We start from the raw sequence: 123,819 nt of genomic DNA, 5'->3' as shown, positions 1-123,819 counted from the left end.
TACATTTCGCCGCCCTCTGGATCGGTCGAGAGTCCCTCCTTCCCCTTGCCCCCCCCCCCCCCCCCCCCCCCCCCCCCCCCCCCCCCTTTGGCTTCAGCTGTGTTTTGCTTTTATTTTCAGGGAAAGGGGCTTTACCCCCCTCCCTCTTTTGTGGTTTCCCCACCTTCCTTCCGTCTCCCCCCTCCCCCCCCCTCCCTCCCCGTGATTAGCACTGTTGCTTCACAGTACCAGGGTCCCAGGTTCGATCCCCGGCTTGGGTCACTGTCTGTGCGGAGTCTGCATGTTCTCCCCCTGTCTGCGTGGGTTTCCTCCGGGTGCTCCGGTTTCCTCCCTCAAGTCCCGAAAGACGTGCTGTTCGGTGAATTGGACATTCTGAATTCTCCCACTGTGTACCCGAACAGGCGCCGGAATGTGGCAACTAGGGGCTTTTCACAGTAACTTCATTGCAGCGTTAATGTAAGCCTACTTGTGACAATAAAGTTTATTATTATTATTACCTGTTTACGTCTATTTGTGCGATGAGTTAATCCGCTGTATTGTGAATGCTCCGCGCATTAAGGCACAAAGCCTTTAAGCTTGTTATATTAACATGACTTCTCCCATTCCCAGTATTTTTCACTGAGGGCCTGTTTGATCCTGGCATTTGAGATTTCTCTGCCTCCCACATTTCTTCTTCCCCTTTCTGTCTTTTGTTCCTGTCTGTATTTCTCTCTCCTCTGTCACCTTGAATAGTTTCCCATCCCACTGCCTCTTCAGTTTAAACACTCCCCAATGATTCCAGCAACTCTTTCCCCTCGGACATCAGTCCCAGTCCTGCCCAGGTACAACCTGTTCAGTTTGTACTCGTCCCACCTCCCTCAGAACCGGTCCCAATACTTCAGGAATCTGAAACCCTCCCCTCTCTCACACCGTGGGCGCAATCCAATGACCACGCTGAGCCTGGAAAGCAGCTCGTCTGGCCACGGCCGGTAGACCCACCCCCGGGATCTACCCGACTCGCAACGTCTCACGAGATCTAACGTTGCGATGTTAATCCCGTCCATTGTGGGCGGGATCACTTTTTAGCAAATCTGCATATTAGAGTGAGATAGCTAGTCTCACTTTAATGTGCAGATACCTGAGGTATCCACCTATCCCCCTCACCTCAGGGACTTCGGGCGAGCGCTGTGCAGCACTGGTCCTCGCAAACAGGGACCAGACGGAACGGCACTCGGGGGGGGGGTCTCCCAGGGGATCAGAGGCTTATCCTTTGGGCAGGATGGTGCCCTGGCACTGCCAGGTAGCCCAGGTGGTGCTGGCACGGGAACTGCCAGAGTGATGGGTTGTGCATGGGGGGTTGGGAGTGGCGTGGGGGCCTCGGAGATCGGGAAGCCATTTTAAATGAGGCGTTCCAGCGAGTGGAGGTCCCTGGTGTAGAAAACGGGGCTAGGCGTGGCCTTGGCTGCGTGTCCGCTGCTGAGGCCCCTTATTTAACGCGATGTAGAGCAATGTTTCTCTCGGCACTGCGAGCACTGGGAAACACACGGACAAACACGCTTGCTATGGGACTTTGTTCCCTTTCAGTTGAATCGCGCCCCATCCCTTCAGCCACGTATTCATCAGCTACATCCTGCTATTTATACTCTGACTGGCACGTGGCAATGTTAGTAATCCTGAGATCACTTTGAGGTCCGATTTCTTACCAAATTTCCAAACTCCCTATATTCTGCTTTTAGGACCTCAGCCCTTTTTTTAACCGTGTGCACCACAACCACTGGCTGTTCATCCTCCTCCTCCAGAATGTCCTCTACCCGTTCCGACACATCGTTTGTACCGATGTGTACCACAACCACTGGCTGTTCATCCTCCTCCTCCAGAATGTCCTCTACCCGTTCCGACACATCCTTGACCTCAGCATCAGGGAGACAGCATACCAATCTGGAGTCTCATTTGTGGCCACAGAAACCCCTATTTAATCGCCTTACAATTGCATTCCCTCTAACGTTGCATTCCCACACTGTTGTGTTGTGCTGCTTCGGATAACACAGGCTGCTACTTGACGCAGTCTTAACTAAAGGATGCTCCAGACTCTGAAATGAGTTCAACGTGTTTATTGAACTATTAACACAGTTCTCAAATGAGTTCGACTCTGCTAATCTAACTGTAGTAACTCAGTCTAACTGTGCCAGCTTGCTCTAAGCCACGTGCTGGGGTGTGATGCTGCTGATCAACCCTGTCTAACTCTCTAGATGTCTGTCTGTGGAAAGAGGCAGGGTGTGAGTGCCTCATCCCTTTTATAGTGTTTATGTCATGCCCCCTTGTGGTGATGCCACCTCTGAGTGTCCTGACTGCCCATTGGTTGTGTCCTATTCTGAGTGTTCATTGGTTGCCGGTGCAACAAATTTGTTGTTGCTGCTTTTCCCTGAGAGGCCATTCCTCCCAGTAGTATCCAGAGTGATATATCTGTTTTGGAGGACAATGGGCACAGAAGATTCCTGCACTTCCAGCTTTGTCCTCTTGCTCTGCCTGGTGGTCACCCATTCCTTTCCTGCCTGTGGAGTCTTACTCTGCAGTGTGACCGCCTCTCTATATGTGCTGTCCACGATTCCCTCCACCTCGCAGACGCTCCACAGTATTTCCAGCCGCCACTCCTGCTCTGAAAACTGGGCCCCCAGGAGCTACAGCTGGAGACACAATGATCCAAGCCAGGAATCGAACCTGGGACCCTGGCGCTGTGAAGCAACCGTGCTAACCATTGTGCTACATGAAAATGCCCGTGGTATGCCTTTACGTCCAGCAAAGCTGAGAGAGATGTTCCCTCTCGAGCTTCCGATAACCTATTGCTATGAATTCAGCGAAGAACACAATCCCAAAAACCTTACAGGTGCTAAGCAACAACTTTTCACTTTTTCAAACTTGTTTACTTTTCCCGCGTAAACCCCCTCGAAACAAAACACAGGCACAGTTTGAACTGAAGTTCCCACACCTACAAACACCTTTGTCGAACATGAATCGAACGAGAGTGTTAATCTTCTCACACTGAATGATTCAATGAAACACCGTGGGCGGGATTCTCCGCAATCGGCGCGATGTCCGCCGACCGGTGCCAAAAACGGCGCGAATCAGTCCGGCATCGCGCCGCCCCAAAGGTGCGGAAGTCTCTGCATCTTGAGCGGCCGAGCCCTCACCTTGAGGGGCTAGGCCCGCCCCGGACTGATTTCCCGCCCCGCCAGCTGGCGGGAAAGGCCTTTGGTGCCCCACCAGGTGGCGCGAAACTGACTTTGCCGGGCGGCGCACGCGCGGGAGCGTCAGCGGCCGCTCACGGCATCCCCGAGCATGCGTAGTGGAGGGGGTCTCTTCCGCCTCTGCCATGGTGGAGACCATGGCGAAGGCGGAAGGAAAAGAGTGCCCCCACGGCACAGGCCCGCCCGCGGATCGGTGGGCCCCGATCGCGGGCCAGGCCACCGTGGGGGCACCCCCCGAGGCCAGATCGCCCAGCACCCCCCCCCAGGACCCCGGAGCCCCGCCCGCGCCGCCGTGTCCCGCTGTCCCAAAGGTGGTTCAATCCACGCCGGCTGGCGTGGGTTGACAGCGGCGGGACTTCGGCCCATCGCGGGCCGGAGAATCACTGGGGGGCCCGCCAACCGGCACGGCGCAATTCCCGCCCCGCTGAATATCCGGTGCTGGAGAATTCGGCAATCGGCAGGGGCGGGATTCACACCAGCCCCCGGTGATTCTCCGACCCGGCGGGGGGTCGGAGAATCCCGCCTCGTATTTCTGATATTTAACAAAATAAGATGTAAATCCCTTAAAACTAACTCAGTTTTCCCCTTTCATACAAAACCACACACTGGAGTCATAGAATCATAGAATTTACAGTGCAGAAGGAGGCCATTCGGCCCATTGAGACTGCACCTGCTCTTGGAAAGAGCACCCTACCCAAGGTCAACACTTCCACCCTATCCCCGTAACCCAGTAACCCCACCCAGCACTAAGGACAATTTTGGACACTAAGGGCAATTTATCATGGCCAATCCACCTAACCTGCACATCTTTGGACTGTGGGAGGAAACCGGAGCACCCGGAGGAAACCCACGCAGACACGGGGAGAACGTGTAGACTCCGCACAGACAGTGACCCAGCGGGGAATCGAACCTGGGATCCATAGCTGTGAAGCAATTGTGCGAACCACTGTGATACCGTGCTGCCCGAAGTATTCCCTTGTACACAGAAACACACACTGGAATATTCCCTTTTACACAGAAACACACACTGGAATATTCCCTTGTACACAGAAACACACACTGGAATATTCCCTTGTGCACAGAAACACAGACTGGAATATTCCCTTGTACACAGAAACACACACTGGAATATTTCCTTGTACACACAAACACACACACTGGAATATACTCTTGTGCACAGAAACACAGACTGGAATGTTCCGTTGTACGCAGAAACACACATTGGAATATTCTCTTGTACACAGAAACACAGACTGGAATATTCCCTTGTCCACAGAAACACACACTGGAATATTCCCTTGTACACAGAAACACACACTGGAGTATCCCCTTGTACACAGAAACACACACTGGAATATTCCCTTGTACACAGAAACACACACTGGCATATTTCCTTGTACACAGATACACACACTGGAATATTCCCTTGTACACAGAAACACAGACTGGAATATTCCTTGGTACACAGAAACACACACTGGAATATTTCCTTGTACACAGAAACACACACTGGAATATTCCCTTGTGCACAGAAACACACACACTGGAGTATTCCCTTGTGCACAGAAACACACACACTGGAATATTTCCTTGTACACAGAAACACACACACTTGAATATTCCCTTGTACACAGAAACACACACTGAAGTATTCCCTTGTACGCAGAAACACACACACTGGAATATTCCCTTGTCCACAGAAACACACACTGGAATATTCCCTTGTACACAGAAACTCACACTGGAATATTCCCTTCTACACAGAAACACACACTGGAATATTCCCTTGTACACAGAAACACACACACTGGAATATTCCCTTGTCCACAGAAACACACACTGGAATATTCCCTTGTACACAGAAACTCACACTGGAATATTCCCTTCTACACAGAAACACACACTGGAATATTCCCTTGTACACAGAAACACACACACTGGAATATTCCCTTGTGCACAGAAACACACACACTGGAATATTCCCTTGTACACAGAAACACTCACTGGAATATTCCCTTGTACTCAGAAACACACGCTGGAATATTCCCTTGTACACAGAAACACACACTGGAATATTCCCATGTACACAGAAACACACACTGGAATATTCCCTTGTACACAGAACAACACACACTGGAATATTCCCTTGTACACAGAAACACTCACTGGAATATTCCCTTGTACTCAGAAACACACACTGGAATATTCCCTTGTACACAGAAACACACACACTGGAATATTCCCTTGTACACAGAAACACACACACTGGAATATTCCCTTGTACACAGAAACACTCACTGGAATATTCCCTTGTACTCAGAAACACACACTGGAATATTCCCTTGTACACAGAAACACACACTGGAATATTCCCATGTACACAGAAACACACACTGGAATATTCTCTTGTACACAGAAACACACACACTGGAATATTCCCTTGTACACAGAAACACTCACTGGAATATTCCCTTGTACGCAGAAACACACACTGGAATATTCCCTTGTCCACAGAAACACTCACTGGAATATTCCCTTGTACACAGAAACACACACTGGAATATTCCCTTGTACACAGAAACACACACACTGGAATATTCCCTTGTACACAGAAACACTCACTGGAATATTCCCTTGTACACAGAAACACACACTGGAGTATTCCCTTGTACACAGAAACACACACTGGAATATTCCCTTGTACACAGAAACACACACACTGGAATATTCCCTTGTACACAGAAACACACACACTGGAATATTCACTTGTACACAGAAACACTCACTGGAATATTTCCTTGTACACAGAAACACACACTGGAATATTTCCTTGTACACAGAAACACACACTGGAATATTCCCTTGTGCACAGAAACACAGACTGGAATATTCCTTGTACACAGAAACACACACTGGAATATTTCCTTGTACACAGAAACACACACTAGAATATTCCCTTGTACACAGAAACACACACACTGGAGTATTCCCTTGTACACAGAAACACACACACTGGAAAATTTCCTTGTACACAGAAGCACACTGGAATATTCCCTTGTACACAGAAACACACACTGGAATATTCCCTTGTACACAGAAACACACACTGAAATATTCCCTTGTACACAGAAACACACACTGGAATATTCCCTTGATCACTGAAAGACACACACTGGAATATTCTCTGGTACACAGAAACACAGACTGGAATGTTCCCTTGTACACAGAAACACACACTGGAATATTCCCTTGTACACAGAAACACACACTGGAGTATTCCCTTGTACACAGAAACACACACTCTGGAATATTCCCTTGTACACAGAAACACACACTGAAGTATTCCCTTGTACAGAGAAACACACACACTGGAATATTCCCTTGTCCACAGAAACACACACTGGAATATTCCCTTGTACACAGTAACACACACTGGAATATTCCCTTGTACACAGAAACACACGCTGGAATATTCCCTTGTACACAGAAACACACACTGGAATATTCCCTTGTACAGAGAAACACACACACTGGAATATTCCCTTGTACACAGAAACACACGCACTGGAATATTCCCTTGTACACAGAAACACTCACAGGAATATTCCCTTGTACTCAGAAACACACACTGGAATATTCCCTTGTACACAGAAACACACACTGGAATATTCCCATGTACACAGAAACACACACTGGAATATTCCCTTGTACACAGAAACACACACTGGAATATTCCCTTGTACGCAGAAACACACACTGGAATATTCCCTTGTACACAGAAACACACACTGGAGTATTCCCTTGTACACAGAAACACACACTGGAATGTTCCCTCGTACACAGAAGCACACACACTGGAATATTCCCTTGTACACAGAAACACACACACTGGAATATTCCCTTGTACACAGAAACACTCACTGGAATATTCCCTTGTACACAGAAACACACACTGGAATATTTCCTTGTACACAGAAACACACACTGGAATATTCCCTTGTGCACAGAAACACAGACTGGAATATTCTCTTGTACACAGAAACACAGACTGGAATATTCCCTTGTACACGGAAACACACACTGCCATATTCCCTTGTACACAGAAACACACACTGGAGTATTCCCTTGTACACAGAAACACACACTGGAATATTCCCTTGTACACAGAAACACACATACTGGAATATTTCCTTGTACACAGAAACACACACTGGAACATTTCCTTGTACACAGAAACACACACTGGAATATTCCCTTGTACACAGAAACACACACTGAAATATTCCCTTGTACACAGAAACACACACTGGAATATTCCCTTTTACACAGAAACACACACTGGAATATTCCCTTGTACACACAAACACACACACTGGAATATACTCTTGTGCACAGCAACACAGACTGGAATGTTCCGTTGTACGCAGAAACACACATTGGAATATTCTCTTGTACACAGAAACACAGACTGGAATATTCCCTTGTACACAGAAACACACACTGGAATATTCCCTTGTACACAGAAACACACACTGGAGTATCCCCTTGCACACTGAAACACACACTGGAATATTCCCTTGTACACAGAGACACACACTGGCATATTTCCTTGTACACAGAAACACACACTGGAATATTCCCTTGTACACAGAAACACAGACTGGAATATTCCTTGGTACACAGAAACACACACTGGAATATTTCCTTGTACACAGAAACACACACTGGAATATTCCCTTGTACACAGAAACACACACACTGGAATATTCCCTTGTACACAGAAACACACACACTGGAATATTCCCTTGTACACAGAAACACTCACTGGAATATTCCCTTGTACTCAGAAACACACACTCTAATATTCCCTTGTACACAGAAACACACACTGGAATATTCCCATGTACACAGACACACACACTGGAATATTCCCTTGTACACAGAAACACACACACTGGAATATTCCCTTGTACACAGAAACGCACACACTGGAATATTCCCTTGTACACAGAAACACTCACTGGAATATTCCCTTGTACTCAGAAACACACACTGGAATATTCCCTTGTACACAGAAACACACACTGGAATATTCCCATGTACACAGAAACACACACTGGAATATTCCCTTGTACACAGAAACACACACTGGAATATTCCCTTGCACACAGAAACACACACTGGAATATTCCCTTGTACACAGAAACACACACTGGAATATTCCCTTGTACACAGAAACACACACTGGAGTATTCCCTTGTACACAGAAACACTCACTGGAATATTCCCTTGTACACAGAAACACACACACTGGAATATTCCCTTGTACACAGAAACTCTCACTGGAATATTCCCTTGTACGCAGAAACACACACTGGAATATTCCCTTGTCCACAGAAACACTCACTGGAATATTCCCTTGTACACAGAAACACACACTGGAATATTCCCTTGTACACAGAAACACACACACTGGAATATTCCCTTGTACACAGAAACACTCACTGGAATATTCCCTTGTACACAGAAACACACACTGGAGTATTCCCTTGTACACAGAAACACACACTGGAATATTCCCTTGTACACAGAAACACACACACTGGAATATTCCCTTGTACACAGAAACACACACACTGGAATATTCACTTGTACACAGAAACACTCACTGGAATATTTCCTTGTACACAGAAACACACACTGGAATATTTCCTTGTACACAGAAACACACACTGGAATATTCCCTTGTGCACAGAAACACAGACTGGAATATTCCCTTGTACACAGAAACACACACTGGAATATTTCCTTGTACACAGAAACACACACTAGAATATTCCCTTGTACACAGAAACACACACACTGGAGTATTCCCTTGTACACAGAAACACACACACTGGAAAATTTCCTTGTACACAGAAACACACTGGAATATTTCCTTGTACACAGAAACACACACTGGAATATTCCCTTGTACACAGAAACACACACTGAAATATTCCCTTGTACACAGAAACACACTCTGGAATATTCCCTTGATCACTGAAAGACACACACTGGAATATTCTCTTGTACACAGAAACACAGACTGGAATGTTCCCTTGTACACAGAAACACACATTGGAATATTCTCTGGTACACAGAAACACAGACTGGAATATTCCCTTGTACACAGAAACACACACTGGAATATTCCCTTGTACACAGAAACACACACTGGAGTATTCCCTTGTACACAGAAACACACACACTGGAATATTTCCTTGTACACAGAAACACACACACTGGAATATTCCCTTGTACACAGAAACACACACTGAAGTATTCCCTTGTACAGAGAAACACACACACTGGAATTTTCCCTTGTCCACAGAAACACACACTGGAATATTCCCTTGTACACAGAAACACACACTGGAATATTCCCTTGTACACAGAAACACACACTGGAATATTCCCTTGTACACAGAAACACACACTGGAATATTCCCTTGTTCAGAGAAACACACACACTGGAATATTCCCTTGTACACAGAAACACACGCACTGGAATATTCCCTTGTACACAGAAACACTCACAGGAATATTCCCTTGTACTCAGAAACACACACTGGAATATTCCGTTGTACACAGAAACACACACTGGAATATTCCCATGTACACAGAAACACACACTGGAATATTCCCTTGTACACAGAAACACACACTGGAATATTCCCTTGTACGCAGAAGCACACACTGGAATATTCCCTTGTACACAGAAACACACACTGGAGTATTCCCTTGTACACAGAAACACACACTGGAATATTCCCTCGTACAGAGAAGCACACACACTGGAATATTCCCTTGTACACAGAAACACACACACTAGAATATTCCCTTGTACACAGAAACACTCACTGGAATATTCCCTTGTACACAGAAACACACACTGGAATATTTCCTTGTACACAGAAACACACACTGGAATATTCCCTTGTGCACAGAAACACAGACTGGAATATTCCCTTGTACACAGAAACACACACTGGAATATTCTCTTGTACACAGAAACACACACTGCAATATTCCCTTGTACACAGAAACACACACTGGAATATTCCCTTGTACACAGAAACACACACACTGGAATATTCTCTTGTACACAGAAACACAGGCTGGAATATTCCCTTGTACACAGAAACACACACTGGAATATTCCCTTGTACACAGAAACACACACTGGAATATTCCCTTGTACACAGAAGCACACAATAGAATATTCCCTTGTACACAGAAACACACACTGGAATATTCCTTTGTACACAGAAACACACACACTGGAATATTCCCTTGTACACAGAAACACACACACTGGAATATTCCCTTGTACACAGCAACACTCACTGGAATATTCCCTTGTACTCAGAAACACACACTGGAATATTCCCTTGTACACCGAAACACACACTGGAATATTCCCTTGTACACAGAAACACACACTGGAATATTCCCTTGTACACAGAAACACACATTGGAATATTCCCTTGTACACAGAAACACACACTGGAATATTCCCTTGTACACAGAAACACACACTGGTATATTCCCTTGTACACATAAACACACACTGACATATTCCCTTGTACACAGAAACACAAACTGGAATATTCCCTTGTACACAGAAACACACACTGGAATATTTCCTTTTACACAGAAACACACACACTGGAATATTCTCTTGTACACGGAAACACAGACTGGAATGTTCCCTTGTACACAGAAACACACACTGGAATATTCTCTTCTACACAGAAACACACACTGGAATATTACCTTGTCCACAGAAACACACACTGGTATATTCCCTTGTACACAGAAACACACACACTGGAATATTGCCTTGTACACAGAAACACACACTGGAGTGTTCCCTTGTACACAGAAACACACACTGGAATATTCCCTTGTACACAGAAACACACACTGAAATATTCCCTTGTACACAGAAACACACACTGGAATATTCCCTTGTACACAGAAACACACACTGGAATATTCCCTTGTACACAGAACAACACACACTGGAATATTCCCTTGTACACAGAAACACACACACTGGAATATTCTCTTGTACACAGAAACACAGACTGGAATGTTCCCTTGTACACAGAAACACACACTGGAATATTCTCTTGTACACAGAAACACAGACTGGAATATTCCCTTGTACACGGAAACACACACTGGAATATTCCCTTGTACACAGAAACACACACTGGAGTCTTCCCTTGTACACAGAAACACACACTGGAGTATTCCCTTGTACACAGAAACACTTACTGGAATATTCCCTTGTACACAGAAACACTCACTGGAATATTCCCTTGTACACAGAAACACACACTGGAATATTCCCTTGTCCACAGAAACACTCACTGGAATATTCCCTTGTACACAGAAACACACACTGGAATACTCCCTTGTACACAGAAACACACACACTGGAATATTCCCTTGTACACAGAAACACACACTGGAATATTCCCTTGTACACAGAAACACACACTGGAATATTTCCTTGTACACAGAAACACACACTGGAATATTCCCTTGTGCACAGAAACACAGACTGGAATATTCCCTTGTACACAGAAACACACACTGGAATATTTCCTTGTACACAGAAACACACACTAGAATATTCCCTTGTACACAGAAACACACACTGGAATATTCCCTTGTACACAGAAACACTCACACTGTAGTATTCCCTTGTACACAGAAACACACACACTGGAATATTTCCTTGTACACTGGAATATTCCCTTAAACACAGAAACACACACAGGAATATTCCCTTGTACACAGAAACACACACACTGGAATATTCCCTTGTACACAGAAACACACACTGGAATATTCCCTTGTCCACTGAAACGCACACTGGAATATTCCCTTGTACACAGAAACACACACTGGAATATTCCCTTGTACACAGAACAACACACACTGGAATATTCCCTTGTACACAGAAACACACACACTGGAATATTCTCTTGTACACAGAAACACAGACTGGAATGTTCCCTTGTACACAGAAACACACACTGGAATATTCTCTTGTACACAGAAACACAGACTGGAATATTCCCTTGTACACGGAAACACACACTGGAATATTCCCTTGTACACAGAAACACACACTGGAGTCTTCCCTTGTACACAGAAACACACACTGGAGTATTCCCTTGTACACAGAAACACACACTGGAATATTCCCTTGTACACAGAAACACTCACTGGAATATTCCCTTGTACACAGAAACACACACTGGAATATTCCCTTGTCCACAGAAACACTCACTGGAATATTCCCTTGTACACAGAAACACACACTGGAATATTCCCTTGTACACAGAAACACACACACTGGAATATTCCCTTGTACACAGAAACACACACAGGAATATTCCCTTGTACACAGAAACACACACACTGGAATATTCCCTTGTACACAGAAACACACACTGGAATATTCCCTTGTACACAGAAACACACACAGGAATATTCCCTTGTACACAGAAACACACACTGGAATATTCCCTTGTCCACAGAAACACTCACTGGAATATTCCCTTGTACACAGAAACACACACTGGAATATTCCCTTGTACACAGAAACACACACACTGGAATATTCCCTTGTACACAGAAACACACACTGGAATATTCCCTTGTACACAGAAACACACACTGGAATATTCCCTTGTCCACAGAAACACTCACTGGAATATTCCCTTGTACACAGAAACACACACTGGAATATTCCCTTGTACACAGAAACACACACACTGGAATATTCCCTTGTACACAGAAACACACACTGGAATATTCCCTTGTCCACTGAAACGCTCACTGGAATATTCCCTTGTACACAGAAACACACACTGGAATATTCCCTTGTCCACTGAAACGCTCACTGGAATATTCCCTTGTACACAGAAACACACACTGGAATATTCCCTTGTCCACTGAAACGCATGCTGGATTATTCCCCTGTCACAGACCCAGAGACTGTAATAATTACCGGCCCTTTTAATTCCCCTGGACGTTGTTTTAAATGTAAGATATCCGTCAGAGAAGATGCTGGAGGAGAAATCCCAGCAAGACTATGTTTAAAGGTAACTCACCAATATTCCATCTTCAATTATTGATTTCCTGCACTCTCATTCTGTTGACAGAAGTGTTGCAACCTCCGATAATCCTTCAAGATCCCAACCCTGCCACCTTGTTTGTAAACCTGAATTGCATTGTGAAAAACGGGAAAGCTTCCTCAATCCTGTGGCTGACTAAGGGAGAAGCACTGGGAAACCAATCAATGTACCATCTGTCACAGGACAACCGAACATTGCGAATTGACACTGAGAGCCACGAAGCCTGTCAGCAGTACACGTGTGTGATCCGGAACAACGTCAGTGAGAACAGAAATTCCCGTTTACTCATCTTAGAAGGTAGGTTTCCTCATCGTCCAAATCTCGTGCGCAGTCGGACTTCCTGACTGGCTGGCCGGCCAAGGATTTCAATCGGAGATTAACAGAGGTTTCAATTTGTAATACAAATTTGTTTGAAGCAGCGTGATCGGCAGAATATCTGAATTAGAGATCACGGGCGGGGCCCCCCAATCCGGTGACACTGGAATGGCGAAGTACGATTGGGCGGAGAATTGTGCGTCAGTCAGAGGAAAATCAATGCCAACGCTAGCCGCCCAATGGAATGCCACGCTCTGGCGCCTCCACGGTGGCTTAATGCATTCTACGCCGCACAGTACAGTGAACGCCTTTGGCATTGTACACTGACGGCCCCGTGCCGGTATTCTCCAGAGCTCCCGACGCTCCGCCTTCGCGCAGGAGCAATTACCCGTGGCGAGGTTCACTTATGGTATTTAAAAGCAGGAACACCGGTGCCGTGGCTGCCGAGGGAGGGAGAGGAGGTCGGACATGTTGCCAATAGCGCAGTCGGCGGCCGCCGGTCCAGCTCCCTGGCAGGGCTGGTTGAGGGTGGTGGCGTCTGCCAGGCCCGGAGGGAGTAACGGGAGTTGACCAAGGGATGGGCATGGGCCTTGCGATAGGGGGACGTCCCCCTCCCCACCCCCCCGGGAGCCGGGACCGGGGCATCCAGGCATGGCCCGCCATCGCCCTGGCCTGGATGGCAGCCATCTTGCTGCGCACCCCACTTACCGCCTACCATGGCCTGTTGTTAAGCAGAACGATACCGGCCATATGGGTGCCCCCCCTAACCACCACCACCCCCCGCCACCCACCCATAACCAGGTGCCATCCTGTAGATGAGGCATCATGCGGCCCGCCCAAGGGGGACTCCCACAGCAGCTGCTACAGGAGGGCACCGGGCGGGGGCTGCAGAGCGTACTGCTGACATGGGTAGTGCATCCACCGGTACCCCTGCCGGCAGGGAAAGTACCGGGGCAAAGGGGGGCTTGGTGCCGGGCACTGATCTGGCCTGGTGTGTGGTGCAGTGGGCAGAGTGCGGTGGTGGGCGTGGGGATGGGAGGGGAGAGAGAGGAGGGGACATACGGGGGGCAGGGCCTGCAGTGCAGGCCGGGGCCACCATGTAGCCTGTTGGACCTGGTTGGACATGGGGGTACGTACCAGGCTAACATGTTTGCCTTCCCCCCCCCCTGCAGACAATGTATTTGGGAATACAACCTGGAATGGTTGGCACCTGCTTTGCTACCACAGCCCCTGGGGGAGGCTGAGGCTGCACGAGCTGGAGCTGCCCCAGAGGATCAGAGTCAGCAGTGAGGACGGACAGCCAGCCACCCAACAGGCCGAGGGGGAGGTGGCGCCGCATTAGGCCTTGTATGTACCAGCAGCGCCCGTCATTTGAGGACCCGACGGACTGAGTGCGTCATCGAAGACTCCGGCTGAGCGGGGGGGGGGGTGCGGCGTATGGCATATCTGCTGGATCGTTGGGCACCTGGAATCGCGGGGGTATGGGGGAGAACACCCGCTCCCGGTGGCCGTCAAGGTGACATTGCCCTGAACCTCTTCGCCACCCAGCGGGGACCTGCCTGGGTCTCGAAGACCTCAGTGCAAAGATGCATCTGCGTCGTAACGGAGGCCCTTTCTGCCCATTCTGCACAATATATCAGCTTCAATGTGGACTGGGTCCCCAGGCTGCCCGACAGCGGGATTCACTGCCATCGTCGGGTTGGCCCAGGGTCAGAGGGTAATTGATGGGACGCATCTCTCGTGGGTGGCAGGGGTCATCCACTGAAGTCATGGCTGGTGACGCCTCTCCAGAGACCACAGCCCAACACGGAAACCAAGATGTGGTTCCGTCTGGAACGCTCCTGGAGGGGCCTCTCCGGGAGGTGCTCTCCAGTGTAGCGCTAGGAGACTCTCCCACGTTGGGCCTGCTGCGTCCTCCACAACATCCTGCGGCCGAGGGCGATGTGCTGGAGGAGGGGGATGGCTGCCAGTCTCCATCCGATCAGGATGATGTGGAGGAGGACCTGGATGGACAGGATATGGGGCCCGGGCCGTCACAGGAGGTTGCACAAGGTGTGCGCCCGGGGCCGACACGCACGGGACGCTCTAATCGCCTCCAGGTTCACCGACTAAGGAACCTGGCCAATGGTGGCACGAACACCCCATCCCACGCCACCCATATCCACCCTCCGCCGACCGCAAACCATCCCCCCCACCCGCCCACCCCCCTCTTCCACCTTTGGAAACCTCAATTGGTCCAGGAAACGGCCCATCCCTCCCTCCTCCCGTGGGGGCTCGGATCGGTACAATTCCTCGTAGAAGTCCCTGAAGACCCCATTGATGCCAACCCCACTCCGCACCACGCTCCCTCCCCTGTCCTTAACTCCCCCGATCTCCCTAGCTGCGTCCCGCTTCCGAAGCTGATGCGCCAGCATCCGGCTTGCCTTTTCCCCATACTCGTAGACCACCCCCTGGGCCTTCCTTCACGGCACCTCCGGCTTCCCGGTGGTCACCAGGTCGAATTCGGCCTGGAGGCTGCGCCTCTTCCTCAACAATCCTTCCTCAGGCACCTCCGCATACCTCCTGTCTACCCTCACCATCTCCCCCACCAGCCTTTCTCTCTCCCTCCACTCCTTGTGGGCCCTAATGGAGATCAGCTGTCCCGAGCAAAGGTTTCTTTACATGCACAAATGACTGCAGACGAGGTGAGGTTGTGCAACCGTATCACCTCCGGGTAATTTGAAAAGTAGTCCACGATCAGGACATAGTCTCTACCCAGCGCGTGGAACAAGTCGATGCCCACCTTGGTCCATGGTGACGTGACCAACTCATGAAGCTGCAGGGTCTCACGAGGTTGGGCCGGCTGGAAGCGCTGACAAGTGGGGCAGTTGAGCACTGTGTTGGTGATGTCCTCATTAATGCCGGGCCAGTACACTGCCTCTCGGGCCCGTTGGCGGCACTTTTCCACACCAAGGTGGCCCTCGTGTAGTTGTTCCAGGACAAGCTGGCGCATGCTATGCGGGATGACAATGCGGTCCAGTTTTAGAAGAACCCCGTCTACTACCGCCAGATCATCTCTATAGAATTGAGGGCATTGGCCCTTGAGCCACCCGTCCGTTAGGTGGCGCATGAGACGCTGTAGCAAGGGGTCAGCCGCCGTCTCGCGCCAAATTTGGACGAGGCGTTCATCCGAGGCAGGTAGATTGGAGGCCGCGAATGCCACATGGGCGTCAACCTGGCAGACAAATCCCGCTGGGTCACATGGAGTGTTGACTGCCCTGGAGAGAGCGTCAGCAATGATGAGGTCCTTGCCTGGGGTGTATACCAGCTGGAAGTCATATCGCCGGAGCTTGAGAAGAATACGCTGGAGGCGAGGCGTCATGTCGCTCAAGTCTTTCCGTATTATATTGACCAGCGGGCGATGGTTGGGCTCGACGGTGAATTGAGGAAGTCCGTACACATAATCGTGAAACGTAACCACACCGGTCAGAAGGCCCAGGCACTCCTTTTCTATCTGCTCGTAGCGCTGCTCGTGGGGGCATCGCATGTGACGCATATGCAACGGGGGCCCATGATGAGGCCTCATCACGTTGAAGGAGCACTGCCCCAATGCCGGATTGACTGGCATCGGTCGACATTTGGGTTTCCTTTGCTGGATCAAAGAAAGCTAAGACCGGGGCCGTGGTCAGTTGTGTTTTGAGTTCTCTCCATTCGCGCTCGTGGGCAGGGAGCCATTGGAAGTCTGTCGTCTTCCTGACCAGGTTCCTGAGAGCCGTGGTATGAGAGGCGAGGTTAGGTATGAATTTCCCTAAAATATTGACTATGCCCAGAAATCGGAGGACCGCCTTCTTGTCCTCTGGTGTTTTCATAGCTGTGATAGCAGCCACCTTGTCCGCATCCGGCTGCACACCCAATTGGAAGATGTGGTCCCCGAGGAACTTGAGTTCCGTCTGGCCAAAAGAGCATTTGGCCCTGTTGAGGCGGAGGCCATGCTCATGTATACGTCTGAATACGCGCTGGAGGCGACTAACATGCTCCTGCGGGGTGGTGGACCAAATGATTATGTCATCGACATAGACGCGAACACCTTCAATGCCTTCCATCATTTGTTCCATAATCCTATGGAACACTTCTGATGCAGAGATGATCCCGAACGGCATCCTGTTGTAACAATATCGGCCAAAGGGAGTATTGAATGTACACAGTTTCCTGCTGGATTTGTCGAGCTGGATTTGCCAGAATCCTTTTGCGGCGTCGAGTTTGGTGAAGAGCTTGGTGCGAGCCATCTCACATGTGAGCTCTTTGTGCTTGGGAATTGGATAGTGCTCACTCATATTGCGATTGAGATCCTTGGGATCAATGCAAATTCTCAATTCGCCGGAAGGCTTTTTTGCACATACCATGGAACTGACCCAGTCGGTCGGTTCCGTGACTTTGGAAATCACTCCTTGGTTCTGGAGGTCCTGCAGGTGCTGCTTGAGGCGGTCCTTAAGGGGTGCTGGGACCCTGCGAGGTGCGTGCACCACAGGCGTGGCATTCGGTTTTAATCAAGTCTTGTAGGTGTACGGGAGCGTGCCCATGCCCTCGAAGATGTCGTGGTACTGGTTGACGATGGCGTCGAGCTGCGCCCTGAAGTCGGTGTCCTGAAAGGCAGACGTGTCATCAGGCGAGAGAGAGTGAACTCTCTGAACTAGGTTCAACAGCTTGCATGCCTGCTCGCCAAGCAGGGAGGCTTTCGAGGAGCCCACGACTTCAAAGGGAAGGATGGCTTTGTGTGACCTGTGCGGAGGCACCAGTGTCCAGGCGGAATCGTATTTGGGACCAGTTGACCGTCAGGATGGCACACCACTCATCGTCAGGATCGATGCTATATACCGATAGAGGCTGGATTCTTTGCTTCGGGGACACCCTGTTTTTTGAGACGATACCGACTTGAAAATGTGCCTTCGGGTCCTCGGTGTCAATATCGGGTAGCAGGTCCGCATCGGACTCGGTGACCGTGGGTTGAATGGCCCGGACATTCCTGCGAGGCTGGCTGGAGCGACGAGAGTTGTCAGGCTGAGCTGATCTGCAAAAGCAGCAAAGTGGCCAAGGCATCGTCGGGATTTGGCAGGGCATTGCCGCTTTAAGTGGGCGGAGCCACAGTTGCCGCACGTTGTAGCGTCAGCACGTTCACTGCACCACCGCGCATGCGCAGTGCGGTCGTACGTGGTGCGCGCCTGCGCAGTACGTTCGTTGACATCGCCGTCCCCTCGTTCGGTGCGCACAAGCGCGGAGTCCGCGAAAAGCGCCCAAAATGGCCGCCCTCATCCAGGCTGAGGCCCTGGAGTTGCTCGATTGCTTGGACCCGTTCTGCCTCGTGGGGACCTTGCCGCACCGTTTCAGCCGCTTGGATGTGGGAATACCGACTAGTGGCGTGTTTGTGGAGCACAGAGGTCTCGATGGCGGTCGCTAGGGTGTGCTGCTGTACCTTGAGGAGCTGCTGGCGTAGGGGGTCCGACTGAACACCGAAAACGATCTGGTCGCGGATCATGGAGTCGGAGGTGGGCCCGTAGCTACAGGACTGCGCAAGAATGCGGAGGTGGGTGAGAAAGGACTGGAAAGGTTCATCCTTACCCTGCAAACGCTGTTGGAAAACATAGCACTCTAAACTTTCATTCACCTCTATGTTGCAGTGAGTGTCAAACTTGAGGAGGACCGTCTTGAATTTTGATTTATCTTCACCATCAGCAAAGGTGAGAGAATTGAAAATGTGGATGGCATGTTCCCCGGCCATGGATCGGAAGAGAGCGATCTTCCTGGTTTCTGAGGCAGCTTCCCGGTCTGTGGCTTCCAGGTAGAGCTGGAAGCGTCGTTTGAATATCTTCCAGTTGGCCCCTAGGATACCGGTTCCCTATGTGGACAACATCGCTGCGGCGTGAGCACGCTCACTGCGTGCGAGGCCCATCGTCCCGATGTGGACAACATCGCTGCGGCGTGGGCACGCTCACTGCGTGCTAGGCCCATCGTCCCGATGTGGACAACATCGCTGAGGCGTGGACACGCTCACTGCGCGCTAGGCCCATCGTCCCGATGTGGACATCGCTGAGGCGTGGGCACGCTCACTGCGCGCTAGGCCCATCGTCCCGATGTGGTCATCGCTGAGGCGTGGGCAGACTCACTGCGTGCTAGGCCCATCGTCCCTATGTGGACAACATCGCAGCGGCGTGGGCACGCTCACTGCGCGCTAGGCCCATCGTCCCTATGTGGACAACATCGCTGCGGCGTGGGCACGCTCACTGCACGCTAGGCCCATCGTCCCGATGTGGACAACATCGCTGAGGCGTGGACACGCTCACTGCGTGCTAGGCCCATCGTCCCGATGTGGACATCGCTGAGGCGTGAGCACGCACACTGCGTGCTAGGCCCATCGTCCCGATGTGGACAACATCGCTGAGGCGTGGGCACGCTCACTGCGCGCTAGGCCCATCGTCCCGATGTGGACATCGCTGAGGCGTGAGCACGCTCACTGCGTGCTAGGCCCATCGTCCCGATGTGGACAACATCGCTGAGGCGTGGGCACGCTCACTGCGTGCTAGGCCCATCGTCCCGATGTGGACAACATCGCTGCGGCGTGGGCACGCTCACTGCGTGCTAGGCCCATCGTCCCGATGTGGACAACATCGCTGAGGCGTGGGCAGGCTCACTGCGCGCTAGGCCCATCGTCCCGATGTGGACAACATCGCTGCGGCGTGGGCACGCTCACTGCGCGCTAGGCCCATCGTCCCGATGTGGACAACATCGCTGAGGCGTGGGCACGCTCACTGCGCGCTAGGCCCATCGTCCCGATGTGGACAACATCGCTGCGGCGTGGACACGCTCACAGCGCGCTAGGCCCATCGTCCCTATGTGGACAACATCGCTGAGGCGTGGACACGCTCACTGCGCGCTAGGCCCATCGTCCCTATGTGGAAAACATCGCTGAGGCGTGGGCACGCTCACTGCGTGCTAGGCCCATCGTCCCGATGTGGACAACATCGCTGAGGCGTGAGCACGCTCACTGCACGCTAGGCCCATCGTCCCGATGTGGACAACATCGCTGAGGCGTGGGCACGCTCACTGCGTGCTAGGCCCATCGTCCCGATGTGGACATCGCTGAGGCGTGAGCACGCTCACTGCGTGCTAGGCCCATCGTCCCGATGTGGACAACATCGCTGAGGCGTGGGCACGCTCACTGCGCGCTAGGCCCATCGTCCCGATGTGGACATCGCTGAGGCGTGAGCACGCTCACTGCGTGCTAGGCACATCGTTCCGATGTGGACAACATCGCTGAGGCGTGGGCACGCTCACTGCGTGCTAGGCCCATCGTCCCGATGTGGACAACATCGCTGCGGCGTGGACACGCTCACTGCGTGCTAGGCCCATCGTCCCTATGTGGACAACATCGCTGCGGCGTGGGCACGCTCACTGCGTGCTAGGCCCATCGTCCCGATGTGGACAACATCGCTGCGGCGTGGACACGCTCACTGCGCGCTAGGCCCATCGTCCCGATGTGGACAACATCGCTGCGGCGTGGACACGCTCACTGCGTGCTAGGCCCATCGTCCCGATGTGGACATCGCTGAGGCGTGGGCACGCTCACTGTGTGCTAGGCCCATCGTCCCGATGTGGACAACATCGCTGAGGCGTGGACACGCTCACTGCGCGCTAGGCCCATCGTCCCGATGTGGACAACATCGCTGAGGCGTGAGAACGCTCACTGCGTGCTAGGCCTATCGTCCCGATGTGGACTTCGCTGAGGCGTGGGCACGCTCACTGCGTGCTAGGCCCATCGTCCCGATGTGGACATCGCTGAGGCGTGGGCATGCTCACTGCGCGCTAGGCCCATCGTCCCTATGTGGACATCGCTGAGGCGTGGGCACGCTCACTGCGTGCTAGGCCCATCGTCCCGATGTGGACAACATCGCTGAGGCGTGGACACGCTCACTGCGTGCTAGGCCCATCGTCCCGATGTGGACAACATCGCTGAGGCGTGGGCACGCTCACTGCGCGCTAGGCCCATCGTCCCGATGTGGACAACATCGCTGAGGCGTGGGCACGCTCACTGCGTGCTAGGCCGCGCCCCAGCCGCCTCTGACCACCTCAATCAAACGAGGATTCTCTGATTTAACTCAGCCCCTCATTGCTGAAATCCAGCCGGAATCTTGCAGGGACGTAGTACAAGACACATACCCCAAAAATAAGTCATTATGGGATGTGCCTTAGGATAAAATAAAGGATTAATAAGCAAGTAGAATCAGAGCTAACAAAGATGCAGCTGCTCCCGCGGTCATATCACGTGACACCCCCCCTCTCCCCCCCCTCCCCGGGGGGTGGGGGGGGGGGGGGCGGGGGGGGTGAGAAAGGTTATGTGGGGGTCGGCATCAATGTGGGGTTGTGGTTACACTCAGATCAGCCAAGATCTGATTGAATGGGGAAGCAAGCTTGAGGGGCTGAATGGCCTCTCAATTGCTCCTATTTCCTATGTCTGTAACAAAATAAATGAATGAGAGGCGACAAGGGAGAGGTTGGAGTGGGGAATAAAGTCTGCTGCCTTCACGTTACACTGGGCTGCGAAGTAGATTTCCGTGATTTGTATACGGATAGTTTGATCTCAGTTTCCTGTTTCAGGAATGATGTTGCTCCATGAGTTTACTCTTGTGTCATCGACCATCGCTATAGTTAGCTCAACAACATCCTACGCTGCAGCAATTTTCATTCTCTTTTTCGCCCTGGCGACCTACAGAGGTAAAGGAAAAGATACTCCCTGTGTCATCCCGTTATATCACGAGGTGGTGCACTTTGCAGTATTGAGCAGAACCTTGAGCTGACCCAGACTCTGTGAAATGATCCTCCATTTCTTTGTGTTTCCAGTTCACAAGAGACACGTGCAGCTGACTGCTGCTTTTGTCTTCTCGCAATTGATCGCCTTTATCTCCGTGCTGGTTGCATCCCTGTTGTGTCTACTTGATCCAGGTGAGTGTGCAAGTTGTTTGTGTTTAAATTCATGTATCAGTGACGTTTGTACACCATTCACCGGACAAAACATGGAAAGACTGGAAGAGAGCACAGACCCGGCAACCCACCTTCCTGTTGTCCTCCAGTAACTGTGAGAGGACTGTCAATGTAAATTGTCCCTTAGTGTCCAGGGATGTGCAGGTTAGGTGGATTGGCCGTGATAAATTGTCCCTTAGTGTCCCGGTGTGTACAGGTTAGGTGGATAGGCCGCGATAAATTGTCCCTTAGTGTCCAGGGATGTACAGGTTAGGTGGATAGGCCGTGATAAATTGTCCCTTAGTGTCCAGGGATGTACAGGTTAGGTGGATTGGCCGTGTTAAATTGTCCCTTAGTGTCCAGGGATGTACAGGTTAGGTGGATTGGCCGTGATAAATTGTCCCTTAGTGTCCCGGTGTGTACAGGTTAGGTGGATAGGCCGTGATAAATTGTACCTTAGTGTCCAGGGATGTACAGGTTAGGTGGATTGGCTGTGATAAATTGCCCCTTAGTGTCCAGGGATGTACAGGTTAGGTGGATTGGCCATGATAAATTGTCCCTTAGTGTCCAGGGGTGTACAGGTTAGGTGGATTGGCCGTGATAAATTGCCCCTTAGTGTCCAGAGATGTACAGGTTAGGTGGATTGGCCGTGATAAATTGTCCCTTAGTGTCCAGGGATGTGCAGGTTCGGTGGATTGGCCGTGTTAAATTGTCCCTTAGTGTCCAGGGATGTGCAGGTTAGGTGGATTGGCCGTGTTAAATTGTCCCTTAGTGTCCCGGTGTGTACAGGTTAGGTGGATAGGCCGTGATAAATTGTCCCTTAGTGTCCAGGGATGTACAGGTTAGGTGGATTGGCCGTGATAAATTACCCCTTAGTGTCCAGGGATGTACAGGTTAGGTGGATTGGCCGTGATAAATTGTCCCTTAGTGTCCAGGGATGTACAGGTTAGGTGGATTGACCGTGTTAAATTGTCCCTTAGTGTCCAGGGATGTACAGGTTAGGTGGATAGGCCGTGATAAATTGTCCCTTAGTGTCCAGGGATGTGCAGGTTAGGTGGATTGGCCGTGATAAATTACCCCTTAGTGTCCAGGGATGTGCAGGTTAGGTGGATTGGCCGTGATAAATTGTCCTTTAGTGTCCAGGGATGTACAGGTTAGGTGGATTGGCCGTGATAAACTGTCCCTTAGTGTCCAGGGATGTACAGGTTAGGTGGATTGGCCGTGATAAATTGTCCCTTAGTGTCTAGAGATGTACAGGTTAGGTGGATTGGCCGTGATAAATTGTCCCTTAGTGTCCAGGGGTGTACAGGTTAGGTGGATTGGCCGTGATAAATTGTCCCTTAGTGTCCAGGGATGTACAGGTTAGGTGGATTGGCCGTGATAAATTGTCCCTTAGTGTCCAGGGATGTACAGGTTAGGTGGATTGGCCGTGTTAAATTGTCCCTTAGTGTCCAGGGATGTACAGGTTAGGTGGATTGGCCGTGATAAATTGTCCCTTAGTGTCCAGGGATGTGCAGGTTAGGTGGACTGGCCGTGTTAAATTGTCCCTTAGTGTCCAGGGATGTGCAGGTTAGGTGGATTGGCCGTGTTAAATTGTCCCTTAGTGTCCAGGGATGTGCAGGTTAGGTGGATTGGCCGTGTTAAATTGTCCCTTAGTGTCCAGGGATGTACAGGTTAGGTGGATTGGCCGTGATAAATTGTCCCTTAGTGTCCAGGGATGTACAGGTTAGGTGGACTGGCCGTGTTAAATTGTCCCTTAGTGTCCAGGGATGTACAGGTTAGGTGGATTGGCCGTGATAAATTGTCCCTTAGTGTCCAGGGATGTGCAGGTTAGGTGGACTGGCCGTGATAAATTACCCCTTAGTGTCCAAGGATGTACAGGTTAGGTGGATTGACCGTGATAAATTGTCCCTTAGTGTCCAGGGATGTACAGGTTAGGTGGACTGGCCATGTTAAATTGTCCCTTAGTGTCCAGGGATGTACAGGTTAGGTGGATTGGCCGTGATAAATTGTCCCTTAGTGTCCAGGGATGTGCAGGTTAGGTGGACTGGCCGTGATAAATTACCCCTTAGTGTCCAAGGATGTACAGGTTAGGTGGATTGACCGTGATAAATTACCCCTTAGTGTCCAAGGATGTACAGGTTAGGTGGATTGACCGTGATAAATTGTCCCTTAGTGTCCAGGGATGTACAGGTTAGGTGGACTGGCCATGTTAAATTGTCCCTTAGTGTCCAGGGATGTACAGGTTAGGTGGATTGGCCGTGATAAATTGTCCCTTAGTGTCCAGGGATGTGCAGGTTAGGTGGACTGGCCGTGATAAATTACCCCTTAGTGTCCAAGGATGTACAGGTTAGGTGGATTGACCGTGATAAATTACCCCTTAGTGTCCAAGGATGTACAGGTTAGGTGGATTGACCATGATAAATTGTCCCTTAGTGTCCAGGGATGTGCAGGTTAGGTGGATTTGTCGTGTTAAATTGTCCCTTAGTGACCAGGGATGTGCAGGTTAGGTGGATTGGCCGTGATAAATTGTCCCTTAGTGTCCAGGGATGTACAGGTTAGGTGGATTGGCCGTGATAAATTGTCCCTTAGTGTCCAGGGATGTACAGGTTAGGTGGATTGGCCGTGATAAATTGTCCCTTAGTGTCCAGGGATGTACAGGTTAGGTGGATTGGCCGTGATAAATTGTCCCTTAGTGTCCAGGGATGTGCAGGTTAGGTGGATTGGCCGTGATAAATTGTCCCTTAGTGTCCAAAAGTGTGTAAGACAGGTGGGGTTACGAGGCTCAGGCGGGGTAGGTACGGTGCTCTTTCAGAGGGTCAGTGCAGACCCGATGGGCCGAATGGCCTCCTTCTGCACTGTAAGAATTCTATGGTTTCTATTCTACGGTCTTATTTATTACATTGTTCGGTCTTAATGGCAATTACATTTCCCTCAGTGTACCAGCATAACCAAAAGCTTCCTTCAGCAGAAGCCACGTTCTCCGCATCACACTCTGGTTTAGGAGCAAAGGAACAGGAGTAGGTATCGGCCTTCCGGCCCCATGAGCTTACTCTGAGGAGGTGGTGGCATAGTGGCATTGTCACTGGACTAGTAATCCAGAGGCCCAGCTCTGGGGACCCTGGTTCGCATCCCACCATTGCAGATGGTGGAATTTGAATTTGTTTCAAAGAATGATGACCATGAACCAATTATTGTTAAAACTCATCTGGTTCACTAATGTTCTTTAGGGAAGGAGATCTGCTGTTTTCACTTGGTCTGGCCTACATTTAATAATAATCATCTTTATTATTGTCACAAGGAGGCTTACATTAACACTGCAATGAGGTTACTGTGAAAATCCCCTCGTCGCCACATTCCGGCGCCTGTTCGGGTCACAGAGGGAGAATTCAGAATGTCCAATTCACCCAACAGCACGTCTTTCGGGACTTGTGGGAGGAAACCAGAGCTCCCGGAGGAAACCCACGCAGACACGGGGAGAACGTGCAGACTCCGCACAGACAGTGACCCAAGCCGGGAATCGAACCTGGAACCCTGGCGCTGTGAAGCATCAGTGCTAACCGCTGTGCTACCGTGCCACCCGCCCATCTCGAGACCCACAGCAACCCGGTTGACTCTTAACTGCCCTCACCAAGGGCAATTAAGGATGGGCAATAAATGATGCCCACGTCCTGTAACTGAATTTTAAAAACTAGATCATAGCTGGTTTTCTGCTATCAAGCTGTCTTCCCCACACTATCCCCATATCCCTCGGTATCATGGAATCCCTACAGTGCAGAAGGAGGTCACTCTCACCGCGTACTCTCTCTCGTCGGTCCGTTCAACACTGGCCCACCTTTTACACATAAGTTACCCCGCCCCTAGCGGGGGAGCTCGTATCGCCCGAGGAGCAAGGGGAAAACAATCATCTCCACACCATTTGTCCCGTGCCGGTTAATAGTTATCGAACTCCGCATGGATCCAAATAAGATACCCACCCACCTTTTGTACTTAGCGGTCACAGCACACAGTGCATTTATCAACTAATTGCACATTAATTACTGCGAGAAATATCGTGTAGACCTCAAGAGAAAAAGCAGACAGTGGGAAATGTGCTATGTTTGCAGCTGAATATAAATGTCTGTGTAATGACGCTAACAGAGCAGGTCACCTCTCACCTCGCCAACATGCACTAAAGCCAATGGGCAACTATTACTATTGTAGTGTCAATACCGTTGTTATGTAGTCAGGTGGTTAGAACTGATGCTTCACAGTGCCAGGATCCCAGGTTCGATTCCCGGCTTGGGTCACTGTCTGTGCGGAGTCTGCACGTTCTCCCCGTGTCTGCGTGGGTTTCCTCCGGGCGCTCCGGTTTCCTCCCACACGTCCTGAAAGACGTGATGTTAGGTGAATTGGACATTCTGAATTCTCCCTCTGTGTACCTGAACAGGCGCCGGAATGTGGCGACTCGGGGCTTTTCACAGTAACTTCATTGCAGCGTTAATGTAAGCCTACTTGTGACACTAATAAAGATTATTATCATTAAATGTTGCCAGAAATCGCAAACATGCAATCTGTGGGCGGTGTGAGTTGAGATATAAACGTTGGTCAGGAGTATCAGACAGTATCACCGGATGGTCAACGTCCCTCCACTTTAACAGCAGCTCATCCCAAATGAGTGCGGTTCCAGGCAGTGTCGCCCTGAGGCGTCTCCCTAGATTAGGTGCTCAAGTCCCAGGTTGGGCCTTGAACCCACAAACCTCTGACTCTGAGACAGGTCGAGGCTTCGGGTCAATGATGAGGCCCTGACAAGCAGTCGTTCATTTTCTGTTCCACAGCGTTCCCAATACCGTTTTCATTTCACCCACTCCTCATTCCGCCCTCTTCCAGTTTACCCAATCGTTTACAAAGTTATCGAAGGAATTGGATTTACCTTCATCGCAGCAATGATCGTCTACATGCTCTTCCTTTACCTGCAACCTGAATCTCAACTCAAAAGATCATTTTTGATTAAGAAAGGTACGTTGGAACAGTCAGATTTTGTTGGCAATTTTACTTTCACAAAATTCTGTCTCCTCCCCAACTCGTAAGTCAGTCTGGAGCTTCCCAACGCTGAGATACCAGCCAGGAGGACGGATCCTCCAGGAGGCCAGAATTTGACCAGTTTGCAATCGGCTGAAATTACGGATGCGAGTAGGGACCGGTTTGAAAAGGTGCGATCGTATTTGCGTTCTGCTGATAGCGCCGGCAAGGAATCCGGCTAAAATATCCACGACAGGAGGCTGGGGGACAATGGACAAGTTGGAGATTGCTTTCTCACGGCATTCACCAGGATGCTGCCTCGGCCGGAGCGTTCCAGCTGTGAAGAGAGGCGGGTTAGGCCGGGGCTGTTTTCCTCGGAGCAGAGAAGGCTGAGGCGGGACCTGATCGAGGTGGAGAGAATTCTGAGAGACACAGATAGGGTGGATAGGGAGGAACCTTTCCCTTTAGCAAAGGGGTCAATAACCAGGGAGCAGAGGTTTACGGTCAGGGCCGGGAGATTTGGAGGGGTTTTGGGGGAAAGCCTTTTCACCCAGGGGGTGTTGTGAATCTGGGACTCGTTAGTCCCGGGCTGGGAGTTCCCGTTCTCGGACTGGGAGTTCCCGTTAGTCCCGGGCTGGGAGTTTCTGTTAGTCCCGGACTGGGAGTTTCTGTTAGTCCCAGGCTGGGAGTTCCTGTTAGTCCCAGGCTGGGAGTTCCTGTTAGTCCCGGGCTGGGAGTTCCTGTTAGTCCTGGGCTCGGAGTTCCCGTTAGTCCTGGGCTGGGAGTTCCCGTTAGTCCCGAACTGGGAGTTCCCGTTCTCGGACTGGGAGTTCCCGTTAGTCCCGGGCTGGGAGTTCCTGTTAGTCCCGGGCTGGGAGTTGCTGTTAGTCCCGAACTGGGAGTTCCTGTTAGTCCCGGGCTGGGAGTTCCTGTTAGTCCCGGGCTGGGAGTTCCTGTTAGTCCCGGGCTGGGAGTTCCCGTTAGTCCCGGGCTGGGAGTTCCTGTTAGTCCCGGGCTGGGAGTTGCTGTTAGTCCCGAACTGGGAGTTCCCGTTAGTCCCGGGCTGGGAGTTCCTGTTAGTCCCGGGCTGGGAGTTCCTGTTAGTCCCGGGCTCTGAATCTGGGACTCGCTGCCTGAGAGGGGGTGGAGGCCGGAACCCTCTCAACATTTAAGAAGCATTTAGATGAGAAATTGAAACGTAGCGTACAAGGCTACGGATCAAGTTCTGGAAAATGGGATTCAAATAGATCGCTGGTGTAGACACGATGCTCCGAACGGTCTCTTTCTGTCCTGGAAAGCTACAGGACTCGATGATGGGGAGGCAGTGGAAATAACAGGAACTCCCTGCCCGTTACCATGGGAACTCCCAGCCCTGGACGAACAGGAACACCCAGCCCGGGACTAACAGGAACTCCCAGCCCGGGATTAACAGCAACTCCCAGCCAGGGACTAACAGCAACTCCCAGCCCGGGACTAACAGCAACTCCCAGCCCGGGACTAACAGCAACTCCCAGCCCGGGACTAACAGCAACTCCCAGCCCGGGACTAACGGGAACTCCCAGTCCGGGAATAACGGGAACTCCCAGCCCGGGACTAACGGGAACTCCCAGTCCGGGACTAACAGCAACTCCCAGCCCGGGACTAACGGGAACTCCCAGCCCGGGACTAACAGCAACTCCCAGCCCGGGACTAACGGGAACTCCCAGTCCGGGAATAACGGGAACTCCCAGCCCGGGACTAACAGGAACTCCCAGTCAAGGAGTAATGGGAACTCCCAGTTCGGGACTAACAGCAACTCCCAGCCCGGGACTAACGGGAACTCCCAGTCCGGGAATAACGGGAACTCCCAGCCCGGGACTAACAGGAACTCCCAGTCAAGGAGTAATGGGAACTCCCAGTCCGGGACTAACAGCAACTCCCAGCCCGGGACTAACGGGAACTCCCAGCCCGGGACTAACAGCAACTCCCAGCCCGGGACTAACGGGAACTCCCAGTCCGGGAATAACGGGAACTCCCAGCCCGGGACTAACAGGAACTCCCAGTCAAGGAGTAATGGGAACTCCCAGTTCGGGACTAACCGGAACTGCCAGCCCGGGACTAACGGGAACTCTGAGCCCGGGACTAACGGGAACTCCCAGCCCGGGACTAACGGGAACTCCCAGTTCGGGACTCACAGGAACTGCCAGCCCGGGACTAACGGGAACTCCGAGCCCGGGACTAACGGGAACTCCCAGTCCGGAAACGGGAACTCCCAGCCCGGGACTAACGGGAACTCCCAGTTCGGGACTAACCGGAACTGCCAGCCCGGGACTAACAGGAACTCCGAGCCCGGGTCTAACAGGATCTCCCAGCCCGGGACTAACAGAAACTCCCAGCCCGGGACTAACGGGAACTCCCAGTCCGGGAACGGGAACTCCCAGCCCGGGACTAACAGGAACTCCGAGCCCGGGTCTAACAGGATCTCCCAGCCCGGGACTAACAGAAACTCCCAGCCCGGGACTAACGGGAACTCCCAGTCCGGGAACGGGAACTCCCAGTCCGGGACTAACAGGAACACCCAGCCCGGCACTAACGGGAACTCCCAGTCCGGGAACGGGAACTCCCAGTCCGGGACTAACAGGAACTCCCAGCCCGGGACTAACGGGAAGTCCCAGTCCGTGAACGGGAACTCCCAGTCCGGGACTAACAGAATCTCCCAGCCCGGCACTAACGGCAACTCCCAGTCCGGGAACGGGAACTCCCAGTTCGGGACTAACAGGAACTCCCAGTCCGGGAACGGGAACTCCCAGCCCGGGACTAACAGGAACTCCCAGTTCGGGACTAACCAGAACTCCCAGTCCGGGACTAACAGGAACTCCCAGTTCGGGACTAACAGGAACTCCCAGCCCGGGACTAACGGGAACTCCCAAAATGGGAACGGGAACTCCCAGCCCGGGACTAACAGGAACTCCCAGTCCGTGACTAACCGGAACTCCCAGTCCGGGACTAACAGGAACTCCCAGTCCAGGACTAACAGGAACTCCCAGCCTGGGACTAATGGGAACTCCCAGTCCGGGAACGGGAACTCCCAGTCCGGGACTAACGGAAACTCCCAGCCCGGGAACGGGAACTCCCAGCCCGGGACTAACGGGAACTCCCAGCCCGGGACTAACGGGAACTCCCAGTCTGGGAACTCCCAGTCCGGGACTAACAGGAACTCCCAGTCCGGGACGAACAGAAACTCCCAACCAGGACTAACGGGAACTGCCAGCCCGGGACTAACAGGAACTCCCAGCCCGGGACTAACGGAAGCTCCCAGTCCGGAACTAACGGGAACCCCCAGCCCGGGACTAACGGGAACTCCCAGCCCGGGACTAACAGGAACTCCCATCCCGGGACTAACGGGATCTCCCAACCCGGGACTAACGGGAACTCCCAGCCCGGGACTAACAGGAACTCCCAGCCCGGCACAAACGGGATCTCCCAGCCCGGGACTAACAGGAACTCCCAGCCCGGGACTATCGGAAACTCCCAGCACGGGACTAACAGGAACTCCCAGCCCGTGACAAACAGGAACTCCCAACCCGGGACTAACGGGAACTCCCAGCCCGGGACTAACAGGAACTCCCAGACCGTGACTAACCGGAACTCCCAGTCCGGGACTAACGAGAACTCCCAGCCCGGGACTAACAGGAACTCCCAACCCGGGACTAACGGGAACTCCCAGCCCGGGACTAACAGGAACTCCCAGCCCGGGACTAACGGGAGTTCCCAGCCCGGGACTAACGGGATCTCCCAGTCCGGGACTAACGGGAACTCCCAGTCCAGGACTAATGGGAACTCCCAGTTCGGGACTAACCGGAACTGCCAGCCCGGGACTAACGGGAACTCCCAGCCCGGGACTAACAGGAACTCCCAGTCCAGGACTAATGGGAACTCCCAGTTCGGGACTAACCGGAACTGCCAGCCCGGGACTAACGGGAACTCCAAGCCCGGGACTAACAGGAACTCCCAGCCCGGGACTAACGGGAACTCCCAGTTCGGGACTAACCGGAACTGCCAGCCCGGGACTAACAGGAACTCCGAGCCCGGGTCTAACAGGATCTCCCAGCCCGGGACTAACAGGAACTCCCAGCCCGGGACTAACGGGAACTCCCAGTCCGGGAACGGGAACTCCCAGTCCGGGACAAACAGGAACACCCAGCCGGGCACTAACGGGAACTCCCAGTCCGGAAACGGGAACTCCCAGTCCGGGACTAACAGGAATCCCAGCCCGGGACTAACGGGAAGTCCCAGTCCGGGAACGGGAACTCCCGGTCCGGGACTAACAGAAACTCCCAGCCCGGCACTAACGGGAACTCCCAGTCCGGGAACGGGAACTCCCAGTCCGGGACTAACAGGAACTCCCAGCCCGGGACTAACAGGAACTCCCAGTCCGGGAACGGGAACTCCCAGCCCGGGACTAACGGGAACTCCCAGCCCGGGACTAACAGGAACTCCCAGCCCGGGACTAACGGGAACTCCCAGCCCGGGACTAACAGGAACTCCCAGCCCGGGACTAACGGGAACTCCCAACCCGGGACTAACGGGAACTCCCAGCCCGGGACTAACAGGAACTCCCAGCCCGGCACAAACGGGATCTCCCAGCCCGGGACTAACAGGAACTCCCAGCCCGAGACTATCGGAAACTCCCAGCCCGGGACTAACAGGAACTCCCAGCCCGGGACAAACAGGAACTCCCAACCCGGGACTAACGGGAACTCCCAGCCCGGGACTAACAGGAACTCCCAGACCGTGACTAACCGGAACTCCCAGTCAGGGACTAACGAGAACTCCCAGCCCGGGACTAACAGGAACTCCCAACCCGGGACTAACGGGAACTCCCAGCCCGGGACTAACAGGAACTCCCAGCCCGGGACTAACATCAACTCCCAGCCCGGGACTAACAGCAACACCTAGCCCAGGACGAACGGGAGCTCCCAGCCCGGGACTAACGGGATCTCCCAGTCCGGGACTAACGGGAACTCCCAGTCCAGGACTAATGGGAACTCCCAGTTCGGGACTAACCGGAACTGCCAGCCCGGGACTAACGGGAACTCCCAGCCCGGGACTAACAGGAACTCCCAGTCCAGGACGAATGGGAACTCCCAGTTCGGGACTAACCGGAACTGCCAGCCCGGGACTAATGGGAACTCCAAGCCCGGGACTAACAGGAACTCCCAGCCCGGGACTAACGGGAACTCCCAGTTCGGGACTAACCGGAACTGCCAGCCCGGGACTAACAGGAACTCCGAGCCCGGGTCTAACAGGATCTCCCAGCCCGGTACTAACAGAAACTCCCAGCCCGGGACTAACGGGAACTCCCAGTCCGGGAACGGGAACTCCCAGTCCGGGTCAAACAGGAACACCCAGCCCGGCACTAACGGGAACTCCCAGTCCGGGAACGGGAACTCCCAGTCCGGGACTAACAGGAACTCCCAGCCCGGGACTAACGGGAAGTCCCAGTCCGGGAACGGGAACTCCCAGTCCGGGACTAACAGAAACTCCCAGCCCGGCACTAACGGGAACTCCCAGTCCGGGAACGGGAACTCCCAGTCCCGGACTAACAGGAACTCCCAGCCCGGGACTAACAGGAACTCCCAGTCCGGGAACGGGAACTCCCAGCCCGGGACTAACAGGAACTCCCAGTTCAGGACTAACCGGAACTCCCAGTCCGGGACTAACAGGACCTCCCAGTCCGGGACTAACAGGAACTCCCAGCCCGGGACTAACGGGAACTCCCAAAATGGGAACGGGAACTCCCAGCCCGGGACTAACAGGAACTCCCAGTCCGTGACTAACCGGAACTCCCAGTCCGGGACTAACAGGAACTCCCAGTCCAGGACTAACAGGAACTCCCAGCCTGGGACTAATGGGAACTCCCAGTCCGGGAACGGGAACTCCCAGTCCGGGACTAACGGAAACTCCCAGCCCGGGAACGGGAACTCCCAGCCCGGGACTAACGGGAACTCCCAGCCCGGGACTAACGGGAACTCCCAGTCTGGGAACTCCCAGTCCGGGACTAACGGGAACTCCCAGTCTGGGAACACCCAGTCCGGGACTAACAGGAACTCCCAGTCCGGGACGAACAGAAACTCCAAACCAGGACTAACGGGAACTGCCAGCCCGGGACTAACAGGAACTCCCAGCCCGGGACTAACGGAAGCTCCCAGTCCGGGACTAACGGGAACTCCCAGCCCGGGACTAACGGGAACTCCCAGCCCGGGACGAACAGGAACTCCCAGCCCGGGACTAACGGGAACTCCCAGCCCGGGACTAACAGGAACTCCCAGCCCGGGACTAACGGGAACTCCCAACCCGGGACTAACGGGAACTCCCAGCCCGGGACTAACAGGAACTCCCAGCCCGGCACAAACGGGATCTCCCAGCCCGGGACTAACAGGAACTCCCAGCCCGGGACTATCGGAAACTCCCAGCCCGGGACTAACAGGAACTCGCAGCCCGGGACAAACAGGAACTCCCAACCCGGGACTAACGGGAACTCCCAGCCCGGGACTAACAGGAACTCCCAGCCCGGGACTAACAGGAACTCCCAGCCCGGGACTAACAGGAACTCCCAACCCGGGACTAACGGGATCTCCCAGCCCGGGACTAACAGGAACTCCCAGCCCGGGGCTAACGAGAACTCCCAGCCCGGGACTAACAGGAACTCCCAGCCCGGGACTATCGGAAACTCCCAGTCCGGCACAAACTGGGACTCCCAGCCCGGGACTAACGGGATCTCCCAGCCCGGGACAAACGGGAACTCCCAGCCCGGGACTAATAGGAACTCCCAGCCCGGGACTAACAGGAACTCCCAGCCCGGGACTAACCAGGAACTCCCAGCCCGGGACAAACGGGAACTCCCAGCCCGGGATAAACAGCAACTCCCAGCCCGGGACTAACAGGAACTCCCAACCCGGGACTAACCAGGAACTCCCAGCCCGGGACAAACGGGAACTCCCAGCCCGGGACTAACGGGAACTCCCAGCCCGGGACTAACAGGAACTCCCAGCCCGGGACTAACCAGGAACTCCCAGCCCGGGACTAACGGGAACTCCCAGCCCGGGACTAACGGGAACTCCCAGTCCGGGACTAACAGGAACTCCCAGTCCGGGACTAACGGAAACTCCCAGCCCGGGACTAACAGGAACTCCCAGCCCGGGATTAACGGAAAATCCCAGCCCGGCACTAACGGGAACTCCCAGTCCGGGAACGGGAACTCCCAGCCCGGGACAAACGGGAACTCCCAGCCCGGGACTAACGGGAACTCCCAGCCCGGGACTAACAAAAACTCCCAGCCCGGGACTAACAGGAACTCCCAGCCCGGGACTATCGGAAACTCCCAGCCCGGGACTAACAGGAACTCCCAGCCCGGGACTAACAGGAACTCCCAGCCCGGGACTATCGGAAACTCCCAGCCCGGGACTAACAGGAACTCCCAGCCCGGGACTATCGGAAACTCCCAGCCCGGGACTAACAGGAACTCCCAGCCCGGGACTAACGGGAACTCCCAGTCCGGGACTAACAGGAACTCCCAGCCCGGGACTAACGGGAACTCCCAGCCCGGGACTAACAGGAACTCCCAGTTCGGGACTAACAGAAACTCCCAGCCCGGGACTAACAGGAACTTCCAGCCCGGGACTAACGGGAACTCCCAGTCCGGGACTAACGGAAACTCCCAGCCCGGCACTAACGGGAACTCCCAGTCCGGGAACGGGAACTCCCAGCCCGGGACAAACGGGAACTCCCAGCCCGGGACTAACAGGAACTCCCAGCCCGGGACTAACGGGAACTCCCAGTCCGGGACTAACGGAAACTCCCAGCCCGGCACTAACGGGAACTCCCAGTCCGGGAACGGGAACTCCCAGCCCGGGACAAACGGGAACTCCCAGCCCGGGACTAACAGGAACTCCCAGCCCGGGACTAACAGGAACTGCCAGCCCGGGACTAACGGGAACTCCCAGCCCGGGACTAACAGGAACTCCCAGCCCGGGACTAACAGGAACTCCCAGCCCGGGACTAACAGGAACTTCCAGCCCGGCACTAACGGGAACTCCCAGTCCGGGACTAACGGGAACACCCTGTCCGGGACTAACAGAAACTCCCAGCCCGGGACTAATGGGAACTCCCAGTCCGGGACTAACAGGAACTTCCAGCCCGGCACTAACGGGAACTCCCAGCCCGGGACTAACGGGAACTCCCAGTCCGGGACTAACAGGAACTCCCAGTCCGGGAACGGGAACTCCCAGCCAAGGACTAACAGGAACTCCCAGACCGCGACTAACAGGAACTCCCAGACCGGGACTAACAGGAACTCCCAGTCCGGGACTAACAGGAACTCCCAGCCCGGGACTAACGGGAACTCCCAATCCGGGAACAGGAACTCCCAGCCCGGGACTAACAGGATCTCCCAGTCCGGGTCTAACCGGAACTCCCCGTCCAGGACTAACGGGAACTCCCAGCCCGGGACTAACAGGAACTCCCAGCCCGGGACTATCGGAAACTCCCAGCCTGGGACTAACAGGAACTCCCAGCCCGGGACTAACAGGAACTCCCAGCCCGGGACTAACAGGAACTCCCAGCCCGGGGCTATCGGGAACTCCCAGACCGTGGCTAACGGGAACTCCCAGCCCGGGACTAACGGGAACTCCCAGTCCGGGACTAACGGGAACTCCAAATCCGGGACTAACGGGAACTCCCAGCCCGGGACTAACTGGAACTCCCAGCCCGGGACTAACGGGAACTCCCAACCCGGGACTAGCGGGACCTCCCAGCCCGGGACTAACAGGAACTCCCAGTCCGCGACTAACAGGAACTCCCAGTTCGGGACTAACAGGGACTCCCAGCCCCGGACTAGCAGGAACTCCCAGCCCAGGACTACCAGGAACTCCCAGTCCGGGACTAACGGGAACTCCCAGCCCGGGACTAACAGGAACTCCCAGTCCAGGACTAACGGGAACTCCCAGCCCGGGACTAACAGGAACTCCCAGCCCGGGACTATCGGAAACTCCCAGCCTGGGACTAACAGGAGCTCCCAACCCGGGACTAACAGGAGCTCCCAGCCCGGTACTAACAGGAACTCCCAGCCCGGGGCTATCGGGAACTCCCAGACCGTGACTAACGGGAACTCCCAGCCCGGGACTAACGGGAACTCCCAGTCCGGGACTAACGGGAGCTCCAAATCCGGGACTAACGGGAACTCCCAGCCCGGGACTAACTGGAACTCCCAGCCCGGGACTAACGGGAACTCCCAGTCCGGGACTAACAGGACTCCCAGCCAGGGACTAACAGGAACTCCCAGTTCGGGACTAACAGGGACTCCCAGCCCCGGACTAACAGGAACTCCCAGCCCAGGACTACCAGGAACTCCCAGTCCGGGACTAACGGGAACCCCCAGCCCGGGACTAACAGGAACTCCCAGCCCGGGGCTAACAGGAACTCCCAGCCCGGGGCTAACGGGAACTCCCAGACCGTGACTAACGGGAACTCCCAGCCCGGGGCTAACAGGAACTCCCAGCCCGGGGCTAACGGGAACTCCCAGCCCGGGACTAACGGGAACTCCCAGTTCGGGACTCACAGGAACTGCCAGCCCGGGACTAACGGGAACTCCGAGCCCGGGACTAACGGGAACTCCCAGTCCGGAAACGGGAACTCCCAGCCCGGGAGTAACGGGAACTCCCAGTTCGGGACTAACCGGAACTGCCAGCCCGGGACTAACAGGAACTCCGAGCCCGGGTCTAACAGGATCTCCCAGCCCGGGACTAACAGAAACTCCCAGCCCGGGACTAACGGGAACTCCCAGTCCGGGAACGGGAACTCCCAGCCCGTGACAAACAGGAACTCCCAACCCGGGACTAACGGGAACTCCCAGCCCGGGACTAACAGGAACTCCCAGACCGTGACTAACCGGAACTCCCAGTCCGGGACTAACGAGAACTCCCAGCCCGGGACTAACAGGAACTCCCAACCCGGGACTAACGGGAACTCCCAGCCCGGGACTAACAGGAACTCCCAGCCCGGGACTAACGGGAGCTCCCAGCCCGGGACTAACGGGATCTCCCAGTCCGGGACTAACGGGAACTCCCAGTCCAGGACTAATGGGAACTCCCAGTTCGGGACTAACCGGAACTGCCAGCCCGGGACTAACGGGAACTCCCAGCCCGGGACTAACAGGAACTCCCAGTCCAGGACTAATGGGAACTCCCAGTTCGGGACTAACCGGAACTGCCAGCCCGGGACTAACGGGAACTCCAAGCCCGGGACTAACAGGAACTCCCAGCCCGGGACTAACGGGAACTCCCAGTTCGGGACTAACCGGAACTGCCAGCCCGGGACTAACAGGAACTCCGAGCCCGGGTCTAACAGGATCTCCCAGCCCGGGACTAACAGGAACTCCCAGCCCGGGACTAACGGGAACTCCCAGTCCGGGAACGGGAACTCCCAGTCCGGGACAAACAGGAACACCCAGCCGGGCACTAACGGGAACTCCCAGTCCGGAAACGGGAACTCCCAGTCCGGGACTAACAGGAATCCCAGCCCGGGACTAACGGGAAGTCCCAGTCCGGGAACGGGAACTCCCGGTCCGGGACTAACAGAAACTCCCAGCCCGGCACTAACGGGAACTCCCAGTCCGGGAACGGGAACTCCCAGTCCGGGACTAACAGGAACTCCCAGCCCGGGACTAACAGGAACTCCCAGTCCGGGAACGGGAACTCCCAGCCCGGGACTAACGGGAACTCCCAGCCCGGGACTAACAGGAACTCCCAGCCCGGGACTAACGGGAACTCCCAGCCCGGGACTAACAGGAACTCCCAGCCCGGGACTAACGGGAACTCCCAACCCGGGACTAACGGGAACTCCCAGCCCGGGACTAACAGGAACTCCCAGCCCGGCACAAACGGGATCTCCCAGCCCGGGACTAACAGGAACTCCCAGCCCGAGACTATCGGAAACTCCCAGCCCGGGACTAACAGGAACTCCCAGCCCGGGACAAACAGGAACTCCCCACCCGGGACTAACGGGAACTCCCAGCCCGGGACTAACAGGAACTCCCAGACCGTGACTAACCGGAACTCCCAGTCAGGGACTAACGAGAACTCCCAGCCCGGGACTAACAGGAACTCCCAACCCGGGACTAACGGGAACTCCCAGCCCGGGACTAACAGGAACTCCCAGCCCGGGACTAACATCAACTCCCAGCCCGGGACTAACAGCAACACCTAGCCCAGGACGAACGGGAGCTCCCAGCCCGGGACTAACGGGATCTCCCAGTCCGGGACTAACGGGAACTCCCAGTCCAGGACTAATGGGAACTCCCAGTTCGGGACTAACCGGAACTGCCAGCCCGGGACTAACGGGAACTCCCAGCCCGGGACTAACAGGAACTCCCAGTCCAGGACGAATGGGAACTCCCAGTTCGGGACTAACCGGAACTGCCAGCCCGGGACTAATGGGAACTCCAAGCCCGGGACTAACAGGAACTCCCAGCCCGGGACTAACGGGAACTCCCAGTTCGGGACTAACCGGAACTGCCAGCCCGGGACTAACAGGAACTCCGAGCCCGGGTCTAACAGGATCTCCCAGCCCGGTACTAACAGAAACTCCCAGCCCGGGACTAACGGGAACTCCCAGTCCGGGAACGGGAACTCCCAGTCCGGGTCAAACAGGAACACCCAGCCCGGCACTAACGGGAACTCCCAGTCCGGGAACGGGAACTCCCAGTCCGGGACTAACAGGAACTCCCAGCCCGGGACTAACGGGAAGTCCCAGTCCGGGAACGGGAACTCCCAGTCCGGGACTAACAGAAACTCCCAGCCCGGCACTAACGGGAACTCCCAGTCCGGGAACGGGAACTCCCAGTCCCGGACTAACAGGAACTCCCAGCCCGGGACTAACAGGAACTCCCAGTCCGGGAACGGGAACTCCCAGCCCGGGACTAACAGGAACTCCCAGTTCAGGACTAACCGGAACTCCCAGTCCGGGACTAACAGGACCTCCCAGTCCGGGACTAACAGGAACTCCCAGCCCGGGACTAACGGGAACTCCCAAAATGGGAACGGGAACTCCCAGCCCGGGACTAACAGGAACTCCCAGTCCGTGACTAACCGGAACTCCCAGTCCGGGACTAACAGGAACTCCCAGTCCAGGACTAACAGGAACTCCCAGCCTGGGACTAATGGGAACTCCCAGTCCGGGAACGGGAACTCCCAGTCCGGGACTAACGGAAACTCCCAGCCCGGGAACGGGAACTCCCAGCCCGGGACTAACGGGAACTCCCAGCCCGGGACTAACGGGAACTCCCAGTCTGGGAACTCCCAGTCCGGGACTAACGGGAACTCCCAGTCTGGGAACACCCAGTCCGGGACTAACAGGAACTCCCAGTCCGGGACGAACAGAAACTCCAAACCAGGACTAACGGGAACTGCCAGCCCGGGACTAACAGGAACTCCCAGCCCGGGACTAACGGAAGCTCCCAGTCCGGGACTAACGGGAACTCCCAGCCCGGGACTAACGGGAACTCCCAGCCCGGGACGAACAGGAACTCCCAGCCCGGGACTAACGGGAACTCCCAGCCCGGGACTAACAGGAACTCCCAGCCCGGGACTAACGGGAACTCCCAACCCGGGACTAACGGGAACTCCCAGCCCGGGACTAACAGGAACTCCCAGCCCGGCACAAACGGGATCTCCCAGCCCGGGACTAACAGGAACTCCCAGCCCGGGACTATCGGAAACTCCCAGCCCGGGACTAACAGGAACTCGCAGCCCGGGACAAACAGGAACTCCCAACCCGGGACTAACGGGAACTCCCAGCCCGGGACTAACAGGAACTCCCAGCCCGGGACTAACAGGAACTCCCAGCCCGGGACTAACAGGAACTCCCAACCCGGGACTAACGGGATCTCCCAGCCCGGGACTAACAGGAACTCCCAGCCCGGGGCTAACGAGAACTCCCAGCCCGGGACTAACAGGAACTCCCAGCCCGGGACTATCGGAAACTCCCAGTCCGGCACAAACTGGGACTCCCAGCCCGGGACTAACGGGATCTCCCAGCCCGGGACAAACGGGAACTCCCAGCCCGGGACTAATAGGAACTCCCAGCCCGGGACTAACAGGAACTCCCAGCCCGGGACTAACCAGGAACTCCCAGCCCGGGACAAACGGGAACTCCCAGCCCGGGATAAACAGCAACTCCCAGCCCGGGACTAACAGGAACTCCCAACCCGGGACTAACCAGGAACTCCCAGCCCGGGACAAACGGGAACTCCCAGCCCGGGACTAACGGGAACTCCCAGCCCGGGACTAACAGGAACTCCCAGCCCGGGACTAACCAGGAACTCCCAGCCCGGGACTAACGGGAACTCCCAGCCCGGGACTAACGGGAACTCCCAGTCCGGGACTAACAGGAACTCCCAGTCCGGGACTAACGGAAACTCCCAGCCCGGGACTAACAGGAACTCCCAGCCCGGGATTAACGGAAAATCCCAGCCCGGCACTAACGGGAACTCCCAGTCCGGGAACGGGAACTCCCAGCCCGGGACAAACGGGAACTCCCAGCCCGGGACTAACGGGAACTCCCAGCCCGGGACTAACAAAAACTCCCAGCCCGGGACTAACAGGAACTCCCAGCCCGGGACTATCGGAAACTCCCAGCCCGGGACTAACAGGAACTCCCAGCCCGGGACTAACAGGAACTCCCAGCCCGGGACTATCGGAAACTCCCAGCCCGGGACTAACAGGAACTCCCAGCCCGGGACTATCGGAAACTCCCAGCCCGGGACTAACAGGAACTCCCAGCCCGGGACTAACGGGAACTCCCAGTCCGGGACTAACAGGAACTCCCAGCCCGGGACTAACGGGAACTCCCAGCCCGGGACTAACAGGAACTCCCAGTTCGGGACTAACAGAAACTCCCAGCCCGGGACTAACAGGAACTTCCAGCCCGGGACTAACGGGAACTCCCAGTCCGGGACTAACGGAAACTCCCAGCCCGGCACTAACGGGAACTCCCAGTCCGGGAACGGGAACTCCCAGCCCGGGACAAACGGGAACTCCCAGCCCGGGACTAACAGGAACTCCCAGCCCGGGACTAACGGGAACTCCCAGTCCGGGACTAACGGAAACTCCCAGCCCGGCACTAACGGGAACTCCCAGTCCGGGAACGGGAACTCCCAGCCCGGGACAAACGGGAACTCCCAGCCCGGGACTAACAGGAACTCCCAGCCCGGGACTAACAGGAACTGCCAGCCCGGGACTAACGGGAACTCCCAGCCCGGGACTAACAGGAACTCCCAGCCCGGGACTAACAGGAACTCCCAGCCCGGGACTAACAGGAACTTCCAGCCCGGCACTAACGGGAACTCCCAGTCCGGGACTAACGGGAACACCCTGTCCGGGACTAACAGAAACTCCCAGCCCGGGACTAATGGGAACTCCCAGTCCGGGACTAACAGGAACTTCCAGCCCGGCACTAACGGGAACTCCCAGTCCGGGACTAACGGGAACTCCCAGTCCGGGACTAACAGGAACTCCCAGTCCGGGAACGGGAACTCCCAGCCAAGGACTAACAGGAACTCCCAGACCGCGACTAACAGGAACTCCCAGACCGGGACTAACAGGAACTCCCAGTCCGGGACTAACAGGAACTCCCAGCCCGGGACTAACGGGAACTCCCAATCCGGGAACAGGAACTCCCAGCCCGGGACTAACAGGATCTCCCAGTCCGGGTCTAACCGGAACTCCCCGTCCAGGACTAACGGGAACTCCCAGCCCGGGACTAACAGGAACTCCCAGCCCGGGACTATCGGAAACTCCCAGCCTGGGACTAACAGGAACTCCCAGCCCGGGACTAACAGGAACTCCCAGCCCGGGACTAACAGGAACTCCCAGCCCGGGGCTATCGGGAACTCCCAGACCGTGGCTAACGGGAACTCCCAGCCCGGGACTAACGGGAACTCCCAGTCCGGGACTAACGGGAACTCCAAATCCGGGACTAACGGGAACTCCCAGCCCGGGACTAACTGGAACTCCCAGCCCGGGACTAACGGGAACTCCCAACCCGGGACTAGCGGGACCTCCCAGCCCGGGACTAACAGGAACTCCCAGTCCGCGACTAACAGGAACTCCCAGTTCGGGACTAACAGGGACTCCCAGCCCCGGACTAACAGGAACTCCCAGCCCAGGACTACCAGGAACTCCCAGTCCGGGACTAACGGGAACTCCCAGCCCGGGACTAACAGGAACTCCCAGTCCAGGACTAACGGGAACTCCCAGCCCGGGACTAACAGGAACTCCCAGCCCGGGACTATCGGAAACTCCCAGCCTGGGACTAACAGGAGCTCCCAACCCGGGACTAACAGGAGCTCCCAGCCCGGTACTAACAGGAACTCCCAGCCCGGGGCTATCGGGAACTCCCAGACCGTGACTAACGGGAACTCCCAGCCCGGGACTAACGGGAACTCCCAGTCCGGGACTAACGGGAGCTCCAAATCCGGGACTAACGGGAACTCCCAGCCCGGGACTAACTGGAACTCCCAGCCCGGGACTAACGGGAACTCCCAGTCCGGGACTAACAGGACTCCCAGCCAGGGACTAACAGGAACTCCCAGTTCGGGACTAACAGGGACTCCCAGCCCCGGACTAACAGGAACTCCCAGCCCAGGACTACCAGGAACTCCCAGTCCGGGACTAACGGGAACCCCCAGCCCGGGACTAACAGGAACTCCCAGCCCGGGGCTAACAGGAACTCCCAGCCCGGGGCTAACGGGAACTCCCAGACCGTGACTAACGGGAACTCCCAGCCCGGGGCTAACGGGAACTCCCAGACCGTGACTAACGGGAACTCCCAGCCCGGGACTAACAGGAACTCCCAGCCCGGGGCTAACGGGAACTCCCAGCCCGGGACTAACGGGAACTCCCAGCCCGGGACTAACGGGAACTCCCAGCCCGGGACTAACGGGAACTCCCAGTCCGGGACTAACGGGAACTCCAAATCCGGGACTAACGGGAACTCCCAGCCCGGGACTGACGGGAACTCCCAGCCCGGGACTAACGGGAACTCCCAACCCGGGACTAACGGGACCTCGCAGTCCGGGACTAACAGGAACTCCCAGTTCGGGACTAACAGGAACTCCCAGCCCGAGACTAACAGGAACTCCCAGCCCCGGACTAACAGGAACTCCCAGTTCGGGACTAACAGGGACTCCCAGCCCCGGACTAACAGGAACTCCCAGCCCCGGACTAACAGGAACTCCCAGTTCGGGACTAACAGGAACTCCCAGCCCCGGACTACCAGGAACTCCCAGTCCGGGTCTAAATGGAACTCCCAGTCCGGGACTAACAGGAACTCCCAGCCTGGGGCTAACGGGAACTCCCAGACCGTGACTAACGGGAACTCCCAGCCCGGGACTAACGGGAACTCCCAGTCCGGGACTAACGGGAACTCCCAGCCCGGGACTAACGGGAACTCCCAACCCGGGACTAACGGGACCTCCCAGCCCGGGACTAACAGGAACTCCCAGCCCAGGACTAACGGGAACTCCCAGTCCGCGACTAACAGGAACTCCCAGTTCGGGACTAACAGGAACTCCCAGCCCCGGACTAACAGGAACTCCCAGCCCAGGACTACCAGGAACTCCCAGTCCGGGACTAACGGGAACTCCCAGCCCGGGACTAACAGGAACTCCCAGTCCGGGACTAACGGGAACTCCCAGTCCGGGACTAACAGGAACTCCCAGTCCGGGACTAACGGGACCTCCCAGCCCGGGACTAACAGGAACTCCCAGTCCGGGACTAACGGGAACTCCCAGTCCGCGACTAACAGGAACTCCCAGTTCAGGACTAACAGGAACTCCCAGCCCAGGACTACCAGGAACTCCCAGTCCGGGACTAACGGGAACTCCCAGTCCGGGTCTAACAGGAACACCCAGCCCGCGAACGGGAACTCCCAGTCCGGGAACGGGAACTCCCAGTCCGGGACTAACAGGAACTCCCAGTCCAGGACTACCAGGAACTCCCAGCCCGGGACTAACAGGAACTCCCAGCCCGGGACTAACAGGAACTCCCAGTCCGGGACTAACAGGAACTCCCAGTCCGTGACTAACGGGAACTCCCAGCCCGGGACTAACGGGAACTCCCAGCCCGGGACTAACGGGAACTCCATATCCGGGACTAACGGGAACTCCCAGTCCGGGACTAACGGGAACTCCAAATCCGGGGCTAACGGGAACTCCCAGCCCGGGACTAACGGGACCTCCCAGCCCGGGACTAACAGGAACTCCCAGTCCGCGACTAACAGGAACTCCCAGTTCGGGACTAACAGGAACTCCCAGCCCCGGACTAACAGGAACTCCCAGCCCAGGACTACCAGGAACTCCCAGTCCGGGACTAACGGGAACTCCCAGTCCGGGACTAACAGGAACACCCAGCCCGCGAACGGGAACTCCCAGTCCGGGAACGGGAACTCCCAGTCCGGGACTAACAGGAACTCCCAGTCCAGGACTACCAGGAACTCCCAGCCCGGGACTAACAGGAACTCCCAGCCCGGGACTAACGGGAACTCTCAGTCCGGGACTAACAGGAACTGCCAGCCCGGGACTAACGGGAACTCGCAGCCCGGGACTAATGAGAACTCCCAGCCCGGGACTAACGGGAACTTCCAGCCCGGGACTAACAGGAACTCCCAGCCCGGGACTAACGGGAACTCCCAGCCCGGGACTAACGGGAACTCCCAGCCCGGGACTAAGGGGAACTCCCAGCCCGGGACTAACAGGAACTCCCAGCCCGGGACTAACGGGAACTCTCAGTCCGGGACTAACAGGAACTGCCAGCCCGGGACTAACGGGAACTCGCAGCCCGGGACTAATGAGAACTCCCAGCCCGGGACTAACGGGAACTTCCAGCCCGGGACTAACAGGAACTCCCAGCCCGGGACTAACGGGAACTCCCAGCCCGGGACTAACGGGAACTCCCAGCCCGGGACTAACGGGAACTCTCAGCCTGGGACTAACGGGAACTCCCAAACCGGGACTAACGGGAACTCCCAGTACGGGTCTAACGGAAACTCCCAGCCCGTTACCATGGGAATCCGTACTTCACGAGCTCCACACGGAGGTCAATGAGTGATTGCTCACGCCCTTCGGGGGGTTATCGCAGCCCAAACGTGGTCAAACCCTATCAACACTTTTCCTTGCTGCCCATGTCCGGCGCTGGGATATCAGGACTGGGAGCCATTGTACAGCCGCCGATTCCAGTCCCAATCTTTGTTCACTTGGGCTGTGCTGAGGACAGTGTGAGGTGTGTCCGCCCCCTACAGTGGGGAGCTGTATGAGGAGGGCGTGCACTGGATCCCGCAGATCCTGCCCGCGAGAATCCGCATATTGATTGCTCTGGCCTTGCCCTTTTCTACCACCCTTTTCAGGTGTTCACGATCCGTGTGGCTGAGTTCCAGAGCAACACCCAAGATTTTCAAGGTGCGGTTTGTTCCTGACTTGGATTAATGCAAATGGAGTCGTGGAATTCACCGTTAGCCAGGGAGTTGCAGAGGTGGAAAGCCGGCTTGGGTTTTTGGTGGGCGCAGGGGGGCCTGCCATTGGTTGGAATGTTGCGTGACCATCCTTTAACCATGTTTCAGTCATGGCCACTAAATCATAGTCATGATTAAAGTCATGATTCAGTCGCCATGACTGAAACATGGTTAAAGGATGGTCACGACTGGGAGCTAAATATCCGAGGGTATCAAACTATTCGGAAGGACAGAGTGGATGGTAAGGGAGGTGGTGTAGCTCTGTTATTTAAGGATGACATCCGGACAACAGTAAGGGATGACATTGGTGCGATGGAGGATAAGGTTGAATCCATTTGGGTGGAAATCAGGAATAGTAAGGCGAAAAAGTCACTGATAGGAGTAATCTATAGGCCACCAAATAGTAACATTATGGTGGGGCAGGCAATAAACAAAGAGATAACTGATGCATGTAGAAATGGTACAGCAGTTATCATGGGGGATTTTAATCTACATGTTGATTGGTTTAACCAGGTCGGTCAAGGCAGCCTTGAGGAGGAGTTTATAGAATGTATCCGCGATAGTTTCCTAGAACAGTATGTAATGGAACCTACGAGGGAACAAGCGGTCCTAGATCTGGTCCTGTGTAATGAGACAGGATTGAATCATGATCTCATAGTTAGGGATCCTCTTGGAAGGAGCAATCACAATATGGTGGCATTTAAAATACAGATGGAGGGTGAGAAGGTAAAATCAAACACTAGTGTTTTGTGCTTAAACAAAGGAGAATACAATGGGAAGAGAGAAGAACTAGCTAAGACTGGGAGCAAAGACTTTATGGTGAAACAGTTGAGGAACAGTGGAGAACCTTCCAAGTGATTTTTCACAGTGCCCAGCAAAGGTTTATACCAACAAAAAGGAAGGACGGTAGAATGAGGGAAAATCGACCGTGGATATCTAAGGAAATAAGGGAGAGTATCAAATTGAAGGAAAAAACATACAAAGTAGCAAAGATCAGTGCGAGACTAGAGGACTGGGAAAACTTTAGGGGGCAACAGAAAGCTACTAAAAAAGCTATAAAGAGTAACATAGATTATGAGAGTAAACTTGCTCAGAATATAAAAACAGATAGTAAAAGTTTCTACAAACATATAAAACAAAAAAGAGTGGCTCAGGTAAATATTGGTCCTTTAGAGGATGAGAAGGGAGATTTAATAATGGGAGATGAGGAAATGGCTGAGGAACTGAACAGGTTTTTTGGGTCGGTCTTCACAGTGGAAGACACAAATAACATGCCAGTGACTGATGGAAATGAGGCTATGACAGGTGAGGACCTTGAGATGATTGTTATCACTAAGGAGGTAGTGATGGGCAAGCTAATGGGGCTAAAGGTATACAAGTCTCCTGGCCCTGATGGAATGCATCCCAGAGTACCAAAAGAGATGGCTAGGGAAATTGCAAATGCACTAGTGATAATTTACCAAAATTCACTAGACTCTGGGGTGGTCCCGGCGGATTGGAAATTAGCAAACGTGACACCACTGTTTAAAAAATGAGGTAGGCAGAAAGCGGGTAATTATAGGCCAATGAGCTTAACTTCGGTAGTAGGGAAGATGCTGGAATCTATCATCAAGGAAGAAATAGCGAGGCATCTGGATGGAAATTGTCTCATTGGGCAGACGCAGCATGGGTTCATAAAGGGCAGGTTGTGCCTAACTAATTTAGTGGAATATTTTGAGGACATTACCAGTGCGGTAGATAACGGGGAGCCAATGGAAGTGGTATATCTGGATTTCCAGAAAGCCTTTGACAAGGTGCCACACAAAAGGTTGCTGCATAAGATAAAGATGCATGGCATTAAGGGGAAAGTAGTAGCATGGATAGAGGATTGGTTAATTAATAGAAAGCAAAGAGTGGGGATTAATGGGTGTTTCACTGGTTGGCAATCAGTAGCTAGTGGTGTCCCTCAGGGATCACTGTTGGGCCCACAACTGTTCACAATTTACATAGATGATTTGGAGTTGGGGACCAAGGGCAATGTGTCCAAGTTTGCAGACGACACTAAGATGAGTGGTAAAGCAAAAAGTGCAGAGGATACTGGAAGCCTGCAGAGGGATTTGGATTGGCTAAGTGAATGGGCTATGGTCTGGCAGATGGAATACAATGCTGACAAATGTGAGGTTATCCATTTTGGTAGGAATAACAGCAAAAGGGATTATTATTTAAATGGTAAAATATTGAAACATGCTGCTGTGCAGAGAGACCTGGGTGTGCTAGTGCATGAGTCGCAAAAAGTTGGTTTACAGGTGCAACAGGTGATTAAGAAGGCAAATGGAATTTTGTCCTTCATTGTTAGACGGATGGAGTTTAAGACTAAGGAGGTTATGCTGCAATTGTATACGGTGTTAGTGAGGCCACACCTGGAGTATTGTGTTCAGTTTTGGTCTCCTTACTTGAGAAAGGACGTACTGGCACTGGAGGGTGTGCAGAGGAGATTCACTAGGTTAATCGCAGAGCTGAAGGGGTTGGATTACGAGGAGAGGTTGAGTAGACTGGGACTGTACTCGTTGGAATTTAGAAGGATGAGGGGGGATCTTAGAGAAACATATAAAATTATGAAGGGAATAGATAGGATAGATGCGGGCAGGTTGTTTCCACTGGCGGGTGAAAGCAGAACTAGGGGGCATAGCCTCAAAATAAGGGGAAGTAGATTTAGGACGGAGTTTAGGAAGAACTTCTTCACCCAAAGGGTTGTGAATCTATGGAATTCCTTGCCCAGTGAAGCAGTTGAGGCTCCTTCATTAAATGTTTTTAAGATAAAGATAGTTTTTTGAAGAATAAAGGGATTAAGGGTTATGGTGTTCGGGCCGGAAAGTGGAGCTGAGTCCACAAAAGATCAGCCATGATCTCATTGAATGGTGGAGCAGGCTTGAGGGGCCATATGGCCTACTCCTGCTCCTAGTTCTTATGTTCTTATGTTCCCCTCCTGGCATGGTGAGAGAGTGTCAACGCCACAGGAATTTGGGATTCTTCCGATACCAAGTCAAAAGAAGCCAGGACCATACAGACTGGATGCAGGGATGTTGTATCCTCAGCTGGTGGGGGTGGGGGGTGAGGGAGGGGGTGTCTAGAATAAGGGGGATCACACTCTCAGGATACGGGACTGAGCTGAGGAGAAACGGCCCCACCCAGAGTGCGATGAACGTGTGAAACCTTCGACCCACAAAGCTGCCGAGTCCGAGTCACTGAATATGTTTAAAGAGCCAATTTCTAAACTCTAAAGGTGGTCAAGGGGTAAGGGAAGAGCGCGAGGAGGTGGGGAGGGGGTGGCGTTGGAATGGAGGATCAGCCATGATCATGTTCTCTTGCGGAGCATGCCCACAGGGGCCAATGGTCCCTCCTGCTCCTAGTTTCTGAGTAAACTGTGGTAGACAAAGGTCAGCTCGTGTATCTGTTCTCTTCCCATGTCCTATCATTTGTCTTCAAATTTGGTTCGTCCACAGTCCATCGGAATTTTTTCCTGGTGTATGGATTTCTGGCTGTGGTCATTTCCGTCATCCCGATTTGTAATGCACAATATAGCAGTAAGTATTGCTGAGATAGTAAAGTGTAAGGCGATTGAGGTTTTTTTCCTAATATCCTGGGGGTTCCCATTGATCAGAAACTGAACTGGACCCAGCCACATTAATACTGTGGCCACCAGAGCAGGTCAGAGGCTGGGAATCCTGCGGAGAGTAACTCACCTCCTGACCCCCCCCACAGCCTGTCCACCATCTACAAGGCACAAGTCAGGAGTGTGATGGGAAACTCTCCACTTGCCTGGATGAGATCAGCTCCAACACTCAAGCAGCTCGACACCATCCCGGACAAAGCAGCCCCGCTTGATTGGCGTCCCTTCCACAAACATTCCCTCCCTCCCCCCCCGATGGACGGTGTCAGCCGTGTGCACCATCGACAAGATTTACTGCGGGAACTCACCGAGGTTCCTCAGGCAGCACCTTCCAGACCCACGGCCACCACCATCTAGAAGGACAAGAGCAGCAGATACCTGGGATCACCCCCACCTGGAGGTTCCCCTCCAAGTCACTCCCCAACCCGACTGGGAAATATATTGGCCGTTCCTTCAGTGTCGCCAAATCCTGGAGCTCCCTCCCTAACAGCACGGTGGGTGTACCTAGACCTCGGGGACTGCAGCGGCTTCAAGACAGCAGCTCATCACCACCTTGTCAAGGGGCAATTAGGGATGGGGAATAAATGCTGGTCTACCCAGCGACACCACATCCTGTAAAATTATTTTGTTGTGGTTGATGGGTGGCAGCTGCTGAGCCCCCTCAATGGGGGAAGCTCACATCCCACGAGCCCCACAAGGAGAGCAATTGGGTCATCCCCGTGCGACTTGTGAGGGTTATTACAGGAGCAGAGGGCAGAAATTGGCCTATCCCATAAAAATCAGCAAGACTTTCCATGTGATTTCTCTCCTCCGACTCCAAGTAGCTTGTGCGTATTCCCTTATTCTCTCTCTGAGTACTCTCTAACCCCCTCACTCTGAGATTCTGCCCTCTGGTCCTAGACTCTCCCACAAGGGGAAACATCCCCTCGGCATCTCTCCTGTCAAGCCCCCTGAGAATCTGATATGTCTCAATAAGGTCGCCTCTCAGTCTCCTCAATGTGTACAGGCCCAAACTACTCAAACTCTCCACATAAGAAGACCATAGAATCGCAGAGTTTACAGTGCCGAAGGAGGCCATTGGGCCCATCGAGTTTACACCGGCCCCTGAAAGAGCACCCAACCCAAGCCCACACTTGCATCATATCCCCACAAGCCAGCAACCCCACCCAACGTTTGTACCCTACAGGGCAAATTAGCCTGACCAATCCACCTAACCTGCACGTCTTTGGACTGTGGGGGGAAACCGGAGCACCCGGAGGAAACCCACGCACACACGGGGGAGAAGGTGCAGACTCCGCACAGACAGTGAGCCAAGCCGGGAATCGAACCCGGGTCCCTGGCAACAGTGTTAACCACTGTACTACCAGTGCCACCCACCATGGCCTCTCGACGGTTGTCATTAATGTTGACCATGGGTGTTTAGCTCTTCAACACCCCCAATCACGCCTATTTTGGTGGTTCGGAAATAACGTTGAGCGCACGGGGGTGTTACATCTGCATTTTTAGTTTGAACCATACAAAGGATATTGTGTTTTGACAGTGAGTGTTTTATCTGGTCATTCCTGTTATCGTCAGAGTCCCACACTGCACACCTGTGTGTAACGTATGTACCGACCAACTGGCACACTATAAACATAACCATGGAACAATTTATTGCTTATCTTCCCCAATATATTCCTTTGTGTCAGTAATAACTATGCAAGCTTCATCACAAAAAGTACTATGAATTCTTCACTAATTTCACAGACAATATTCTTTCCCCGCAGTCCACCTGTGCCAGCTCCCTTCCAGTCACATTTCCGGAACTATCGCCTTGTCAGTGGTGATATATGTCTTTATTATAGGCATGGGATTCATCACGTTTGTAAAATACAGTAAGTGTTGATTCTGCTGCTGAATAATGCGAAGTTGTGTTGAATATTCTGCTCCATTATTTGCCTTCTCCCTCCTTTGCCCAATGTTAAACTTTTATCAGCCAATCGCTGTCCATGAAATATCCATTACTAAGCCACTTACGCCTGTTAAACGTCCAGGGCTGCAGCACCTGCCACATTCGTGAAGCCTCATCCCGCTAATCGTCATTTGTTCTGCCCATTGGGCCTACCTCCCCTGTTTCGTCTGTGAGGCCCTAGCCTGGAAACCCGTTCTCGCAATCCTATCCAGCAGCTTCATTGAAATTCTCAAAACAATATCTATTCTTCCACCTCACGCCCATTCCTCCCAGCAGCTCCACCACAGCTACTGTCCCAATACCGGAGATATAAAACACTTCATTCTACTGGGGGCGGCAGGGTGTTTAGCACTGCTGCCTCACAGGACCCGGGTTCGATTCCAGCCTTGGGTTTGATTGATTGATTTATTGTCACATGTACCGAAGTACAGGAGCAGGGATGTGTTGCTGCAATTGTACAGGGCCTTGGTGAGGCCACACCTGGAGTATTGTGGGCAGTTTTGGTCTCCTTCTCTGAGGAAGGATGTTCTTGCTCTCGAGGGAGAGCAGCGAAGGTTTACCAGACTGATTCCAGGGATGGCGGGACTGTCATATGAGGAGAGATTGACTAGGTTAAGATTGTTCTTGCTGGAGTTCAGAAGAATGAGGAGGGATCTCACAGAGACTATAAAATTGTAACAGGACTGGACAGGGTAGATGCAGGGAAGACGTTACCAATGATGGGTGTGTCCAGAACCAGGGGTCGCAGCCCGAGGATTCAGGGTGGACCATTTCGGACAGAGATGAGGAGAAATTTCCTCACCTAGAGAGTGGTCGGCCTGTGGAAATCTTTACCACAGAAAGCATTTGAGGCCAAAACACTGTGGGCAGCATTCCCCGGTCCGCCAGCCGCGTTTTCCTGGGCAGCATTCCCGGTCCGCCAGCTGCGTTTTCCTGGGCGGCATTCTCCGATCCGCCAGCCGCGTTTTCCTGGGAGGCATTCCCGGTCCGACAGCCGCGTTTTCCTGGGAGGCATTCCCGGTCCGCCAGCCGCGTTTTCCTGGGCGGCATTCCCGGTCCGCCAGCCGCGTTTTCCTGGGCGGCATTCCCGGTCCGCCAGCCGCGTTTTCCTGGGCGGCATTCTCCGGTCAGCCAGCCGCGTTTTCCTGGGCGGCATTCCCCGGTCCACCAGCCGCGTTTTCCTGGGCGGCATTCCCCGGTCCACCAGCCGCGTTTTCCTGGGCGGCATTCCCGGTCCGCCAGCCGCGTTTTCCTGGGTGGCATTCCTGGTCCGCCAGCCGCGTTTTCCTGGGCGGCATTCCAGTTCCGCCAGCCGCGTTTTCCTGGGCGGCATTCCCGATCAGCCAGCCGGGTTTTCCTGGGTGGCATTCCCAGTCCGCCAGCCGCGTTTTCCTGGGCGGCATTCTCCAGTCCGCCAGCCGCGTTTTCCTGGGCGGCATTCCCCGGTCCACCAGCCGCGTTTTCCTGGGCGGCATTCCCGGTCCGCCAGCCGCATTTCCTGGGTGGCATTCCCGGTCCGCCAGCCGCGTTTTCCTGGGCGGCATTCTCCAGTCTGCCAGCCGCGTTTTCCTGGGCGGCATTCCCGGTCCGCCAGCCGCGTTTTCCTGGGCGGCATTCCCGATCAGCCAGCCGGGTTTTCCTGGACGGCATGCCCGGTCTGCCAGCCGCGTTTTCCTGGGTGGCATTCCCGGTCCGCCAGCCGCGTTTTCCTGGGCGGCATTCCCGGTCCGACAGCCGCATTTTCCTGGGCGGCATTCTCAGTCCGCCAGCCGCGTATTCCTGGGCGGCATTCCCGGTCCGCCAGCCGCGTTTTCCTGGGCGGCATTCTCCGATCCGCTAGCCGCGTTTTTCTGGGCGGCATTCCCGGTCCGCCAGCCGCGTTTTCCTGGGCGGCATTCCCGGTCCGCCATCCACGTTTTCCTGGGCGGCATTCCCGGTCCGCCAGCCGCGTTTTCCTGGGCAGCATTCCCGGTCCGCCAGCCGCGTTTTCCTGGGCGGCATTCCCGGTCCGCCAGCCGCGTTTTCCTGGGCGGCATTCTCCGATCCGCCAGCCACGTTTTCCTGGGCGGCATTCCCGGTCTGCCAGCCGCGTTTTCCTGGGCGGCATTCTCCGATCCGCTAGCCGCGTTTTTCTGGGCGGCATTCCCGGTCCGCCAGCCGCGTTTTCCTGGGCGGCATTCCCGGTCCGCCATCCACGTTTTCCTGGGCGGCATTCCCGGTCCGCCAGCCGCGTTTTCCTGGGCAGCATTCCCGGTCCGCCAGCCGCGTTTTCCTGGGCGGCATTCCCGGTCCGCCAGCCGCGTTTTCCTGGGCGGCATTCTCCGATCCGCCAGCCACGTTTTCCTGGGCGGCATTCCCGGTCCGCCAGCCGCGTTTTCCTGGGCGGCATTCCCGGTCCGCCAGCCGCGTTTTCCTGGGCGGCATTCCCGGTCCGCCAGCCGCGTTTTCCTGGGCGGCATTCCCGGTCCGCCAGCCGCGTTTTCCTGGGCGGCATTCTCCGGTCCACCAGCCGTGATTTCCTGGGCGCATTCCTGGTCCGACAGCCGCGTTTTCCTGTGCGGCATTCCCGGTCCGCCAGCCGCGTTTTCCTGGGCGGCATTCTCCGATCCGCCAGCCGCGTTTTCCTGTGCGGCCTTCCCGATCCGCCAGCCGAGTTTTCCTGGGTGGCATTCCCGGTCCGCCAGCCGCGTTTTCCTGGGCGGCCTTCCCGATCCGCCAGCCGCTTTTTCCTGGGCGGCATTCCCGGTCCGCCAGCCGCGTTTTCCTGGGCGGCATTCCCGGTCCGCCAGCCGCGTTTTCCTGGGCGGCATTCTCCGGTCCGCCAGCCGCGTTTCACAGGTGGCATTCCCGGTCCGCCAGCCGCGTTTTCCTGGGCGGCCTTCCCGATCCGCCAGCCGCGTTTTCCTGGGCGGCATTCCCGATCCGCCAGCCGCGTTTTACTGGGCGGCCTTCCCGATCCGCCAGCCGCGTTTTCCTGGGCGGCATTCCCGATCCGCCAGCCGCGTTTTACTGGGCGGCATTCCCGGTCCGCCAGCCGCGTTTTTCTGGGCGGCATTCTCCGATCCGCCAGCCGCGTTTTCCTGTGCGGCCTTCCCGATCCGCCAGCCGCGTTTTCCTGGGCGGCATTCCCGGTCCGCCAGCCGCGTTTTCCTGGGCGGCCTTCCTGATCTGCCAGCCGTGTTTTCCTGGGCGGCATTCTCCGGTCCGCCAGCCGTGATTTCCTGGGCGCATTCCTGATCTGCCAGCCGCGTTTTCCTGGGCGGCATTCCCGGTCCGCCAGCCGCGTTTTCCTGGGCGGCATTCTCCGATCCGCCAGCCGCGTTTTCCTGGGCGGCATTCCCGATCCGCCAGCCGCATTTGCCTGGGCGGCATTCTCCGGTCCGCCAGCCGTGTTCTCCTGGGTGGCATTCTCTGGTCCGCCAGCCGCGTTTTCCTGGGCGGCATTCCCGGTCCGCCAGCCGCGTTTTCCTGGGCGGCATTCTCCGATCCGCCAGCCGCGTTTTCCTGGGCGGCATTCCCGATCCGCCAGCCGCGTTTTCCTGGGCGGCATTCTCCTGTCCACCAGCCGCGTTTTCCTCGGCGGCATTCCCGGTCCGCCAGCCGCGTTTTCCTTGGCGGCATTCTCCGTTCTGCCAGCCGCGTTTTCCTGGGGCAGCATTCCCGGTCCGACAGCCGCGTTTTCCTGGGCGGCATTCCCGATCAGCCAGCCGCGTTTTCCTGGGCGGCATTCTCCGGTCTGCCAGCCGCATTTTCCTGGGCAGCATTCTCCGGTCCGCCAGCCGCGTTTTCCTGGGCGGCATTCCCGGTCCGCCAGCCACGTTTTCCTGGGCGGCATTCCCGGTCCGCCAGCCGCGTTTTCCTGGGCGGCATTCTCCGGTCCGCTAGCTGTGTTTTCCTGGGCGGCATTCCCGGTCTGCCAGCCGCGTTTTCCTGGGCGGCATTCTCCGGTCCGCCAGCTGTGTTTTCCTGGGCGGCATTCCCGATCTGCCAGCCGCGTTTTCCTGTGCGACATTCCCGGTCCGCCAGCCGCGTTTTCCTGGGCTGCATTCCCGGTCCGCCAGCCGCGTTTTCCTGTGCGACATTCCCGGTCCGCCAGCCGCGTTTTACTGGGCGGCATTCCCGATCCGCCAGCCGCGTTTTCCTGGGCAGCATTCTCCGATCCGCCAGCCGCGTTTCCCTCGGCGGGATTCCCGGTCCGCCAGCCGCGTTTTCCTTGGCGGCATTCTCCGTTCGCCAGCCGCGTTTTCCTGGGGCGGCATTCCCGGTCCGACAGCCGCGTTTTCCTGGGCGGCATTCTCCGGTCCGCCAGCCGCGTTTTCCTGGGCGGCATTCCCGGTCCGCCAGCCACGTTTTCCTGGGCGGCAATCCCGGTCCGCCAGCCGCGTTTTCCTGGGCGGCATTCTCCGGTCCGCCAGCCGCGTTTTCCTGGGCGGCATTCCCGGTCCGCCAGCCACGTTTTCCTGGGCGGCATTCCCGGTCCGCCAGCCGCGTTTTCCTGGGGCGGCATTCCAGGTCCGCCAGCCGCGTTTTCCTGGGCGGCATTCCCGGTCCGCCAGCCGCGTTTTCCTGGGCGGCATTCTCCGGTCCGCCAGCTGTGTTTTCCTGGGGCGGCATTCCCGGTCCGCCAGCCGCGTTTTCCTGGGCGGCATTCCCGGTCCGCCAGCCGTGTTTTCCTGGGCGGCATTCTCCGGTCCGCCAGCTGTGCTTTCCTGGGCGGCATTCCCGGTCCGCCAGCCGCGTTTTCCTGGGCGGCATTCTCCGGTCCGCCAGCTGTGTTTTCCTGGGCGGCATTCCCGATCCGCCAGCCGCGTTTTCCTGGGCAGCATTCTCCGGTCCGCCAGCCGCATTTTCCTGGGCAGCATTCTCCGGTCCGCCAGCCGCGTTTTCCTGGGCGGCATTCCCGGTCCGCCAGCCACGTTTTCCTGGGCGGCATTCCCGGTCCGCCAGCCGCGTTTTCCTGGGGCGGCATTCCCGGTCCGCCAGCCGCGTTTTACTGGGCGGCATTCCCGATCTGCCAGCCGCGTTTTCCTGGGCGGCATTCCCGTTCCGCCAGCCGCGTTTTCCTGGGCTGCATTCCCGGTCCGCCAGCCGCGTTTTCCTGGGCGGCATTCTCCGGTCCGCCAGCTGTGTTTTCCTGGGCGGCATTCCCGATCCGCCAGCCGCGTTTACATGGGCAGCAATCTCCGGTCCGCCATCCGCGTTTTCCTGGGCGGCATTCCCGGTCCGCCAGCCACGTTTTCCTGGGCGGCAATACCGGTCCGCCAGCTGTGTTTTCCTGGGCGGCATTCTCCGGTCCGCCAGCCGCGTTTCCCTGGGCGGCATTCCCGGTCCGCCAGCCGCGTTTTCCTCGGCGGCCTTCCCGATCCGCCAGCCGCGTTTTCCTTGGCGGCATTCTCCGTTCGCCAGCCGCGTTTTCCTGGGGCGGCATTCCCGGTCCGACAGCCGCGTTTTCCTGGGCGGCATTCTCCGGTCCGCCAGCCGCGTTTTCCTGGGCGGCATTCCCGGTCCGCCAGCCACGTTTTCCTGGGCGGCAATCCCGGTCCGCCAGCCGCGTTTTCCTGGGCGGCATTCTCCGGTCCGCCAGCCGCGTTTTCCTGGGCGGCATTCCCGGTCCGCCAGCCACGTTTTCCTGGGCGGCATTCCCGGTCCGCCAGCCGCGTTTTCCTGGGGCGGCATTCCAGGTCCGCCAGCCGCGTTTTCCTGGGCGGCATTCCCGGTCCGCCAGCCGCGTTTTCCTGGGCGGCATTCTCCGGTCCGCCAGCTGTGTTTTCCTGGGGCGGCATTCCCGGTCCGCCAGCCGCGTTTTCCTGGGCGGCATTCCCGGTCCGCCAGCCGCGTTTTCCTGGGCGGCATTCTCCGGTCCGCCAGCTGTGCTTTCCTGGGCGGCATTCCCGGTCCGCCAGCCGCGTTTTCCTGGGCGGCATTCTCCGGTCCGCCAGCTGTGTTTTCCTGGGCGGCATTCCCGATCCGCCAGCCGCGTTTTCCTGGGCAGCATTCTCCGGTCCGCCAGCCGCATTTTCCTGGGCAGCATTCTCCGGTCCGCCAGCCGCGTTTTCCTGGGCGGCATTCCCGGTCCGCCAGCCACGTTTTCCTGGGCGGCATTCCCGGTCCGCCAGCCGCGTTTTCCTGGGGCGGCATTCCCGGTCCGCCAGCCGCGTTTTACTGGGCGGCATTCCCGATCTGCCAGCCGCGTTTTCCTGGGCGGCATTCCCGTTCCGCCAGCCGCGTTTTCCTGGGCTGCATTCCCGGTCCGCCAGCCGCGTTTTCCTGGGCGGCATTCTCCGGTCCGCCAGCTGTGTTTTCCTGGGCGGCATTCCCGATCCGCCAGCCGCGTTTACATGGGCAGCAATCTCCGGTCCGCCATCCGCGTTTTCCTGGACGGCCTTCCCGATCCGCCAGCCGCGTTTTCCTGGGCGGCATTCCCGATCTGCCAGCCGCGTTTTCCTGGGCAGCATTCTCCGGTCTGCCAGCCGCGTTTTCCTGGGCGGCATTCCCGGTCCGCCAGCCACGTTTTCCTGGGCGGCAATACCGGTCCGCGAGCTGTGTTTTCCTGGGCGGCATTCTCCGGTCCGCCAGCCGCGTTTCCCTGGGCGGCATTCCCGGTCCGCCAGCCGCGTTTTCCTCGGCGGCCTTCCCGATCCGCCAGCCGCGTTTTCCTGGGCGGCATTCTCCGGTCCGCCAGCCGCGTTTTCCTGGGCGGCATTCCCGGTCCGCCAGCCGCGTTTTCCTGGGCGGCATTCTCCGGTCCGACAGCCGCGTTTTCCTGGGCGGCATTCCCGGTCCGCCAGCCGCGTTTTCCTGGGCGGCATTCTCCGGTCCGCCAGCTGTGTTTTCCTGGGCGGCATTCCCGGTCCGACAGCCGCGTTTTCCTGGGCGGCATTCCCGGTCCGCCAGCCGCGTTTTCCTGGGCGGCATTCTCCAGTCCGCCAGCCGCGTTTTCCTGGGGCGGCATTCCCGGTCCGCCAGCCGCGTTTTCCTGGGCGGCATTCCCGGTCTGCCAGCCGCGTTTTCCTGGGGCGGCATTCCCGGTCCGCCAGCCGCGTTTTCCTGGGCGGCATTCCCGGTCTGCCAGCCGCGTTTTCCTGGGCGGCATTCCCGATCAGCCAGCCGCGTTTTCCTGGGCGGCATTCTCCGGTCCGCCAGCCGCGTTTTCCTGGGCGGCATTCCCGGTCCGCCAGCCGCGTTTTCCTGGGGCGGCATTCCCGGTCCGCCAGTCGCGTTTTCCTGGGCGGCATTCCCGGTCCACCAGCCGCATTTTCCTGGACGGCCTTCCCGATCCTCCAGCCGTGTTTTCCTGGGCAGCATTCTCCGGTCCGCCCGCCGCGTTTCCCTGGGCGGCATTCCCGGTCCGCCAGCCGCGTTTTCCTCGGCGGCCTTCCCGATCCGCCAGTCGCGTTTTCCTGGGCGGCATTCTCCGGTCCGCCAGCCGCGTTTTCCTGGGCGGCATTCCCGGTCCGCCAGCCGCGTTTTCCAGGGTGGCATTCTCCGGTCCGCCAGCCGCGTTTTCCTTGGCGGCATTCCCGGTCCGCCAGCCGCGTTTTCCTGGGCCTCATTCTCCGGTCCGCCAGCTGTGTTTTCCTGGGCGGCATTCCCTGTCCGACAGCCGCGTTTTCCTGGGCGGCATTCCCGGTCCGCCAGCCGCGTTTTCCTGGGCGGCATTCTCCGGTCCGCCAGCCGCGTTTTCCTGGGGCGGCATTCCTGGTCCGCCAGCCGCGTTTTCCTGGGCGGCATTCCCGATCTGCCAGCCGCGTTTTCCTGGGCGGCATTCCCGATCAGCCAGCCGCGTTTTCCTGTGCGGCATTCTCCGGTCCGCCAGCCGCGTTTTCCTGGGCGGCATTCCCGGTCCGCCAGCCGCGTTTTCCTGGGGCGGCATTCCCGGTCCGCCAGTCGCGTTTTCCTGGGCGGCATTCCCGGTCCGCCAGCCGCATTTTCCTGGGCGGCATTCTCCGGTCCGCCAGCCGCGTTTCCCTAGGCGGCATTCCCGGTCCGCCAGCCGCCTTTTCCTGGGCGGCCTTCCCGATCCGCAAGCCGCGATTTCCTGGACGGCATGCCCGGTCCGCCAGCCGCGTTCTCCTGGGCGGCATTCCCGATCCGCCAGCTGTGTTTTCCTGGGCGGCATTCCCGGTCCGCCAGCCGCGTTTTCCTCGGCGGCATTCCCGGTCTGCCAGCCGCGTTTTCCTCGGCGGCATTCCCGATCCGCCAGCTGCGTTTTCCTGGGCGGCATTCCCGGCCCGCCAGCCGCGTTTTCCTAGGCGGCATTCCCGGTCTGCCAGCCGCGTTTTCCTGGGGCGGCATTCCCGGTCCGCCAGCCGCGTTTTCCTGGGCGGCATTCCCGGTCTGCCAGCCGCGTTTTCCTGGGCGGCATTCCCGATCAGCCAGCCGCGTATTCCTGGGCGGCATTCTCCGGTGCGCCAGCCGCGTTTTCCTGGGCGGCATTCCCGGTCCGCCAGCCGCGTTTTCCTTGGGCGGCATTCCCGGTCCGCCTGTCGCGTTTTCCTGGGCGGCATTCCCGGTCCACCAGCCGCATTTTCCTGGACGGCCTTCCCGATTCGCCAGCCGTGTTTTCCTGGGCAGCATTCTCCGGTCTGCCAGCCGCGTTTTCCTCGGCGGCATTCCCGGTCTGCCAGCCGCGTTTTCCTCGGCGGCATTCCCGATCCGCCAGCTGCGTTTTCCTGGCCGGCCTTCCCGATCCGCCAGTGCGTTTTCCTGGGCGGCATTCTCCGGTCCGCCAGCCGCGTTTTCCTGGGCGGCATTCCCGGTCCGCCAGCCGCGTTTTCCTGGGCCTCATTCTCCGGTCCGCCAGCTGTGTTTTCCTGGGCGGCATTCCCTGTCCGACAGCCGCGTTTTCCTGGGCGGCATTCCCGGTCCGCCAGCCGCGTTTTCCTGGGCGGCATTCTCCGGTCCGCCAGCCGCGTTTTCCTGGGGCGGCATTCCTGGTCCGCCAGCCGCGTTTTCCTGGGCGGCATTCCCGATCTGCCAGCCGCGTTTTCCTGGGCGGCATTCCCGATCAGCCAGCCGCGTTTTCCTGTGCGGCATTCTCCGGTCCGCCAGCCGCGTTTTCCTGGGCGGCATTCCCGGTCCGCCAGCCGCGTTTTCCTGGGGCGGCATTCCCGGTCCGCCAGTCGCGTTTTCCTGGGCGGCATTCCCGGTCCGCCAGCCGCATTTTCCTGGGCGGCATTCTCCGGTCCGCCAGCCGCGTTTCCCTGGGCGGCATTCCCGGTCCGCCAGCCGCCTTTTCCTGGGCGGCCTTCCCGATCCGCAAGCCGCGATTTCCTGGACGGCATGCCCGGTCCGCCAGCCGCGTTCTCCTGGGCGGCATTCCCGATCCGCCAGCTGTGTTTTCCTGGGCGGCATTCCCGGTCCGCCAGCCGCGTTTTCCTCGGCGGCATTCCCGGTCTGCCAGCCGCGTTTTCCTCGGCGGCATTCCCGATCCGCCAGCTGCGTTTTCCTGGGCGGCATTCCCGGTCCGCCAGCCGCGTTTTCCTGGGCGGCATTCCCGGTCTGCCAGCCGCGTTTTCCTGGGGCGGCATTCCCGGTCCGCCAGCCGCGTTTTCCTGGGCGGCATTCCCGGTCTGCCAGCCGCGTTTTCCTGGGCGGCATTCCCGATCAGCCAGCCGCGTATTCCTGGGCGGCATTCTCCGGTGCGCCAGCCGCGTTTTCCTGGGCGGCATTCCCGGTCCGCCAGCCGCGTTTTCCTTGGGCGGCATTCCCGGTCCGCCAGTCGCGTTTTCCTGGGCGGCATTCCCGGTCCACCAGCCGCATTTTCCTGGACGGCCTTCCCGATTCGCCAGCTGTGTTTTCCTGGGCAGCATTCTCCGGTCCGCCAGCCGCGTTTTCCTGGGCGGCATTCCCGGTCCGCCAGCCGCGTTTTCCAGGGTGGCATTCTCCGGTCCAACAGCCGCGTTTTCCTCGGCGGCATTCCCGGTCCGCCAGCCGCGTTTTCCTGGGCCTCATTCTCCGGTCCGCCAGCCGCGTTTTCCTGGGGCGGCATTCCCGGTCCGCCAGTCGCGTTTTCCTGGGCGACATTCCCGGTCCGCCAGCCGCATTTTCCTGGGCGGCATTCTCCAGTCCGCCAGCCGCGTTTCCCTGAGCGGCATTCCCGGTCCGCCAGCCGCCTTTTCCTGGGCGGCCTTCCCGATCCGCAAGCCGCGTTTTCCTGGACGGCATGCCCGGTCCGCCAGCCGCGTTCTCCTGGGCGGCATTCCCGATCCGCCAGCTGTGTTTTCCTGGGCAGCATTCTCCGGTCTGCCAGCCGCGTTTTCCTGGGCGGCATTCCCGGTCCGCCAGCTGTGTTTTCCTGGGCGGCATTCTCCGGTCCGCCAGCCGCGTTTCCCTGGGCGGCATTCCCGGTCCGCCAGCCGCGTTTTCCTCGGCGGCCTTCCCGATCCGCCAGCCGCGTTTTCCTGGGCGGCATTCTCCGGTCCGCCAGCCGCGTTTTCCTGGGCGGCATTCCCGGTCCGCCAGCCGCATTTTCCTGGGCGGTATTCCCGGTCTGCCAGCCGCGTTTTCCTGGGGCGGCATTCCCGGTCCGCCAGCTGCGTTTTCCTGGGCGGCATTCCCGATCCGCCAGCCGCGTTTACATGGGCAGCAATCTCCGGTCCGCCATCCGCGTTTTCCTGGACGGCCTTCCCGATCCGCCAGCCGCGTTTTCCTGGGCGGCATTCCCGATCTGCCAGCCGCGTTTTCCTGGGCAGCATTCTCCGGTCTGCCAGCCGCGTTTTCCTGGGCGGCATTCCCGGTCCGCCAGCCACGTTTTCCTGGGCGGCAATACCGGTCCGCGAGCTGTGTTTTCCTGGGCGGCATTCTCCGGTCCGCCAGCCGCGTTTCCCTGGGCGGCATTCCCGGTCCGCCAGCCGCGTTTTCCTCGGCGGCCTTCCCGATCCGCCAGCCGCGTTTTCCTGGGCGGCATTCTCCGGTCCGCCAGCCGCGTTTTCCTGGGCGGCATTCCCGGTCCGCCAGCCGCGTTTTCCTGGGCGGCATTCTCCGGTCCGACAGCCGCGTTTTCCTGGGCGGCATTCCCGGTCCGCCAGCCGCGTTTTCCTGGGCGGCATTCTCCGGTCCGCCAGCTGTGTTTTCCTGGGCGGCATTCCCGGTCCGACAGCCGCGTTTTCCTGGGCGGCATTCCCGGTCCGCCAGCCGCGTTTTCCTGGGCGGCATTCTCCAGTCCGCCAGCCGCGTTTTCCTGGGGCGGCATTCCCGGTCCGCCAGCCGCGTTTTCCTGGGCGGCATTCCCGGTCTGCCAGCCGCGTTTTCCTGGGGCGGCATTCCCGGTCCGCCAGCCGCGTTTTCCTGGGCGGCATTCCCGGTCTGCCAGCCGCGTTTTCCTGGGCGGCATTCCCGATCAGCCAGCCGCGTTTTCCTGGGCGGCATTCTCCGGTCCGCCAGCCGCGTTTTCCTGGGCGGCATTCCCGGTCCGCCAGCCGCGTTTTCCTGGGGCGGCATTCCCGGTCCGCCAGTCGCGTTTTCCTGGGCGGCATTCCCGGTCCACCAGCCGCATTTTCCTGGACGGCCTTCCCGATCCTCCAGCCGTGTTTTCCTGGGCAGCATTCTCCGGTCCGCCCGCCGCGTTTCCCTGGGCGGCATTCCCGGTCCGCCAGCCGCGTTTTCCTCGGCGGCCTTCCCGATCCGCCAGTCGCGTTTTCCTGGGCGGCATTCTCCGGTCCGCCAGCCGCGTTTTCCTGGGCGGCATTCCCGGTCCGCCAGCCGCGTTTTCCAGGGTGGCATTCTCCGGTCCGCCAGCCGCGTTTTCCTTGGCGGCATTCCCGGTCCGCCAGCCGCGTTTTCCTGGGCCTCATTCTCCGGTCCGCCAGCTGTGTTTTCCTGGGCGGCATTCCCTGTCCGACAGCCGCGTTTTCCTGGGCGGCATTCCCGGTCCGCCAGCCGCGTTTTCCTGGGCGGCATTCTCCGGTCCGCCAGCCGCGTTTTCCTGGGGCGGCATTCCTGGTCCGCCAGCCGCGTTTTCCTGGGCGGCATTCCCGATCTGCCAGCCGCGTTTTCCTGGGCGGCATTCCCGATCAGCCAGCCGCGTTTTCCTGTGCGGCATTCTCCGGTCCGCCAGCCGCGTTTTCCTGGGCGGCATTCCCGGTCCGCCAGCCGCGTTTTCCTGGGGCGGCATTCCCGGTCCGCCAGTCGCGTTTTCCTGGGCGGCATTCCCGGTCCGCCAGCCGCATTTTCCTGGGCGGCATTCTCCGGTCCGCCAGCCGCGTTTCCCTAGGCGGCATTCCCGGTCCGCCAGCCGCCTTTTCCTGGGCGGCCTTCCCGATCCGCAAGCCGCGATTTCCTGGACGGCATGCCCGGTCCGCCAGCCGCGTTCTCCTGGGCGGCATTCCCGATCCGCCAGCTGTGTTTTCCTGGGCGGCATTCCCGGTCCGCCAGCCGCGTTTTCCTCGGCGGCATTCCCGGTCTGCCAGCCGCGTTTTCCTCGGCGGCATTCCCGATCCGCCAGCTGCGTTTTCCTGGGCGGCATTCCCGGCCCGCCAGCCGCGTTTTCCTAGGCGGCATTCCCGGTCTGCCAGCCGCGTTTTCCTGGGGCGGCATTCCCGGTCCGCCAGCCGCGTTTTCCTGGGCGGCATTCCCGGTCTGCCAGCCGCGTTTTCCTGGGCGGCATTCCCGATCAGCCAGCCGCGTATTCCTGGGCGGCATTCTCCGGTGCGCCAGCCGCGTTTTCCTGGGCGGCATTCCCGGTCCGCCAGCCGCGTTTTCCTTGGGCGGCATTCCCGGTCCGCCTGTCGCGTTTTCCTGGGCGGCATTCCCGGTCCACCAGCCGCATTTTCCTGGACGGCCTTCCCGATTCGCCAGCCGTGTTTTCCTGGGCAGCATTCTCCGGTCTGCCAGCCGCGTTTTCCTCGGCGGCATTCCCGGTCTGCCAGCCGCGTTTTCCTCGGCGGCATTCCCGATCCGCCAGCTGCGTTTTCCTGGGCGGCCTTCCCGATCCGCCAGTGCGTTTTCCTGGGCGGCATTCTCCGGTCCGCCAGCCGCGTTTTCCTGGGCGGCATTCCCGGTCCGCCAGCCGCGTTTTCCTGGGCCTCATTCTCCGGTCCGCCAGCTGTGTTTTCCTGGGCGGCATTCCCTGTCCGACAGCCGCGTTTTCCTGGGCGGCATTCCCGGTCCGCCAGCCGCGTTTTCCTGGGCGGCATTCTCCGGTCCGCCAGCCGCGTTTTCCTGGGGCGGCATTCCTGGTCCGCCAGCCGCGTTTTCCTGGGCGGCATTCCCGATCTGCCAGCCGCGTTTTCCTGGGCGGCATTCCCGATCAGCCAGCCGCGTTTTCCTGTGCGGCATTCTCCGGTCCGCCAGCCGCGTTTTCCTGGGCGGCATTCCCGGTCCGCCAGCCGCGTTTTCCTGGGGCGGCATTCCCGGTCCGCCAGTCGCGTTTTCCTGGGCGGCATTCCCGGTCCGCCAGCCGCATTTTCCTGGGCGGCATTCTCCGGTCCGCCAGCCGCGTTTCCCTGGGCGGCATTCCCGGTCCGCCAGCCGCCTTTTCCTGGGCGGCCTTCCCGATCCGCAAGCCGCGATTTCCTGGACGGCATGCCCGGTCCGCCAGCCGCGTTCTCCTGGGCGGCATTCCCGATCCGCCAGCTGTGTTTTCCTGGGCGGCATTCCCGGTCCGCCAGCCGCGTTTTCCTCGGCGGCATTCCCGGTCTGCCAGCCGCGTTTTCCTCGGCGGCATTCCCGATCCGCCAGCTGCGTTTTCCTGGGCGGCATTCCCGGTCCGCCAGCCGCGTTTTCCTGGGCGGCATTCCCGGTCTGCCAGCCGCGTTTTCCTGGGGCGGCATTCCCGGTCCGCCAGCCGCGTTTTCCTGGGCGGCATTCCCGGTCTGCCAGCCGCGTTTTCCTGGGCGGCATTCCCGATCAGCCAGCCGCGTATTCCTGGGCGGCATTCTCCGGTGCGCCAGCCGCGTTTTCCTGGGCGGCATTCCCGGTCCGCCAGCCGCGTTTTCCTTGGGCGGCATTCCCGGTCCGCCAGTCGCGTTTTCCTGGGCGGCATTCCCGGTCCACCAGCCGCATTTTCCTGGACGGCCTTCCCGATTCGCCAGCTGTGTTTTCCTGGGCAGCATTCTCCGGTCCGCCAGCCGCGTTTTCCTGGGCGGCATTCCCGGTCCGCCAGCCGCGTTTTCCAGGGTGGCATTCTCCGGTCCAACAGCCGCGTTTTCCTCGGCGGCATTCCCGGTCCGCCAGCCGCGTTTTCCTGGGCCTCATTCTCCGGTCCGCCAGCCGCGTTTTCCTGGGGCGGCATTCCCGGTCCGCCAGTCGCGTTTTCCTGGGCGACATTCCCGGTCCGCCAGCCGCATTTTCCTGGGCGGCATTCTCCAGTCCGCCAGCCGCGTTTCCCTGAGCGGCATTCCCGGTCCGCCAGCCGCCTTTTCCTGGGCGGCCTTCCCGATCCGCAAGCCGCGTTTTCCTGGACGGCATGCCCGGTCCGCCAGCCGCGTTCTCCTGGGCGGCATTCCCGATCCGCCAGCTGTGTTTTCCTGGGCAGCATTCTCCGGTCTGCCAGCCGCGTTTTCCTGGGCGGCATTCCCGGTCCGCCAGCTGTGTTTTCCTGGGCGGCATTCTCCGGTCCGCCAGCCGCGTTTCCCTGGGCGGCATTCCCGGTCCGCCAGCCGCGTTTTCCTCGGCGGCCTTCCCGATCCGCCAGCCGCGTTTTCCTGGGCGGCATTCTCCGGTCCGCCAGCCGCGTTTTCCTGGGCGGCATTCCCGGTCCGCCAGCCGCATTTTCCTGGGCGGTATTCCCGGTCTGCCAGCCGCGTTTTCCTGGGGCGGCATTCCCGGTCCGCCAGCTGCGTTTTCCTGGGCGGCATTCCCGGTCCGCCAGCCGCGTTTTCCTGGGCAGCATTCTCCAGTCTGCCAGCCGCGTTTTCCTGGGCGGCATTCCCGGTCCGCCAGCTGTATTTTCCTGGGCGGCATTCTCCGGTCCGCCAGCCGCGTTTCCCTGGGCGGCATTCCCGGTCCGCCAGCCGCGTTTTCCTCGGCGGCATTCCCGATCAGCCAGCCGCGTTTTCCTGGGCGGCATTCCCGGTCCGCCAGCCGCGTTTTCCTGGGGCGGCATTCCCGGTCCGCCAGTCGCGTTTTACTGGGCGGCATTCCCGGTCCACCAGCCGCATTTTCCTGGACGGCCTTCCCGATCCGCCAGCCGTGTTTTCCTGGGCAGCATTCTCCGGTCTGCCAGCCCCGTTTTCCTGGGCTGCATTCCCGGTCCGCCAGCTGTGTTTTCCTGGGCGGCATTCTCCGGTCCGCCAGCCGCGTTTCCCTGGGCGGCATTCCCGGTCCGCCAGCCGCGTTTTCCTTGGCGGCCTTCCCAATCCGCCAGTCGCGTTTTCCTGGGAGGCATTCTCCGGTCCGCCAGCCGCGTTTTCCTGGGCGGCATTCCCGGTCCGCCAGCCGCGTTTTCCAGGGTGGCATTCTCCGGTCCGACAGCCGCGTTTTCCTGGGCGGCATTCCCGGTCCGCCAGCCGCGTTTTCCTGGGCGGCCTTCCCGATCCGCAAGCCGCGTTTTCCTGGACGGCATGCCCGGTCCGCCAGCCGCGTTCTCCTGGGCGGCATTCCCGATCCGCCAGCTGTGTTTTCCTGGGCGGCATTCCCGGTCCGCCAGCCGCGTTTTCCTGGGCGGCATTCCCGGTCCGCCAGCCGCGTTTTCCTGGGCGGCATTCCCGGTCTGCCAGCGGCGTTTTCCTCGGCGGCATTCCCGATCCGCCAGCTGCGTTTTCCTGGGCGGCATTCCCGGTCCGCCAGCCGCGTTTTCCTGGGCAGCATTCTCCGGTCTGCCAGCCGCGTTTTCCTTTGCGGCATTCCCGGTCCGCCAGCTGTGTTTTCCTGGGGCTCATTCTCCGGTCCGCCAGCTGTGTTTTCCTGGGCGGCATTCCCTGTCCGACAGCCGCGTTTTCCTGGGCGGCATTCCCGGTCCGCCAGCCGCGTTTTCCTGGGCGGCATTCTCCGGTCCGCCAGCCGCGTTTTCCTGGGGCGGCATTCCTGGTCCGCCAGCCGCGTTTTCCTGGGCGGCATTCCCGGTCTGCCAGCCGCGTTTTCCTGGGCGGCATTCTCGGGTCCGCCAGCCGCGTTTTCCTGGGCGGCATTCCCGGTCCGCCAGCCGCTTTTTCCTGGGGCGGCATTCCCGGTCCGTCAGTCGCGTTTTCCTGGGCGGCATTCCCGGTCCGCCAGCCGCGTTTTCCAGGGTGGCATTCTCCGGTCCGACAGCCGCGTTTTCCTCGGCGGCATTCCCGGTCCGCCAGCCGCGTTTTCCTGGGCCTCATTCTCCGGTCCGCCAGCTGTGTTTTCCTGGGCGGCATTCCCTGTCCGACAGCCGCGTTTTCCTGGGCGGCATTCCCGGTCCGCCAGCCGCGTTTTCCTGGGCGGCATTCTCCGGTCCGCCAGCCGCGTTTTCCTGGGGCGGCATTCCTGGTCCGCCAGCCGCGTTTTCCCGGGCGGCATTCCCGGTCTGCCAGCCGCGTTTTCCTGGGCGGCATTCCCGGTCCGCCAGCCGCGTTTTCCTGGGGCGGCATTCCCGGTCCGTCAGTCGCGTTTTCCTGTGCGGCATTCCCGGTCCGCCAGCCGCATTTTCCTGGACGGCCTTCCCGATCCGCCAGCCGTGTTTTCCTGGGCAGCATTCTCCGGTCTGCCAGCCGCGTTTTCCTGGGCGGCATTCCCGGTCCGCCAGCCGCGTTTTCCTGGGCGGCATTCTCCAGTCCGCCAGCCGCGTTTCCCTGAGCGGCATTCCCGGTCCGCCAGCCGCCTTTTCCTGGGCGGCCTTCCCGATCCGCAAGCCGCGTTTTCCTGGACGGCATGCCCGGTCCGCCAGCCGCGTTTTCCTCGGCGGCCTTCCCGATCCGCCAGCCGCGTTTTCCTGGGCGGCATTCTCCGGTCCGCCAGCCGCGTTTTCCTGGGCGGCATTCCCGGTCCGCCAGCCGCATTTTCCTGGGCGGTATTCCCGGTCTGCCAGCCGCGTTTTCCTGGGGCGGCATTCCCGGTCCGCCAGCCGCGTTTTCCTGGGCGGCATTCCCGGTCTGCCAGCCGCGTTTTCCTGGGCGGCATTCCCGATCAGCCAGCCGCGTTTTCCTGGGCGGCATTCTCCGGTCCGACAGCCGCGTTTTCCTCGGCGGCATTCCCGGTCCGCCAGCCGCGTTTTCCTGGGCCTCATTCTCCGGTCCGCCAGCTGTGTTTTCCTGGGCGGCATTCCCTGTCCGACAGCCGCGTTTTCCTGGGCGGCATTCCCGGTCCGCCAGCCGCGTTTTCCTGGGCGGCATTCTCCGGTCCGCCAGCCGCGTTTTCCTGGGGCGGCATTCCTGGTCCGCCAGCCGCGTTTTCCTGGGCGGCATTCCCGGTCCGCCAGCCGCATTTTCCTGGACGGCCTTCCCGATCCGCCAGCCGTGTTTTCCTGGGCAGCATTCTCCGGTCTGCCAGCCGCGTTTTCCTGGGCGGCATTCCCGGTCCGCCAGCCGCGTTTTCCTGGGCGGCATTCTCCAGTCCGCCAGCCGCGTTTCCCTGAGCGGCATTCCCGGTCCGCCAGCCGCCTTTTCCTGGGTGGCCTTCCCGATCCGCAAGCCGCGTTTTCCTGGACGGCATGCCCGGTCCGCCAGCCGCGTTCTCCTGGGCGGCATTCCCGATCCTCCAGCTGTGTTTTCCTGGGCAGCATTCTCCGGTCTGCCAGCCGCGTTTTCCTGGGCGGCATTCCCGGTCCGCCAGCTGTGTTTTCCTGGGCGGCATTCTCCGGTCCGCCAGCCGCGTTTCCCTGGGCGGCATTCCCGGTCCGCCAGCCGCGTTTTCCTCGGCGGCCTTCCCGATCCGCCAGCCGCGTTTTCCTGGGCGGCATTCTCCGGTCCGCCAGCCGCGTTTTCCTGGGCGGCATTCCCGGTCCGCCAGCCGCATTTTCCTGGGCGGTATTCCCGGTCTGCCAGCCGCGTTTTCCTGGGGCGGCATTCCCGGTCCGCCAGCCGCGTTTTCCTGGGCGGCATTCCCGGTCTGCCAGCCGCGTTTTCCTGGGCGGCATTCCCGATCAGCCAGCCGCGTTTTCCTGGGCGGCATTCTCCGGTCCGCCAGCCGCGTTTTCCAGGGTGGCATTCTCCGGTCCGACAGCCGCGTTTTCCTCGGCGGCATTTCCGGTCCGCCAGCCGCGTTTTCCTGGGCCTCATTCTCCGGTCCGCCAGCTGTGTTTTCCTGGGCGGCATTCCCTGTCCGACAGCCGCGTTTTCCTGGGCGGCATTCCCGGTCCGCCAGCCGCGTTTTCCTGGGCGGCATTCTCCGGTCCGCCAGCCGCGTTTTCCTGGGGCGGCATTCCTGGTCCGCCAGCCGCGTTTTCCTGGGCGGCATTCCCGGTCTGCCAGCCGCGTTTTCCTGGGCGGCATTCCCGAGCAGCCAGCCGCGTTTTCCTGTGCGGCATTCTCCGGTCCGCCAGCCGCGTTTTCCTGGGCGGCATTCCCGGTCCGCCAGCCGCGTTTTCCTGGGGCGGCATTCCCGGTCCGCCAGTCGCGTTTTCCTGGGCAGCATTCCCGGTCCGCCAGCCGCATTTTCCTGGGCGGCATTCTCCGGTCCGCCAGCCGCGTTTCCCTGGGCGGCATTCCCGGTCCGCCAGCCGCCTTTTCCTGGGCGGCCTTCCCGATTCGCAAGCCGCGTTTTCCTGGACGGCATGCCCGGTCCGCCAGCCGCGTTCTCCTGGGCGGCATTCCCGATCCGCCAGCTGTGTTTTCCTGTGCGGCATTCCCGCTCCGCCAGCCGCGTTTTCCTCGGCGGCATTCCCGGTCTGCCAGCCGCGTTTTCCTCGGCGGCATTCCCGATCCGCCAGCTGCGTTTTCCTGGGCGGCATTCCCGGTCCGCCAGCCGCGTTTTCCTGGGCAGCATTCTCCGGTCTGCCAGCCGCGTTTTCCTGGGCGGCATTCCCGGTCCGCCAGCTGTATTTTCCTGGGCGGCATTCTCCGGTCCGCCAGCCGCGTTTCCCTGGGCGGCATTCCCGGTCCGCCAGCCGCGTTTTCCTCGGCGGCATTCCCGATCAGCCAGCCGCGTTTTCCTGGGCGGCATTCCCGGTCCGCCAGCCGCGTTTTCCTGGGGCGGCATTCCCGGTCCGCCAGTCGCGTTTTACTGGGCGGCATTCCCGGTCCACCAGCCGCATTTTCCTGGACGGCCTTCCCGATCCGCCAGCCGTGTTTTCCTGGGCAGCATTCTCCGGTCTGCCAGCCCCGTTTTCCTGGGCTGCATTCCCGGTCCGCCAGCTGTGTTTTCCTGGGCGGCATTCTCCGGTCCGCCAGCCGCGTTTCCCTGGGCGGCATTCCCGGTCCGCCAGCCGCGTTTTCCTCGGCGGCCTTCCCGATCCGCCAGTCGCGTTTTCCTGGGAGGCATTCTCCGGTCCGCCAGCCGCGTTTTCCTGGGCGGCATTCCCGGTCCGCCAGCCGCGTTTTCCAGGGTGGCATTCTCCGGTCCGACAGCCGCGTTTTCCTGGGCGGCATTCCCGGTCCGCCAGCCGCGTTTTCCTGGGCGGCCTTCCCGATCCGCAAGCCGCGTTTTCCTGGACGGCATGCCCGGTCCGCCAGCCGCGTTCTCCTGGGCGGCATTCCCGATCCGCCAGCTGTGTTTTCCTGGGCGGCATTCCCGGTCCGCCAGCCGCGTTTTCCTGGGCGGCATTCCCGGTCCGCCAGCCGCGTTTTCCTGGGCGGCATTCCCGGTCTGCCAGCGGCGTTTTCCTCGGCGGCATTCCCGATCCGCCAGCTGCGTTTTCCTGGGCGGCATTCCCGGTCCGCCAGCCGCGTTTTCCTGGGCAGCATTCTCCGGTCTGCCAGCCGCGTTTTCCTTTGCGGCATTCCCGGTCCGCCAGCTGTGTTTTCCTGGGGCTCATTCTCCGGTCCGCCAGCTGTGTTTTCCTGGGCGGCATTCCCTGTCCGACAGCCGCGTTTTCCTGGGCGGCATTCCCGGTCCGCCAGCCGCGTTTTCCTGGGCGGCATTCTCCGGTCCGCCAGCCGCGTTTTCCTGGGGCGGCATTCCTGGTCCGCCAGCCGCGTTTTCCTGGGCGGCATTCCCGGTCTGCCAGCCGCGTTTTCCTGGGCGGCATTCTCGGGTCCGCCAGCCGCGTTTTCCTGGGCGGCATTCCCGGTCCGCCAGCCGCTTTTTCCTGGGGCGGCATTCCCGGTCCGTCAGTCGCGTTTTCCTGGGCGGCATTCCCGGTCCGCCAGCCGCGTTTTCCAGGGTGGCATTCTCCGGTCCGACAGCCGCGTTTTCCTCGGCGGCATTCCCGGTCCGCCAGCCGCGTTTTCCTGGGCCTCATTCTCCGGTCCGCCAGCTGTGTTTTCCTGGGCGGCATTCCCTGTCCGACAGCCGCGTTTTCCTGGGCGGCATTCCCGGTCCGCCAGCCGCGTTTTCCTGGGCGGCATTCTCCGGTCCGCCAGCCGCGTTTTCCTGGGCAGCATTCTCCGGTCTGCCAGCCGCGTTTTCCTGGGCGGCATTCCCGGTCCGCCAGCTGTATTTTCCTGGGCGGCATTCTCCGGTCCGCCAGCCGCGTTTCCCTGGGCGGCATTCCCGGTCCGCCAGCCGCGTTTTCCTCGGCGGCATTCCCGATCAGCCAGCCGCGTTTTCCTGGGCGGCATTCCCGGTCCGCCAGCCGCGTTTTCCTGGGGCGGCATTCCCGGTCCGCCAGTCGCGTTTTACTGGGCGGCATTCCCGGTCCACCAGCCGCATTTTCCTGGACGGCCTTCCCGATCCGCCAGCCGTGTTTTCCTGGGCAGCATTCTCCGGTCTGCCAGCCCCGTTTTCCTGGGCTGCATTCCCGGTCCGCCAGCTGTGTTTTCCTGGGCGGCATTCTCCGGTCCGCCAGCCGCGTTTCCCTGGGCGGCATTCCCGGTCCGCCAGCCGCGTTTTCCTCGGCGGCCTTCCCGATCCGCCAGTCGCGTTTTCCTGGGAGGCATTCTCCGGTCCGCCAGCCGCGTTTTCCTGGGCGGCATTCCCGGTCCGCCAGCCGCGTTTTCCAGGGTGGCATTCTCCGGTCCGACAGCCGCGTTTTCCTGGGCGGCATTCCCGGTCCGCCAGCCGCGTTTTCCTGGGCGGCCTTCCCGATCCGCAAGCCGCGTTTTCCTGGACGGCATGCCCGGTCCGCCAGCCGCGTTCTCCTGGGCGGCATTCCCGATCCGCCAGCTGTGTTTTCCTGGGCGGCATTCCCGGTCCGCCAGCCGCGTTTTCCTGGGCGGCATTCCCGGTCCGCCAGCCGCGTTTTCCTGGGCGGCATTCCCGGTCTGCCAGCGGCGTTTTCCTCGGCGGCATTCCCGATCCGCCAGCTGCGTTTTCCTGGGCGGCATTCCCGGTCCGCCAGCCGCGTTTTCCTGGGCAGCATTCTCCGGTCTGCCAGCCGCGTTTTCCTTTGCGGCATTCCCGGTCCGCCAGCTGTGTTTTCCTGGGGCTCATTCTCCGGTCCGCCAGCTGTGTTTTCCTGGGCGGCATTCCCTGTCCGACAGCCGCGTTTTCCTGGGCGGCATTCCCGGTCCGCCAGCCGCGTTTTCCTGGGCGGCATTCTCCGGTCCGCCAGCCGCGTTTTCCTGGGGCGGCATTCCTGGTCCGCCAGCCGCGTTTTCCTGGGCGGCATTCCCGGTCTGCCAGCCGCGTTTTCCTGGGCGGCATTCTCGGGTCCGCCAGCCGCGTTTTCCTGGGCGGCATTCCCGGTCCGCCAGCCGCTTTTTCCTGGGGCGGCATTCCCGGTCCGTCAGTCGCGTTTTCCTGGGCGGCATTCCCGGTCCGCCAGCCGCGTTTTCCAGGGTGGCATTCTCCGGTCCGACAGCCGCGTTTTCCTCGGCGGCATTCCCGGTCCGCCAGCCGCGTTTTCCTGGGCCTCATTCTCCGGTCCGCCAGCTGTGTTTTCCTGGGCGGCATTCCCTGTCCGACAGCCGCGTTTTCCTGGGCGGCATTCCCGGTCCGCCAGCCGCGTTTTCCTGGGCGGCATTCTCCGGTCCGCCAGCCGCGTTTTCCTGGGGCGGCATTCCTGGTCCGCCAGCCGCGTTTTCCCGGGCGGCATTCCCGGTCTGCCAGCCGCGTTTTCCTGGGCGGCATTCTCCGGTCCGCCAGCCGCGTTTTCCTGGGCGGCATTCCCGGTCCGCCAGCCGCGTTTTCCTGGGGCGGCATTCCCGGTCCGTCAGTCGCGTTTTCCTGGGCGGCATTCCCGGTCCGCCAGCTGCATTTTCCTGGACGGCCTTCCCGATCCGCCAGCCGTGTTTTCCTGGGCAGCATTCTCCGGTCTGCCAGCCGCGTTTTCCTGGGCGGCATTCCCGGTCCGCCAGCTGTGTTTTCCTGGGCGGCATTCTCCGGTCCGCCAGCCGTGTTTCCCTGGGCGGCATTCCCGGTCCGCCAGCCGCGTTTTCCTCGGCGGCCTTCCCGATCCGCCAGCCGCATTTTCCTGGGCGGCATTCTCCGGTCCGCCAGCCGCGTTTTCCTGGGCGGCATTCCCGGTCCGCCAGCGGCGTTTTCCAGGGTGGCATTCTCCGGTCCGACAGCCGCGTTTTCCTGGGCGGCATTCCCGGTCCGTCAGCCGCGTTTTCCTGGGCGGCATTCTCCGGTCCGCCAGCTTTGTTTTCCTGGGCGGCATTCCCTGTCCGACAGCCACGTTTTCCTGGGCGGCATTCCCGGTCCGCCAGCCGCGTTTTCCTGAGCGGCATTCTCCGGTCCACCAGCCGCGTTTTCCTGGGGCGGCATTCCCGGTCCGCCAGCCGCGTTTTCCTGGGCGGCATTCCCGGTCTGCCAGCCGCGTTTTCCTGGGCGGCATTCCCGATCAGCCAGCCGCGTTTTCCTGGGCGGCATTCCCGGTCCGCCAGCCGCGTTTTCCTGGGGCGGCATTCCCGGTCCGCCAGTCGCGTTTTCCTGGGCGGCATTCCCGGTCCGGCAGCCGCATTTTCCTGGGCGGCATTCTCCGGTCCGCCAGCCGCGTTTCCCTGGGCGGCATTCCCGGTCCGCCAGCCGCCTTTTCCTGGGCGGCCTTCCCGATCCACAAGCCGCGTTTTCCTGGACGGCATGCCCGGTCCGCCAGCCGCGTTCTCCTGGGCGGCATTCCCGATCCGCCAGCTGTGTTTTCCTGGGCGGCATTCCCGGTCCGCCAGCCGCGTTTTCCTCGGCGGCATTCCCGGTCTGCCAGCCGCGTTTTCCTCGGCGGCATTCCCGATCCGCCAGCTGCGTTTTCCTGGGCGGCATTCCCGGTCCGCCAGCCGCGTTTTCCTGAGCGGCATTCTCCGGTCCACCAGCCGCGTTTTCCTGGGGCGGCATTCCCGGTCCGCCAGCCGCGTTTTCCTGGGCGGCATTCCCGGTCCGCCTGCCGCGTTTTCCTGGGCAGCATTCTCCGGTCTGCCAGCCGCGTTTTCCAGGGTGGCATTCTCCGGTCCGACAGCCGCGTTTTCCTGGGCGGCATTCCCGGTCCGCCAGCCGCGTTTTCCTGGGCGGCCTTCCCGATCCGCAAGCCGCGTTTTCCTGGACGGCATGCCCGGTCCGCCAGCCGCGTTCTCCTGGGCGGCATTCCCGATCCGCCAGCTATGTTTTCCTGGGCGGCATTCCCGGTCCGCCAGCCGCGTTTTCCTGGGCGGCATTCCCGGTCTGCCAGCGGCGTTTTCCTCGGCGGCATTCCCGATCCGCCAGCTGCGTTTTCCTGGGCGGCATTCCCGGTCCGCCTGCCGCGTTTTCCTGGGCAGCATTCTCCGGTCTGCCAGCCGCGTTTTCCTTTGCGGCATTCCCGGTCCGCCAGCTGTGTTTTCCTGGGCCTCATTCTCCGGTCCGCCAGCTGTGTTTTCCTGGGCGGCATTCCCTGTCCGACAGCCGCGTTTTCCTGGGCGGCATTCCCGGTCCGCCAGCCGCGTTTTCCTGGGCGGCATTCTCCGGTCCGCCAGCCGCGTTTTCCTGGGGCGGCATTCCTGGTCCGCCAGCCGCGTTTTCCTGGGCGGCATTCCCGGTCTGCCAGCCGCGTTTTCCTGGGCGGCATTCTCCGGTCCGCCAGCCGCGTTTTCCTGGGCGGCATTCCCGGTCCGCCAGCCGCTTTTTCCTGGGGCGGCATTCCCGGTCCGTCAGTCGCGTTTTCCTGGGCGGCATTCCCGGTCCGCCAGCCGCGTTTTCCAGGGTGGCATTCTCCGGTCCGACAGCCGCGTTTTCCTCGGCGGCATTCCCGGTCCGCCAGCCGCGTTTTCCTGGGCCTCATTCTCCGGTCCGCCAGCTGTGTTTTCCTGGGCGGCATTCCCTGTCCGACAGCCGCGTTTTCCTGGGCGGCATTCCCGGTCCGCCAGCCGCGTTTTCCTGGGCGGCATTCTCCGGTCCGCAAGCCGCGTTTTCCTGGGGCGGCATTCCTGGTCCGCCAGCCGCGTTTTCCCGGGCGGCATTCCCGGTCTGCCAGCCGCGTTTTCCTGGGCGGCATTCTCCGGTCCGCCAGCCGCGTTTTCCTGGGCGGCATTCCCGGTCCGCCAGCCGCGTTTTCCTGGGGCGGCATTCCCGGTCCGTCAGTCGCGTTTTCCTGGGCGGCATTCCCGGTCCGCCAGCCGCATTTTCCTGGACGGCCTTCCCGATCCGCCAGCCGTGTTTTCCTGGGCAGCATTCTCCGGTCTGCCAGCCGCGTTTTCCTGGGCGGCATTCCCGGTCCGCCAGCTGTGTTTTCCTGGGCGGCATTCTCCGGTCCGCCAGCCATGTTTCCCTGGGCGGCATTCCCGGTCCGCCAGCGGCGTTTTCCAGGGTGGCATTCTCCGGTCCGACAGCCGCGTTTTCCTGGGCGGCATTCCCGGTCCGTCAGCCGCGTTTTCCTGGGCGGCATTCTCCGGTCCGCCAGCTGTGTTTTCCTGGGCGGCATTCCCTGTCCGCCAGCCACGTTTTCCTGGGCGGCATTCCCGGTCCGCCAGCCGCGTTTTCCTGAGCGGCATTCTCCGGTCCACCAGCCGCGTTTTCCTGGGGCGGCATTCCCGGTCCGCCAGCCGCGTTTTCCTGGGCGGCATTCCCGGTCTGCCAGCCGCGTTTTCCTGGGCGGCATTCCCGATCAGCCAGCCGCGTTTTCCTGGGCGGTATTCCCTGTCCGACAGCCGCGTTTTCCTGGGGCGGCATTCCCGGTCCGCCAGTCGCGTTTTCCTGGGCGGCATTCCCGGTCCGGCAGCCGCATTTTCCTGGGCGGCATTCTCCGGTCCGCCAGCCGCGTTTCCCTGGGCGGCATTCCCGGTCCGCCAGCCGCCTTTTCCTGGGCGGCCTTCCCGATCCACAAGCCGCGTTTTCCTGGACGGCATGCCCGGTCCGCCAGCCGCGTTCTCCTGGGCGGCATTCCCGATCCGCCAGCTGTGTTTTCCTGGGCGGCATTCCCGGTCCGCCAGCCGCGTTTTCCTCGGCGGCATTCCCGGTCTGCCAGCCGCGTTTTCCTCGGCGGCATTCCCGATCCGCCAGCTGCGTTTTCCTGGGCGGCATTCCCGGTCCGCCAGCCGCGTTTTCCTGGGCGGCATTCTCCGGTCTGCCAGCCGCGTTTTCCTTTGCGGCATTCCCGGTCCGCCAGCTGTGTTTTCCTGGGGCTCATTCTCCGGTCCGCCAGCTGTGTTTTCCTGGGCGGCATTCCCTGTCCGACAGCCGCGTTTTCCTGGGCGGCATTCCCGGTCCGCCAGCCGCGTTTTCCTGGGCGGCATTCTCCGGTCCGCCAGCCGCGTTTTCCTGGGGCGGCATTCCTGGTCCGCCAGCCGCGTTTTCCTGGGCGGCATTCCCGGTCTGCCAGCCGCGTTTTCCTGGGCGGCATTCTCGGGTCCGCCAGCCGCGTTTTCCTGGGCGGCATTCCCGGTCCGCCAGCCGCTTTTTCCTGGGGCGGCATTCCCGGTCCGTCAGTCGCGTTTTCCTGGGCGGCATTCCCGGTCCGCCAGCCGCGTTTTCCAGGGTGGCATTCTCCGGTCCGACAGCCGCGTTTTCCTCGGCGGCATTCCCGGTCCGCCAGCCGCGTTTTCCTGGGCCTCATTCTCCGGTCCGCCAGCTGTGTTTTCCTGGGCGGCATTCCCTGTCCGACAGCCGCGTTTTCCTGGGCGGCATTCCCGGTCCGCCAGCCGCGTTTTCCTTGGCGGCATTCTCCGGTCCGCCAGCCGCGTTTTCCTGGGGCGGCATTCCTGGTCCGCCAGCCGCGTTTTCCCGGGCGGCATTCCCGGTCTGCCAGCCGCGTTTTCCTGGGCGGCATTCTCCGGTCCGCCAGCCGCGTTTTCCTGGGCGGCATTCCCGGTCCGCCAGCCGCGTTTTCCTGGGGCGGCATTCCCGGTCCGTCAGTCGCGTTTTCCTGGGCGGCATTCCCGGTCCGCCAGCCGCATTTTCCTGGACGGCCTTCCCGATCCGCCAGCCGTGTTTTCCTGGGCAGCATTCTCCGGTCTGCCAGCCGCGTTTTCCTGGGCGGCATTCCCGGTCCGCCAGCTGTGTTTTCCTGGGCGGCATTCTCCGGTCCGCCAGCCGTGTTTCCCTGGGCGGCATTCCCGGTCCGCCAGCCGCGTTTTCCTCGGCGGCCTTCCCGATCCGCCAGCCGCATTTTCCTGGGCGGCATTCTCCGGTCCGCCAGCCGCGTTTTCCTGGGCGGCATTCCCGGTCCGCCAGCGGCGTTTTCCAGGGTGGCATTCTCCGGTCCGACAGCCGCGTTTTCCTGGGCGGCATTCCCGGTCCGTCAGCCGCGTTTTCCTGGGCGGCATTCTCCGGTCCGCCAGCTTTGTTTTCCTGGGCGGCATTCCCTGTCCGACAGCCACGTTTTCCTGGGCGGCATTCCCGGTCCGCCAGCGGCGTTTTCCAGGGTGGCATTCTCCGGTCCGACAGCCGCGTTTTCCTGGGCGGCATTCTCCGGTCCGCCAGCCGCGTTTCCCTGGGCGGCATTCCCGGTCCGCCAGCCGCCTTTTCCTGGGCGGCCTTCCCGATCCACAAGCCGCGTTTTCCTGGACGGCATGCCCGGTCCGCCAGCCGCGTTCTCCTGGGCGGCATTCCCGATCCGCCAGCTGTGCTTTCCTGGGCGGCATTCCCGGTCCGCCAGCCGCGTTTTCCTCGGCGGCATTCCCGGTCTGCCAGCCGCGTTTTCCTCGGCGGCATTCCCGATCCGCCAGCTGCGTTTTCCTGGGCGGCATTCCCGGTCCGCCAGCCGCGTTTTCCTGAGCGGCATTCTCCGGTCCACCAGCCGCGTTTTCCTGGGGCGGCATTCCCGGTCCGCCAGCCGCGTTTTCCTGGGCGGCATTCCCGGTCTGCCAGCCGCGTTTTCCTGGGCGGCATTCCCGATCAGCCAGCCGCGTTTTCCTGGGCGGCATTCCCGGTCCGCCAGCCGCGTTTTCCTGGGGCGGCATTCCCGGTCCGCCAGCCGCGTTTTCCTCGGCGGCCTTCCCGATCCGCCAGTCTCGTTTTCCTGGGCGGCATTCTCCGGTCCGCCAGCCGCGTTTTCCTGGGCGGCATTCCCGGTCCGCCAGCCGCGTTTTCCAGGGTGGCATTCTCCGGTCCGACAGCCGCGTTTTCCTGGGCGGCATTCCCGGTCCGCCAGCCGCGTTTTCCTGGGCGGCCTTCCCGATCCGCAAGCCGCGTTTTCCTGGACGGCATGCCCGGTCCGCCAGCCGCGTTCTCCTGGGCGGCATTCCCGATCCGCCAGCTGTGTTTTCCTGGGCGGCATTCCCGGTCCGCCAGCCGCGTTTTCCTGGGCGGCATTCCCGGTCTGCCAGCGGCGTTTTCCTCGGCGGCATTCCCGATCCGCCAGCTGCGTTTTCCTGGGCGGCATTCCCGGTCCGCCTGCCGCGTTTTCCTGGGCAGCATTCTCCGGTCTGCCAGCCGCGTTTTCCTTTGCGGCATTCCCGGTCCGCCAGCTGTGTTTTCCTGGGCCTCATTCTCCGGTCCGCCAGCCGCGTTTTCCTGGGGCGGCATTCCTGGTCCGCCAGCCGCGTTTTCCTGGGCGGCATTCCCGGTCTGCCAGCCGCGTTTTCCTGGGCGGCATTCTCCGGTACGCCAGCCGCGTTTTCCTGGGCGGCATTCCCGGTCCGCCAGCCGCTTTTTCCTGGGGCGGCATTCCCGGTCCGTCAGTCGCGTTTTCCTGGGCGGCATTCCCGGTCCGCCAGCCGCGTTTTCCAGGGTGGCATTCTCCGGTCCGACAGCCGCGTTTTCCTCGGCGGCATTCCCGGTCCGCCAGCCGCGTTTTCCTGGGCCTCATTCTCCGGTCCGCCAGCTGTGTTTTCCTGGGCGGCATTCCCTGTCCGACAGCCGCGTTTTCCTGGGCGGCATTCCCGGTCCGCCAGCCGCGTTTTCCTGGGCGGCATTCTCCGGTCCGCCAGCCGCGTTTTCCTGGGGCGGCATTCCTGGTCCGCCAGCCGCGTTTTCCCGGGCGGCATTCCCGGTCTGCCAGCCGCGTTTTCCTGGGCGGCATTCTCCGGTCCGCCAGCCGCGTTTTCCTGGGCGGCATTCCCGGTCCGCCAGCCGCGTTTTCCTGGGGCGGCATTCCCGGTCCGTCAGTCGCGTTTTCCTGGGCGGCATTCCCGGTCCGCCAGCCGCATTTTCCTGGACGGCCTTCCCGATCCGCCAGCCGTGTTTTCCTGGGCAGCATTCTCCGGTCTGCCAGCCGCGTTTTCCTGGGCGGCATTCCCGGTCCGCCAGCTGTGTTTTCCTGGGCGGCATTCTCCGGTCCGCCAGCCATGTTTCCCTGGGCGGCATTCCCGGTCCGCCAGCCGCGTTTTCCTCGGCGGCCTTCCCGATCCGCCAGCCGCATTTTCCTGGGCGGCATTCTCCGGTCCGCCAGCCGCGTTTTCCTGGGCGGCATTCCCGGTCCGCCAGCGGCGTTTTCCAGGGTGGCATTCTCCGGTCCGACAGCCGCGTTTTCCTGGGCGGCATTCCCGGTCCGTCAGCCGCGTTTTCCTGGGCGGCATTCTCCGGTCCGCCAGCTGTGTTTTCCTGGGCGGCATTCCCTGTCCGCCAGCCACGTTTTCCTGGGCGGCATTCCCGGTCCGCCAGCCGCGTTTTCCTGAGCGGCATTCTCCGGTCCACCAGCCGCGTTTTCCTGGGGCGGCATTCCCGGTCCGCCAGCCGCGTTTTCCTGGGCGGCATTCCCGGTCTGCCAGCCGCGTTTTCCTGGGCGGCATTCCCGATCAGCCAGCCGCGTTTTCCTGGGCGGCATTCCCTGTCCGACAGCCGCGTTTTCCTGGGGCGGCATTCCCGGTCCGCCAGTCGCGTTTTCCTGGGCGGCATTCCCGGTCCGGCAGCCGCATTTTCCTGTGCGGCATTCTCCGGTCCGCCAGCCGCGTTTCCCTGGGCGGCATTCCCGGTCCGCCAGCCGCCTTTTCCTGGGCGGCCTTCCCGATCCACAAGCCGCGTTTTCCTGGACGGCATGCCCGGTCCGCCAGCCGCGTTCTCCTGGGCGGCATTCCCGATCCGCCAGCTGTGTTTTCCTGGGCGGCATTCCCGGTCCGCCAGCCGCGTTTTCCTCGGCGGCATTCCCGGTCTGCCAGCCGCGTTTTCCTCGGCGGCATTCCCGATCCGCCAGCTGCGTTTTCCTGGGCGGCATTCCCGGTCCGCCAGCCGCGTTTTCCTGGGCGGCATTCTCCGGTCCGCCAGCCACGTTTTCCTGGGCGGCATTCCCGGTCCGCCAGCCGCGTTTTCCTGGGGCGGCATTCCCGGTCCGCCAGTCGCGTTTTACTGGGCGGCATTCCCGGTCCACCAGCCGCATTTTCCTGGACGGCCTTCCCGATCCGCCAGCCGTGTTTTCCTGGGCAGCATTCTCCGGTCTGCCAGCCCCGTTTTCCTGGGCTGCATTCCCGGTCCGCCAGCTGTGTTTTCCTGGGCGGCATTCTCCGGTCCGCCAGCCGCGTTTCCCTGGGCGGCATTCCCGGTCCGCCAGCCGCGTTTTCCTCGGCGGCCTTCCCGATCCGCCAGTCGCGTTTTCCTGGGCGGCATTCTCCGGTCCGCCAGCCGCGTTTTCCTGGGCGGCATTCCCGGTCCGCCAGCCGCGTTTTCCAGGGTGGCATTCTCCGGTCCGACAGCCGCGTTTTCCTGGGCGGCATTCCCGGTCCGCCAGCCGCGTTTTCCTGGGCCTCATTCTCCGGTCCGCCAGCTGTGTTTTCCTGGGCGGCATTCCCGGTCCGCCAGCCGCGTTTTCCTGGGCGGCCTTCCCGATCCGCAAGCCGCGTTTTCCTGGACGGCATGCCCGGTCCGCCAGCCGCGTTCTCCTGGGCGGCATTCCCGATCCGCCAGCTGTGTTTTCCTGGGCGGCATTCCCGGTCCGCCAGCCGCGTTTTCCTGGGCGGCATTCCCGGTCTGCCAGCCGCGTTTTCCTCGGCGGCATTCCCGATCCGCCAGCTGCGTTTTCCTGGGCGGCATTCCCGGTCCGCCAGCCGCGTTTTCCTGGGCAGCATTCTCCGGTCTGCCAGCCGCGTTTTCCTGGGCGGCATTCCCGGTCCGCCAGCTGTGTTTTCCTGGGCCTCATTCTCCGGTCCGCCAGCTGTGTTTTCCTGGGCGGCATTCCCTGTCCGACAGCCGCGTTTTCCTGGGCGGCATTCCCGGTCCGCCAGCCGCGTTTTCCTGGGCGGCATTCTCCGGTCCACCAGCCGCGTTTTCCTGGGGCGGCATTCCTGGTCCGCCAGCCGCGTTCTCCTGGGCGGCATTCCCGATCCGCCAGCTGTGTTTTCCTGGGCGGCATTCTCCGGTCCGCCAGCCGCGTTTTCCTGGGCCGCATTCCCGGTCCGCCAGCCGCGTTTTCCTGGGGCGGCATTCCCGGTCCGTCAGTCGCGTTTTCCTGGGCGGCATTCCCGGTCCGCCAGCCGCGTTTTCCAGGGTGGCATTCTCCGGTCCGACAGCCGCGTTTTCCTCGGCGGCATTCCCGGTCCGCCAGCCGCGTTTTCCTGGGCCTCATTCTCCGGTCCGCCAGCTGTGTTTTCCTGGGCGGCATTCCCTGTCTGACAGCCGCGTTTTCCTGGGCGGCATTCCCGGTCCGCCAGCCGCGTTTTCCTGGGCGGCATTCTCCGGTCCGCCAGCCGCGTTTTCCTGGGGCGGCATTCCTGGTCCGCCAGCCGCGTTTTCCCGGGCGGCATTCCCGGTCTGCCAGCCGCGTTTTCCTGGGCGGCATTCTCCGGTCCGCCAGCCGGGTTTTCCTGGGCGGCATTCCCGGTCCGCCAGCCGCGTTTTCCTGGGGCGGCATTCACGGTCCGTCAGTCGCGTTTTCCTGGGCGGCATTCCCGGTCCGCCAGCCGCATTTTCCTGGACGGCCTTCCCGATCCGCCAGCCGTGTTTTCCTGGGCAGCATTCTCCGGTCTGCCAGCCGCGTTTTCCTGGGCGGCATTCCCGGTCCGCCAGCTGTGTTTTCCTGGGCGGCATTCTCCGGTCCGCCAGCCGTGTTTCCCTGGGCGGCATTCCCGGTCCGCCAGCCGCGTTTTCCCCGGCGGCCTTCCCGATCCGCCAGCCGCATTTTCCTGGGCGGCATTCTCCGGTCCGCCAGCCGCGTTTTCCTGGGCGGCATTCCCGGTCCGCCAGCGGCGTTTTCCAGGGTGGCATTCTCCGGTCCGACAGCCGCGTTTTCCTGGGCGGCATTCCCGGTCCGTCAGCCGCGATTTCCTGGGCAGCATTCTCCGGTCCGCCAGCTGTGTTTTCCTGGGCGGCATTCCCTGTCCGACAGCCACGTTTTCCTGGGCGGCATTCCCGGTCCGCCAACCGCGTTTTCCTGGGGCGGCATTCCCGGTCCGCCAGCCGCGTTTTCCTGGGCGGCATTCCCGGTCTGCCAGCCGCGTTTTCCTGGGCGGCATTCCCGATCAGCCAGCCGCGTTTTCCTGGGCGGCATTCCCGGTCCGCCAGCCGCGTTTTCCTGGGGCGGCATTCCCGGTCCGCCAGTCGCGTTTTCCTGGGCGGCATTCCCGGTCCGGCAGCCGCATTTTCCTGGGCGGCATTCTCCGGTCCGCCAGCCGCGTTTCCCTGGGCGGCATTCCCGGTCCGCCAGCCGCCTTTTCCTGGGCGGCCTTCCCGATCCACAAGCCGCGTTTTCCTGGACGGCATGCCCGGTCCGCCAGCCGCGTTCTCCTGGGCGGCATTCCCGATCCGCCAGCTGTGTTTTCCTGGGCGGCATTCCCGGTCCGCCAGCCGCGTTTTCCTCGGCGGCATTCCCGGTCTGCCAGCCGCGTTTTCCTCGGCGGCATTCCCGATCCGCCAGCTGCGTTTTCCTGGGCGGCATTCCCGGTGCGCCAGCCGCGTTTTCCTGGGCGGCATTCTCCGGTCCGCCAGCCACGTTTTCCTGGGCGGCATTCCCGGTCCGCCAGCCGCGTTTTCCTGGGCGGCATTCCCGGTCCGCCAGCCGCGTTTTCCAGGGTGGATTCTCCGGTCCGCCAGCCGCGTTTTCCTGGGCGGCATTCCCGGCCCGCCAGCCGCGTTTTTCTGGGCGGCATTCCCGGTCTGCCAGCCGCGTTTTCCTGGGGCGGCATTCCCGGTCAGCCAGCCGCGTTTTCCTGGGCGGCATTCCCAGTCCGCCAGCCGCGATTTCCTGGGCGGCATTCCCGGTCCGCCAGCTGCGTTTTCCTGGGCAGCCTTCCCGATCAGCCAACCGCGTTTTCCTGGGCGGCATTCCCGGTCCGCCAGCCGCGTTTTCCTGGGCGGCATTCCCTGTCCGCCAGCCGCGTTTTCCTGGGCAACCTTCCCGATCAGCCAGCCGCGTTTTCCTGGGCGGCATTCCCGGTCCGCCAGCCGCGTTTTCCTGGGCAGCATTCTCCGATCCGCCAGCCGCGTTTCCTTCGGCGGCATTCCCGGTCCGCCAGCCGCGTTTTCCTGTGCGGCATTCCCAATCAGCCAGCCGCGTTTTCCTGGGCGGCAATCCCGGTCCGCAAGCCGCGTTTTCCTCGGCGGCATTCCCGGTCCGCCAGCCGCGTTTTCCTTCGCGGCATTCTCCGTTCCGCCAGCCACGTTTTCCTGGGGCGGCATTCCCGGTCCGACAGCCGCGTTTTCCTGGGCGGCATTCCCGAACAGCCAGCCGCGTTTTCCTGGGCGGCATTCTCCGGTCTGCCAGCCACGTTTCCTGGGCGGCATTCCCGGTCCGCCAGCCGCATTTTCCTGGGCAGCATTCTCCGGTCCGCCAGCTGTGTTTTCCTGGGCGGCATTCCCGATCCGCCAGCCGCGTTTTCCTGGGCGGCATTCTCCGGTCTGCCAGCCGCGTTTCCTGGGCGGCATTCCCGGTCCGCCAGCCGCATTTTCCTGGGCAGCATTCTCCGGTCCGCCAGCTGTGTTTTCCTGGGCGGCATTCCCGGTCCGCCAGCCGCCTTTTCCTGGGCAGCAATCTCCGGTCCGCCAGCCGCGTTTTACTGGGCGGCATTCCCGGTCCGCCAGCCGCGTTTTACTGGGCGGCATTCCCGATCTGCCAGCCGCGTTTTCCTGGGCGGCATTCCCGATCCGCCAGCCGCGTTTTCCTGGGCTGCATTCCCGGTCCGCCAGCCGCGTTCTCCTGGGCGGCATTCCCGATCCGCCAGCTGCGTTTTCCTGGGCGGCATTCCCGGTCCGCCAGCCGCGGTTTCCTCGGCGGCATTCCCGGTCCGCCAGCCGCGTTTTCCTGGGCGGCATTCCCGATCCGCCAGCTGCGTTTTCCTGGGCGACATTCCCGGTCCGCCAGCCGCGTTTTACTGGGCGGCATTCCCGATCCGCCAGCTGCGTTTTCCTGGGCGGCATTCCCGGTCCGCCAGCCGCGTTTTCCTGGGCGGCATTCTCCGGTCCGCCAGCCACGTTTTCCTGGGCGGCATTCCCGGTCCGCCAGCCGCGTTTTCCTGGGCGGCATTCCCGGTCCGCCAGCCGCGTTTTCCAGGGTGGCATTCTCCGGTCCGCCAGCCGCGTTTTCCTGGGCGGCATTCCCGGCCCGCCAGCCGCGTTTTCCTGGGCGGCATTCCCGGTCTGCCAGCCGCGTTTTCCTGGGGCGGCATTCCCGGTCAGCCAGCCGCGTTTTCCTGGGCGGCATTCCCAGTCCGCCAGCCGCGATTTCCTGGGCGGCATTCCCGGTCCGCCAGCTGCGTTTTCCTGGGCAGCCTTCCCGATCAGCCAGCCGCGTTTTCCTGGGGCGGCATTCCCGGTCAGCCAGCCGCGTTTTCCTGGGCGGCATTCCCAGTCCGCCAGCCGCGATTTCCTGGGCGGCATTCCCGGTCCGCCAGCTGCGTTTTCCTGGGCAGCCTTCCCGATCAGCCAACCGCGTTTTCCTGGGCGGCATTCCCGGTCCGCCAGCCGCGTTTTCCTGGGCGGCATTCCCGGTCCGCCAGCCGCGTTTTCCTGGGCAACCTTCCCGATCAGCCAGCCGCGTTTTCCTGGGCGGCATTCCCGGTCCGCCAGCCGCGTTTTCCTGGGCAGCATTCTCCGATCCGCCAGCCGCGTTTCCTTCGGCGGCATTCCCGGTCCGCCAGCCGCGTTTTCCTGGGCGGCATTCCCGATCAGCCAGCCGCGTTTTCCTGGGCGGCAATCCCGGTCCGCAAGCCGCGTTTTCCTCGGCGGCATTCCCGGTCCGCCAGCCGCGTTTTCCTTCGCGGCATTCTCCGTTCCGCCAGCCACGTTTTCCTGGGGCGGCATTCCCGGTCCGACAGCCGCGTTTTCCTGGGCGGCATTCCCGAACAGCCAGCCGCGTTTTCCTGGGCGGCATTCTCCGGTCTGCCAGCCACGTTTCCTGGGCGGCATTCCCGGTCCGCCAGCCGCATTTTCCTGGGCAGCATTCTCCGGTCCGCCAGCTGTGTTTTCCTGGGCGGCATTCCCGATCCGCCAGCCGCGTTTTCCTGGGCGGCATTCTCCGGTCTGCCAGCCGCGTTTCCTGGGCGGCATTCCCGGTCCGCCAGCCGCGTTTTCCTGGGCAGCATTCTCCGATCCGCCAGCCGCGTTTCCTTCGGCGGCATTCCCGGTCCGCCAGCCGCGTTTTCCTGGGCGGCATTCCCGATCAGCCAGCCGCGTTTTCCTGGGCGGCAATCCCGGTCCGCAAGCCGCGTTTTCCTCGGCGGCATTCCCGGTCCGCCAGCCGCGTTTTCCTTCGCGGCATTCTCCGTTCCGCCAGCCACGTTTTCCTGGGGCGGCATTCCCGGTCCGACAGCCGCGTTTTCCTGGGCGGCATTCCCGAACAGCCAGCCGCGTTTTCCTGGGCGGCATTCTCCGGTCTGCCAGCCACGTTTCCTGGGCGGCATTCCCGGTCCGCCAGCCGCATTTTCCTGGGCAGCATTCTCCGGTCCGCCAGCTGTGTTTTCCTGGGCGGCATTCCCGATCCGCCAGCCGCGTTTTCCTGGGCGGCATTCTCCGGTCTGCCAGCCGCGTTTCCTGGGCGGCATTCCCGGTCCGCCAGCCGCATTTTCCTGGGCAGCATTCTCCGGTCCGCCAGCTGTGTTTTCCTGGGCGGCATTCCCGGTCCGCCAGCCGCCTTTTCCTGGGCAGCAATCTCCGGTCCGCCAGCCGCGTTTTACTGGGCGGCATTCCCGGTCCGCCAGCCGCGTTTTACTGGGCGGCATTCCCGATCTGCCAGCCGCGTTTTCCTGGGCGGCATTCCCGATCCGCCAGCCGCGTTTTCCTGGGCTGCATTCCCGGTCCGCCAGCCGCGTTCTCCTGGGCGGCATTCCCGATCCGCCAGCTGCGTTTTCCTGGGCGGCATTCCCGGTCCGCCAGCCGCGGTTTCCTCGGCGGCATTCCCGGTCCGCCAGCCGCGTTTTCCTGGGCGGCATTCCCGATCCGCCAGCTGCGTTTTCCTGGGCGACATTCCCGGTCCGCCAGCCGCGTTTTACTGGGCGGCATTCCCGATCCGCCAGCTGCGTTTTCCTGGGCGGCATTCCCGGTCCGCCAGCCGCGTTTTCCTGGGCGGCATTCTCCGGTCCGCCAGCCACGTTTTCCTGGGCGGCATTCCCGGTCCGCCAGCCGCGTTTTCCTGGGCGGCATTCCCGGTCCGCCAGCCGCGTTTTCCAGGGTGGCATTCTCCGGTCCGCCAGCCGCGTTTTCCTGGGCGGCATTCCCGGCCCGCCAGCCGCGTTTTCCTGGGCGACATTCCCGGTCTTCCAGCCGCGTTTTCCTGGGGCGGCATTCCCGGTCAGCCAGCCGCGTTTTCCTGGGCGGCATTCCCAGTCCGCCAGCCGCGATTTCCTGGGCGGCATTCCCGGTCCGCCAGCTGCGTTTTCCTGGGCAGCCTTCCCGATCAGCCAACCGCGTTTTCCTGGGCGGCATTCCCGGTCCGCCAGCCGCGTTTTCCTGGGCGGCATTCCCGGTCCGCCAGCCGCGTTTTCCTGGGCAACCTTCCCGATCAGCCAGCCGCGTTTTCCTGGGCGGCATTCCCGGTCCGCCAGCCGCGTTTTCCTGGGCAGCATTCTCCGATCCGCCAGCCGCGTTTCCTTCGGCGGCATTCCCGGTCCGCCAGCCGCGTTTTCCTGGGCGGCATTCCCGATCAGCCAGCCGCGTTTTCCTGGGCGGCAATCCCGGTCCGCAAGCCGCGTTTTCCTCGGCGGCATTCCCGGTCCGCCAGCCGCGTTTTCCTTCGCGGCATTCTCCGTTCCGCCAGCCACGTTTTCCTGGGGCGGCATTCCCGGTCCGACAGCCGCGTTTTCCTGGGCGGCATTCCCGATCAGCCAGCCGCGTTTTCCTGGGCGGCATTCTCCGGTCTGCCAGCCACGTTTCCTGGGCGGCATTCCCGGTCCGCCAGCCGCATTTTCCTGGGCAGCATTCTCCGGTCCGCCAGCTGTGTTTTCCTGGGCGGCATTCCCGATCCGCCAGCCGCGTTTTCCTGGGCGGCATTCTCCGGTCTGCCAGCCGCGTTTCCTGGGCGGCATTCCCGGTCCGCCAGCCACATTTTCCTGGGCAGCATTCTCCGGTCCGCCAGCTGTGTTTTCCTGGGCGGCATTCCCGGTCCGCCAGCCGCCTTTTCCTGGGCAGCAATCTCCGGTCCGCCAGCCGCGTTTTACTGGGCGGCATTCCCGGTCCGCCAGCCGCGTTTTACTGGGCGGCATTCCCGGTCCGCCAGCCGCGTTTTACTGGGCGGCATTCCCGATCCGCCAGCTGCGTTTTCCTGGGCGGCATTCCCGGTCCGCCAGCCGCGTTTTCATGGGCGGCATTCTCCGGTCCGCCAGCCACGTTTTCCTGGGCGGCATTCCCGGTCCGCCAGCCGCGTTTTCCTGGGCGGCATTCCCGGTCCGCCAGCCGCGTTTTCCAGGGTGGCATTCTCCGGTCCGCCAGCCGCGTTTTCCTGGGCGGCATTCCCGGCCCGCCAGCCGCGTTTTCCTGGGCGACATTCCCGGTCTGCCAGCCGCGTTTTCCTGGGGCGGCATTCCCGGTCAGCCAGCCGCGTTTTCCTGGGCGGCATTCCCAGTCCGCCAGCCGCGATTTCCTGGGCGGCATTCCCGGTCCGCCAGCTGCGTTTTCCTGGGCAGCCTTCCCGATCAGCCAACCGCGTTTTCCTGGGCGGCATTCCCGGTCCGCCAGCCGCGTTTTCCTGGGCGGCATTCCCGGTCCGCCAGCCGCGTTTTCCTGGGCAACCTTCCCGATCAGCCAGCCGCGTTTTCCTGGGCGGCATTCCCGGTCCGCCAGCCGCGTTTTCCTGGGCAGCATTCTCCGATCCGCCAGCCGCGTTTCCTTCGGCGGCATTCCCGGTCCGCCAGCCGCGTTTTCCTGGGCGGCATTCCCGATCAGCCAGCCGCGTTTTCCTGGGCGGCAATCCCGGTCCGCAAGCCGCGTTTTCCTCGGCGGCATTCCCGGTCCGCCAGCCGCGTTTTCCTTCGCGGCATTCTCCGTTCCGCCAGCCACGTTTTCCTGGGGCGGCATTCCCGGTCCGACAGCCGCGTTTTCCTGGGCGGCATTCCCGATCAGCCAGCCGCGTTTTCCTGGGCGGCATTCTCCGGTCTGCCAGCCACGTTTCCTGGGCGGCATTCCCGGTCCGCCAGCCGCATTTTCCTGGGCAGCATTCTCCGGTCCGCCAGCTGTGTTTTCCTGGGCGGCATTCCCGATCCGCCAGCCGCGTTTTCCTGGGCGGCATTCTCCGGTCTGCCAGCCGCGTTTCCTGGGCGGCATTCCCGGTCCGCCAGCCGCATTTTCCTGGGCAGCATTCTCCGGTCCGCCAGCTGTGTTTTCCTGGGCGGCATTCCCGGTCCGCCAGCCGCCTTTTCCTGGGCAGCAATCTCCGGTCCGCCAGCCGCGTTTTACTGGGCGGCATTCCCGGTCCGCCAGCCGCGTTTTACTGGGCGGCATTCCCGATCTGCCAGCCGCGTTTTCCTGGGCGGCATTCCCGATCCGCCAGCCGCGTTTTCCTGGGCTGCATTCCCGGTCCGCCAGCCGCGTTCTCCTGGGCGGCATTCCCGATCCGCCAGCTGCGTTTTCCTGGGCGGCATTCCCGGTCCGCCAGCCGCGGTTTCCTCGGCGGCATTCCCGGTCCGCCAGCCGCGTTTTCCTGGGCGGCATTCCCGATCCGCCAGCTGCGTTTTCCTGGGCGACATTCCCGGTCCGCCAGCCGCGTTTTACTGGGCGGCATTCCCGATCCGCCAGCCGCGTTTTCCTCGGCGGCATTCCCGATCAGCCAGCCGTGTTTTCCTGGGCGGCATTCCCGATCAGCCAGCCATGTTTTCCTGGGCGGCATTCCCGATCAGCCAGCCATGTTTTCCTGGGCGGCATTCTCCTGTCCGCCAGCCGCGTTTCCCTGGGCGGCATTCCCGGTCCGCCTGCCGCGTTTTCCTGGGCGGCATTCCCGGTCCGCCAGCCGCGTTCTCCTGGGCGGCATTCCCGGTCCGCCAGCCGCGTTCTCCTGGGCGGCATTCCCGATACGCCAGCTGCGTTTTCCTGGGCGGCATTCCCGGTCCTCCAGCCGCGTTTTCCTGGGCTGCATTCCCGGTCCGCCAGCCGCGTTCTCCTGGGCGGCCTTCCCGATACGCCAGCTGTGTTTTCCTGGACGGCATTCCCGGTCCACCAGCCGCGTTTTCCTGGGCGGCATTCCCGGTCCCCCAGCCGCGTTTTCCTGGGCGGCATTCCCGATCCGCCAGCTGCGTTTTCCTGGACGGCATTCCCGGTACGCCAGCCGCGTTTACCTGGGCGGCATTCCCGGTCCGCCAGCCGCGTTTTCTTTGGCGGCATTCCCAATCCGCCAACCGCGTTTTCTTGGGTGGCATTCCCGGTCCGCCAGCCACGTTTTCCTGGGTGGCATTCCCGATCCGCCAGCCGCGTTTTCCTGGGCGGCATTCCCGGTCCGCCAGCCGCATTCTCCTGGGCGGGATTCCCGATACGCCAGCTACGTTTTCCTGGACGGCATTCCCGATCCGCCAGCCCCGTTTTCCTGGGCTGCATTCCCGGTCCGCCAGCCGCGTTCTCCTGGGCGGCATTCCCGATACGCCAGCTGCGTTTTCCTGGACGGCATTCCCGGTCCACCAGCCGCGTTTTCCTGGGCGGCATTCCCGGTCCGCCAGCCGCGTTTTCCTCGGCGGCATTCCCGGTCCGCCAGCCGCGTTTTCCTGGGCGGCATTCTCCGGTCTGCCAGCCACGTTTCCTGGGCGGCATTCCCGGTCCGCCAGCCGCATTTTCCTGGGCAGCATTCTCCGGTCCGCCAGCTGTGTTTTCCTGGGCGGCATTCCCGATCCGCCAGCCGCGTTTTCCTGGGCGGCATTCTCCGGTCTGCCAGCCGCGTTTCCTGGGCGGCATTCCCGGTCCGCCAGCCGCATTTTCCTGGGCAGCATTCTCCGGTCCGCCAGCTGTGTTTTCCTGGGCGGCATTCCCGGTCCGCCAGCCGCCTTTTCCTGGGCAGCAATCTCCGGTCCGCCAGCCGCGTTTTACTGGGCGGCATTCCCGGTCCGCCAGCCGCGTTTTACTGGGCGGCATTCCCGATCTGCCAGCCGCGTTTTCCTGGGCGGCATTCCCGATCCGCCAGCCGCGTTTTCCTGGGCTGCATTCCCGGTCCGCCAGCCGCGTTCTCCTGGGCGGCATTCCCGATCCGCCAGCTGCGTTTTCCTGGGCGGCATTCCCGGTCCGCCAGCCGCGGTTTCCTCGGCGGCATTCCCGGTCCGCCAGCCGCGTTTTCCTGGGCGGCATTCCCGATCCGCCAGCTGCGTTTTCCTGGGCGACATTCCCGGTCCGCCAGCCGCGTTTTACTGGGCGGCATTCCCGATCCGCCAGCCGCGTTTTCCTCGGCGGCATTCCCGATCAGCCAGCCGTGTTTTCCTGGGCGGCATTCCCGATCAGCCAGCCATGTTTTCCTGGGCAGCATTCCCGATCAGCCAGCCATGTTTTCCTGGGCGGCATTCTCCTGTCCGCCAGCCGCGTTTCCCTGGGCGGCATTCCCGGTCCGCCTGCCGCGTTTTCCTGGGCGGCATTCCCGATCCGCCAGCCGCGTTTTCCTGGGCTGCATTCCCGGTCCGCCAGCCGCGTTCTCCTGGGCGGCATTCCCGATCCGCCAGCTGCGTTTTCCTGGGCGGCATTCCCGGTCCGCCAGCCGCGGTTTCCTCGGCGGCATTCCCGGTCCGCCAGCCGCGTTTTCCTGGGCGGCATTCCCGATCCGCCAGCTGCGTTTTCCTGGGCGACATTCCCGGGCCGCCAGCCGCGTTTTACTGGGCGGCATTCCCGATCCGCCAGCCGCGTTTTCCTCGGCGGCATTCCCGATCAGCCAGCCGTGTTTTCCTGGGCGGCATTCCCGATCAGCCAGCAATGTTTTCCTGGGCGGCATTCCCGATCAGCCAGCCATGTTTTCCTGGGCGGCATTCTCCTGTCCGCCAGCCGCGTTTCCCTGGGCGGCATTCCCGGTCCGCCTGCCGCGTTTTCCTGGGCGGCATTCCCGGTCCGCCAGCCGCGTTCTCCTGGGCGGCATTCCCGGTCCGCCAGCCGCGTTCTCCTGGGCGGCATTCCCGATACGCCAGCTGCGTTTTCCTGGGCGGCATTCCCGGTCCTCCAGCCGCGTTTTCCTGGGCTGCATTCCCGGTCCGCCAGCCGCGTTCTCCTGGGCGGCATTCCCGATACGCCAGCTGCGTTTTCCTGGACGGCATTCCCGGTCCACCAGCCGCGTTTTCCTGGGCGGCATTCCCGGTCCCCCAGCCGCGTTTTCCTGGGCGGCATTCCCGATCCGCCAGCTGCGTTTTCCTGGACGGCATTCCCGGTACGCCAGCCCTGTTTACCTGGGCGGCATTCCCGGTCCGCCAGCCGCGTTTTCTTTGGCGGCATTCCCAATCCGCCAACCGCGTTTTCCTGGGTGGCATTCCCGGTCCGCCAGCCACGTTTTCCTGGGTGGCATTCCCAATCCGCCAGCCGCGTTTTCCTGGGCGGCATTCCCGGTCCGCCAGCCGCGTTCTCCTGGGCGGGATTCCTGATACGCCAGCTACGTTTTCCTGGACGGCATTCCCGATCCGCCAGCCCCGTTTTCCTGGGCTGCATTCCCGGTCCGCCAGCCGCGTTCTCCTGGGCGGCATTCCCGATACGCCAGCTGCGTTTTCCTGGACGGCATTCCCGGTCCACCAGCCGCGTTTTCCTGGGCGGCATTCCCGGTCCGCCAGCCGCGTTTTCCTCGGCGGCATTCCCGGTTGCCAGCCGCGTTTTCCTGGGCGGCGTGTCCTCGCCGGCAGTGGGATTCTCCGTTCCCACGACCTGCCATTGTGCCCACCTCGTGCCACCGGGAAACCCGCGGGCGTGGGTGCGCTGCTGGCGCAACGGAGAATCCTGCCGGAGGAGAATCCCGCCCCATGTTTTCTGGAAGCAGTTGGACCCAGCGCTGTGGCCGAAGGGCGTCAAAGGCTGTGGCGGGAAGGCGGGATGAGGCTATTGAGTTGGATGATCAGCCATGATCGTGGTGAATGGCGGAGCAGCTCGAAGGCCTCCTCCTGCTCCTATCTTGTACGTTTCTGTGTTTTTCACACCATTCCTTTTGTGTTTTATTTGCAGTGCGATCATGGACTAAAGTTCGAAGACTCAGTCACCTCTCATTAAGATGAGAGTAGCACCAGTTTAAGCTGGAAACCCACGGCTGTGAGGTAAACTAGGAGGAGTCCGGGAATGTATCTTTGCAGGATTGGGAATCCGAGGGCATCGATTACTGTAATCCAACTAATTCCAGGAATCCATTCATCCACTTTCAGAATGACCAACTCAATGGCAAATAAACTTTCAGCACAGTTCAATGTGAAATCCTACATTTCGATAGGAAGAATAGGGAGGTCACTTTTTCCAGGCGTAGCCCATTTTAAAGTTATTTGCAGTCGAAAGGTTCATTGCTAAATAGGTCAAAAAACTGACCACCGATTGATTTGTTGTAAACTCGTCCTACAAAGTAGTCGGCATCCGGGTGCAAGAGTTGTCTTGTGCCCGTCGGCATGGTGACCGTCTGGGCAATTCAATGGAAGATTTGTTTTTCCCTGTTCTTCAGATCTGGCGGCTTGAGGTTTGGTCAACAGTCAAGAGGAACATTAGCGCAGGCAACCTGGTCACTTTATGTGACGAAACAAACAAACCCGGTTGAGTATAAGGAAAGGAATCTCACCAAACGGCACCGTGTATAATCTCGAGGATGTATTTTGTAACTTAATTTAGAGCCATCAGGAAAACCCATCGGGAAAAACCATCGGGAAAATCAGGGCGGCACGGTAGCACGGTGGTTAGCACTGTCGCGTCACAGCTCCAGGGTCCCAGGTTCGATTCCAGCTTGGGTCACTGTCTGTGCGGAGTCTGCACGTTCTCCCCGTGTGTGCGTGGGTTTCCTCCGGGTGCTCCGGTTTCCTCCCACAGTCCAAAGACGTGCAGGTTAGGTGGATTGGCCATGATAAATTGCCCTTAGTGTCCCCAGAAAAAAGGTTGGGTGGGGTTACTGGGTTATGGGGATGGGGTGGAGGTGTTGACTTTGGGTAGGGTGCTCTTTCCAAGGGCCGGTGCAGACTCGATGGGCCGAATGGCCTCCTTCTGCACTGTGAATTCTATGATTCTATGAAAACCGAAGCTGTTCTCTTTGGTTCTTTGATGTAGAAGATTAACGAACATTGTCTTTTCTTTATTTCCCGTTTCTGATTATGTTTTAGGGGCCGAAACTCCTCTGTTCTCTCACACATTTAAATGGGAACACTTGCTTTGATGCGAGTAGTTTTGGTTGTAGTTGTTTCCTGTGATTTTTATTAAAAACTCATTCACGGAATGTGGGTGTTTCTGGCTGGGCCCAAATCCATTGCCCGACCCTTGAGAAGGTGGTGGTGGTCTGCCTCCTTGCAGTCCCTGAGGTGTAGGTACACGCACTGTGCTGTTAGGGAGGGAGATCCACTCAAACCGCTCCAAAAACAATGAAAAGGAATTAAATGGGACCCCCGACGTCGGACCCCCGACGTCGACCGAGGTCTACGAAGCAGCAACGACAAACTCAGCCCTGCCAACCCTGCAAAGACGTCCTTATTAACGTCTGGGGGCATGTGCCAAAACTGGGTGAGCTGTCTCACAGACTAGCCAAGCAATAGCCTGATATACCTCACAGACATTGTCCATCACTGTGGTGTTCTCGGTGTTGCTTATTTCTGGATGGTTGGCGTAGTGTTCACAAAGACCACAAAACAGCTTTAACTTAAACAAAGCTATAAATGTATTAACACTACTAACTTGGATTAGACACGTACTCCTAAAGAATACACAGGTGATTAATAACATCTAAACTCATCTACAGCTGATCTCACTAATGGTTTGCACTATGATCTGCTCTCACTTACACTATCTGTATTTCTGACTCTCTCTAGCTAACTCCTGCACACACTCTCCCACAAGGCTTAGCATCACTGCCTTATAAACTTGTAACCATAGCTCCCTCTAGTGGCTACTCGTGACACCCCATTAACCGTTGCAGTTCTTTTTTTTTTTAAATTTAGAGTACCCAATTCATTTTTTCCAATTAAGGGGCAATTTAGCGTGGCCAATCCACCTGCCCTGCACATCTTTGGGTTGTGGGGGCGAAACCCACGCAGACACGGGGAGAATGTGCAAACTCCACACGGACAGTGACCCAGAGCCGGGATCGAACCTGGGACCTCGGCGCGGTGAGGGAGCAGGGCTAACCCACTGCGCCACCGTGCTGCCCTAACCCTTGCAGTTCTGATAGTTATGGTAACACCACAATCACCATCCCTGGGTCACGCCAGCAGAGGTGGCAGCACAGTAGTATATAGTCGGGTGGGAGTTCCCCTGGGAGTCTGCAACATCGACTCCGGACCCCATGAAGTCCCATGGCATCAAATCAAACAAATGCAAGGAAATCTCGGCGCGATACGACCACCGCGTTGCGCCCAACGTGGATCTGGGCGCACCGGTTAAATAGCGGGAAAGAATTTTCTGGAAAAACGCGGCAATTTTTGGCGGGGTTCTTTACCCTGCAAAAAAAAAAGCGGGAAAGGACAAAATGGAGATTGGGGCCGGCTGCGAAGCAGTTTGCGATTCACCCGGCCCGCTCCCAAACCGAGTCCCGGATCTCACTCAAAAGCGTCGAGCATGTGATCAACCCTAATTTGCATTCATTCCAATCTCATTAGCGAGATTGAAGTCACATGCAATTCACCCACTCCCCAGCGAGAAGTCATGCGGGCATCGTTTAGTAGCCCTTTTTTTAAATGCATTTCGAGTACCCAATTCATTTTTTTTTCCAATGAAGGGGCAATTTAGCGTGGCCAATCCACCTACCCTGCACATCTTTGGGTTGGTGGGGGCGAAACCCACGCAGACACAGGGAGACCTTCAAGTCATCTTTAAATATTATGGACTATTCACTGCTACACTCCGCCGCCTGTTCGGGTACACAGAGGGAGAATTCAGAATGTGCTCCGGTTTCCTCCCACAAGTCCCGAAAGACGTGCTGTTAGGTGAATTGGACATTCTGAATTCTCCCTCTGCGTACCCGAACAGGCGCCGGTGTGTGACGACTAGGGGATTTTCACAGGAACTTCATTGCAGTGTTAATGTAAGCATACTTGTGACAATAATAAAGATTATTATTATATTATCATATTATGATTACAGCTACCTCGGGTGCCTGGAACTGTTTGTATTGTTAACAATCTGTGCATGATTCAGCTTTTAGTGATTATTAATATTGACTGGCATAATTCTTTACATTATCTTTCTTTCCCACAGGAACATGAGACGCCGTCCTACACTGTGTGTGTGTGTGCTCATGTGTGCTCGTGTGTGCACGTGTGTGCGTGCACGCATGTGTGTGTGTGTGCACGTGTGTGTGTGTGCACGTGTGTGTGTGTGTGCATGTGTGTGTGCACGTGTGTGTGTGTGTGCACGTGTGTGTGTGTGTGCACGTGTGTGTGCACGTGTGTGTGTGTGCACGTGTGTGTGTGTGTGCATGTGTGTGTGTGTGCACGTGTGTGTGTGCACGTGTGTGTGTGTGTGCACGTGTGTGTGTGTGTGTGCACGTGTGTGTGTGTGTGTGCACGTGTGTGTATGCACGTGTGTGTGTGCACGTGTGTGTGTGTGCACGTGTGTGTGCACGTGTGTGTGTGTGTGCACGTGTGTGTGTGTGCACGTGTGTGTGTGCACGTGTGTGTGTGTGTGTGTGCACGTGTGTGTGTGTGTGTGCATGTGTGTGTGTGTGCACGTGTGTGTGTGTGCACGTGTGTGTGTGTGTGCACATGTGTGTGTGTGTGCACGTGTGTGTGTGTATGTGTGTGTGTGTGCACGTGTGTGTGTGTGTACATGTGTGTGTGTGTGCACGTGTGTGTGTGTGTGCACGTGTGTGTGTGTGTGCACGTGTGTGTGTGTGTGCACGTGTGTGTGTGCACGTGTGTGTGTGTGTGTGTGTGTGTGTGTGTGCACGTGTGTGTGTGTGGGTGCCTCACTCATCTTTTTCTGGAACTGTTAGGATTGTGAAGCACCTGACAGTCACCAATATGGATGGATTCAGATCCTTGGGCTGGTATAACTTGAAGATAATAAAATGCTCACGTGGCTAAATCGTTTATTTATTGTCATTTAATTGTCGTACAAAGGGCGCTGTCCTGAATTAATTGGACTTAAATTGTGGCTCAGTTGGTAACATTTGCCTTTGAGTCGGAAGGTTGGAGCACCAAGTCACATTCTAGGGGCAGAAGAGTTCTTTCTGATAAACATTTATCTCCAACATCCCAAAAACAGATTACCTGGTCATTATCACATTGATGTTTATGGGAGCTTGCTGTGTAAAAATTGCCTCCTGCATTTCCTACAATAAGAGTGACTGCGTTTCAGGTTCAGACTCCACAGGCAGGAAGGGAATGGGTGGCTGCCAGGAAGAGGACGAGGCAGGCAGTGCGGGAACCTCCTGTGGCTATTCCCCTACAAAAACAGATGTACCGTTTTGGATACTGTTGAGGGGGAATGGCCTCTCAGGGGAAAGCAGCAGCAGCCAAACTCGTAGCACCGCGTTGGTGCAGGGGGAGGAATACAAAGTGTGGGAATGTAACAGTTACAGGGAATTCGATTGTAAGGGGAATAGATAGATGTTTCTGTGGCCGCAAAAGAGACTCCAGGATGGTAAGTTGTCTCCCTTGAGCTAGGGTCAAGGATGTCTCCGAGCGGTTACAGGACGTTCTGGAGGAGGAGGGGGAGAGTGAATAGCCAGTGGTTGTGGTGCACATTGGTACAAATGCCATAGGTTAAAAAAAAGGCTGAGGTCCTGAAATATCGGGATCTAGGAAGCAAGTTGAAAAATAGGACCTCAAAGGTAGTTACCTCAGGATTACAATCAGTGCCACGCGCTAGTCAGACAGAGTCGAAACAGCAGGATATAAAGAACAAATACGTGGCTGAAGAGATAGCGTGAGAGGGAGGGTTTCAGATTCCTGGGACATTGGGACTGGTTCTGGGGGAGGTGGAGCCGGTACAAACTGGATGGGTTACAGATGGGCAGGACCAGGACTGATCCTGAGGGGGCACTTGCCAGAGCGTTTGGGAAGGGTTTGAACTAATATGGCAGGGGGATGGGAACCTATGTAAGGATTCAGAACAGGGGAATCAAGATAAGAGAAAAAGGCAACAAGGAAAGCAAGAAAAGTGCTCGGCAAAGAAATCACTGGCCTGCTTGAGGTAAGGACACAGTAAGGAATTGGAGCGACGGGACAAGGGGCGTTAAAAGGACTAGTCTTAAGGTTTTGTACCTGAAAGTTCAGAGCATTCGAAATAAAATTGATGAATTAGTTACGCAGATAGATGTAAAGGGGTATGATACACTTGGGATTACAGAGACATGGCTTCAAGGTGACTAAGGGGGCGGGATTCTCCTATCCCGAGGCAGAGTGTCCACGCCATCGTAAACACTATCAAGGGACACAGAGAAAGTGAGGGACACAGAGAGAGACGGACAGAGAAAGAGAGGTGCACAGTGAGAGAGGGATAGAGAGAGAGGGACAAAGAGAGGGGGACAGAGAGAGGTACGCAGATAGAAAGGTACACAGTGAGAGAAAGGTACAGAGAGAGAGAGAGACAGGGACATGGAGGGAGAGGGATACAGTGAGGGACAGGGAGAGGCGGGCACACAGAGAGAGTGAGGGACACGGGAAAGAGGTACACAGCGGGTCAGGATCTGAGGTTTCTGGGACGTGAGTGGGTCAGGATGTGAGGGTTAGGGAACATGATGGTGTGAGGGTGCCAGGACATGAGGCAGTCAGGACATTGGGGTTATCAAACTGACCGTTTTCATTCAATCCAAATTGTTTCATTATAAATTCAAATCTCGCGAATTGACATCAGAGGATTTCAGTGAAAAATCTCATTGAAGCTCTCTGTCTAATGAAATGACATTGATGTGACTATATTTATTTAGGAATAAACTTTACATCTCACAGAGAGAAAAAATCGAATTGAATCCAAATTTATAGAGCAGATCACTGAAGAAATCTGTGAACAACATGTAAAATAGGAAGTGAAACTTTGCAATGAGCTTTGTTTTTGTGGCCAGGAACTTTCTCTTAAAATGGAGGCAGAAATGAAGTTGTGTTTAACTCACATTCTGTGATTTCTTGCTGTTTATTTACTCATTCTGAGGAAAGCCCTCCTAGGGTGAAAGACGAATAGTCAATCCCACAACTTTCCCACTGCCCCTCTCCTCATTGCCCTGTGTCAATCCCACAACTTTCCCACTGCCCCTCTCTCTCCCCATTGCCCTGTGTCAATCCTACAACTTTCCCACTGCCCCTCTCTCTCTCCTCATTGCCCTGTGTCAATATACAACTTTCCCACTGCCCCCTCTCTCTCCTCATTGCCCTGTGTCAATCCGACAACCTTCCCACTGCCCCCTCTCTCTCCTCATTGCCCTGTGTCAATCTACAACTTTCCCACTGCCCCTCTCTCGCCTCATTGCCCTGTGTCATTCCCACAACTTTCCCACTGCCTCTCTCTCTCCTCATTGCTCTGTGTCAATCCCACAACTTTCCCACTGCCCCCTCTCATCATTGCCCTGTGTCAATCCCACAACTTTCCCACTGCCACCCTCTCTCCTCATTGCCCTGTGTCAATCTACAACTTTCCCACTGCCCCTCTCTCTCCTCATTGCCCTGTGTCAATCTACAACTTTCCCACTGCCCCTCTGCTCATTGCCCTGTGTCAATCCCACAACTTTCCCACTGCCCCTCTCTCTCCCCATTGCCCTGTGTCAATCTACAACTTTCCCACTGCCCCCTCTCTCCTCATTGCCCTGTGTCAATCCCACAACTTACCCACTGCCCCTTCTCTCTCCTCATTGCCCTGTGTCAATCCGACAACCTTCCCACTGCCCCCTCTCTCTCCTCATTGCCCTGTGTCATTCCCACAACTTTCCCACTGCCCCTCTCTCTCCTCATTGCTCTGTGTCAATCCCACAACTTTCCCACTGCCCCCTCTCATCATTGCCCTGTGTCAATCCCACAACTTTCCCACTGCCACCGTCTCTCCTCATTGCCCTGTGTCAATCCCACAACTTTCCCACTGCCCCCCTCTCTCCTCATTGCCCTGTGTCAATCTACAACTTTCCCACTGCCCCCTCTCTCCTCATTGCCCTGTGTCAATCCCACAACTTTCCCACTGCCCCCTCTCTCTCCTTATTGCCCCGTGTCAATCTACAACTTTCCCACTGCCCTCTCTCTCCTCATTGCCCTGTGTCAATTTACAACTTTCCCACTGCCCCCCTCTCTCCCCATTGCCCTGACTCAATCTACAACTTTCCCACTGCCCTCTCCTCATTGCCCTGTGTCAATCCCACAACTTTCCCACTGCCCCTCTCTCTCCCCATTGCCCCGTGTCAATCTACAACTTTCCCACTGCCCCTCTCTCTCCCCATTGCCCCGTGTCAATCTACAACTTTCCCACTGCCCCTCTCTCTCCTCATTGCCCCGTGTCAATCTACAACTTTCCCACTGCCCCTCTCTCTCCTCATTGCCCTGTGTCAATCTACAACTTTCCCACTGCCCTCTCTCTCCTCATTGCCCTGTGTCAATCTACAACTTTCCCACTGCCCCTCTCTCTCCTCATTGCCCTGTGTCAATCTACAACTTTCCCACTGCCCCTCTCTCTCCTCATTGCCCTGTGTCAATCCCACAACTTTCCCACTGCCCATTTCTCTCATTGCCCTGTGTCAATCTACAACTTTCCCACTGCCCCCCTCTCTCCTCATTGCCCTGTGTCAATCCCACAACTTTCCCACTGCCCCTCTCTCGCCCCATTGCCCCGTTTCAATCTACAACTTTCCCACTGCCCCTCTCTCTCCCCATTGCCCCGTGTCAATCTACAACTTTCCCGCTGCCCGTCTCTCTCCTCATTGCCCTGTGTCAATCTACAACTTTCCCACTGCCCCTCTCTCGCCTCATTGCCCTGTGTCAATCCCACAACTTTCCCACTGCCCTCTCTCTCCTCATTGCCCTGTGTCAATTTACAACTTTCCCACTGCCCCCCTCTCTCCCCATTGCCCTGTGTCAATCTACAACTTTCCCACTGCGCCTCTCTCGCCTCATTGCCCTGTGCCAATCCCACAACTTTCCCACTGCCCCTCTCTCTCCTCATTGCCCCGTGTCAATCTACAACTTTCCCACTGCCCCTCTCTCTCCTCATTGCCCTGTGTCAATCTACAACTTTCCCACTGCCCCTCTCTCTCCTCATTGCCCTGTGTCAATCCCACAACTTTCCCACTGCCCCTCTCTCTCCTCATTGCCCTGTGTCAATCCCACAACTTTCCCACTGCCCCCCTCTCTCCTCATTGCCCTGTGTCAATCTACAACTTTCCCACTGCCCTCTCTCTCCTCATTGCCCTGTGTTAATCTACAACTTTCCCATTGCCCCTCTCTCGCCTCATTGCCCTGTGTCAATCCGACAACTTTCTCACTGCCCCTCTCTCTCCTCATTGCCCTGTGTCAATCTACAACTTTCCCACTGCCCCTCTCTCTCCTCTTTGCCCTGTGTTAATCTACAACTTTCCCACTGCTCCCTCTCTCCTCATTGCCCTGTGTCAATCCCACAACTTTCCCACTGCCCCTCTCTCTCATTGCCCTGTGTCAATCTACAACTTTCCCACTGCCCCTCTCTCTCCTCATTGCCCTGTGTCAATCTACAACTTTCCCACTGCCCCCTCTCTCCTCATTGCCCTGTGTCAATCCCACAACTTTCCCACTGACCCCTCTCTCCTCATTGCCCTGTGTCAATCCCACAACTTTCCCACTGCCCCTCTCTCTCATTGCCCTGTGTCAATCTACAACTTTCCCACTGCCCCCCTCTCTCTCCTCATTGCCCTGTGTCAATCCCACAACTTTCCCACTGCCCCTCTCTCTCCCCATTGCCCCGTGTCAATCTACAACTTTCCCACTGCCCTCTCTCTCCTCATTGCCCCGTGTCAATCTACAACTTTCCCACTGCCCGTCTCTCTCCTCATTGCCCTGTGTCAATCTACAACTTTCCCACTGCCCCTCTCTCGCCTCATTGCCCTGTGTCAATCCCACAACTTTCCCACTGCCCTCTCTCTCCTCATTGCCCTGTGTCAATCTACAACTTTCCCACTGCCCTCTCTCGCCTCTTTGCCCTGTGTCAATCCCACAACTTTCCCACTGCCCTCTCTCTCCTCATTGCCCTGTGTTAATCTACAACTTTCCCACTGCCCCTCTCTCTCCTAATTGCCCTGTGTCAATCTACAACTTTCCCACTGCCCCCCCCTCTCCTCATTGCCCTGTGTCAATCTACAACTTTCCCACTGCCCCTCTCTCCTCATTGCCCTGTGTCAATCCAACAATTTACCCACTGCCCCCTCTATCTCCTCATTGCCCTGTGTCGATCTACAACTTTCCCACTGCCCCTCTCCTCATTGCCCTGTGTCAATCCCACAACTTTGCCACTGCCCCCTCTCTCTCCTCATTGCCCTGTGTCAATCTACAACTTTCCCACTGCCCCTCTCTCTCCTCATTGCCCTGTGTCAATCCCACAACTTTCCCACTGCCCCATCTCTCTCCTCATTGCCCTGTGTCAATCTACAACTTTCCCACTGCCCCTCTCTCTCCTCATTGCCCTGTGTCAATCTACAACTTTCCCACTGCCCCCTCTCTCCTCATTGCCCTGTGTCAATCCCACAACTTTCCCACTGACCCCTCTCTCCTCATTGCCCTGTGTCAATCCCACAACTTTCCCACTGCCCCTCTCTCTCATTGCCCTGTGTCAATCTACAACTTTCCCACTGCCCCCCTCTCTCTCCTCATTGCCCTGTGTCAATCCCACAACTTTCCCACTGCCCCTCTCTCTCCCCATTGCCCCGTGTCAATCTACAACTTTCCCACTGCCCTCTCTCTCCTCATTGCCCCGTGTCAATCTACAACTTTCCCACTGCCCGTCTCTCTCCTCATTGCCCTGTGTCAATCTACAACTTTCCCACTGCCCCTCTCTCGCCTCATTGCCCTGTGTCAATCCCACAACTTTCCCACTGCCCTCTCTCTCCTCATTGCCCTGTGTCAATCTACAACTTTCCCACTGCCCTCTCTCGCCTCATTGCCCTGTGTCAATCCCACAACTTTCCCACTGCCCTCTCTCTCCTCATTGCCCTGTGTTAATCTACAACTTTCCCACTGCCCCTCTCTCTCCTAATTGCCCTGTGTCAATCTACAACTTTCCCACTGCCCCCCCCCCTCTCCTCATTGCCCCGTGTCAATCTACAACTTTCCCACTGCCCCTCTCTCCTCATTGCCCTGTGTCAATCCAACAATTTACCCACTGCCCCCTCTATCTCCTCATTGCCCTGTGTCAATCTACAACTTTCCCACTGCCCCTCTCCTCATTGCCCTGTGTCAATCCCACAACTTTGCCACTGCCCCCTCTCTCTCCTCATTGCCCTGTGTCAATCTACAACTTTCCCACTGCCCCTCTCTCTCCTCATTGCCCTGTGTCAATCCCACAACATTCCCACTACCCCCTCTCTCTCCTCATTGCCCTGTGTCAATCTACAACTTTCCCACTGCCCCCCTCTCTCCTCATTGCCCTGTGTCAATCCCACAACTTTCCCACTGCCCCTCTCTCTCCTCATTGCCCCGTGTCAATCCCACAACTTTCCCATTGCCCCTCTCTCTCCCCATTGCCCTGTGTCAATCCGACAACTTTCCCACTGCCCCCCTCTCTCCTCATTGCCCTGTGTCAATCCCACAACTTTCCCACTGCCCTCTCTCTCCTCATTGCCCCGTGTCAATCTACAACTGTCCCACTGCCCTCTCTCTCCTCATTGCCCTGTGTCAATCTACAACTTTCCCACTGCCCCCCTCTCTCCCCATTGCCCTGACTCAATCTACAACTTTCCCACTGCCCCCTCTCTCCTCATTGCCCTGTGTCAATCCCACAACTTTCCCACTGCCCCTCTCTCTCCTCATTGCCCCGTGTCAATCCCACAACTTTCCCACTGCCCCTTTCTCGCCTCATTGCCCTGTGTCAATCTACAACTTTCCCACTGCCCCTCTCCTAATTGCCCTGTGTCAATCTACAACTTTCCCACTGCCCTCTCTCTCCTCATTGCCCTGTGTCAATCTACAACTTTCCCACTGCCCCCCTCTCTCCCCATTGCCCTGTGTCAATCCCACAACTTTCCCACTGCCCCTCTCTCTCCCCATTGCCCTGTGTCAATCTACAACTTTCCCACTGCCCTCTCTCTCCTCATTGCCCTGTGTTAATCTACAACTTTCCCACTGCCCCTCTCTCGCCTCATTGCCCTGTGTCAATCCCACAACTTTCCCACTGCCCTCTCTCTCCTCATTGCCCTGTGTCAATCTACAACTTTCCCACTGCCCCTCTCTCTCCTAATTGCCCTGTGTCAATCTACAACTTTCCCACTGCCCCCCTCTCTCCTCATTGCCCTGTGTCAATCTACAACTTTCCCACTGCCCCTCTCTCCTCTTTGCCCTGTGTCAATCCCACAATTTACCCACTGCCCCTTCTCTCTCCTCATTGCCCTGTGTCAATCTACAACTTTCCCACTGCCCCTCTCTCTCCTCATTGCCCTGTGTCAATCCCACAACTTTCCCACTGCCCCCTCTCTCTCCTCATTGCCCTGTGTCAATCTACAACTTTCCCACTGCCCCTCTCTCTCCTCATTGCCTTGTGTCAATCCCACAACTTTCCCACTGCCCCCTCTCTCTCCTCATTGCCCTGTGTCAATCTACATCTTTACCACTGCCACCTCTCTCCTCATTGCCCTGTGTCAATCCCACAACTTTCCCACTGCCCCCCTCTCTCCTCATTGCCCTGTGTCAATCCCACAACTTTCCCACTTCCCTCTCTCTCCTCATTGCCCCGTGTCAATCTACAACATTCCCACTGCCCTCTCTCTCCTCATTGCCCCGTGTCAATCTACAACTTTCCCACTGCCCCCCTCTCTCCCCATTGCCCTGACTCAATCTACAACTTTCCCACTGCCCCCCTCTCTCCTCATTGCCCTGTGTCAATCCCACAACTTACCCACTGCCCCTCTCTCTCCCCATTGCCCTGTGTCAATCCCACAACTTTCCCACTGCCCTCTCTCTCCTCATTGCCCCGTGTCAATCTACAACTTTCCCGCTGCCCTCTCTCTCCCCATTGCCCTGACTCAATCTACAACTTTCCCACTGCCCTCTCTCTCCTCATTGCCCTGTGTCAATCTACAACTTTCCCACTGCCCCTCTCTCTCCTCATTGCCCTGTGTCAATCTACAACTTTCCCACTGCCCCTCTCCTCATTGCCCTGTGTCAATCTACAACTTTCCCACTGCCCCTCTCTCTCCCCATTGCCCTGTGTCAATCCCACAACTTTCCCACTGCCCCTCTCTCTCCTCATTGCCCTGTGTCAATCTACAACTTTCCCACTGCCCCCTCTCTCCTCATTGCCCTGTGTCAATCCCACAACTTTCCCACTGCCACCCTCTCTCCTCATTGCCCTGTGTCAATCTACAACTTTCCCACTGCCCCTCTCTCTCCTCATTGCCCTGTGTCAATCTACAACTTTCCCACTGCCCCTCTGCTCATTGCCCTGTGTCAATCCCACAACTTTCCCACTGCCCCTCTCTCTCCCCATTGCCCTGTGTCAATCTACAACTTTCCCACTGCCCCCTCTCTCCTCATTGCCCTGTGTCAATCCCACAACTTACCCACTGCCCCTTCTCTCTCCTCATTGCCCTGTGTCAATCCGACAACCTTCCCACTGCCCCCTCTCTCTCCTCATTGCCCTGTGTCATTCCCACAACTTTCCCACTGCCCCTCTCTCTCCTCATTGCTCTGTGTCAATCCCACAACTTTCCCACTGCCCCCTCTCATCATTGCCCTGTGTCAATCCCACAACTTTCCCACTGCCACCGTCTCTCCTCATTGCCCTGTGTCAATCCCACAACTTTCCCACTGCCCCCCTCTCTCCTCATTGCCCTGTGTCAATCTACAACTTTCCCACTGCCCCCTCTCTCCTCATTGCCCTGTGTCAATCCCACAACTTTCCCACTGCCCCCTCTCTCTCCTTATTGCCCCGTGTCAATCTACAACTTTCCCACTGCCCTCTCTCTCCTCATTGCCCTGTGTCAATTTACAACTTTCCCACTGCCCCCCTCTCTCCCCATTGCCCTGACTCAATCTACAACTTTCCCACTGCCATCTCCTCATTGCCCTGTGTCAATCCCACAACTTTCCCACTGCCCCTCTCTCTCCCCATTGCCCCGTGTCAATCTACAACTTTCCCACTGCCCCTCTCTCTCCCCATTGCCCCGTGTCAATCTACAACTTTCCCACTGCCCCTCTCTCTCCTCATTGCCCCGTGTCAATCTACAACTTTCCCACTGCCCCTCTCTCTCCTCATTGCCCTGTGTCAATCTACAACTTTCCCACTGCCCTCTCTCTCCTCATTGCCCTGTGTCAATCTACAACTTTCCCACTGCCCCTCTCTCTCCTCATTGCCCTGTGTCAATCTACAACTTTCCCACTGCCCCTCTCTCTCCTCATTGCCCTGTGTCAATCCCACAACTTTCCCACTGCCCATTTCTCTCATTGCCCTGTGTCAATCTACAACTTTCCCACTGCCCCCCTCTCTCCTCATTGCCCTGTGTCAATCCCACAACTTTCCCACTGCCCCTCTCTCGCCCCATTGCCCCGTTTCAATCTACAACTTTCCCACTGCCCCTCTCTCTCCCCATTGCCCCGTGTCAATCTACAACTTTCCCGCTGCCCGTCTCTCTCCTCATTGCCCTGTGTCAATCTACAACTTTCCCACTGCCCCTCTCTCGCCTCATTGCCCTGTGTCAATCCCACAACTTTCCCACTGCCCTCTCTCTCCTCATTGCCCTGTGTCAATTTACAACTTTCCCACTGCCCCCCTCTCTCCCCATTGCCCTGTGTCAATCTACAACTTTCCCACTGCGCCTCTCTCGCCTCATTGCCCTGTGCCAATCCCACAACTTTCCCACTGCCCCTCTCTCTCCTCATTGCCCCGTGTCAATCTACAACTTTCCCACTGCCCCTCTCTCTCCTCATTGCCCTGTGTCAATCTACAACTTTCCCACTGCCCCTCTCTCTCCTCATTGCCCTGTGTCAATCCCACAACTTTCCCACTGCCCCTCTCTCTCCTCATTGCCCTGTGTCAATCCCACAACTTTCCCACTGCCCCCCTCTCTCCTCATTGCCCTGTGTCAATCTACAACTTTCCCACTGCCCTCTCTCTCCTCATTGCCCTGTGTTAATCTACAACTTTCCCATTGCCCCTCTCTCGCCTCATTGCCCTGTGTCAATCCGACAACTTTCTCACTGCCCCTCTCTCTCCTCATTGCCCTGTGTCAATCTACAACTTTCCCACTGCCCCTCTCTCTCCTCTTTGCCCTGTGTTAATCTACAACTTTCCCACTGCTCCCTCTCTCCTCATTGCCCTGTGTCAATCCCACAACTTTCCCACTGCCCCTCTCTCTCATTGCCCTGTGTCAATCTACAACTTTCCCACTGCCCCTCTCTCTCCTCATTGCCCTGTGTCAATCTACAACTTTCCCACTGCCCCCTCTCTCCTCATTGCCCTGTGTCAATCCCACAACTTTCCCACTGACCCCTCTCTCCTCATTGCCCTGTGTCAATCCCACAACTTTCCCACTGCCCCTCTCTCTCATTGCCCTGTGTCAATCTACAACTTTCCCACTGCCCCCCTCTCTCTCCTCATTGCCCTGTGTCAATCCCACAACTTTCCCACTGCCCCTCTCTCTCCCCATTGCCCCGTGTCAATCTACAACTTTCCCACTGCCCTCTCTCTCCTCATTGCCCCGTGTCAATCTACAACTTTCCCACTGCCCGTCTCTCTCCTCATTGCCCTGTGTCAATCTACAACTTTCCCACTGCCCCTCTCTCGCCTCATTGCCCTGTGTCAATCCCACAACTTTCCCACTGCCCTCTCTCTCCTCATTGCCCTGTGTCAATCTACAACTTTCCCACTGCCCTCTCTCGCCTCTTTGCCCTGTGTCAATCCCACAACTTTCCCACTGCCCTCTCTCTCCTCATTGCCCTGTGTTAATCTACAACTTTCCCACTGCCCCTCTCTCTCCTAATTGCCCTGTGTCAATCTACAACTTTCCCACTGCCCCCCCCTCTCCTCATTGCCCTGTGTCAATCTACAACTTTCCCACTGCCCCTCTCTCCTCATTGCCCTGTGTCAATCCAACAATTTACCCACTGCCCCCTCTATCTCCTCATTGCCCTGTGTCGATCTACAACTTTCCCACTGCCCCTCTCCTCATTGCCCTGTGTCAATCCCACAACTTTGCCACTGCCCCCTCTCTCTCCTCATTGCCCTGTGTCAATCTACAACTTTCCCACTGCCCCTCTCTCTCCTCATTGCCCTGTGTCAATCCCACAACTTTCCCACTGCCCCATCTCTCTCCTCATTGCCCTGTGTCAATCTACAACTTTCCCACTGCCCCTCTCTCTCCTCATTGCCCTGTGTCAATCTACAACTTTCCCACTGCCCCCTCTCTCCTCATTGCCCTGTGTCAATCCCACAACTTTCCCACTGACCCCTCTCTCCTCATTGCCCTGTGTCAATCCCACAACTTTCCCACTGCCCCTCTCTCTCATTGCCCTGTGTCAATCTACAACTTTCCCACTGCCCCCCTCTCTCTCCTCATTGCCCTGTGTCAATCCCACAACTTTCCCACTGCCCCTCTCTCTCCCCATTGCCCCGTGTCAATCTACAACTTTCCCACTGCCCTCTCTCTCCTCATTGCCCCGTGTCAATCTACAACTTTCCCACTGCCCGTCTCTCTCCTCATTGCCCTGTGTCAATCTACAACTTTCCCACTGCCCCTCTCTCGCCTCATTGCCCTGTGTCAATCCCACAACTTTCCCACTGCCCTCTCTCTCCTCATTGCCCTGTGTCAATCTACAACTTTCCCACTGCCCTCTCTCGCCTCATTGCCCTGTGTCAATCCCACAACTTTCCCACTGCCCTCTCTCTCCTCATTGCCCTGTGTTAATCTACAACTTTCCCACTGCCCCTCTCTCTCCTAATTGCCCTGTGTCAATCTACAACTTTCCCACTGCCCCCCCCCCTCTCCTCATTGCCCCGTGTCAATCTACAACTTTCCCACTGCCCCTCTCTCCTCATTGCCCTGTGTCAATCCAACAATTTACCCACTGCCCCCTCTATCTCCTCATTGCCCTGTGTCAATCTACAACTTTCCCACTGCCCCTCTCCTCATTGCCCTGTGTCAATCCCACAACTTTGCCACTGCCCCCTCTCTCTCCTCATTGCCCTGTGTCAATCTACAACTTTCCCACTGCCCCTCTCTCTCCTCATTGCCCTGTGTCAATCCCACAACATTCCCACTGCCCCCTCTCTCTCCTCATTGCCCTGTGTCAATCTACAACTTTCCCACTGCCCCCCTCTCTCCTCATTGCCCTGTGTCAATCCCACAACTTTCCCACTGCCCCTCTCTCTCCTCATTGCCCCGTGTCAATCCCACAACTTTCCCATTGCCCCTCTCTCTCCCCATTGCCCTGTGTCAATCCGACAACTTTCCCACTGCCCCCCTCTCTCCTCATTGCCCTGTGTCAATCCCACAACTTTCCCACTGCCCTCTCTCTCCTCATTGCCCCGTGTCAATCTACAACTGTCCCACTGCCCTCTCTCTCCTCATTGCCCTGTGTCAATCTACAACTTTCCCACTGCCCCCCTCTCTCCCCATTGCCCTGACTCAATCTACAACTTTCCCACTGCCCCCTCTCTCCTCATTGCCCTGTGTCAATCCCACAACTTTCCCACTGCCCCTCTCTCTCCTCATTGCCCCGTGTCAATCCCACAACTTTCCCACTGCCCCTTTCTCGCCTCATTGCCCTGTGTCAATCTACAACTTTCCCACTGCCCCTCTCCTAATTGCCCTGTGTCAATCTACAACTTTCCCACTGCCCTCTCTCTCCTCATTGCCCTGTGTCAATCTACAACTTTCCCACTGCCCCCCTCTCTCCCCATTGCCCTGTGTCAATCCCACAACTTTCCCACTGCCCCTCTCTCTCCCCATTGCCCTGTGTCAATCTACAACTTTCCCACTGCCCTCTCTCTCCTCATTGCCCTGTGTTAATCTACAACTTTCCCACTGCCCCTCTCTCGCCTCATTGCCCTGTGTCAATCCCACAACTTTCCCACTGCCCTCTCTCTCCTCATTGCCCTGTGTCAATCTACAACTTTCCCACTGCCCCTCTCTCTCCTAATTGCCCTGTGTCAATCTACAACTTTCCCACTGCCCCCCTCTCTCCTCATTGCCCTGTGTCAATCTACAACTTTCCCACTGCCCCTCTCTCCTCTTTGCCCTGTGTCAATCCCACAATTTACCCACTGCCCCTTCTCTCTCCTCATTGCCCTGTGTCAATCTACAACTTTCCCACTGCCCCTCTCTCTCCTCATTGCCCTGTGTCAATCCCACAACTTTCCCACTGCCCCCTCTCTCTCCTCATTGCCCTGTGTCAATCTACAACTTTCCCACTGCCCCTCTCTCTCCTCATTGCCTTGTGTCAATCCCACAACTTTCCCACTGCCCCCTCTCTCTCCTCATTGCCCTGTGTCAATCTACATCTTTACCACTGCCACCTCTCTCCTCATTGCCCTGTGTCAATCCCACAACTTTCCCACTGCCCCCCTCTCTCCTCATTGCCCTGTGTCAATCCCACAACTTTCCCACTTCCCTCTCTCTCCTCATTGCCCCGTGTCAATCTACAACATTCCCACTGCCCTCTCTCTCCTCATTGCCCCGTGTCAATCTACAACTTTCCCACTGCCCCCCTCTCTCCCCATTGCCCTGACTCAATCTACAACTTTCCCACTGCCCCCCTCTCTCCTCATTGCCCTGTGTCAATCCCACAACTTACCCACTGCCCCTCTCTCTCCCCATTGCCCTGTGTCAATCCCACAACTTTCCCACTGCCCTCTCTCTCCTCATTGCCCCGTGTCAATCTACAACTTTCCCGCTGCCCTCTCTCTCCCCATTGCCCTGACTCAATCTACAACTTTCCCACTGCCCTCTCTCTCCTCATTGCCCTGTGTCAATCTACAACTTTCCCACTGCCCCTCTCTCTCCTCATTGCCCTGTGTCAATCTACAACTTTCCCACTGCCCCTCTCCTCATTGCCCTGTGTCAATCTACAACTTTCCCACTGCCCCTCTCTCTCCCCATTGCCCTGTGTCAATCCCACAACTTTCCCACTGCCCCTCTCTCTCCTCATTGCCCTGTGTCAATCTACAACTTTCCCACTGCCCCCTCTCTCCTCATTGCCCTGTGTCAATCCCACAACTTACCCACTGCCCCTTCTCTCTCCTCATTGCCCTGTGTCAATCCGACAACCTTCCCACTGCCCCCTCTCTCTCCTCATTGCCATGTGTCATTCCCACAACTTTCCCACTGCCCCTCTCCTCCTCATTGCTCTGTGTCAATCCCACAACTTTCCCACTGCCCCCCTCTCATCATTGCCCTGTGTCAATCCCACAACTTTCCCACTGCCACCGTCTCTCCTCATTGCCCTGTATCAATCCCACAACTTTCCCACTGCCCCCCTCTCTCCTCATTGCCCTGTGTCAATCCCACAACTTTCCCACTTCCCTCTCTCTCCTCATTGCCCCGTGTCAATCTACAACATTCCCACTGCCCTCTCTCTCCTCATTGCCCCGTGTCAATCTACAACTTTCCCACTGCCCCCCTCTCTCCCCATTGCCCTGACTCAATCTACAACTTTCCCACTGCCCCCCTCTCTCCTCATTGCCCTGTGTCAATCCCACAACTTACCCACTGCCCCTCTCTCTCCCCATTGCCCTGTGTCAATCCCACAACTTTCCCACTGCCCTCTCTCTCCTCATTGCCCCGTGTCAATCTACAACTTTCCCGCTGCCCTCTCTCTCCCCATTGCCCTGACTCAATCTACAACTTTCCCACTGCCCTCTCTCTCCTCATTGCCCTGTGTCAATCTACAACTTTCCCACTGCCCCTCTCTCTCCTCATTGCCCTGTGTCAATCTACAACTTTCCCACTGCCCCTCTCCTCATTGCCCTGTGTCAATCTACAACTTTCCCACTGCCCCTCTCTCTCCCCATTGCCCTGTGTCAATCCCACAACTTTCCCACTGCCCCTCTCTCTCCTCATTGCCCTGTGTCAATCTACAACTTTCCCACTGCCCCCTCTCTCCTCATTGCCCTGTGTCAATCCCACAACTTACCCACTGCCCCTTCTCTCTCCTCATTGCCCTGTGTCAATCCGACAACCTTCCCACTGCCCCCTCTCTCTCCTCATTGCCATGTGTCATTCCCACAACTTTCCCACTGCCCCTCTCCTCCTCATTGCTCTGTGTCAATCCCACAACTTTCCCACTGCCCCCCTCTCATCATTGCCCTGTGTCAATCCCACAACTTTCCCACTGCCACCGTCTCTCCTCATTGCCCTGTATCAATCCCACAACTTTCCCACTGCCCCCCTCTCTCCTCATTGCCCTGTGTCAATCTACAACTTTCCCACTGCCCCCTCTCTCCTCATTGCCCTGTGTCAATCTCACAACTTTCCCACTGCCCCTCTCTCTCCTCATTGCCCCGTGTCAATCTACAACTTTCCCACTGCCCTCTCTCTCCTCATTGCCCCGTGTCAATCTACAACTTTCCCACTGCCCCCCTCTCTCCCCATTGCCCTGACTCAATCTACAACTTTCCCACTGCCCCCCTCTCTCCTCATTGCCCTGTGTCAATCCCACAACTTACCCACTGCCCCTCTCTCTCCCCATTGCCCTGTGTCAATCCCACAACTTTCCCACTGCCCTCTCTCTCCTCATTGCCCCGTGTCAATCTACAACTTTCCCGCTGCCCTCTCTCTCCCCATTGCCCTGACTCAATCTACAACTTTCCCACTGCCCTCTCTCTCCTCATTGCCCTGTGTCAATCTACAACTTTCCCACTGCCCCTCTCTCTCCTCATTGCCCTGTGTCAATCTACAACTTTCCCACTGCCCCTCTCCTCATTGCCCTGTGTCAATCTACAACTTTCCCACTGCCCCTCTCTCTCCCCATTGCCCTGTGTCAATCCCACAACTTTCCCACTGCCCCTCTCTCTCCTCATTGCCCTGTGTCAATCTACAACTTTCCCACTGCCCCCTCTCTCCTCATTGCCCTGTGTCAATCCCACAACTTACCCACTGCCCCTTCTCTCTCCTCATTGCCCTGTGTCAATCCGACAACCTTCCCACTGCCCCCTCTCTCTCCTCATTGCCATGTGTCATTCCCACAACTTTCCCACTGCCCCTCTCCTCCTCATTGCTCTGTGTCAATCCCACAACTTTCCCACTGCCCCCCTCTCATCATTGCCCTGTGTCAATCCCACAACTTTCCCACTGCCACCGTCTCTCCTCATTGCCCTGTATCAATCCCACAACTTTCCCACTGCCCCCCTCTCTCCTCATTGCCCTGTGTCAATCTACAACTTTCCCACTGCCCCCTCTCTCCTCATTGCCCTGTGTCAATCTCACAACTTTCCCACTGCCCCTCTCTCTCCTCATTGCCCCGTGTCAATCTACAACTTTCCCACTGCCCTCTCTCTCCTCATTGCCCTGTGTCAATTTACAACTTTCCCACTGCCCCCCTCTCTCCCCATTGCCCTGACTCAATCTACAACTTTCCCACTGCCCTCTGCTCATTGCCCTGTGTCAATCCCACAACTTTCCCACTGCCCCTCTCTCTCCCCATTGCCCCGTGTCAATCTACAACTTTCCCACTGCCCCTCTCTCTCCCCATTGCCCCGTGTCAATCTACAACTTTCCCACTGCCCCTCTCTCTCCTCATTGCCCCGTGTCAATCTACAACTTTCCCACTGCCCCTCTCTCTCCTCATTGCCCTGTGTCAATCTACAACTTTCCCACTGCCCTCTCTCTCCTCATTGCCCTGTGTCAATCTACAACTTTCCCACTGCCCCTCTCCTCATTGCCCTGTGTCAATCTACAACTTTCCCACTGCCCCTCTCTCTCCTCATTGCCCTGTGTCAATCCCACAACTTTCCCACTGCCCCTTTCTCTCATTGCCCTGTGTCAATCTACAACTTTCCCACTGCCCCCCTCTCTCCTCATTGCCCTGTGTCAATCCCACAACTTTCCCACTGCCCCTCTCTCTCCCCATTGCCCCGTGTCAATCTACAACTTTCCCACTGCCCCTCTCTCTCCCCATTGCCCCGTGTCAATCTACAACTTTCCCACTGCCCTCTTTCTCCTCATTGCCCCGTGTCAATCTACAACTTTCCCACTGCCCGTCTCTCTCCTCATTGCCCTGTGTCAATCTTCAACTTTCCCACTGCCCCTCTCTCGCCTCATTGCCCTGTGTCAATCCCACAACTTTCCCACTGCCCTCTCTCTCCTCATTGCCCTGTGTCAATCTACAACTTTCCCACTGCCCCCCTCTCTCCCCATTGCCCTGTGTCAATCTACAACTTTCCCACTGCCACTCTCTCGCCTCATTGCCCTGTGTCAATCCCACACCTTTCCCACTGCCCCTCTCTCTCCTCATTGCCCCGTGTCAATCTACAACTTTCCCACTGCCCCTCTCTCTCCTCATTGCCCTGTGTCAATCTACAACTTTCCCACTGCCCCTCTCTCTCCTCATTGCCCTGTGTCAATCCCACAACTTTCCCACTGCCCCTCTCTCTCCTGATTGCCCTGTGTCAATCCCACAACTTTCCCACTGCCCCCTCTCTCCTCATTGCCCTGTGTCAATCTACAACTTTTCCACTGCCCTCTCTCTCCTCATTGCCCTGTGTTAATCTACAACTTTCCCATTGCCCCCTCTCGCCTCATTGCTCTGTGTCAATCCAACAACTTTCCCACTGCCCTCTCTCTCCTCATTGCCCTGTGTCAATCTACAACTTTCCCACTGCCCCCCTCTCTCCCCATTGCCCTGTGTCAATCCCACAACTTTCCCACTGCCCCTCTCTCTCCCCATTGCCCCGTGTCAATCTACAACTTTCCCACTGCCCTCTCTCTCCTCATTGCCCTGTGTTAATCTACAACTTTCCCACTGCCCCTCTCTCGCCTCATTGCCCTGTGTCAATCCCACAACTTTCCCACTGCCCTCTCTCTCCTCATTGCCCTGTGTCAATCTACAACTTTCCCACTGCCCCTCTCTCTCCGAATTGCCCTGTGTCAATCTACAACTTTCCCACTGCCCCCCTCTCTCCTCATTGCCCTGTGTCAATCTACAACTTTCCCACTGCCCCTCTCTCCTCATTGCCCTGTGTCAATCCCACAACTTACCCACTGCCCTTTCTCTCTCCTCATTGCCCTGTGTCAATCTACAACTTTCCCACTGCCCCTCTCTCTCCTCATTGCCCTGTGTCAATCCCACAACTTTCCCACTGCCCCCTCTCTCTCCTCATTGCCCTGTGTCAATCTACAACTTTCCCACTGCCCCTCTCTCTCCTCATTGCCCTGTGTCAATCCCACAACTTTCCCACTGCCCCCTCTCTCTCCTCATTGCCCTGTGTCAATCTACAACTTTACCACTGCCCCCTCGCTCCTCATTGCCCTGTGTCAATCCCACAACTTTCCCACTGCCCCTCTCCTCATTGCCCCGTGTCAATCCGACAACTTTCCCACTGCCCCCCTCTCTCCTCATTGCCCCGTGTCAATCTACAACTTTCCCACTGCCCGTCTCTCTCCTCATTGCCCTGTGTCAATCTACAACTTTCCCACTGCCCTCTCTCACCTCATTGCCCTGTGTCAATCCCACAACTTTCCCACTGCCCTCTCTCTCCTCATTGCCCTGTGTCAATCTACAACTTTCCCACTGCCCCCCTCTCTCCACATTGCCCTGTGTCAATCTACAACTTTCCCACTGCCCCTCTCTCGCCTCATTGCCCTGTGTCAATCCCACAACTTTCCCACTGCCCCTCTCTCTCCTCATTGCCCCGTGTCAATCTACAACTTTCCCACTGCCCCTCTCTCTCCTCATTGCCCTGTGTCAATCTACAACTTTCCCACTGCCCCTCTCTCTCCTCATTGCCCTGTGTCAATCCCACAACTTTCCCACTGCCCCTCTCTCTCCTGATTGCCCTGTGTCAATCCCACAACTTTCCCACTGCCCCCTCTCTCCTCATTGCCCTTTGTCAATCTACAACTTTCCCACTGCCCCTCTCTCTCCTCATTGCCCTGTGTCAATCTACAACTTTCCCACTGCCCTCTCTCTCCTCATTGCCCTGTGTCAATCCCACAACTTTCCCACTGCCCCTCTCTCTCCTCATTGCCCTGTGACAATCCCACAACTTTCCCACTGCCCCTCTCTCTCCTCATTGCCCTGTGTTAATCTACAACTTTCCCATTGCCCCTCTCTCGCCTCATTGCTCTGTGTCAATCCAACAACTTTCCCACTGCCCTCTCTCTCCTCATTGCCCTGTGTCAATCTACAACTTTCCCACTGCCCCCCTCTCTCCCCATTGCCCTGTGTCAATCCCACAACTTTCCCACTGCCCCTCTCTCTCCCCATTGCCCCGTGTCAATCTACAACTTTCCCACTGCCCTCTCTCTCCTCATTGCCCTGTGTTAATCTACAACTTTCCCACTGCCCCTCTCTCGCCTCATTGCCCTGTGTCAATCCCACAACTTTCCCACTGCCCTCTCTCTCCTCATTGCCCTGTGTCAATCTACAACTTTCCCACTGCCCCCCTCTCTCCTCATTGCCCTGTGTCAATCTACAACTTTCCCACTGCCCCTCTCGCCTCATTGCCCTGTGTCAATCCCACAACTTTCCCACTGCCCTCTCTCTCCTCATTGCCCTGTGTCAATCTACAACTTTCCCACTGCCCCTCTCTCTCCTAATTGCCCTGTGTCAATCTACAACTTTCCCACTGCCCCCCTCTCTCCTCATTGCCCTGTGTCAATCCCACAACTTTCCCACTGCCCCCTCTCTCTCCTCATTGCCCTGTGTCAATCCCACAACTTACCCACTGCCCTTTCTCTCTCCTCATTGCCCTGTGTCAATCTACAACTTTCCCACTGCCCCTCTCTCTCCTCATTGCCCTGTGTCAATCCCACAACTTTCCCACTGCCCCCTCCCTCTCCTCATTGCCCTGTGTCAATCTACAACTTTCCCACTGCCCCTCTCTCTCCTCATTGCCCTGTGTCAATCCCACAACTTTCCCACTGCCCCCTCTCTCTCCTCATTGCCCTGTGTCAATCTACAACTTTACCACTGCCCCCTCTCTCCTCATTGCCCTGTGTCAATCCCACAACTTTCCCACTGCCCCTCTCCTCATTGCCCCGTGTCAATCCGACAACTTTCCCACTGCCCCCCTCTCTCCTCATTGCCCCGTGTCAATCTACAACTTTCCCACTGCCCGTCTCTCTCCTCATTGCCCTGTGTCAATCTACAACTTTCCCACTGCCCTCTCTCGCCTCATTGCCCTGTGTCAATCCCACAACTTTCCCACTGCCCTCTCTCTCCTCATTGCCCTGTGTCAATCTACAACTTTCCCACTGCCCCCCTCTCTCCTCATTGCCCTGTGTCAATCTACAACTTTCCCACTGCCCCTCTCTCGCCTCATTGCCCTGTGTCAATCCCACAACTTTCCCACTGCCCCTCTCTCTCCTCATTGCCCCGTGTCAATCTACAACTTTCCCACTGCCCCTCTCTCTCCTCATTGCCCTGTGTCAATCTACAACTTTCCCACTGCCCCTCTCTCTCCTCATTGCCCTGTGTCAATCCCACAACTTTCCCACTGCCCCTCTCTCTCCTGATTGCCCTGTGTCAATCCCACAACTTTCCCACTGCCCCCTCTCTCCTCATTGCCCTGTGTCAATCTACAACTTTCCCACTGCCCTCTCTCTCCTCATTGCCCTGTGTTAATCTACAACTTTCCCATTGCCCCTCTCTCGCCTCATTGCTCTGTATCAATCCAACAACTTTCCCACTGCCCTCTCTCTCCCCATTGCCCTGTGTCAATCTACAACTTTCCCACTGCCCCTCTCTCTCCTCATTGCCCTTTGTCAATCTACAACTTTCCCACTGCCCCCCTCTCTCCCCATTGCCCTGTGTCAATCTACAACTTTCCCACTGCCCCTCTCTCTCCTCATTGCCCTGTGTCAATCCCACAACTTTCCCACTGCCCCTCTCTCTCCTCATTGCCCTGTGTCAATCCCACAACTTTCCCACTGCCCCCTCTCTCTCCTCATTGCCCTGTGTCAATCTACAACTTTCCCACTGCCCCTCTCTCTCCTCATTGCCCTGTGTCAATCCCACAACTTTCCCACTGCCCTCTCTCTCTCCCCATTGCCCTGTGTCAATCCCACAACTTTCCCACTGCCCCCTCTCTCCTCATTGCCCTGTGTCAATCCCACAACTTTCCCACTGCCCCCTCTCTCTCCTCATTGCCCTGTGTCAATCTACAACTTTACCACTGCCCCCTCTCTCCTCATTGCCCTGTGTCAATCCCACAACCTTCCCACTGCCCCTCTCCTCATTGCCCTGTGTCAATCCGACAACTTTCCCACTGCCCCCCTCTCTCCTCATTGCCCTGTGTCAATCCCACAACTTTCCCACTTCCCTCTCTCTCCTCATTGCCCCGTGTCAATCTACAACATTCCCACTGCCCTCTCTCTCATTGCCCCGTGTCAATCTACAACTTTCCCACTGCCCCCCTCTCTCCCCATTGCCCTGACTCAATCTACAACTTTCCCACTGCCCCCCTCTCTCCTCATTGCCCTGTGTCAATCCCACAACTTACCCACTGCCCCCCTCTCTCCTCATTGCCCTGTGTCAATCCCACAACTTTCCCACTGCCCTCTCTCTCCTCATTGCCCCGTGTCAATCTACAACTTTCCCGCTGCCCTCTCTCTCCCCATTGCCCTGACTCAATCTACAACTTTCCCACTGCCCTCTCTCTCCTCATTGCCCTGTGTCAATCTACAACTTTCCCACTGCCCCTCTCTCTCCTCATTGCCCTCTGTCAATCTACAACTTTCCCACTGCCCCTCTCCTCATTGCCCTGTGTCAATCCCACAACTTTCCCACTGCCCCTCTCTCTCCCCATTGCCCTGTGTCAATCCCACAACTTTCCCACTGCCCCTCTCTCTCCCCATTGCCCTGTGTCAATCTACAACTTTCCCACTGCCCCCTCTCTCCTCATTGCCCTGTGTCAATCCCACAACTTACCCACTGCCCCTTCTCTCTCCTCATTGCCCTGTGTCAATCCGACAACCTTCCCACTGCCCCCTCTCTCTCCTCATTGCCATGTGTCATTCCCACAACTTTCCCACTGCCCCTCTCTCTCATCATTGCCCTGTGTCAATCCCACAACTTTCCCACTGCCACCGTCTCTCCTCATTGCCCTGTGTCAATCCCACAACTTTCCCACTGCCCCCCTCTCTCCTCATTGCCCTGTGTCAATCTACAACTTTCCCACTGCCCCCTCTCTCCTCATTGCCCTGTGTCAATCTCACAACTTTCCCACTGCCCCTCTCTCTCCTCATTGCCCCGTGTCAATCTACAACTTTCCCACTGCCCTCTCTCTCCTCATTGCCCTGTGTCAATTTACAACTTTCCCACTGCCCCCCTCTCTCCCCATTGCCCTGACTCAATCTACAACTTTCCCACTGCCCTCTCCTCATTGCCCTGTGTCAATCCCACATCTTTCCCACTGCCCCTCTCTCTCCCCATTGCCCCGTGTCAATCTACAACTTTCCCACTGCCCCTCTCTCTCCCCATTAGAACATAGAACATAGAAAATACAGCACAGAACAGGCCCTTCGGCCCACGATGTTGTGCCGAACCTTTGTCCTAGATTAATCATAGATTATCATTGAATTTACAGGGCAGAAGGAGGCCATTCGGCCCCTTGAGTCTGCACCGGGTCTTGGAAAGAGCACCCTACCCAAACTCAACACCTCCACCCAACACCAAGGGCAATTTGGACATTAAGGGCAATTTATCATTGGCCAATTCACCTAACCCGCACATCTTTGGACTGTGGGAGGAAACCGGAGCACCCGGAGGAAACCCACGCAGACACGGGGAGGACGTGCAGACTCCGCACAGACAATGACCCAATCCGGAATCGAACCTGGGACCATGGAGCTGTGAAGCAATTGTGCTATCCACAAGGCTACCGTGCTGCCCTTAAGAACAAATAAATCTACACTATATCATTTTACCGTAATCCATGTACCTATCCAATAGCTGCTTGAAGGTCCCTAATGTTTCCGACTCAACTACTTCCACAGGCAGTGCATTCCATGCCCCCACTACTCTCTGGGTAAAGAACCTACCTCTGATATCCCTCCTATATCTTCCACCTTTCACCTTAAATTTATGTCCCCTTGTAATGGTGTGTTCCACCCGGGGAAAAAGTCTCTGACTGTCTACTCTATCTATTCCCCTGATCATCTTATAAACCTCTATCAAGTCGCCCCTCATCCTTCTCCGCTCTAATGAGAAAAGGCCTAGCACCCTCAACCTTTCCTCGTAAGACCTACTCTCCATTCCAGGCAACATCCTGGTAAATCTTCTTTGCACCTTTTCCAGAGCTTCCACATCCTTCCTAAAATGAGGCGACCAGAACTGTACACAGTACTCCAAATGTGGCCTTACCAAAGTTTTGTACAGCTGCATCATCACCTCACGGCCCTCTCTCTCCCCATTGCCCCGTGTCAATCTACAACTTTCCCACTGCCCCTCTCTCTCCTCATTGCCCCGTGTCAATCTACAACTTTCCCACTGCCCCTCTCTCTCCTCATTGCCCTGTGTCAATCTACAACTTTCCCACTGCCCTCTCTCTCCTCATTGCCCTGTGTCAATCTACAACTTTCCCACTGCCCCTCTCTCTCCTCATTGCCCTGTGTCAATCTACAACTTTCCCACTGCCCCTCTCTCTCATCATTGCCCTGTGTCAATCCCACAACTTTCCCACTGCCCCTCTCTCTCCTCATTGCCCTGTGTCAATCCCACAACTTTCCCACTGCCCCCTCTCTCTCCTCATTGCCCTGTGTCAATCTACAACTTTACCACTGCCCCCTCTCTCCTCATTGCCCTGTGTCAATCCCACAACTTTCCCACTGCCCCTCTCCTCATTGCCCCGTGTCAATCCGACAACTTTCCCACTGCCCCTCTCTCTCCTGATTGCCCTGTGTCAATCCCACAACTTTCCCACTGCCCCCTCTCTCCTCATTGCCCTGTGTCAATCTACAACTTTCCCACTGCCCTCTCTCTCCTCATTGCCCTGTGTTAATCTACAACTTTCCCATTGCCCCTCTCTCGCCTCATTGCTCTGTATCAATCCAACAACTTTCCCACTGCCCTCTCTCTCCTCATTGCCCTGTGTCAATCTACAACTTTCCCACTGCCCCCCTCTCTCCCCATTGCCCTGTGTCAATCCCACAACTTTCCCACTGCCCCTCTCTCTCCCCATTGCCCCGTGTCAATCTACAACTTTCCCACTGCCCTCTCTCTCCTCATTGCCCTGTGTTAATCTACAACTTTCCCACTGCCCCTCTCTCGCCTCATTGCCCTGTGTCAATCCCACAACTTTCCCACTGCCCTCTCTCTCCTCATTGCCCTGTGTCAATCTACAACTTTCCCACTGCCCCTCTCTCTCCTAATTGCCCTGTGTCAATCTACAACTTTCCCACTGCCCCCCTCTCTCCTCATTGCCCTGTGTCAATCCCACAACTTTCCCACTGCCCTCTCTCGCCTCATTGCCCTGTGTCAATCTACAACTTTCCCACTGCCCCTCTCTCCTCTTTGCCCTGTGTCAATCCCACAATTTACCCACTGCCCCTTCTCTCTCCTCATTGCCCTGTGTCAATCTACAACTTTCCCACTGCCCCTCTCTCTCCTCATTGCCCTGTGTCAATCCCACAACTTTCCCACTGCCCCCTCTCTCTCCTCATTGCCCTGTGTCAATCTACAACTTTCCCACTGCCCCTCTCTCTCCTCATTGCCCTGTGTCAATCCCACAACTTTCCCACTGCCCCCTCTCTCTCCTCATTGCCCTGTGTCAATCTACAACTTTACCACTGCCCCCTCTCTCCTCATTGCCCTGTGTCAATCCCACAACTTTCCCACTGCCCCTCTCTCTCCTCATTGCCCTGTGTCAATCCGACAACTTTCCCACTTCCCTCTCTCTCCTCATTGCCCCGTGTCAATCTACAACTTTCCCACTTCCCCCTCTCTCCTCATTGCCCCGTGTCAATCTACAACATTCCCACTGCCCTCTCTCTCCTCATTGCCCCGTGTCAATCTACAACTTTCCCACTGCCCCCCTCTCTCCCCATTGCCCTGACTCAATCTACAACTTTCCCACTGCCCCCCTCTCTCCTCATTGCCCTGTGTCAATCCCACAATTTACCCACTGCCCCTCTCTCTCCCCATTGCCCTGTGTCAATCCCACAACTTTCCCACTGCCCTCTCTCTCCTCATTGCCCCGTGTCAATCTACAACTTTCCCGCTGCCCTCTCTCTCCCCATTGCCCTGACTCAATCTACAACTTTCCCACTGCCCTCTCTCTCCTCATTGCCCTGTGTCAATCTACAACTTTCCCACTGCCCCTCTCTCTCCTCATTGCCCTGTGTCAATCTACAACTTTCCCACTGCCCCTCTCCTCATTGCCCTGTGTCAATCTACAACTTTCCCACTGCCCCTCTCTCTCCCCATTGCCCTGTGTCAATCCCACAACTTTCCCACTGCCCCCTCTCTCCTCATTGCCCTGTGTCAATCTACAACTTTCCCACTGCCCCCTCTCTCCTCATTGCCCTGTGTCAATCCCACAACTTACCCACTGCCCCTTCTCTCTCCCCATTGCCCCGTTTCAATCTACAACTTTCCCACTGCCCTCTCTCTCCTCATTGCCCCGTGTCAATCTACAACTTTCCCGCTGCCCTCTCTCTCCCCATTGCCCTGACTCAATCTACAACTTTCCCACTGCCCTCTCTCTCCTCATTGCCCTGTGTCAATCTACAACTTTCCCACTGCCCCTCTCTCTCCTCATTGCCCTGTGTCAATCTACAACTTTCCCACTGCCCCTCTCCTCATTGCCCTGTGTCAATCCCACAACTTTCCCACTGCCCCCCTCTCTCCTCATTGCCCTGTGTCAATCCCACAACTTTCCCACTGCCCCTCTCTCTCATTGCCCTGTGTCAATCTACAACTTTCCCACTGCCCCTCTCCTCAT

At 58.2% G+C, this 123,819-nt stretch overlaps 1 protein-coding gene across 1 annotated transcript; it reads left to right on the top strand.

Moving 5' to 3' along the window:
• Positions 1–2,760: 2,760 nt before the first annotated feature.
• On the top strand, positions 2,761–97,658 carry LOC140389186 (uncharacterized). Its single transcript, XM_072473348.1, has 9 exons — positions 2,761–2,863; positions 13,451–13,720; positions 22,367–22,483; positions 22,610–22,711; positions 27,599–27,727; positions 49,756–49,836; positions 51,689–51,796; positions 93,616–93,704; positions 96,826–97,658. Exons 1-8 carry the CDS (start codon positions 2,761–2,763, stop codon positions 93,663–93,665), a joined length of 960 nt encoding a protein of 319 aa, XP_072329449.1. The 3' UTR covers positions 93,666–93,704; positions 96,826–97,658.
• Positions 97,659–123,819: the final 26,161 nt, after the last annotated feature.

This window comes from Scyliorhinus torazame, chromosome 14 (genome assembly GCF_047496885.1).
Source record: "Scyliorhinus torazame isolate Kashiwa2021f chromosome 14, sScyTor2.1, whole genome shotgun sequence".
NCBI lineage: Eukaryota > Metazoa > Chordata > Chondrichthyes > Carcharhiniformes > Scyliorhinidae > Scyliorhinus > Scyliorhinus torazame.
Note: the sequence above shows the minus strand (reverse complement) of the source record. Positions and strands in the feature narration are given on the sequence as shown.

Excerpts from the sequence above, each read along its gene's own strand:
- LOC140389186 (XM_072473348.1), top strand. The coding sequence starts at position 2,761 with ATGCCTTTACGTCCAGCAAAGCTGAGAGAGATGTTCCCTCTCGAGCTT. Across the intron at positions 2,864-13,450 it reads CAATCCCAAAAACCTTACAG|AAGTGTTGCAACCTCCGATA; the intron begins GTGCTAAGCAAC and ends TTCTGTTGACAG. Across the intron at positions 22,712-27,598 it reads GTTGTGTCTACTTGATCCAG|TTTACCCAATCGTTTACAAA; the intron begins GTGAGTGTGCAA and ends GCCCTCTTCCAG.